This window comes from Rattus norvegicus, chromosome 18 (genome assembly GCF_021556685.1).
Source record: "Rattus norvegicus strain SHRSP/BbbUtx chromosome 18, alternate assembly SHRSP_T2T, whole genome shotgun sequence".
NCBI classification, from domain to species: domain Eukaryota; kingdom Metazoa; phylum Chordata; class Mammalia; order Rodentia; family Muridae; genus Rattus; species Rattus norvegicus.
Window position 1 is genome coordinate 66491141 of NC_141551.1, and position 144179 is coordinate 66635319.

The 144179-nt window shown below is 39.5% G+C and overlaps 1 long non-coding RNA gene and 1 pseudogene across 1 annotated transcript; one reads left to right on the top strand and one right to left on the bottom strand.

Moving 5' to 3' along the window:
• Positions 1-22216: 22216 nt before the first annotated feature.
• On the top strand, positions 22217-104535 carry LOC147999865 (uncharacterized). The gene is made up of 4 exons (XR_015643139.1): positions 22217-22411; positions 27773-27913; positions 53462-53527; positions 103959-104535. It is a non-coding gene; the product is annotated as an uncharacterized LOC147999865 (long non-coding RNA).
• Positions 104536-132612: 28077 nt separating this feature from the next.
• LOC147999866 (glyceraldehyde-3-phosphate dehydrogenase pseudogene) lies at positions 132613-133644 on the bottom strand (annotated as a pseudogene).
• Between the last annotated feature and the right edge of the window lie 10535 nt (positions 133645-144179).

A 144179-nucleotide genomic window follows, 5' to 3' on the forward strand; every position in this document is an offset into this window, starting at 1 on the left:
AATTTAATTTTTTATTTCCAGTCTTTTTCTTTCTTTTTTTATAGTATTTGGTTCCAATCAAATAATTCTGCTTCCTATTTCATCTCTACTGGCTTTTGAGCTGTACATTTGTGTGTGTGTGTGTGTGTGTGTGTGTGTGTGTGTGTGTGTGTACATATTTCATGGAGCCTGTGTGGAGGTAACTTGCAGGAGATGTCTCCTTCCAGAACAGTGGCAATTAAGATTGAACTTAGGTTGTTTGGCTTAATTACCTTCATCCACTTTATCAGGGGTCTTTATCCACTGGGCCATCTTAGAAGCCCTTTCTATTTTAATAATTATTTTATGGTAGAGGTCTGAAAACTTTTATTTTTTCCTGGAAAGACTACATAGTGAATGGCTTGGGCTTTGAATGTATAATGGATATAGAAAGTAGCTTATCCTGTATTTGGCATATGAAGCCAGAGTAAAAAAAAATATATTTGGCTGTAAGCTAATAAAACCTTACAAAGGAAACCCAATTGCTGGCCAGATTTGGTTCTTGGACTGTTATTTGCAGCCTTCCCCTCCGCCCCTGTTAAACATGTTTAAAAATTGGATATTTTCTTTATTTACATTTCAAATGTTATCCCTTTTCCCAGTTTCCCCTCCGGAAACCCCCTATCTCATTCTCCCTTCCCCTGGTTCTATGATGGTGCTCCCTCACCCACTCACCCCTTCCTCCCCACCATGGCATTCCCCTACTCTGGAGCTATAGAGACAGAGAGGCTCTGCCAGAGCCTGACAAATGCAGAGATGGATGTTCACAGCCAACCATTGAACTGAGGCCAGGGTCCCCAGTGGAGGACTCGGAGAATAGACTGAAGGAGCCGAAGGGGTTCGCAACCCCATAGGAAGAATAACAATATCAAGCAGACCCCTCAGAGCTCCAGGGACTAAACCAAAGAGTACACATGGAGGGACCCATGCTCCAGGAGACCCTTGTTTTACAGATGAAAATGTACTTAACTAACAACAGCTCATTACATTAGACATCCTATGGCATCCTTCTCCAAAGGCAAAAATCTCACAACACTTTCACAATATAATTGCCCTGTTCAGATCGGCTATTACTAGGTAGCAGTATTTACTTTTGATTTTGTTAACAATTTCAAGGCAAGTATTAATGTTATGAGTATAATAGCAATATTCTTCATATTTATGTCAATGTGAGTATTGTTCTACTGTTCTTTATAGTTCTCATGTTTTATACGTCTATCTGGATTTATCATATTGCATTTGGAGGGCATTTTAATGTGTTTATTATAGTGTTATCCACGTTTGATGTCTGCAAATGTCTCCATATCATGTCTGCTCTTGAAGGATATCTTCCCAGAGAGATGATACTAAACCAAAAAGACCCGAAACTCCCCCATGCCTTAATGCTATCACGGTACTGCCCATGCCGCTCCTGCTCTTATTAAAGAACTAATTGAATAGTTTTTTTAATCAGCTGACTTAATATTTTTTTCTTTAAAAATTGTCTCTGTCTGTAATTATACAATGATGTGTGCAGCTGCAGTTTCCTTAGTTCCCCCAACTTGGAAAACCTGACCCAGGTGAGATGGGAGGATGTACTCTTCTTCATCAATGTTTCGGAAAACGTTCAGCTGGCATTGCCATCACTTTCATCCCTGCCCCATTTTATTGGTCTTCTTCTGTGATGGCAATCACATGCAAACTTTACTGTGTCCTCTCTCTCTCTCTCTCTCTCTCTCTCTCTCTCTCTCTCTCTCTCCATCTTATCATTTTCATTCGTCAGTGAGGCAGCTTGGATAGTCATATTGACTTGATTTTGAGCTTAGTAAACTCATTTCCATTTTTCAATTTCAGTAAATATGTATAATAACTTCTAATCTAACATGAGCATTGATCATACCTAGAACACCTATTTCATTCTCTCCCTCTTTTTTAATAGGTTCCAGTTTTGTGTCGAAAATGTCTGCCTTGTCACTCAACATCGTCCTTCTGACTTCTTTGAATTTGATTATCCATGTTGGAATGTTGTCAGTAGACTTAATGCTAGGCATAAGTCTAGGCCATTAGGTCATATGGGTAAAGGGCTCACAGGTAGATTAATGTGATTCTGAGACTTAGCTATCAAAGCAGTAACAGTTGTTTCCATTCTTGCCTCCTGTTGGCTCTTTTTGTTTGCCCCACCTCATCCTTTACGCTATAACACAGCATGCAGGAAGCGACTGAGACTATGGCTAAGTGACCTGGCATCATTCCGGGACTTTCCAAGCGTTAGAATGATAAGCCAAATGATCTGCTTTTTAAAATTAATATAATATTCCATTTAGTTGCCTTTATGTCACCTGGTTGTAGTCACTTTCTAACTTGTGTACCCATTTCCCATGAAGCACTTGTGCCCATGTTTGTATGCTGAATAGAGGGGTTGATAAAAAAACATGCTTCATAACTCAGCTAAACAAATATTTGTGCAGTGTGAGCCTTGAATTAAGTAATACATGTCCCCGGTCTTGTATTATTCTATTGCAGATCAGTTTTGGATATGAAATATATACTTTAGGTGGTTAAAGAATGGACTATTAACAATCAGGCCCTACAGTGTCTTTGTTTTCTTTTAAAATGATGAATACCATTGTAGTTCACTGTGTGAGGTCTGAGATTAGGTCTATTGTGACTGAAATTTGTAACAATTTAAGAAAATCATTAGTGTCTTATGATGTGATTATCAAATACATTTACAGTCCTCTTTATGTCTATTATATGGTTTTAAAATGATCAAAGTAGAATTATCTTAACATTAAATCTTAGGCAACCATATAACATTAGTGAGAGTGATAAAACTCCCTTAGATTTGCCAGACCACAACTTGTCTGGGGAGAGCAAATCAACTGTGACAAACATTGGGTGGCGATACAAATATACAGATACTTGAGAACCTGCTATGATTCCAACACTGTTCTGAGCCTGTTAGATATCCACGTGCTCTGGGTCAAGCATCACGGTAGCCTCTTTTATCCCGTCAACTCCCTCCTTTGTAATTGTCCTTTTAGGCTGTTTCTTAGAGTTTATCTTTGTTCACTCCAAGTAATTATTTCTGTATTATTACTTTTGCAAGTCAAATTCAGTGAGTTGGATATTTTCAAATTTAAAAGAAATTTGGTGTGTAACCCTTTTGCCTGCAGGTATGACTGTGCTCCACATGCATGGCTGGTTCCTGTGGATGCCCAAGAGGGCATTGGATCTCCTAAATCTGGAGTTACAGAGGTTGTGATGATCATGTGGGTGGTGATAGTCAAACCTGAGTACACTGGAAGAGTATCTAATGAATATATATACATACAAATACTTGTGTGGGGACAATATTAAATGAACTCAGTAGCTTGTATTGTGTAATATATATATATATATTTCAAGAGAGATAGGATTATAGGAATTCACCACCATGGCTATCCTGTAGGACTCCTATGCATAATACTCACCATATGATGGTAAGTTACTGCAAACTGGTGGTGAAAACCACAATTAGATTCTAGTATCATCTCATTACCCCATTAATGCAAATGGAGGAGGGAAAGGCACTTGTAAAGTGTAATGCTTTATCATCACACTCCGGGCTAAGACATTTTCAATAGACCCCATTCTCCAATCACTGCCAGGAAATTTATACTTTAACATAAAGATTGTGATGATGTGGAAACATCATCATCAGACTCATCCTTCTATGATGCTTTTCTAACTAGTTGTGACCACGCTTCCTTGTCATTATTGATACTCCACGCTTAGCTGACTCTTCCTCTCCCTAGCCCCCATGTGCCTTTTACCTGTATGTATATCTTTGCACCACATATGGGCAATGCCCATGGAGGCCAGAAGAAGGAGGAGGATCTTCAAGTATGATAGCTTTTATTTTTATAGTGTTTTAGCTTCTGTCTATCAGTTAACATTTTCAGCAATGATTTTTATTGAACATTTATCTCCATTTCACAGTACAGGAATCAAAGATTTTGGAGGCAGGATGATTTGCCTAAATTTACATACTGAGTTGAGATGTGGACATCCAAAGAGGTTAAATTTACCTTAATAACACAAAAGAAATGTGTAGTTCATATTTCACTGTAGTTTTCCATAATTATTGATTAGGTCAAGCTTCTTTATAGATTGTGCATATCTACAGAGCTCTCCCTGATGTGCCATGTATCTATTCACTCGGGTACAAGCAAGGTATGCTGAACTCTCCAACTATGGCTGTTTGTCCAGTCATTACTTATAGCTCAGATATATCTTAGCTACACAAATTTTTCATATGCAGAGTTAGTATTGTTTTGTCTTCCTGTTAAAATTACCATCTTTAATGATATTCTTCCCTTGAGGTGTATTATGTTCAATACTATACTTGATTATGTATCTATATACATTTATAACATACAATTGTTTTCTTGAGAATATTAGCAAGGCATAAATATTACTAAGGTAGAAAAGTTTATAAATAATTTATGAATGAATCATTTACAAAAATTATTAGTTCTAGTTTAAATTTTTATTTTATTTCTAGTGCACCATGAGCCAACTTTTAACCCAATCCAATTGAGAATAGAAACTCACTGTGAAAAGCCAAAGTATAATTGGAAAATTAATTTGCTCATTCTTAAAACCACACAATGAATACCAAATCCAAATTACTTTTGTATTATCCTGTATTTTCTCCTGTTATCCTCTTGATCCCCTTATTAATATGGATATTTAAGAGTTGAATATGTGAGTACTAAATTAATATTCATCTTCATCTTGTCAAATGCAGCCATTTGTCTGTACCTATCTTTGAGAAAGCATCCATCGTGCATGTAGAGCAGGACATCAGAGTATGCAGTGTGGAGTGTACTGAATATTTAGAGTGGGTTTTTGGGACATTTGAGGTCAGAGGTGAAGACCGAGGAACTGTTTGAGAAAAGAATACTAAGTGAGTGCTAAGAATTCATGCTGTGGGATTTCCACATCTGCATTTATGCCAAGCAAAGACAAAGAAAACAAACACAGTTTAGGGAATGTCCATCTAGTAGGTCAGTGGATATCATAATTTTACTTGGAATTATCTCAAGACAAATGTGTTTTACTCAAGTCCTAAGTGGTCAGAAGGAAGAACATAAAAATGACCACATCTTTTTTACTTTAATGAGGTCAAAGACTAAAACCTTATATTCATCTTTATTCTAAGACCTCAACCTCTTCAGACATGTGTTCACCAACTCCTCCGCCCTATAAATCTTTAAAATGCCTTGGAGGAGAGTGAAAGCAGCATTAGCTGAGAAAATCATTAGGAAAATGAAACCTAAGTGATGACAGAAAGGATCACTCTGTATTTGTCCAAATTAAAATATTCATTGAATATTAATTACTTGATTTCAGTATTTTTGCTTCTAGCTTTTGAAAAATCCAACAAATAACCTTGTTGGTGTCTTTTTTTTTTTAATTTAGCAATCAGGTTTCTATGTTAGATACTCAACCTACAAAATGTCCACACAATAAACTCAAAAACCAATTGATAATGATATAAACCACCCACCTAGATAAGATAAATTGACCTATAAAAATCCATCCCTCAAGAAGCATAACTCACTGTGGCCATTTAAGGCCACACGGATCTGGGTCGTCCTTCTCTGCCTCTATCTTGTTTCTTCTCCTCTCTCTCGCTCTGTTGATTTTCTTCAAATGTATGATCTTCATTAAATAGCAGGTCAAACAGAAATTCTATTAAGAGAATAAAACCTTCATAGAATCCATTTCCCCATTCTGAAGACAAACAAAATGAAAGCACAATGGTGGCTTTAAAGATGTACAATTGTTGCCATAATTTCTATCGAAGAGTAAAAGTCAAAGATAATACATATTTGAATTTTTCAATGCACATAGAACCTGGAACTGCGAATGAATTTCCTCCTGCATGCATTCATTTGCATTCTTTAACTGAGCGGAGTCTTATGGGGATTTTTAAAAGATTAATGTTTTAGCTTAGCATACAAAGTAATGGGTCTCATTATGTCCTTCCCATACACATGTGCCATTAACTTTGTTCTCATTTGTTCCTTACGGAGATTTTTATGTATGTTCGGATGGAAGTGGAAATATATAGCTTAACCTTTTACATCACATGCACTGTGTTGTCCATGGGATAGAACCAGGTGACTGCTTTGAGTTAGCAAAGGGCCAAATTCCCCAGTGACTTACCAGGAATCTATTAAGTTGGACTCTGGTGGCCATATCTATGACAGACATATGTGACAATGACTCTCTCCTGTTTAATGTTAAATATCCCATGAATATGTCTTACTACCACATTCAGTGGTTGGTTTTTTATAATTTACATGATTTTCACATAGCAACCAGTGTGTTTGGTCTTTGCAATTCAAGACCTCAGCATACTGAATGACTTGGGGACTTCAGAGAGGTGTACAAGGCCAGTTCTGACTGTGTTTATATTCTAGCCAGCCTTCTACTAGAAAATGTTTCTGCTTTGCCACATCTTAATGAAATCAGGCACTCTCAGAATGTTAATGTTAGGGAAAAGTTAATCTCCTGTATTTCTATTTAGGTCACTGCTTCTAGTAATTTATGACTTTAATTTAAAGCTTTAGAGTATGTATGTCAAACCAGACTCTTTAACATCTTCATTCCCAACAAAGCATCATATTAAATCAAGTTCATTCTTACCTCGCTTACTTATTTTTACCATAGCATCTTTTGAACCCTGATTTGTTTATCTTTGACTAATTTATGTTCCGTTCTATAATTATTCACTCATTCAACAAACATTTATGGAACATCTACCGTGTGTCAGGCATTTCACATGAATTGGCAAAGTGGAAAGTTCAATCTTTCACAATTTTTTTTTTAAATCTCAAGTAAATAGTGTTTGAATTCAACAATGGTCATTTGTTAAGTCAGACCCGGGTATCATTTAATGGCCACCAAACTGCCTTCTTTGAAAGTATGATAATCTTCCGGCAATGTATTCAGAGGTTTCACTCAATGGTCTCCCAGTCAGGCTGTGTCTAAATGTGAGACAATGAATCATGGCGGAAGTGTTTTGCCAGGAAGTATTCATGAACCCCAGAAGACCACCGAGGAACTGACTCTGATTGAGGAGAGACTCAATAGCGTCTCTTTATTATAAACTAGAGTTTGGGCTTACTCACCACCAACTCGCAGGACTGTTTGATGACGCAGCCCTGAACACTCATCTGGTCAAGGAAGGCATTATAGGAAATGTCAAGGAAGGGAGGAGGTGATGGGGGATGGGATCTCGTGTGGCAAGCATCTAACTGAATGTTTATTGTAGGCCCAGAGGAGAGGTGCGTGTTGTGAAGCAAGACTGTATTCAGTCAAGAATGTTTTGAAGGTACATCTGAAACAATCAGATGAATCTTTGATTAACTGTTTCGAGGAAGTAGCTAGGGAGGAACTCTGGCCAGGGAAAAGCCATGGGTTCCTTCCTAGTCCTCAGGTTTAGCTACAGGTCAAGTTCTCAGGCCCCCCCCCCCCTTTTTTTCTTTTCCCTTTTCTTTTAAGACTGAGGCCAGTTCCAAGATGGAATAGGTTTTGTCTCTTAGAAGCACGAGCTGGAGAAAGTTTACTCACCTCACTGTGGCCAGGTACAGAAAGAGTTCACTTTAACAGCCGAGCTTCTAACCAATTCTATTAATCTGAATGTTGATAAATTCATCCACTCCTGATGCCAAAGAGCTAATCCAGTCACATCTCAAAGGACCTATCTCTAAATACCACTTCCGGGGAACTGAGACTTTAACATAGGAACTCCTGGTTCACACTTTAAGTCCCAGTTATTAATCCTTGACTACTTACTATTGCTCTTAAATAAAATCATGCCTAACACATGCTATTTAGACCTGCCAGATTAGTCCTTGTTTATCTTTCCAGTCAGAGTGTGTCTCCATCCCCATTGTCTCTGGACTCGGTCACCAGACCTTATGTCCAGTTCCCTCTAGTCTCATGGTTTTTGAACTTGATATTCCTCTCCACTCAAATGGTCTTTTCATTTCTGACTATCATCTCTGTTCTTGACTTCCCGTGCTGGAGACTCAGGGAATCTCTCTAGAATCTTCTTCATCAGGCCAAATTCTTCTTTGCTCTCACAACACTCTGACTGCCTTTATGTAATTTTCATACCACTCGACATTTGTTTGCATTTCATTTCACATCTTTATTTTCTGAGATGTTGCTTCACAGGAACACAGGGGCCAGAGATGAGTGTCTTTCCTACCGTCCTTCTAGACTCCCACATAGTCTTTGACGTTTTATGGAGACTACACCAACTTACCAATTTATAAATATTTAATGCCTTGAGAGTTGGCCTCTGAATGTTCAGGCAGGTTTTAATGTTGAGTATGTGAACTCAAAGAAGGCAGGTAAATGTTGGCATAAGGAGGTACCTAACACTTCTGGGATTTTATTCAAAACTTTTGTAATTATGGATTTTGAAGGAAAGAGCCTTAAGCTCTTGTGGATACTAAAATGGAAAAAAAAGTAAAATTTCAAGGTTAATAAGAGCCTCAGGAGGCTCTCAGACTTGATTTTGTCTTTTTTTTAAAATCACCTCTAACACTGAAACACTCACAAAACTTTTATTTCATCAATAACATGGCAGGGTATTTATAAAGTCTGGAAAGAATGTGCTTAGTGATACATTAAGCAAATTCAGCAACACTAGGAGTTGATATGAATTTGAATGAGAATCCAGCTGGAGTTTCTCATCCTCATTTTTTTTCTTTTTTCTTTTTATAAAGAGTGAAGACCTGGCCATAAGCAGGTGAGGATTAAATTTCTGAAGAGGAATGATAGACACAGGCTCACGGCAGAGGCTCAGCGGTCCAGAGGGAATCTTTGCTGTAGGAAGTTAATGCAGAGTGACAGATTGATGCTTCCAGTGGATTCTACCCCATTACACAAACAGCTCTCTAATTAAAGCAGTGGATGTTTATATAGTTGTCACATCTAATAACTTAAAATTATCCTAATTTGAAACAGCATCTAAGAAACTCCAATTAAACAGTTAATATGAAATTTTAAGTATCCATAACTACTTTTCTCCTTTATTATCCAGTCATCACCTAATCCTGGAGGTTATAGGAGACTTGAGGAGAACATTGATGGAAGGAGAATCCTGAATCCTTCCCTTAGTTTCTCATTCATATCCGGGACCGAAGAATTCGTCTTTGTAAGTAGATGTGCTCATGTCAGAACGTGTGAGGTTTAAAAGGTTCACAAGTATCAGAGGCTTCTAAGTAAGATGCTCTTTACAAATGTGTCCTTCTTTAAAAAAGCGAAAGAGTAACATTTCAGTCAAAAAAGATAAGAATGAATTTGTTTTAATATTGTTTAGAATGCAAGTTGGAATAGATTTGATGTCTGTGTGTATGGGGAAGAAGCCCGTATCTCTTTTTTTTCCCCTCTCAATTACAACACCCAAAAGAAATGCAGTTAGCAGTTGGTTTAAATTCGATCATGGTGACTGGGAAACATTGTGCCAATTAAAGATGCCCAAAGCTTTCCAAGCTGAGAATCATTGCCTCCATGTTTTTCTTCAATTCCTCTGAATCTCTAACTGAAAAACCAAATGGGTTAGGTCACAATAAATCTGGAAAAATAATAGCTGTCAGAAGGTCAGTGCCAAACAATTGTTGGTTTCCTGGTACAAGCTTGAGATCACCATCCCCACAGCAAAGATCTTTCACAGAGCAAGTGAATGTGAAACCCTGTCTGTCCTTCACGATGCCCTCAAGGGAAACCCTTCTGCTTGAACAACTGGAGACATTTAAGATCACTCCTAACAGTATGATCACAACGAGACATGACAAACAAGTGGAAGAATTTTAGCTCACAGTTCCTGAAGGCTCTTCAGCCCAAGATGGGTGGGAGGATGTGGCAGAGGACTGCTGTTCATGTCATGATGGATTGTAAACAGGACAAGAGTCAGGAAAGGGACAAGCACACAATGTTCACCAGAACCATCACCCAGTGACTTAACTCCTTTAGTGAGGAACTATCTCTAATTTCTAATGATTAAAACAATGCCGCCATTTGAAGATTATATTAGCCAAGGTTCTATAAAAAATGAATAGGCTCAATAGGGATTAATTAGAGTGAGTTACAGGCTGTGATTCAGGTAGTCAAGCAATGGCTGTCTCATGATAGAAAGACCAAAAATCTGGTAGTTATTCAGTCTATAGGACTGGATTTCTCAGAATCCTGAATCTGATGCTAGCTAGAGTCCTAAAGGATTCTTTGAGAGCTGCTGACTTTTGGTCTAGATTGGAATGAAGACATAGACTCTAATGGCAGTGAAGGAATAAATCAGACTCAGGATAAATAAGCGAGCGAGCGAGCGAGCGAGAGAGAGAGACAGAGAGACAGAGAGACAGAGAGACAGAGACAGAGAGACAGAGAATAGGAAAATAAAGCAAATACTTTGTTCTTCTATGTCATTTTTTGTGTGTTGCTGCCAGAGGTATGGCCCAGATTTAGGGTGGGTTTTCTCACCTTAAAGGATCTAATCAAGAAAATCCCTTACAGGTGTGCCCAGCTGCTTGGGTCTTAGCTAATATTAGGCATAGCCAAATCAACAACTAATTAGCCTTCACAATGAACAAAACTTTAGTAGGCAAACCTGTGGGGGAGGAACTCATGTTTATACTATAGCAATCCCACGTAGGACATGTTATTCACAGTCTGCTGCAGAAGCTATAGCTGAATTGGGAAAAGGACTAGCACAATTCTGTCATGATTGTCTTCCATAAGACAACAGTCTGAAAAGGCAAGAAGACTTTTAACAAACTTAGGTAAAGAAAATTGATGTAACTCATAATTACTGCCCCATCATAAGAGCAATAGAATAGAGATTGGCATAAGCTTACCCTATTCTTTAGAAACAGCTTAGTGTATTGCTTCTCTTGTGTAGATTTGTAATTTTCCAATTTAGCTTATAAAGAATTTTTAATATATAAAAGTATCAACCAGCAATGAATCCATGCACCCTCATCAAGCCTTTGCAGCACTTACTATCCTGTATCTGTTCTGTGACTCCATGACTTGCCTTCGCAGTTTTCTTTTTTATAAAAGCAAATTCTCAATATATTGTTTTCATGTGTTGATGTTTTCAGATTCTAGCATGTCTGATTAAACCTGCAAGCCACCTATGGCCAAAGCAGTTATGAGTATGGTCGGATGCAAAGTTGTAAACTGGCCTAAATGAGATTTTTCTCACATGTGTGTTTATACCTTGCTTATGAGGTTCCCCAGTTCATCCCCTATGGATAACAGTGACATGTTGCAATGTCAGAAGGTTGGGCATCCCTCCAAGGGCTCTCCTTAAGACGTACCTCCCCTTCTTTATTACATAGCCTGAAATGGCAGCAATAGGCTGCAAGTATACATAACCAGCTCACATTTATTGTTTGAAACTGGAATTCTGAATTTTTAAACCCCTGTTTCTGCTCCATTTCTCTTACATTCTGTATTTTTATTCTTACTTTTGGTGAAGAAGTCAAGTCTATTTTCATTTAGGCTTTTTCTTTCTTTCTTTTTTTTTTATTAACTTGAGTATTTCTTATATACATTTCAAGTGTTATTCCCTTTCCCGGTTTCCGGGCAAACATCCCCCTCCCCCCTCCCCTTCCTTATGGGTGTTCCCCTCCCAACCCTCCCCCCATTGCCGCCCTCCCCCCATAGACTAGTTCACTGGGGGTTCAGTCTTAGCAGGACCCAGGGCTTCCCCTTCCACTGGTGCTCTTACTAGGATATTCATTGCTACCTATGAGGTCAGAGTCCAGGGTCAGTCCATGTATAGTCTTTAGGTAGTGGCTTAGTCCCTGGAAGCTCTGGTTGCTTGACATTGTTGTACTTTTGGGGTCTCGAGCCCCTTCAAGCTCTTCCAGTTCTTTCTCTGATTCCTTCAACAGGGGACCTATTCTCAGTTCAGTGGTTTGCTGCTGGCATTCGCCTCTGTATTTGCTGTATTCTGGCTGTGTCTCTCAGGAGAGATCTACATCCGGCTCCTGTCGGTCTGCACTTCTTTGCTTCATCCATCTTGTCTAATTGGGTGGCTGTATATGTATGGGCCACATGTGGGGCAGGCTCTGAATGGGTGTTCCTTCAGTCTCTGTTTTAATCTTTGCCTCTCCCTTCCCTGCCAAGGGTATTCTTTTTCCTCATTTAAAGAAGGAGTGAAGCATTCACATTTTGATCATCCGTCTTGAGTTTCGTTTGTTCTAGGGATCTAGGGTAATTCAAGCATTTGGGCTAATAGCCACTTATCAATGAGTGCATACCATGTATGTCTTTCTGTGATTGGGTTAGCTCACTCAGGATGATATTTTCCAGTTCCAACCATTTGCCTACGAATTTCATAAACTCATTGTTTTTGATAGCTGAGTAATATTCCATTGTGTAGATGTACCACATTTTCTGTATCCATTCCTCTGTTGAAGGGCATCTGGGTTCTTTCCAGCTTCTGGCTATTATAAATAAGGCTGCGATGAACATAGTGGAGCACGTGTCTCTTTTATATGTTGAGGCATCTTTGGGTATATGCCCAAGAGAGGTATAGCTGGATCCTCAGGCAGTTCAATGTCCAATTTTCTGAGGAACCTCCAGACTGATTTCCAGAATGGTTTTACCAGTCTGCAATCCCACCAACAATGGAGGAGTGTTCCTCTTTCTCCACATCCTCGCCAGCATCTGCTGTCACCTGAGTTTTTGATCTTAGCCAATCGCACTGGTGTGAGGTGAAATCTCAGGGTTGTTTTGATTTGCATTTCCCTTATGACTAAAGATGTTGAACATTTCTTTAGGTGTTTCTCAGCCATTCGGCATTCCTCAGCTGTGAATTCTTTATTTAGCTCTGAACCCCATTTTTAATAGGGTTATTTGTTTCCCTGCGGTCTAACTTCTTGAGTTCTTTGTATATTTTGGATATAAGGCCCCTATCTGTTGTAAGATTGGTAAAGATCTTTTCCCAATCTGTTGGTTGCCGTTTTGTCCTAACCACAGTGTCCTTTGCCTTACAGAAGCTTTGCAGTTTTATGAGATCCCATTTGTTGATTCTTGATCTTAGAGCATAAGCCATTGGTGTTTTGTTCAGGAAATTTTTTCCAGTGCCCATGTGTTCCAGATGCTTCCCTAGTTTTTCTTCTATTAGTTTGAGTGTGTCTGGTTTGATGTGGAGGTCCTTGATCCACTTGGACTTAAGCTTTGTACAGGGTGATAAGGATGGATCGATCTGCATTCTTCTACATGTTGCCCTCCAGTTGAACCAGCACCATTTGCTGAAAATGCTATCTTTTTTCCATTGGATGGTTTTGGCTCCTTTGTCAAAAATCAAGTGACCATAGGTGTGTGGGTTCATTTCTGGGTCTTCAATTCTATTCCATTGGTCTATCTGTCTGTCTCTGTACCAATACCATGCAGTTTTTATCACTATTGCTCTGTAATACTGCTTGAGTTCAGGGATAGTGATTCCCCCTGAAGTCCTTTTATTGTTGAGGATAGCTTTAGCTATCCTGGGTTTTTTGTTATTCCAGATGAATTTGCAAATTGTTCTGTCTAACTCTTTGAAGAATTGGATTGGTATTTTGATGGGGATTGCATTGAATCTGTAGATTGCTTTTGGTAAAATGGCCATTTTTACTATATTAATCCTGCCAATCCATGAGCATGGGAGATCTTTCCATCTTCTGAGGTCTTCTTCAATTTCTTTCCTCAGTGTCTTGAAGTTCTTTTTGTACAGATCTTTTACTTGCTTGGTTAAAGTCACACCGAGGTACTTTATATTATTTGGGTCTATTATGAAGGGTGTCGTTTCCCTAATTTCTCTCTCGGCTTGTTTCTCTTTTGTATAGAGGAAGGCAACTGATTTATTTGAATTAATTTTATACCCAGCCACGTTGCTGAAGTTGTTTATCAGCTTTAGTAGTTCACTGGTGGAACTTTTGGGATCACTTAAATATAGTATCATGTCATCTGCAAATAGTGATATTTTGACCTCTTCTTTTCCGATCTGTATCCCCTTGATCTCCTTTTGTTGTCTGATTGCTCTGGCTAGAACTTCAAGAACTATATTGAATAAGTAGGGAGAGAGTGGGGAGCCTTGTTTAGTCCCTGATTTTAGTGGGATTGCTTCAAGTTTCTCTCCATTTAGTTTAATGTTCGCAACTGGTTTGCTGTATATGGCTTTTACTATGTTTAGGTATGGGCCTTGAATTCCTATTCTTTCCAGGACTTTTATCATGAAGGGGTGTTGAATTTTGTCAAATGCTTTCTCAGCATCTAATGAAATAATCATGTGGTTCTGTTCTTTCAGTTTGTTTATATAATGGATCACGTTGATGGTTTTCCGTATATTAAACCATCCCTGCATGCCTGGGATGAAGCCTACTTGATCATGGTGGATGATTGTTTTGATGTGCTCTTGGATTCGGTTTGCCAGAATTTTATTGAGTATTTTTGCGTCGATATTCATAAGGGAAATTGGTCTGAAGTTCTCTTTCTTTGTTGTGTCTTTGTGTGGTTTAGGTATAAGAGTAATTGTGGCTTCGTAGAAGGAATTCGGTAGTGCTCCATCTGTTTCAATTTTGTGGAATAGTTTGGATAATATTGGTATGAGGTCTTCTATGAAGGTTTGATAGAATTCTGCACTAAACCCGTCTGGACCTGGACTCTTTTTGGTTGGGAGACCTTTAATGACTGCTTCTATTTCCTTAGGAGTTATGGGGTTGTTTAACTGGTTTATCTGTTCCTGATTTAACTTCGATACCTGGTATCTGTCTAGGAAATTGTCCATTTCCTAAAGATTTTCAAGTTTTGTTGAATATAGGTTTTTATAGTAAGATCTGATGATTTTTTGAATTTCCTCTGATTCTGTAGTTATGTCTCCCTTTTCATTTCTGATTTTGTTAATTTGGACGCACTCTCTGTGTCCTCTTGTTAGTCTGGCTAAGGGTTTATCTATCTTGTTGATTTTCTCAAAGAACCAACTTTTGGTTCTGTTGATTCTTTCTCTGGTCCTTTTTGTTTCTACTTGGTTGATTTCAGCTCTGAGTTTGATTATTTCCTGCCTTCTACTCCTCCTGGGTGTATTTGCTTCTTTTTGTTCTAGAGCTTTTAGGTGTGCTGTCAAGCTGCTGACATATGCTCTTTCCTGTTTCTTTCTGCAGGCACTCAGCGCTATGAGTTTTCCTCTTAGCACAGCTTTCATCGTGTCCCATAAGTTTGGGTATGTTGTATCTTCATTTTCATTAAATTCTAAAAAGTTTTTAATTTCTTTCTTTATTTCTTCCTTGACCAGGTTATCATTGAGTAGAGCATTGTTCAATTTCCACGTATATGTCGGCATTCTTCCCTTATTGTTATTGAAGACCAGTTTTAGGCTGTGGTGGTCCGATAGCACGCATGGGATTATTTCTATCTTTCTGTACCTGTTGAGGCCCGTTTTTTGACCAATTATATGGTCAACTTTGGAGAAAGTACCATGAGGAGCTGAGAAGAAGGTATATCCTTTTGCTTTAGGATAGAATGTTCTATAAATATCCGTTAGGTCCATTTGGCTCATGACTTCTCTTAGTCTGTCGACATCACTGTTTAATTTCTGTTTCCATGATCTGTCCATTGATGAGAGTGGGGTGTTGAAATCTCCAACTATTATTGTGTGAGGTGCAATGTGTGTTTTGAGCTTTAGTAATGTTTTTTTTACGTATGTAGGTGCCCTTGTATTTGGGGCATAGATATTTAGGATTGAGAGTTCATCTTGGTGGATTTTTCCTTTGATGAATATGAAGTGTCCTTCCTTATCTTTTTTGATGACTTTTAGTTGAAAATTGAATTTATTTGATATTAGAATGGCTACTCCAGCTTGCTTCTTCTGACCATTTGCTTGGAAATTTGATTTCCAGCCTTTCACTCTGAGGTAGTGTCTGTCTTTGTCTCTGAGGTGTGTTTCCTGTAGGCAGCAGAATGCAGGGTCCTCGTTGTGTATCCAGTTTGTTAATCTATGTCTTTTTATTGGGGAGTTGAGGCCATTGATATTGAGAGATATTAAGGAATAGTGATTATTGCTTCCCGTTATATTCATATTTGGATGTGAGGTTATGTTTGTGTGCTTTCATTCTCTTTGTTTTGTTGCCAAGACGATTAGTTTCTTGCTTCTTCTAGGGTATAGCTTGCCTCCTTATGTTGGGCTTTACCATTTATTATCCTTTGTAGTGCTGGATTTGTAGAAAGATATTGTGTAAATTTGGTTTTGTCATGGAATATCTTGGTTTCTCCATCAATGTTAATTGAGAGTTTTGCTGGATACAGTAACCTGGGCTGGCATTTGTGTTCTCTTAGGGTCTGTATGACATCAGTCCAGGATCTTCTGGCCTTCATAGTTTCTGGCGAGAAGTCTGGTGTGATTCTGATAGGTCTGCCTTTATATGTTACTTGACCTTTTTCCCTTACTGCTTTTAATATTCTTTCTTCATTTTGTGCGTTTGGTGTTTTGACAATTATGTGACAGGAGGTGTTTCTTTTCTGGTCCAATCTATTTGGAGTTCTGTAGGCTTCTTGTATGTCTACGGGTATCTCTTTTTTTAGGTTAGGGAAGTTTTCTTCTATGATTTTGTTGAAGATATTTAATGGTCCTTTGAGCTGGGAGTGTTCATTCTCTTCTATACCTATTATCCTTAGGTTTGATCTTCTCATTGAGTCCTGGATTTCCTGTATGTTTTGGACCAGTAGCTTTTTCTGCTTTACATTATCTTTGACAGTTGAGTCAATGATTTCTATGGAATCTTCTGCTCCTGAGATTCTCTCTTCCATCTCTTGTATTCTGTTGGTGAAGCTTGTATCTACAGCTCCTTGTCTCTTCTTTTGGTTTTCTATATCCAGGGTTGTTTCCATGTGTTCTTTCTTGATTGCTTCTATTTCCATTTTTAATTCCTTCAACTGTTTGATTGTGTTTTCCTGGAATTCTTTCAGGGATTTTTGTGTCTCCTCTCTATGGGCTTCTACTTGTTTATTTATGTTTTCCTGGAATTCTTTCAGGGATTTTTGTGTCTCCTCTCTATGGGCTTCTACTTGTTTATTTATGTTTTCCTGGAATTCTTTCAGGCATTTTTGCGATTCCTCTCTGTAGGCTTCTACTTGTTCTCTAAGGGAGTTCTTCACGTCTTTCTTGAAGTCCTCCAGCATCATGATCAAAAATGATTTTGAAACTAGATCTTGCTTTTCTGGTGTGTTTGGATATTCCACGTTTGTTTTGATGGGAGAATTGGGCTCCGATGGTGCCATGTAGTCTTGGTTTCTGTTGCTTGGGTTCCTGCGCTTGCCTCTCGCCATCAGATTATCTCTAGTGTTACTTTGTTCTGCTATTTCTGACAGTGGCTAGACTGTCCTATAAGCCTGTGTGTCAGGAGTGCTGTAGACCTGTTTTCCTCTCTTTCAGTCAGTTATGGGGACAGAGTGTTCTGCTTTCCGGCGTGTAGTTTTTCCTCTCTACAGGTCTTCAGCTGTTCCTGTGGGCCTGTGTCTTGAGTTCACCAGGTAGCTTTCTTGCAGCAGAAAAGTTGGTTTTACCTGTGGTCCCGAGGCTCAAGTTCACTCGTGGGGTGCTGCCCACGGGCTCTCTGCAGCGGCAGCAACCAGGAAGACCTGTGCCGCCGTTTCCGGGAGCTTCAGTGCACCAGGGTTCCAGATGGTCTTTGCCTTTTTCCTCTGGCGTCCGAGATGTGTGTGCAGGGAGCAGTCTCTTCTGGTTTCCCAGGCTTGTCTGCCTCTCTGAAGGTTCAGCTCTCCCTCCCACAGGATTTGGGTGCAGAGAACTGTTTATCCGGTCTGTTTCCCTCAGGTTCCGGCGGTGTCTCAGGCAGGGGTCCTGCCGCTCCTGGGCCCTCCCCCACGGGAGCCCAGAGGCCTTATACAGTTTCCTCTTGGGCCAGGGATGTGGGCAGGGGTGAGCAGTGTTGGTGGTCTCTTCCGCTCTGCAGCCTCAGGAGTGCCCACCTGACCAGGCGGTTGGGTCTCTCTCTCACAGGGTCTGGGGGCAGAGAGCGGCTGCGGGCCGGGATCCGCGGGTGTGGGACTTCCGGTAAACACAGAACGTGCCCGGTCCTAGAGAAATTCTGCTTCCGTGTGTCCCAAGCTCACCAGGCAGCTTTCTTGCAGCAGAAAATTTGGTCTTACCTGTGGTCCCGTGGCTCAGGTTCGCTCATGGGGTGCTGCCCAGGGGCTCTCTGCAGCGGCAGCAACCAGGAAGACCTGTGCCGCCGTTTCCGGGAGCTTCAGTGCACCAGGGTTCCAGATGGTCTTTGGCTTTTTCCTCTGGTGTCCGAGATGTGTGTGCAGAGAGCAGTCTCTTCTGGTTTCCCAGGCTTGTCTGCCTCTCTGAAGGTTTAGCTCTCCCTCCCACGGGATTTGGGTGCAGAGAACAGTTTATCTGGTCTGTTTCCCTCAGGTTCTGGTGGTGTCTCAGGCAGGGGTCCTGCCGCTCCTGGGCCCTCCCCCACGGGAGCCCAGAGGCGTTATACATTTTCCTCTTGGGCCAGGGATGTGGGCAGGGGTGAGCAGTGTTGGTGGTCTCTTCCGCTCTGCAGCCTCAGGAGTGCCCCTCATTTAGGCTTTTTCATCAATGCACTTATTATCTAGGAAGTGTGGTATAATATGGTTTTGGGTTTTTTTTTATTTCCTACATATTGATGATTGCTGATTCAATTTAGAAGATGAATTAGACTCAAGCTTGATTTCTTTTGGCAAAAAAATCCTTTATATACTGATGTCGGTTTGTGCCGAGTCCTTGGGTGGGTCCATGGACTTGATTTGACTAGAAAATGAAGAAAGGAAAATGTACACAGGCACAAAGAAAGAAAAGTTAGGATCTGATGACATTGCCTGGCTCTCTGATAAAGAAGTTGCAACATACCAGAAATTCAATGTTTTTATTATATACAGTTGAATAGAGAAGTAGGTTTACTTCATACAGATGAACCATGGAGTTTATGGTCTCTAGATGAATCACAAAGACAGACAAACACACAGGTTAGATAAAGCTAGTCTCAGTAGGATCAGTTTCTTAAAGGAAGCAGTCATCATGCTGTAAATACTTGGATGGAGCACGAGGGGTCTTTATGGTGGTCATCTTCATTCACATTGTAGATATCTACACATGAACCAGAGAAAGTTTTTGTCCGCCCTCTGAGCCTCACCCCAGGTTGTGTTCTGAGTTGACTTTGTCAATTTTCCATGTATCTAAGGTATTGAGGGCCTCAACATGCCAACATGTCACTAACACCCAGTCACAGACAGGACATCCTTCTCCCAGTGGTTCCTTTGTTCTCTGTAGTATTGTTTCTTCTTGTGTGATGTTTGTATCCATTGGTAATCACTAGATAATTGATTAATTGAAGGATGAATCAATCATTCCCACTCTGTTTATTAGTTAGGTTGATTATATGGCAAAGAGTTTATTAAATCAATTATGGTGATGTTTTATGCAAATAGCATAAGAGCTTAATTCTACCCATTATTTTCCTGACTGGTTCCTAGCATTTTGAGCTCACTTCTAACATTCAGTAAATGGAATTAATGAGGTATTTAGCAATAGTTCGGATTTGTAGCTTTGCATAGTTTTATGTGCATCAGTCCATTATGATTATAACCCTTACTGACATTTAATTGTCCCAGCTTTGGCTAGTGGAACCGTATTCAACTTGGCTTCTGAGTCCTTTGACATTATTGTAATAGCCTTTCTATACTTTCTTTCTCTTCTTTTGTTCTAATGTTTTAGTTCCTTCTCTATGAATGGAACCAGCCATTTTTGATGAAGTGCCTTTTTTTTAATCAATGAGAGAAAATATTTAAGTAACATAGTACACCTTCTCAATAGACATTAATGGAGAGAGAACAGACAGATAGACTGACAGACAGACAGATGACATACACAGACAGACAGACACACACAGACTGTATTATGAGTTTGAGTTCATACTGTAATTTTGAAGTGTAGTTCAGGGTTAGAGAAATTACATGAGAATCCCTTTCTAGTCATTGCTCATTTCCCATATCTCTGTAATTATCATGTTCTTTGCCTCACACTGCACACTTATAATACTCGTAGATAAGGAGTCAATTCATTATTGATGACTAATGAAAAATGTTGAAGATTTATTAGACTATTTTTTCATCCATAACACATATGAATCTTAGAAGTGATAAATATGATCAATACATCTTATATGTATGAAATGATGTCTCTGGTCAAGTTTCTGGTTTGCAGGTTTTAGTATGATTCTTATCTATTTTGGTCACCTAGTAGTTTCAGAATTGTGCTCATTTGCTGAGTTTTAATTAACTGACAGCATGTGTCTCTGTTTTACTTTTACCTATTGTACTTTGCAGCCCATGTCATTAAGGATTATGGGGGGGTGTGGATAACAGAGGAAAAAGAAACAACAAAACCAAAAACTAATTGTCTGAAGATGCTATAATAAAATCCAATACTTGTATGCTAAGAAAAATAAAAAAGTTATTCTGAATTTGATAGTTTCTATGGTGTCACAGTAATTTGCAGGTACTATAATCTAATAGTTGTTCTCTGAGTTAGTAATCCAGCAGAAAGACATACACATGTTCATCATGACACTCTTCCTAAAATATTTACACCTCAAAGCTTGACAATACTCCATTTGCCACCAAGAGTAGAATGAATGTGTCATGACACAGAGACATTAGGGTTATTACAGAATGAGAATAAATGGTTTCCAAGTGCATTAGAGCATTCCAATAGAGCCCACAAGCATATTTTTCAAGACTAGAAGAGAGACCAAAAATGAATGTACTGTCTCATTGTATTTACATAAAAGATAAGAATAAGAAAAATGTGTATGCACAATCTGTGGACTTTCTATGCTTATGAACCTACGTAAAAACAACTACTTGGTGCCCAACCTTATAGTCTTATTTCTCTAATATCTCTAACATTTCTAACATCTCCAACATATTTCTCTAACATTGAAAAGAATAATGATGGTAAGACGAGCAACAAAACATTAAAGAAGAAGTACAATTATCCATCTCATTTAAGCAGGGAGAGGCAGTGTATGACTCCAGTGACTGGGTCTCTGGTAAGTAGATGGAGGGTCTCATACCATAGTGAGGACACATTGGTGCTAGAAATTTCATCTCAAGCCAAGAAGCAAAGAGAATGGGACATGTCTAGCCACTTCCTGTGAAATCCCAACATGTCCACTTGACTCAGGGACCTCACAGAAGGTCTCATCTTCCAAAAGTTCTAATACCCACGAGTATCTGCTTTCTGTTGACCAAGACTCTAACTGCAATGACCCCTTGAGGTATATTGCCACATACTGAAACTATCCTGGGGAGCCACAGATCTCAGAATAGCAACTGAACTATTTCCTACCAAGTCACTACTATTTCCTACCAAGTCACTTACTGGCTTCCCATTGGCTATTGTTTCCTTCCATAACTCTCACTGTAACCTGTTCTTGGTTGCTCTTATGTTAATCTATACTCCTTAAAATTTCTATTAGGAACTGAAGTGTTAAGTGCCTTTATATGTATCCATAAATTGTTTTCTCCTCACTAAAGTGTGACCACTGTGAGAACAGGGGTTTTGTCTGCCTTTTTCCCCTTATTCCTAGCACGAGTACTCGGTTTCTGTGACTAGAGCGTGTGATGAATAAATACAGGTCTAGACAACATTATCCTTCCATCAGAGCCTCAAGATCTTCCATTGGGCAGATGGTGGACCATTGACTTCCACAAGATTTATTTGACCAGAGAGGCCTGAGCCTCTTCCAGGCAGGAAGATTTGGTGGCTGGCTGTTCACTATTAAGTTTCTTGAGTGAGTAGGAATTTGCCCAAGAAGTTTAGTTTGAAGGGAGGAAAATGTCAAGCCTTTTAAAGGAGGCTTACCTGGCTGTCATCCTTATTTGTCTTTTAACTCACTATGCTAAGCTTTTCAATATTAAAGTGCAGCTTATGTATGCAGGGAGAGACGGCGGTTACCTCATAGATCAGAGACGTGGTAATGACAGGAAACATCCCATACCTGTCTTTGATTACTTGGGTTAGTTTAACCTCAATTAAGAAAATGGAGCATTCACCTGATGATTTCAAGGTGGGCAGATGGAGCTGATACAGCTGTCTGGGATGCCAGGTGGAGGGAGGGAATTGAAACCCAAGCGAGAGCAGCTTATCCCCAGTCAGCAAATGTGCCATCTGCTCCTCCATGCTTGCATTTTAAAAGAGGCCGCTTAACTCTTTCGCCAAACAGATTCCAGTGTTCAAGGAAGCCTGGAGTACAAGTGGATTTAGAGGACTCACTGTTGACTGGCAAGAGCAGAAAAGGAACTCAAGGTGTGTGTGTGTGTGTGTGTGTGTGTGTGTGTGTGTGTGTGTGTGTATGTGTGTGTATGTGTGTGTATGTGTGTGTATGTGTGTGTGTATTTTGTGTATGTGTGTCTGTGCATGCATATGTATCTATGTATATGTATGTCCTCTCTCTCTCTTTCTCTCTCTCTCTCTCTCTCTCTTTCTCTCTCTCTCTCTCTCTCTCTCTCTCCCTTATATTTGTATGTTTATGTGTGTATCTTTGTGTCTGTGCAGGTATGTGTATCTGTGTCTGTTTGTGTGTGTATCTCTCTGTTTCTCTGCCCCCCCAGCCGTGTGTATGTGTGTGTGTGTGTGTGTTTGTGTGTGCGTGCACGCGTGTGTGCGTGTTATCATCAATGTTCACTTGGCACCTGAGAGGAGGCTGGCATGAGGTGTATCTTTGATGGGGAAAATTATTCAGCTAAATCAAGGATAGGAGTTTCTGTGACATCAAACAGAATGCTGGGAGGAAGACAGACTGGGAGGGAGGGAAGGAAAACACCCTAGTGATTTTGGTTAACTCCGACAAAAATGAGCAAACAGTAGTCCAATTTTCATTTGTTCTGTTGCTACGTGTTGTTGTTCAGCTGGGGGCAGTGCAGTTTTCCAGCCAAGCCGATAGCTGAACACATGTTTGTTCAGGGAATTCATTGTCCCTTTCTGTGTCACCTGCTATTCCATCTAGCAAATTGCTTGAGTAAATAAAGTTTTGGCAGGTAATTTTAAGGTTCAAAAGACATAATAAAGTTCATGATTGTCACTTGCATAGTCCAGGAGAGGAAGCACATAGGTAAAGATAAGTTTAAATGTGGGCAGCTTTCAGCTAGTCCTGTGAAAACTCCATCTTCGTTGGTTTGGGGCTTGTCTGAATCAAACTCTAGATAGGTATAGGATGCTATCGTTTGGCTCAGTTTATTCCTCTCTTCCCACATTAAATGGTTTATTAAACTTCAGCTTACTTAACTCCCAAGTTTTCCTGATTTGTCATAGGGAAAGTGGACAAGGAACTACCCAGTTTCAACTCATTGTCGATTAGGGTAATGGCTGATCTTGGTGGCTGACATCTACAATCTAGAAGCAAATTTCTCCCTTCCAATGAGCAACTGAAGGCTGACCTGGGGTTCTTCTGCCTGCTTTGTATCAGAATCAAGCAGCCTGCCTCACTGCAGCCATACAGAAGTGTGGCCACCTTTCCTCCAGGGGATAATTTCATGCTGTTTGTACAACTGTTACATTCTCTATTTAGCATTCTGCTCCCAAGCGTGGTAAATATTGCCTGTGTTTTGGTCACAGAGGTAGGTTTAAAAAAATAAAACAAAACAACCTTCTTTCTGTTGTCAGACTGAGGGCTGAGCTGCTGATAAATTCTGCTTTAGGCTGAAATATGAATGCATGTTGCATTTTAGAGAGCTCTTTTAAATCATTCTCCTGCCAACCACGGTTCCAGATTCGACTACTTTACACACTCCACCTATTTTCTGAGCCATGTTTGAACTGCCAAAAGTTTTATAGATATAGGAGAACAATAATCATAGCAGAGACTCAGGTGTTCTCTTCCTACTGTTACTCCTTTGTTTTATACCCGAAGCTCTGTTGCAGGGACAACATAGACACATCCCAGTTGTCCCAGTTGATGTTTAGAATATGCCAACCCATCAGCTCCTCAGAAGTGTGTCTCTTTAAACTTAGGACAGGGTCCACTTGGTGATCTCTCAGTATACAGTGGCTCCCGGTGCTGAGATTAACATAGGGCACCTGATACGCTCCCTTCCATTCTTTGTCTTCCCAGAGGTTGAGAAGGCCCAGACATTCCTTCCTCTGAGGTGCCTTAGGGGCACATAAAGTGAGGAAATGAATGACAATGGAAGATGAAAAAGATGGAGAGGAAAGAGAAAAGAGATCTGAGCTTCCTCTCCAAGCCTTCTGTTCCAGCCTCCACCGTCTTCCTCCCAGCCCTGTATCCCTTCTCACTTTCATCAAACACACTTATGGGGGCCTTCTTGGGCTCTTCAGATCTGTTTCTTATCACCAGTCAGCTCACCTGATGTAGACTGTTTTTGAAAAATGGTCTTCTGGTCTACCTTGTTTCTTTCTCAGGGGTTTACTTTCTGTACTGGGAGACTGGGAGTCCTTGGAATTTGGGTCCAGGCTGATCTTATAATTAGAATAAGCTATCAACTTGCAAAATAATTGGATCTGGATTGGAAGTGTGACCATTATATTCAAGCAGAGCAATCAATAATTAAATCAAATAATCAATTTTTGGGTTATTAAGTTTGGAGTTGCCATTGGGAGGCAGACTAAAGCCAGTCACACCATCTTGCTTGTCAGGTAAGAGGTTGTCCCTGATCATAAAGCAAAAATTAAAAACAGGAGAAAATAACAAAGTCCAGACACCCCATTATCAACCTCCAAGTTCTGGGATCTCTGGCCATATCTAAAATCTATCCCAAAGTAAATTTCCCAGATAAAGGAACTCATTGTATTCCCTACCCTTAGCCTAAATTAGGTTTGTATTATAGAACCAACACAACCAGTAGTCAAGGAATAGGAAGAACTTTATTTTTATTCTCCTTAGCTTATCAGAGATGCATTCCTGATTATTACCAATGCATTGGGAAAGCCATCAATGTATTTAGAGTCGGACATCTCAAATACTATATGCATTGCTTCACATAGACAAGTTTCCTAAACTTGCATCCAATTCTAAGGAGGTATTCATAAAAAATAGTTATAATGGGAGAATTGCCAGTGGTATAGTTTTTATTGAGCCTGTGCAAGGTCCTGGGTGTTTCTCTCAGCACTTTGTGCACATATGCATATGTACATGTGCACAAGCACATGTGTGCACACACATATACATGCAAACCATGTATACTTTCATACTTGCAAAGTTTAATAACTTTGTTTCCATAATGACTGCCTTTGCTTAAATGAGTACTAGTTTTTGCCTTTTAATATTCAACACAGATCTTCTGTTAATGCTCATCTCTATTTTTCTTCCCCTTAATATACAAGAAGCTAAAAGCCTGAACACTTGGCCAATGGGTTCCAGTCACTTTTTTATATTACTGACCTAAGAGAGTCACCTTGAGCTCTGGAAGGAACTTGGAAGGGACAATCTAGTCTTCTCCAAGACCAGCTATGAGAAGGATGTGAGTGTCCCCAGAGGGCAGCATTGCTGTTTGGGTGTGAGTTTTACATACTCTACATAGTCATCCACATAGCAAAGACTAAGACCATTCTCACATTTAAATTACAATGATGTCTGCATGAACACAGAGCACATGTTGATATGGTTCATCATAGTGATTGTAACAATCAGTGGTTAAGATTGTACTGTCATTTAAATTGTATTATGAGAATAAGGAGCCCGAGTCAAATGTCACAGTTAACTTTAATCGTTAATTTGGCACATCCTAGGGTCACCTGTGAAGGTAGGATTAGTTGAAGGATTATCCAGATTATCTTTGCCTGTGGACATGTCTTTGGAGGACTGTCTTGATGGTTCATTGATGTAGGAGGCAATAACCCACGGTGAGCATTGACATTCCCCTGTGTAGGAGGTTATGGGATACACAACAAGGTTAGCTAAGCACGGGCTTGTGAGGGAGCCAGAGACTGAACTAGCGAGGTTCTTCCATGATTCTTGAATGTTTCTGCCTTGAATTCTCTCAATAATGGATTGTAATGTGCAAGTATAAGCCAATGAAATGTTTCTTCTTACAAACTTCTTTTGGTCAATGATTTATTATAGCAGGAGAAGGAAACTTGGACCTCTCTCAGATCTCTCTGACCTCAGTATTCTCCTCGTCTTTTCCGAATATTCTAGCTTCTGCCTTCCTGCAAGTGTTCCTCAAAACCCAGCAAGTACTAGAATACCTAAGGGACTCATTAGAGCAGTGACTGTGTGGGTCTAGCCTACAGTATTAAAGATGATTTGGTCTAGTTATAAATTCTCACAGCTGCTAGTAGTCTGGGGAGACCCCACTTTAGGTTTGTGTCTGTTTAACAGTTCAGTGTGACTTTATTATTATCTTCAATAATTTATTATTTTTTCATATTTACATTAGTACATTTTTAGAATCTACTGTGAGCAAGGCCTTATATTACCTGTGTAATATAAGACATACTTTTTTTTAAAAAGACATACTTTCACTATTCTGTATTATTTTAGTAGATAATTATTTTGAACTTATTAATTAGTGTGAATCTACACAATTCACTTGCACTCTTTTCACAGCTGAAAACAATGGATGATTATTAGACTTATGGTAGATCATGTTGAAATAAGTTGATTTTTGACTGATTAAAATTTTTTGATGGAGTCTTTTAACCTCTCTAACTATCTTTAAAAACTGGATAGTCTTTCACTGTTAAGTCAACATCATTTTTAAGCAGTTCAATCAAATGGCATCGAACTCACTCAATTTCGTGACCTTTCTCATCCTGTGTCAAAGGCATGGCAAAAGCATTAGGTGTGATTAGACTTGCTTCTTAATTAAAAGACATTTTGACTCTCCATAGATATTAGAACTGAACTGAAAATGCTCTGAACTACATTTCAATAGCAGATAAAGAGGCTCTAAGGTTTTAATTTTGCCTGGATGCTGCTTGCCCAAAGGTGAATTTTACTCGGGAGAATTGATTCTATTTTATTGAAATGTTCACTACGCGTACAATGGGACATTTTGCCTCTACAAAGGGCCCATGAGTTTTATAATAATAACAGCTGCATAGAAACTATTTTTGTTGATAATATTTAAAATCTGGATTAGTTTTTCTGAAATACTTTACAATAAATTTTTCTTATGATTTAAAGTTTTAGGCTATTTTCAGGACTATATTTTCTTTATAGGGAAAACCAAATTGGACTTTTGAACATTTTTTGTTGTTTCTTTGGAAATCTTTTAAAGTTAGAGATCACACTACCTTTCTATTTATAGAGTGTAGGCAGTTGACTTTTACTTTCCTCCTCATCAATTACTGTGTTAATATTTAATATATCAAGCACCTTTATGGCCCAAATTGTAAAAGGATATTAGAAGTTGCTAGGGTTAGGCCAGAAGTAGAAACTTTTCCATTAATTTTATTCTATTTAGTTCAAGCTCTGTGTAGGGAAAGCCCCTGGCTCTTTCTTCAGATCAGTATTTTTTTTTTTTTTGCCTTAAATTAAGATGACTTTTTGATCTTCCAGGGTTTTACAAGGGAATAAATATGCACAGTTATGAAAGAGAACGCACAAATAAAATACATTTAGAGTTTCTAAAGCCCTTGACAGCATTTGCATGCAAACTTTATTAAGAGTCAAGTCACTGTAACATTGTCTATACTATTTTATCAAAGGTGGCAAGCAATTTAAAGTAAAGAAGGAAAATGAAGTAAGAAAAAGGCTTTTCTTTAAAAGAAGACATGATAATTCCGAAGAGCCAACCCCAGGATAAATTAGAAGTAATGCTCTCCAGCATCGGTTGGCAAGCTTTGAAGGTAACGACGTGTTCTTCTAGATTCTGGGTTAGTTTGGATAATTTGAAGCTGCATGACTGCTCAGAAAATTGTATATCTGTCTATAATGTGATATATTTGGGGGGTAAATTCTCAATCTTATTTATGTGAACTCCATTAAACATTAAACTGAGAGGACTATATGTTTTCAATGTGTAAGATTTTGAATATGTAAGATAATGATAGAATAAATAGTATTTCTTAGACTTAGTTGACCACGAAGTCCATTTGGATTAACCCATCTAACTATTCATGGGATACTAGCCACGGCTCATTATTTTAGAACTGCTGACATTATTATTATTTGGAGTACCATGATTCTGAGTTATAATTATAAAATATTATCTAGAGTAATAAGTAGTAGTGATCACTAAATGATGAAGCAATATTGTAAAGGGATATTAAGACAGAACAAATACACACCATTATTCAGCCCTTAAAACTTGTTACCATTTCCTCTCATTTTCTATAGAATGCAAACATTCTTCTATCTAACTCCTGTCTCTAGGTATAGTATATTATTCCTCAAGAGTTTTGGGTTTTCAGTGTTTTTTATCTTTCCTTTATCATATGCCTTGTGTCCCATCATATTCATTGGGCAGCGTGTAAAAGCCTTGGTACCATGGCATCCATCAACCACCTAAGGCTTATGCACAAGTTGACTCAGCTTTCTTGTCTCCCATTCGCACCCTACTCTTACTTCCTCAAACCACTCCTTTAAAACAGCCCTTATCAAAGTTACCAATGGCCAATGGCCATGGAGTACGCTGCCAAGACACCTTTTTAAGTGAAGTGAGCCACATTTAGAATTTTGCACAGTTAATGAGCATTATATGTACTCTGAAGACCATGGCTACACTAAGTATGATTATCCTAGGAATGACTATCATCATTCTAGAACCCACAGACAATGCCAATCCCTGTTTTCCTTTATTCCTCATTGGAGTGAACTGTAATTGAAATTCCCTGTACTGCTATGAGATTTCCAAGGCTTAATTATATTTAGAGATTCATCTCTTAGCTTCTTCTTACCACTGGCCACTCCAGCCTCGTCTGCTTTGCTTGCTTCTCTTGTTTTATCTGATATTTAAATGCTGGGGATACTCAGGGAGTTACCTTTCCTTTCTTTTGGAAATCTCTGAATCCTTTACCTATGGTTGCTGATTCAGTTCCTCCACTTTTATCTCAAGTCCAGATGTGAAATCCTACTTATATCACAATGTGTTTCCTGACATCTCCCTGTCGATGCTTCATGAGTATTTAAGACTCAGTTTATCCATACTTGAACCCTGAATTTTCATTCAAAACTCTTTGACTTTTAGTTCTTTAAAAAATATAAGACGGGAAATATGGAGACAAAGTTTGGAGCAGAGACTGAAGGAAAGGCTATCGAGGGACTGCCCCACCTGGGGATCCATCCCATATACATACAGCCACCTTACTCAGACAATGTTGCTGATGCCAAGAAGTGTATGCTGACAGGAGCCCAATAGGGATGTCTCCTGAGAAGCTCTGCCAGAGCATGACAAATACAGAGGCAAATGCAGCCAACCATTGAACTGAGAACAGGGTCCCCATTGGAGGAGTTAGAGAAAGGATTAAAGGAGCTGAATGGGTTTGCAACCACATAAGGACAACAATACCAAAAAATCAGAGCTCCTAGGGACTAAACCACCATCCAAAGAGTAAACATGGACAGACCCATGGCTCTAACTGCATATGTAGCAGAGGATGGCCTTGTTGGGCACCAATGGGGGGAAAAGCCCTTGATCCTGCCAAAGCTTGATCCCCATTGTAGGGGTATGTCAGGTCGAGGAGGTGGGAAGGGGTGAGTGGATAGGTGGGGAACACCCTCATAGAAGAAGGGGGAGGGGGTATGGGATAGGGAATCTATGGATGGGAAACCGGGAAAAGGAATAACATTTGAAATGTAAATAAGTAAAAAATATCCAATAAAAATATGACAGGTTAGTTTTTTTTTTGAGGCAGAAACCATTCTTGCTCCTTTTGTCTCCTTCTTTCTATTGTCATCATCATAACTAGAATGACTGCTTTACAAAAGACAAGTGGACAATTGCCTTTTTTACCTAAAGTACTAATAGATCATATACTTATAATTCCACCTGGAAAAATATCATTTCATGTGCCTTATAAAGCTCAGATTGACCTGAAGTTTACCTGTATCTCTCATTTTGTATTTACATAGTGTTTCTTTGGCCCTCTAAATTCTTTTATTTCAGACACAGCAAAAACCTACCAGAATGAACACTTAACTAGGTTAGACTCTAAGAAAAATAATGTTTGATAAAACTATATTAACAAAAATATTATTAACTCAAGGATTACCTCAATTGCAGGTTGTGCTTCATAAAAGTAGACCCCAGGACAAGAGTATGGGGACACAGATTATTTGAAGACCACTCTAAGACCCACATATAAAAGGAATGGAGAATTGAAATGTGGATGAAAGGGAGGCAATAAATAGTGGCTTGTTGGGAACAACTAGGCCTGTATACTTAGGAAAGTCACTGGGAGTCAGGCCAGCATCCAACTAATCATACTTAAGGAAAGAAGAAAGTGCCAGTGACCATTTATCATTGGCCAAAGATTGCTCCTCATGATGTTAATTCTCTGGGACATCTGATCTACCTTGTTCATTCAAGCAAGATTTCATTGCTGATACTTGTGCTTAGAAGTCCGAGTTTGAGACACAGAACAGTACATGATGAGGGCAAGTAAATGGGCACCAATGGTGACTGTTACCTAACCAAGCATCAATGCAAGTCTGGGCAATCTTCTGTCATGACTAACCGTCGACTTCTTGTTTTATAAACTCTCTCTGTTCAGGTATTAAGTTCTATGTATGTTAGTGCACGTTCAGTGATCTAACCAAAGAGGATTAGCCAATACAGCCTAAAAAGAATTTTTTAAGAATCCCCAAGTAAACTTATATGCATATCTATAAATAAATAAAAAAATAGTCATTGTATGGTAAATCCTAATGGGAAATACATTCATGTGAGGTTCTTTATAGGATCATCATGATATTATCAGTATCTGAATAGCTGATCATGATGAAGAATTTAATATCCTAGCTGGCAGCTATGCCAAAGGATGCCACAGTTGCTGTCAAGCCGACAAATATTAGCTCAATGTCACCAGTGCTCCATTTTGCTCCTTTATTTTGCAAATGGCCATTCAAAGTATCCATGAGTTCGTGAAACCCTAATCATTCTGCTTTTGCATCCTAGTTTTGCGTGGGTTTTGTGACATGTCTACTGGCTCTCCAGGGCCAACATAACTGACACTCCAAATTTATAACATTGATCACTACATTGAGAAACACTTTGAATGTTTAGCCTTTACCTCATTTCTGGTCCAGAGGTCTGGGGGCATCATAGCACTAACAGATTTTACCTAGATGCAGCTTATTTACCATGGGATGTTCATAGCCTGCTGTCTAGTATGTTGTAATCTTAGCAGCAGGGTTATAACTGTTAAGTTGAGGACAAAGTGCAGTGAAAGGAGGCTAATTGGCATGCCGAGTGGGTTTATATTTGTTCCAAGTATTTAACAGTATCTATGTCCATTCTAATCTGTGGGGCAGACATGCCAAAGCTAAGTGTATGGTACAGGCATAATGTTATTGTGCATTGTGTAAAGTTTATCCTTGTGTTATTCAAATGGTGATTTCTCTGCCCTCAACCCAACATGTTGCAATCCAATATGGCATTGTATGTAATGCTTATGTCAAGAATCTAAGGGAGGAGGCAGAGAAAAAGAGCAAGAGAGATTCATCTGGAGGAAGGGGTTCAGAAAGGTATCAAGGCAGAACACACCTGAAGCCCAGAGGGCCAGGCCAATACAAAAATGCAAGTGTCTCAGGGATTTTGTCTGAGGAGGGAGCAGATTATATTAGAGGATTAGAATAGAATTATAAGGCCTAGTTAATGAACTTTAAGTTGAAAATAAATCTTGGTCTTTCTGTGTTATTATTGGAGAAATAGCTAGAATTAAAAGACCCCCACCTAGCTGTTATATTAATTTTCTCCATACATTTATATTAAAATTACCCTCACAGTGTGGTATGCTAATAATAATGATATTAAAATGAGAAGATGGATGCATGTCACTTGCATGTTCTATGTCTTCAGTCCTTTCTTGGTCAGTGATCAAATCAGGTTTAGAAAAGTCCTTTACTTTACACACACGCATGCGCGCGCGCGCGCGTACACACACACACACACACACACACACACACACACACACACACACACACACACACGATTTTCTAAGGCTAAAAAGAGATGGGAATGACCTGCTTACCACTATCCTATTACATTTTATTTTTCGGAGAAGAGAATTCATCTGTTATGGTTTAATACTTACAAAGCAGGATTATACAAGTCTTTACTTTTTCCCATTAAACAATAATTGCCTTTCAAAGATTACAATGAATAAAAGAAGCGAATGAATAGAATTTCCTTCTCATTATGGATTTCTCACATTTAGAAAACTTCCAGCCCTTTGGTTATTTAATTCAACCACCAGGTAGACAGGATTTTCGCAAGAGAGCCTAATATGATGTCTAGTGATTGAATTGTATTTGTGGAGTGCCAAACAAATAAACCAACATTTAATTAAGAAATTGAAAAGCCTATCAAACACCATTGAAGATCGAATGACATCAAGCTAGTGTCTGCCCTGAAAATGTCTTCTCGGTGCTATTGGGCATCTGAAGGTTTCTATGTGACTTCACTTTAAATTTTCCTCCTTAGACCTCTGCTTTCCAGGTTATATAAGAAATTACATAATACTATATGCATCTCTACCTCTGACATTGTAAGTTTATGTAACTTGAAGAAAGGTGAAATAGAGACCAGAATTATTTAGATGCCAGGACAGGACATGCTATACATCAACCTGGCTAAATCAGAGCATGTCCAGATGTTCCTGTAAGTGACGCTGTGTCTTTAGGAGGTCAGCCTTTGGCTCTGTGGCAGTGTATGCGAATGCTTTTCATCCAATTGGTGGATCATTTAAGTGAATCAAAAGGCACAAAGAGGAGGAACCCAAGCTCTGCCTGCTTATTTGAAGACATAGGTTGTCCCCTGTCTTTACAGCAGGGGTTTATACCGTCTGATACTCTAACTCTCAAGCCTTCAGACTAAAGTAAACTTATGCCATCCGCATTCCTGGGTCTCCATTTTGCAGTGGCAGACCACGGGACTTTTCTGTCTTTAGAACTCTTTTTCTCTCCATGTGTCTTTGCCTCCACTACCCTCCCACACTCACAGCTCTTAGTAGTTTTGTTTCTTGGAGAAGCATAACATAGAAGTATAGGGTAGGAATGCACCGGGCCAACTTCACTGGAGAAGCTGCCTCTTCCAGCGCTCCTACAGTCACTTCCCAGGTGATTAACACGGAGCATTGTCATCCCAAATGGCTATCTTCTCTGTCCTAGCATTTATTGCCTCAACCTGTATTCGTTACCCACAGTCATAATAGAGTAGGATTTGATAGCGGAGTATGGTTGAAGCTTATTTAAACATGGGTGTGCATGTACATTTTTATTAATTAATTGTATTCATTTACATCCCAAATGCTGCTCTCCTCACCTCTAAGTGAGTGAGTTCTTCTCACCTTTCTCCCTCCTCTACCTCTAAGAGGGTGCCCCCATATCTCCCCACCCTGGAACATCAAGTCTCTATAGGATTAGGTGTATCCTCTCAGACTGAGGCCATACAAGGCAGCCCTGTATTACACATGTGCTGGGGGCCTTGGACCAGCATGCATATGCTTTTTGGTTAATGGCTCAGTCTAGGAGCTTCCATGGGTCCAAGGTAGTTGACAGTGTTGGTCTTCCTGTGGGGTTTTATTTTTGGTGCTGGGAATAGAACCCAGTGTCTCTTAAATGCTAACAATTGTTCATGCTGCATCCATAAACCTTAAGAAAAAGTGTGTTGCTAAACATTGAACCAAGGACCTTATACATACTAAGTAAGTAGTCTATCTGGAACTGCAGCCAACTATGTATAAATACCATAAATAAACACCATAGCTAAATGATTTCCTTCCTTCACAAATTAAAAACCTCATGTCCTTTTATCATTCAAAGCAAACCTGTTCCACTGTGGAAAGAAAGAACGCTTTTCAACTTCTTTCCATGGCTCACTGGTTCATTTCCAGAGCTTTGAAAGCCCAAATGAATCAAACGATACTTCCTTTTCTTTTTTTTTTATTAACTTGAGTGTTTCTTATTTACATTTCGAGTGTTATTCCCTTTCCCGGTTTCCGGGCAAACATCCCCCTCCCCCTCCCCTTCTTTATGGGTGTTCCCCTTCCCATCCTCCTCCCATTGCCGCCCTCCCCCCAACAATCTAGTTCACTGGGGGTTCAGTCTTGGCAGGACCAAGGGCTTCCCCTTCCACTGGTGCTCTTACTAGGCTATTCATTGCTACCTATGAGGTCAGAGTCCAGGGTCAGTCCATGCATAGTCTTTGGGAAGTGGCTTAGTCCCTGGAAGCTCTGGTTGCTTGGCATTGTTGTACATATGGGGTCTCGAGCCCCTTCAAGCTCTTCGAGTTCTTTCTCTGATTCCTTCAACGGGGGTCCCGTTCTCAGTTCAGTGGTTTGCTGCTGGCATTCGTCTCTGTACTTGCTGTATTCTGGCTGTGTCTCTCAGGAGCGATCTACATCCGGCTCCTGTCGGCCTGCACTTCTTTGCTTCATCCATCTTGTCTAATTGGATGGCTGTATATGTATGGGCCACATGTGGGGCAGGCTCTGAATGGGTGTTCCTTCAGTCTCTGTTTTAATCTTTGCCTCTCTATTCCCTGCCAAGGGTATTCTTTCTTGTGGATCTAGAGACAAGTTAGGAAACCACCACGAGTATGCACAAATGAAACTATTAAAAGAATATCAAAGAATGGAAAAGGCAAAGAACAAAGTTAACTGAAAAACAAGGTTTGAGGGCATTAGCCAGAGAAATATCATCACATTGCAAAAGCAGGGAAGATATCCCAATGTGACTGGTGTCATTGGTTTCCAAGGCATCTGACAGCATCATTGGGCATTGGGTCTATCTGTGTAGTTTTATTTTATTTTGTTTTGTATCTAAGTGTACTCTTGTCTGAACCTATGTTAAAAACACTCTTCACAGCCAGTTGCTTTTCAGTTATCCTCTGGGGAAAGTGCTTTGGCTGCTAGAGTCCAGTTCACATGCTTATACCCTACTGCGTAAACATGGTAATCTGAGCTTCTCTGTTGTTGAAGGGTTTATACTCCATCTGTTCTTTAAAGAAAACATGACAGGATAGTCTCAATGGCCAGGAAAATGTTCACAATGGTCGCAAATTGAAAGATGCTTGCTCTGTCTTATCACTCAGGACCCGTTTTCATCTAAGTCTCTCTCATCATATTTCCTTCTCATTTTGTTAAAGCATTGGAGTATCATAAGTTTTCATTTTTAGAAGAAAAATCATTTTTCTCTTTGGTTCTCATTAAAATTTTTTTAGAACCATTATGTCAGCGTATAAATTGCTTGCCTTGCATGTATAAGGGTCTGGATTTGCTTTGTAGATCTAACATTTAAAAATCTGTGCCTGGTAGTATATATTTGTTATCCCAACATCAGGGATGCTAAGTCTGTGGGGGGGAGGGCGGGGCTGGTGTTTGCTATTCAGCCAACCTGACATACAAAGCAAGCACAGGCTAGTGTGACAGGCTGTCTGAAAAATTACAACAACAACAACAGCCAGAACAACAAAACCCAACCCAACCCAAACCAAAACTAGATAAACAGTGTCTGATGAATAATTCTCAAGATTAATCTCTGGTCTTTGAATGCACCTGCATATGTCTATTCATGTACACACACACACACACACACACACACACATACACACACTTCACACACATGCACGCATGTTCATTAGACGTTCACATGCATGCACACACATAATGTTAAATGGTCAAAGTAAGAACATATGCTTTCCTTATAGAACTGGATTACCATGTGGAAGAAAATGTGAATCTTAGGGCGAGAATGAGATGAATGGAAGTGAATTTGTTGGTTCTTTTCTAGTCTCACACTATTTACTTGGCTTTATTCAGCTAATCACTGAATGAAAAAAGTTATAGAAGTCAGTACGATTTTATTATACCCCTTGGAAAGAGTAGGAATATAGACTACCAAGTTTTCAGGGCCAGGCTCATTCTGTGTTACTCATGGACTCTTGCATATGCACACAGAAAGAGAAGATACTTCTCATGTTCACTTTCTCAGAGACATACAGTTTTCATCTTCCTAGGGCAGACCACAGTAGTAGAGAGTAAAGGCCAGCAGGGGCATGAGGGCTGGTGCCTACTTTAAAGGTTGTACCACATAGAAATAGATTTCATAGAGATCACACTCAAACCTAGCCTGTCTCATATCACCAAAGGCACGTCAATGGAAGGGAATAAGGAAGGGATCATTTGGCTTTAGTTTAGTGTAGAGAAAGGCTAAGAACAACAGGTCAAGAGTCAGGCTGATGTTTACACCCACTTCTATCCTGCGATAAACAGAGACATATGTTTGACTAAAACTAATAGAAAGCAAAGAATTAAATATTAGCTTTGAGTATTCATCAAGATGCAATGAAATAATTGCACTTGGAAAGAAACTGAAGAGTGGGAGTTACCACCTTACAGTATCGTTCCCATGTGATTCCAAACTGTGAGACATTAAGAAGAAATTATGTGTTTGACTATATAGCAAGTAAGAGGTAACTAAAGTTTCCATGTAACCAAACTCAGATCTACAGTTTCATCGTTTATTCCTTTTGGACAAACTATAAAGAACAAGCAACCCTTCCTTCCCATAAGACTTTGCTGCTAATCTCCGGGTGAAATGGGTTTCCTAGGAAACAGATTTCATGGATAATCCTAGAGCTCAGCCACTTAGTCCTGAAAATGAATCAATAGAGCTTTTCATAATGGCAGTTCTTCCTTCTATTCCATTTTCAATTGAGCGTGTGCTAAGAATTTGAAAGACATATTTGCCAGTTGATCAGAACTTAGCCTTGGCTTATTAGGGGTCTAGCCATAATTGGAAGGCTGGAGAGAATTTTTCTCATGCTCTTTTGATCATGCTGGATAATGATTTTTAAAGCATATTGATTTAGTTTGGGGAAAATTAATCTATTTGATTGAAATCTCCTCAGGCTTTTTGTACTTCTGTAATTGTATTGTGATATAATGTATGCATTAAAATATATATTAAAATTGATTTTGCTGGCAACATTTTTGGACATCTTTTGAAATGTGGAGAGTAGGATTTCTTTTAAACATCTCATTTTTTGTTCTTTAAATACCCAACTAATAAATGTATTTTATATTACTGAAGATTTTATAAAGTAATGGAATTAAGAAACATTTTATGAGAAAATTAAGAAAATTTGACTTATGCCATGGAAGGTTCAGTGGCAGAACCATGCCATACTAGATAGGCAGAGAAGCGGGTGGCTGCCCAATTCAAGAAACTGGAAGCCTCCCATCCTATTACAATGCCGAAGACCCCTGTGCTCCTTGGAGAGTCACTAGTGTTGAGTTTTTATGGACAGCTGAAGAATCTGCAGCCTTATGTTAGCAGAGGAACACAGAACCAACTGGTGAATTTTCTCAGAAAAAGTAGACTTGGTACACAGTGACTAGCTTCTTTCTCCTTTTTCTTTTGGTTATTCTAGCCTAGTGGGAAACACAGCCCATGTTTAGAGTAGTCCTTTTTTTTCCTTCCTGTCCCTATATCATATGTTACTCACTTTGGAAATAATCCCTACATATGCCCAGTGATATGCTTCACCAGTGTTAGATATCTCTTCAGATGCTCAGATTGACACAGACCCATCTGATGTCAAGTTCATACCCAATCATCTCCTTATACAATGAAGACAATAACAGGTGTTCATTCTAGTGACCATGAGATAAGCTACTCTTCATGCAACCAAAACACGTTACTCTTCCAAAATAGGGAGCAGAGTCCTCTGAAACATATTTCTTCTTTTGTTCCTGATAACAATGAACTGAAATATGAAAATAACTAAGTAATGCTATTTGATCAGTTTTATGTTACATCTTAGCAGTAGATGGTTACTTTCTATTGCTGGGGTAAGATGCTTTAACCAAGGCAACATAGAGATGAGAGAGTTAATTTTGTGATTACTGTTTCAAAGACTCAGAGTTCATTGATCATTGAGGTGGGCAGCGTGGCAGCAGACAGGCAGGCAAGAGAGAGAAAGAGAGAAGAGACAGTGACAGAAACATACAGAGAGACAGACAGAGGGATAAAGGGCAAAGAGACAGATATAGACATACACACAGAGGTACAGAGACAGAAAGAGAGAGGGCAATCAGGGGGTAGGTAGGATTTCTTGAAGCCTTAAAGCATACCCCTGCCAATAAGATCACACCCCCTAATACTTCCTAAACGGTTCCACTAACTACAGACCAAGTGCTAAAATATATGAGCCTACAGGAGCCATTTGCATTGAAACCATCCCAGAGACTAAATAAACACACCTATCTGCTTAATGTGCAAAACACTCTTTTACAAACTGTAAAATACTAATAATATAATCCACATTTCCTAGTCATATAGTTACAGCTGGTATTTAGAGATACCTATTCCAAGTTTTCTTCCCTTTCATGAAGTCCCTTACTAGATCTTGGTTCTGGAGGTGTGGCACACATCTACATTCTTCAAAAGAGTCGAGGGCATTTATTTTCCTGCTTGGATTTGGTTGCTGTAATTTTCCACTGACCCATATCATAGGAAGGAATCTAAGGGATCTCCTAGAGTCCAAACGTAGCTCTCCACTATGATTAGAGTAGTAGTAAAATTTCTCACTGGTTGTCTAGATCGATTACTACCAATAAGGCTGTAATTCTTTTGTTAGCCTATATTGACTCAAGGGCATGAGGAGATAAAAGTGGCCAGAAACAAGACTTGCTTTTGAGTTCAGTGCAATTGTTGTGTTTCCTAATCCTCATGTAACCAAGACTTCTAGGCTAGCAGACTATAACGAAGTTGGAGCAGGAGACAGCAATTTTGCTAGTGGGTCACTGGGTGTGATGGTAAGTAGCCTATTTTTATATTAATCCTTTATTCCTGAACCCAAAAATTTTGTCTGTGGCAACACCACTAGTGCATTCTGGGTTCCCACCACTTTCTGCAAGACTTTGCCTAGTTCACAAAAGCTATTGCCACCATATTGGTATTGCATCTCTATTTTTAAAATGTTATTGTTAAACCAAGTGAGCTGTTTCAGGATGATGGTGGCTAAGCAATTCCTGAGGATGCTTTTTAAGTAGCTTTCCTAATTGCTTGGCTTTTTAAAAATGACCTTTTTCTCATTAAAACTAGGGCATTTTGTTCTTATTTTCCTCTCCATTTGCCACTTTAAATGGGTTCTTTTCTTGGATAATATGAATATCTTTCTGATCTTATTACTGTTTCTATCTTCTCTCTCTCTCCCTATTACACACACACACACACACACACACACACACACACACACACACACACACACACACTAGCATAACCATAACCATGCCACAACCTGAATGTTGTGGCTATGGTGAGATTTTTCTCTCCCAAGTGAACTCATCCATTACTTTTCAATTCAGTGTCACTCAGATTTTTCAGGAGACTTTTCAGGACAATTTATGTTTATAAATTCTTTATACCAATGAAACAAGAGTGACCACTAATCCAGTTCTCAGTGTAGTACAGCTGCCTCATTAGCTTGACTTTCAATTTCTGCTTTCCTATTGGAATTCTGGCCTTACAAACTATTACTACAATCTTGCATTAGGCTCAGTGAATAATTAAAAAATAAATTAAAAAAAGAACCACATGGTCGAGTTTATTTTACAAATGATGTCATGTCTACAATGGCATCACCCCTGCCAATGATCTCACCTCTGAGACACCACTTTTCCTGATCAGTTGCCTTTCCCCTATGTTTAAAAATTTATTAAAATATAATTACACCATTCCCTTCTTCTCTTCCATAATACTTCTCTTCCCTATTCCCCTCCAGATTCATAGTTTTCACTATTTTAAACATGGTTGTTATGAATGGTTAAATGTTAACTATTTTTGTTTTTGTTAACATAGTTAAAATGAATAAATATACAAATACAGCATGCGGAACCTGGTCAGTGTTACCCACACAGATCTCTTTTTAGGACTGAACACTTTGGAATCACTGTGACCATTATACTTGACAGAAACAACGTGAGCAAGAAAATGCAAGAGGGAATCATGGCGGAAGCTACTTATAAGACAGCACAGTAAGATGGTGGAAACATTGCTAGAACCAGGGCCTGGGCTGCCACCATCAAAAAGCTGCTACTAGTGACCTAATTTAAGCTGTCAGAATGACACCCACTAAAGGCTCTACCATCCCAAAATAGAATGCTACTTAGGGAATGAGCATTAAAAACATGAGCCAGTGGGTATACTTTAGATTCAAAGAATAAAATGCATGCTAGGGAGTTGTAAAATGAACTCTAGCAGACTTTCCATGGGTGCCTATAATGACCAATCCCACATGGCCCTGTGTAACCCTCTTCCCCCAGTGCTAATAATAATGAGGACTTTTAAAGGAAGCTCATTCTGTTTGGTCTACTAGGTTTTAGTCATCTTTACTAAGATATGATTTAGAGACAATAAAGTTGACCTTTGTTACAATTAAACAAATTTTAAACAATTTAAGCAGGTGATTACATTATATATGGAACATGTCACATTATAAAATGTTCCAAAAATAGAATTCTTTTGCTATTGAAGAAACTCCAGGTTGACAGTCTTTCTCCCAGCTCTTGAGAAAATATTGTGCTACTTGTTATATTATCATAGTTTCTGATCAGAAATTTACTGTCATATAAATAGCTTTTATAGCACTGGTAACATTTCATTTCCCTCTAGTTGCTTAGAAAATTTTCCCCTTAATTTTCAAAACTTTGCATATTCAATTAGAAGTAAAAGTAAATAGAACATACTTACAAAATTGCAGAGTAAGATTAAGTTCTTCTTTGAAACAGTCAAACCATGGTCTGAAGACCTGCTATTTGGTGTTCCTACCAACAGAAAAAGAGAGTTCCATTTTTTAATATTGTCTATATGAATCTTTGGCTATGGTGTATCTAAGAAGACATTTCTCTAGGGTTGTCTCCATTTGATAAATCTGTAGGATTTTGACATTTTCCAAGTTTGAGGGCCTTTTAGCCATTATTCTTTGAATGCATGTTCAGTCTTGCATGGTTCCTCCCTTTCATTTGAAATTCTGGTGACACAAATGGTGAGCCATTTGTTAAAATCAAACATGTTTCCAAGATCTGTTCTTTTAACACTTGCTTTGTCTTATGTCTGTTCAAAATCTGCCAGTTTCTCTGACTACAAGCCCACAGACATTTTGTGATCTTGGTTTTACTATTGAGCCCATACATTGCATCATTTCAGATTTCTGATATTGTGGGATGATGCCATTACACAGGTGAGGGCAGGTACAAGATAGAACAAGACCTGTCATTGGGCGAGAAGGAAGGATGGGTGGGAGAAAAGTCTGAGGGAAGAGGAGGACACTGGAAAAGGAAAGCAGAGGAAGCCACAGGAGAACATGAGGCTAATGTTAAGATTCTACTCTGTGTATTTACAGATAGTAATGAATATTTTTAAGGGATGGATGTATATAGGACTTTGTATGTTTAGGTGGGCAATTATATCTTGTCAATTGGATCAGAGGTTGTGTGTTCTTCCACATAGCTATTTAAGTTTAAGAGAGTGTGCAGTGGCTAGAGACACTGGGCTGCCATGGAGTTGGGGTGTGCGTTTCTGGCATGATGGCAACCTGCCTTGGAAACTAGATGGGTAGAGAGCTTGCTGCCAGGCTCAGAGAGAAGCTGTCAGCAGTGTGATATGGGATGAAGCAGAGTGGGTGAGATGCTTTGCTGATTGAGATGAAGATGTCTACCAGATATCTTGGGGCACTGCAGTGCCTGATCTAGTGAGGGTAAAAGACAGCATGTTTTATAATTTTACAACAACAAGATATGTTCTTTATACATTCTATTTCTTTAACAAGACTCCTTTTTCTATCCAGTTGCTTCAACTTTGTTTTATTTATTTAAAAAATGTTAACATTTTTTTTTGTTGAAAAGAATTTTTCACATAACCTATTCTAATCACATTTCCCCCTCAAAGTCTATCTTAAGTAGATCACTGAAACATTTTTTTGGTGACTGCTTGAAGAAATTTGACAGGTCTTTCCTGTCTCCAACTATTGATTTTCTTTTCTTAAATCAAAGGTGAGATTTTTCTTGTTCATGTAGAAATGATTTTCATTTAAAATTTGAACGTTTGGGGTATAGTGTTTGAACATCTATGCCTTACTTAACCTTTGTTTTGCATGGTTTTCCCTGACATTGCTCAAGCAGAAAGATCCATCACCTCATCCTACACTGAGGGAGGGGTGGGAACATCTCTAACTGTAATTTCAGTTACCTTGCATTTTGGATCTATTCATATCCTGTTTTTATTTTAAAGTTCTATTACAAAGTGCATTCATATTAAACATTGCTTGGCCCTCTTAAAGCAAATGCTTGCCAGATGTTTCTTCTTTTCTTTAAATCATGTTTCCATTTATTGACATAGTATGTGCATGTACCCATGTCCGTACCGCAGAGGTATGGAGTCAATCTGCAGGGGTCAACTCTCTCCATACACCAGGTGGGACCCAGGGATCCAATGTATGTTGTCAGGCTTGGCAACAATTGCCCCTCACTCCGTTCCCCAGTCCCTCTATCCCTCCTTTCCCTTCCTTCTTTTCCCATTACTTCCTCTCCTCCTTTGTCTTCCTCCTTTTCCTTTATTTTTTTGGGTTCCCTGTGCATGTACATGAACTTATGTGTGCATTGGAGTGCACACGTCTGCATTTGTGTGTGGAATGTAGAAGTTGACACAGATATTCCTCCATGCCTCTTCATCTTTCTTTTTTGAAACAGGGTTTCTTAACTTAACTTATAGTACACTCTCTTGGCTAAACTGATTGCCAATCATACCCTTGATATCTATATGTCTTCTTTCTACCAGAGGTAGGATTTTAGGTAGGCACTGTGCCTGGAGCTTGGTTTTCACGAGTAAGTTCTAGCACTCTGGATCATGTAGTTCTGTGGCTACTGAGAACAGTGCTTTAGTCACTAAGCTAACTCCCCAGCCCTCCCTACCCTCAATATTGGCTTTTGATAGTATTGTTTTAATCCAAAGGAGAATCTTTGGCACATATTTGAAAAATTATTAATATAAATTTGTACCTAAAGAAGTGCTAATTAAAGTAGTAGCTCTAATTCATGGACCCTGTCAGGAATCTAAAAGTCCTCATTAAAGTCTGTGTATGAATAAAGTCAAGTTTTTGTGGGTCACGAAGCAATTCTCTTAATTTGTTCAATCTTTAACTATTTAAGAACATAGACTTTGGGGATCCTTTGTCTCTGCAAGGCCTTCAGACTGCCGTGCATTCCTAGGGTCAGCCAATGTGTTTCTTTCAACTGTCTTTCAAAACTCCAAGGTATAAAGGAGAAAACTTGTAGGTGGGATGAGTGACCTCAGTGGTGGTGTGTAAGAGAGTGGATTTCAGTGTTGCCCCTTCTCCAGGGCCCAAGAATCCTGGACTGAGTTTATTTGCATACACAGGAAGTAGTTCGGGTTTTCTTCTATACTCTCTGGTTGTAGACTAGCTGTTTCACCTCCATCTATTAATAGCTGATGTTTTCAGATAGCTTTAACATTTTATGTAGCTTTTTACAAAAGACTTACTTTTTCATTTTGATAGCACATATGATACAAATTTGAGCATCTCAACTATTTCATATTGTACGGTTCTGCAGTATACAGTACATTTACATCATTGTGCACCCAAAACTCAGGACTCATTTCATCTTGTAAAACTTCCAGTCTCCTCTTATAGATTATAATGGTCTTTTCCTAATTCTCTCTGGCCTCTGGAAAATATCATCTACTTTTTATCTGTAATTAACTATTCCAGGATCCATATACCCTAGGAACCATACAGGTTTTCTTTTGTGTTGGTTGATTTACCTCACTAAATGTCATCAAGTCTGTCCATTTTTATAGCATAGGTCATATATATATATATATATATGTATATATATATATTTTTAACATGGCTGAATGTTCTTCTGTTGCCTATCCCCAGGGCTGACTTCATCCCTCATCCCTCATTGGGTTCACATAGGTCCCACTTTTTGGCTATCATGAGCAACAGTGACTTCAGTGACATGACTATATAAGTCTGTTTATGTGTATGCTATATTCATTTCTGTATAGCCCAAAATGGGATGCTGGGTCATATGGTACTTATTACCACAACTCTATCCTTCACTCTCTAGAACTTACTCCAGCATTTGCTGAGTTCTCAGACTTTTGGTCTTGGATTGAGAATTACACCGTCTCTGTTTTGAGGTATTCAGACATAGATTGAACAAACATACTGGCATCTCACATGCTATAGCTCGTAATGACATATTTGGGGATATTTAAACCTCTCTCATCATATGAGAGAATTCCTTGAAACATCTGCATCCTCTCTCAATCATCTACCTATAAATCTATATTTCAGAGAAAAATTCTTAAAACACTGTTTCCATGTGAGACTGATTTCTAAACTTGAGGAAAACTTAAAAATCTGTTTTCCTTTAAAACATACAAGAGCCGCATTATTAAAATTACTTACCACTCCAATATTCTTATAATACTATACTGTTAAGGATAAATACTCAGCGTCATGAATGCCAGCATATTTGGACTTCACACAAGTCCTACAGAGTCAACATTTAGTCAAGGTCCTTTATAGCTTGGCTTTTTGAAGGGGTATAAACCATATAGCCCAAAAGAGTCCCAGCAATGCTAATCAGGTCCATGCCATTGTAAGGGATAGACAGAGGAAGGTTTTTCTGGTATTAATGTTTTAGAGCCTGAACTAAATGATCACTGGATCATTTCTGAGCTATTCCACATAGAAATCTGTAGCCTAAAGGGAGAACCTAAGCAGTTCAGTATAAAATTACCCAGTTTCTTTGGGTCTTAGCTAGGAAATTATCACGGGCACTCTAGTAATGATGTGTTGAATGAAAAGGAATCCACCTCTGGGTGGATTCCAGGTTATTTTCATTCAAATAAAAGAAACTAGAGAGGAAATTATATTATAGGTCTAAAGAATAGTACACTATTGTTATGGGAAATAGGAAAATACCATGATTCTCAGTCTCCTTCCACATTTACTCACATAGAAATTTTAAATGGTTTTAATGACTCACCTGGTTGCTTTTGGCCAGAGATAATTAGTCTTGTTCCCTGCTTGTCATCAGAGGTAAAGGATCAATATTTTAGGTATTAGTTCCCTGTGCTCCCGGCTCCATGAGTCTTTTCTAGCCCACTGAGAGTTCTTATTGGAATTAAAGCTGTATATCTCTAAATTCAGTTAATTTTCTCAAAAACTATGACAAAGCTATTAGTATTCCCATCGTACAAAGTCTGCTAATTGAGGTATAATGAAGTTAATGAATTTGCTGGTGTCTGGTAGAGCTAGGATTTGAACTTAGCAGGCTGGGTCCAGAGTTTGTGTTTTCATCTAGCATTTCCAATTTAAACCCACAAGACACAAGGTAAAACCTCACAGAATCTGCTAGTGTCTCTCCAGTCACAAGGAGGCTGAGGCTCTGGAACTCCCCAGTATGTGTATGTCCTGTACTGTGTAGCAAATGGTCCCTCGGAATCTGAGCTTGCTGTTTAGAACAGGTGACAGGGTAAGAGAAGATGCTTCAGTGAGAAGGAGAGCAGTGACAGAGAAGATGAGATCTAGATAGAATGAGGGAGAAGCTGGGACTTAGGAAAGCTCCTCCATAGTATTCGTTACTGTTGATGTAGATTTACGTTGTAAGACATAGTGTGTAGAAATTACGCCTTTTTACTCTGACACAAGTATTTGACTTCTGCTTGCTGCTCATTTGAATCCACATAGAACAGCATTGCCTCCCTAGGGGCATCATCTCAAATAGCATGGATTTCTTCAGTGCACTGGGTCTGCATCGATGTTCAGGCATGGGTGGAGGAAGGGATCCTCCAGCCTTCACTGATGAGCTGTTTGCTACTAATAGATACAGGGATAGGGGAACTGTTGTCCTTGTTATACCCATGGGAGAGCCCACTGCACTCCAATGGATAGTTATCATTCAAGGGCTGTCCAAATGTCCCAGTTAAATTAAAATAAGAAGAAATACTGTCCATGGTTGGCCGGATTAAAAGAATAATAAGAATTAGACATACATTTAGTATCATCACTAGACCAAACACAACTGAAGAATCTCTAAGTTTGGAGACATGATAAGCAAAATTGAAAAGCTAAAGAGAGAATAAAAATCTTATAGAGAAGTAAAAAACAGAATATCCAATAACTATGTCCAAATACAAAGGTATTAATATACATGTAATGGAGAGGACCAGAAAGAATGTTTAAGCCAATGATGCCTGTCAAAATCCCCTAAACTAGGGCTAGACACTGACCACAGACCCAGGAAATGCAAGAGCAACAAGAATAAATGGGAAACCCAAAGCCCGAAGCTCACAAACCAGGACTGGGAAGGAGTCGTAACTCAGCACCATAGCAGTGTCTAGTTTAGTTCCCAACTTTACAACAACAACAATAACAACAACAGCAGCACAACCATACCACGCACTAAATCACAGAGTCTTTAAAATTATATTGCATAACTGAAGGGGAACCAAAGGCTTTCTCAGAGACACAAAAATAGCTTCCTTGCCAGTAGAGAGATCTGTCTTGCATAAAGGATACTGAGAGAAAATTTTCAGAAAGAAAGTATTATAGGCTTGAAATGTCTCTGCATTAGAACGGCCTCATCTGACATCCATGGGAGGGGAGGCTCTTGGTCCTACGGAGGCTGATGCCCCAGTGTAGGGGGATGCTAGGGTGGTGAGGTGGGGGTGGGTAGGTGGTTGAGGAAGCAGCCTCATAGAGGGAAAGGGGAAGGGGTGATGGGATGGGGGGTTTGTAAAGGGGTAACCTGGAATGGGGATATCCATTTGAAATGTAAATGAATGAAATGATTAATAAAAAATGCGACAATTACTGAAGAATGAATGACTGTAGGTGAAATGCATACTTATGTTCTCATTTTTAACTGATGTGAGAGACACACAAAATTCTTTTAACACCTTTAGGTGTGTCGCTTACACAGAGATGTGTGAGGGTGATCGTGCCAATGGGGAAAAATGATGACAGATATTGCATGGGACCAGAAGGCAGAGCTAGGTGGATGCATCGCTATGAAGTCTCGCAGCTCCTGTGAAACAGAGCAGCATCACTGGACAGTAGAGTTCGAGGTATCCTACAGAAAACTCCTCCTTTAAAAATAATGTTTAAAATCCAGACACTAAAACTTAGATTATTTTCTCAAAGCAATCTGCTTCTGATGAATCCTAGAGAAGCCAGAACTTCAACAACCCCTGTATCATTTCATTTTGCCTTTGTTTCGTGATGAATAGTTCCCCTTTCATTAATCTCCCCTCTGATCTTTATGATTTCTTACTCCTCTTTGGAGTTTGGCTTTTTGCTTTTTAAGACCTTGAGGTGGAGCATTAGATTATTTGTTTAAAATTATTTCTGATTTTTAATGTTAGGACTCATAGTTACCACTCTCCAGGGCAATGTTTAAGCTGGATCTCAAGGATTAACCTAAGTTATAGCTTTTCATCTTCATTTGACTCTAGGAATTTTATTATTTCTTCCATGGTTTCTTCTAATACTCACTGGCCATTCTGGAGGGTATTGTTCAGGGTGCAAGTATCTGTGTAGAATCATTTTGTGTTATTGCACTCAGATTTGCTAAGATTCAAGAATTATTTTGATTATTTTTACTTGTTAAGACTTGATTGTGGCCCAGAATCCATGTGGAGGTCCCATGGGTTGCTGAGGACAATGGATATTTCCTATTTATTGCAATGAATAGTCTATAAACATCTGTTAAGAAAATTTTGCATCTAGGATACTTTTGGTCTACAGCATCTTCGTTGACTTTTAGTTTGTCCAGCAGATCACCCACTTCTGTATCAGGATCAATCTATTTAAAATTTTATACCCATTAGTGTTTGTATCATGAAATCAATTCTCCTGATATTTACTGCCTTGATAGTAACCAATGTTTTCCCAAATTGCTAGTTTCAACACATGTGGCTGATTTTTCTGACTTTCTCCTATATCGCCTAATTTTCGCATCAGATCTTTGATTGAACTCAAATGCTCATGTGTATCCTCTGTGAGATCACTGATCACTTTTAACTATGAGACTTTGACTGGCCTTTTACCTCCATAGAGTGACTGAGCAGAGGGCTTGAGGCGTGGTATTCTTTTGAGGAGCCATGTTACTTTGTTTCTTCATGTTTGTCTGCTGTGATTGGTTCGTGTGTCTGGATATTCTTATTGTCGTCTTGCTGTTTTCTCCCGCTGTCAATGCCTTTCAAGGACTCATGTAATATAAGCGGAGGAGAGAAACCAAAGGAATTCAGCAGCAACAATATTAAATCCTACAAGACAAAGAAGTATGAACCCGTGACCGCCAAAGAGGAAATGACAAAATAAATGCAGAGTGTGGTCCGAAGTTTAACATTATGTGAGGCGACTATGTGGGAAAGAGACAGGAAAGAGGGAGGAAAGAGAAGTAAGGGTAACAAGAGGGGGAAAGAAAAGAAAAGAAAAAAGAAGAAAGCAGAATCAGGAGCAGAGGTATGGAGAGAAGGAGAACAGAGCAAGATATATGAAAACATACATAAATAAAAGAAGGAAAAAGGACAAAGAATTTCCCATTGAGAGATAATTATCTATATGTAAGAATAATAGACAAAATAATAGGCAAGGTGCCCTGGAATGGCTCATCAGTGAAAGCATTTGCCATATAAGCTCGACTATGGGAGCCTACATAAATGTGGAAGGAGAGAAATGACTCCTCGAAGTTATACTCTGACTTCTGCACATGCACTGTGGCATCTGGGTGCCACATGCATAGCACACACAGAAGATGGGAACCTTTCTTTTTAAAAATGTCCAGAAGGTAAAAGAATACTAAGACATTATTTTAATAAAATAAAATGTAAGCACACTAACAGGTATAGTACGAGGAAGTGTCAAAACCTATGGTGGAGGGAGGAAAAGAAAACAAAAGGAAAGGGCAAAATGTTCATGGGATCTCTTTTTCCTCCAACTGGACATGTCTGGGGACATGCATGGGACACAGTAGTGAGGCTCAGCCGAACTTAAGTCCTTCCTGTGGCACATGCTGTGGCCATGCATGTGTCAGCTGGCGCTCTCAGCACTTCAGTCGTGTCCCCTTTAATATACATACATACATATACATATACATATACATATACATATACATATACATATACATATACATATACATATACATGCACACACAGACACACATACACACACACACATACACACACACACACACACACACACACACATCTGCTGCCCACAATTAGTTTTGCACCCTCTGTGCTAATGAGAGCCTAAGCAGGGTCTCCTACACTCCTGAGACTCCCCAGTTTGTACCTTTGGTGTAGTTAGCTTTGTAGCTGTAGGATATCTCAGGTGTGTTGGCAATGGTGAAAGCTACCAAGGCACAAAGATTCTAACAGGAGGGGCCAGTTTTTGTACTTGCACGCCCTACAAATATTGAGTTCCCTGTCGGAAGGAGAGAGCTGTGAGTATCAGGAATGCCTCCAGAGCATCATAGTTCTCATTGTCTATAGCAGTGAACCCTAGAGCGATGGCTACAGAGCTCATACACCCACTGATTCAGGGCTATCAAATTTCAGATTTCATCAGTAGATAAATTTGTTCCAGGAATTGAGCTTGAAACTGCCTTGCCCTGTGTGTGTGTGTGTGTGTGTGTGTGTGTGTGTGTGTGTGTGTGTGTGTGCATGTTGTTATCTGACCTGAGCCACCAACAGGATACGCTTATTAACTGGTGAAATGGCCAGCCTTTTTGCTACTGTTGGTAGAACTTGAAGTTTAATGTTTGCAAGATGTTGGCCTCTTAGCCAAATAATTAAAATATGGGCTCACGTCACCAGAGACACTTTGTCTGCAGCAGATGGGAACAAATACAGAGACCCACAGCCTGAGAATTATGCAGAAAGTAAGACTTTGGAACCCTCAACCTTAAATGGTATGTTCTATCAAATTTATCTCTTCAGTGTAAAGAGAACCCTGTAGAAGAGGATGTGAAACAGAGAGGATGGGACACACACACAGGCACACACACACACACACACACACACACACACACACACACACACACCCCACAAAGCCTTCTAAACACAACAGGATCTCCGTATACATGAACTAACAGAGACTGAGGCAGCATGCACAGGACCTGCACGGGGTACACCAGATGGGAGGTCTTTGAGCTGAAAGAAGTGGGTGCCTCCATCCCTAAGCTACGTCCAGCTGACAACTACCTGGAGCTAAAACTTAGCTTCCTCCAGGGGAGTCTCACTGGCCCAAGAAAGCAAACTCAATGGCATCTTTAGGTGTTCTGTGTCTCAAAATATCATGTCAGGGCTGTTCTCCTATCTCTTTCTTTTTTTTCTTCCTTCTTTCTTTTCTCCTTTCCTCCTTTCCTCCCTTCCTTCCTTCCTTCCTTCCTTCCTTCCTTCCTTCCTTCCTTTCTTCCTTTCTTTCTATCTTTCTTTCTTATCTGTCTTTCTGCACGTCACTTTCTCTTTTCCAGTTTTATATTTATTTATTTATTTATTTATTTATTTATTTAACCATCCATATCCTTTGTGTATATATTATGGCTTCTGCTTTTGTATTTTTTAATGGATTCTTGAGAATGACTGGGTCTCTGCATTTGTATTTGTTTCTCGTGCCTTTTCTTGGTATACTTGGTCTCTTTTCCATTTGCTTATTTTTTGTTTTATCTTACTGTATCATTATTCCTTAGATGCCTGTTTGTTTTCCAGCAAGAGACAGTAGGGGTAGATCCAGAGGGGAAAGGAGAGGGAAAGGAACTGGAAGGAACAGTGGGAGGGAAGGTCATAATCAAGATATAGTCTATAAAAAAATCTATTTTCAATGAGGAAATAAAAATAGAGTAACTAAAAATGAATAGATTAAAGGCTCACATAGATTCTTCAAAGTATCAGGATAACTATTCAAAGACAGACAATAGCACAGATTAGAAAATGATACTTTGCCAAGATTGACAGCTGGCCACATAAGTGGAGAAGGAGGAATTTTGTTGCTAAGTAGCATATAGCATGGACATTTCTCTATTTGAGTGACAGAGTAGGCCATATGAGCACTTTTCTGCCTGTCCTTTCAGCGCACCTTAGTTTGATCATGTGGACACCCAATTATGCATTGCCGTATGATGATTAGGAATTCCTCTTAAGTCTTTACTCGAGGACACAGTTTTGCCGTACAGAAACCGCGTCTAAGCTTGAAGGGGCTCGAGACCCCATATGTACAACAATGCCAAGCAACCAGAGCTTCCAGGGACTAAGCCACTACCTAAAGACTATACATGGACTGACCCTGGACTCTGACCTCATAGGTAGCAATGAATATCCTAGTAAGAGCACCAGTGGAAGGGGAAGCCCTGGGTCCTGCTAAGACTGAACCCCCAGTGAACTAGACTGTTGGGGGGAGGGGGGCAAGGGGGGAGGGTGGGGAGGGGAACACCCATAAAGGAGGGGAGGGGGGAGGGGATGTTTGCCCGGAAACCGGGAAAGGGAATAACACTCGAAATGTATATAAGAAATACTCAAGTTAATAAAAAAAAAGGGGGGGGGGACAAGAATACCCTTGGCAGGGAATAGAGAGGCAAAGATTAAAACAGAGACTGAAGGAACACCCATTCAGAGCCTGCCCCACATGTGGCCCATACATATACAGCCACCCAATTAGACAAGATGGATGAAGCAAAGAAGTGCAGACCGACAGGAGCCGGATGTAGATCGCTCCTGAGAGACACAGCCAGAATACAGCAAATACAGAGGCGAATGCCAGCAGCAAACCACTGAACTGAGAATAGGACCCCCGTTGAAGGAATCAGAGAAAGAACTGGAAGAGCTTGAAGGGGCTCGAGACCCCATATGAACAACAATGCCAAGCAACCAGAGCTTCCAGGGACTAAGCCACTACCTAAAGACTATACATGGACTGACCCTGGACTCTGACCTCATAGGTAGCAATGAATATCCTAGTAAGATCACCAGTGGAAGGGGAAGCCCTGGGTCCTGCTAAGACTGAACCCCCAGTGAACTAGATTGTTGCGGGGAGGGCAGCAATGGGGGGAGGATGGGGAGGGGAACACCCATAAGAAGGGGAGGGGGAAGGGTTAGTGGGATGTTTGCCCGGAAACCAGGAAAGGGAATAACATTCGAAATGTATATAAGAAATACTCAAGTTAATAAAAAAAATTATAACTACATTTACAAAAAAAAGATTACACAATTTGCCACTTACTCTGTGTGGTTTACTAGTTCTTAAGAAATAAAAATAAATTAGTATTAGTGATTCAAAAAAAAAAAAAAGAAACCGCGTCTAAAACCAGTTCTGGGTGGATTAGCCTTTCTGCTCTTTGTATTCTGATACACTGGGAGGTGGGGGGTGAGTGTTGTTTGAAGAGCAACTGTCTATATTTGATTGCTGCTTGGAGCAGAGAAACTTGTACTGTTTGGTAGAGAAGGCTAAAAGTATTGCCTGATGCAGATGTGGGGCTTGAGGGGATTCTGAGGTTTCTGTGTAAATTATTGGTGAGGGTACCTGTGCGCGGTACCTTTAGGTAAATAACTGGACAGCCAAGTTCGGTCGTAGAAGAGGGCTATGTGCATCACTATCCAAGTAGAGTCTCAGGTTGCTAACCTCTTTCCTGAGCCAGTGGAAAAGTGGCCTCATTTCCACTCTCTACAAGTACCTCTCAGATCTGTCTCCTACTTGGGGGTTATCACAACTTAAATTCGGGTTTCGGCTCAAAGCCTTTCCCTGATCTCAGGCATTTTAGTTTGAAACACCAGATGTCCAATATGGCCCCAGACTCTACCCTACACAGTAACAGAATGGGACTTATCTCCACTGTCGGTCTGTCCAGTGGAGCAATCACTCTTCGTCAAAACCTGTAGCTGGAGTTGAGGCTAAGGAGGGTTGTGAACTTGTCCTGGGGGCAGGGCTGCCTGCCGGTTTTCACCAGGGTGGTATGTCTTACCTTTTGCGTGAGGTTCCTGCTTCCCTCCTTGTGCTGGGCATCCAGGTGGCCGGAGCTACTTGTCTTCTGTTCTTTATCTGTGTTTCCATCCCTTTCAAAATACAGAAAATTTAACATTTTCTAACTACATCTGTGAGTTTCCAAAGCACTTCTCTCTATTTTTTTTTCTTCCAGGAAATCTTATCCTTAAGGTCACATGGAGGCCACTTCTAGTTCGACTTTTTATCTTAAAGTCCTCAAGTAAGTAACTCATTTATTATCTTTGAAAAATGACCTTGAACTCTCTCAGTCTAGTTAATAACATGGCTGCTGGCATGTGCAGTTTTGCCAGAGGAAGCTTCCTTTTGAAGCGACAATCTCCAAAGTTCTTTTTCTTTACTATTTTATTCACCCCAATGTGCATAACACCGAGCATACACTAAGCACGCAATATATACACATATATTTATCAAATGCTCAGGTGTCTGAGTAAACAGCTTAGCTATTGTTAGGCCCAGTCTACTTTCCCTTTCCATCATTCAAGTCACAAAGCAGATGGCACAGCTTATCGTAGGGATCTGAGCCAACTAAATTACAATTAATTGATGTCATCTAAGGAGATATTTGAGATGACTGAAAATATTTTCTGTTATCTTTCCCTACTGACATTGTTGAGCGCCACTTTCAGGAAAACCTGAAAGGAACTGTACTAATATTTGGAGGGACTCTCCATGTCAGCTCGCCAAACCATATGCCCTGTTAGTGCAGTTAGAGTTTCTCCCACCTGTGCAGCAGAAAAATCTGTTCCCAAGGAAGAGAGAACAGACTTATTTCTAAGGGGCAGAGTCTGCACTGTACCCAAGGCCTAATATGTCCTGTTCAGGGGCAAGCATCTGGTAGTGTTGATGGTGGGATTCTAAAGAAACATTTTTTTTTTTCGGAGCTGAGGACCGAACTCAGGGCCTTGCGTTCGCTAGGCAAGCACTCTACCACTGAGCTAAATCCCCATCCCCTAAGAAGCATTTTCTATCATAAACTCTGCCTACTCATATGTATCTCTGTATTGGCTTAGTCCCCACGGACTCGGTTCATGTTTAAAAGAAAAAAAAAAACCTGTGATTCACTTAACTGCGAAGGAATTGTTTTCTTAAAATGTACTTTGGCAAAGTTTAATATTTTATTCCCTTTTTCAGTTACGACCAGGGTATAGGTTGACGTGGTTCAGTGAGTGTGATTGCCAAGAAGGAAATCGGAATCTCCTGGTTGTGAGTGTGATCAGAGGGAAGGATTGAGAGTGCTGAGAACCTGGTTGGCAGACATTAGTTCTCCTTGAACCAGAGTTTCAAGAATATCATCACTTTCTTTAAGGAGTTACAGAAATACAAATGCTTCCTTAGACACACAGGACCCAGTGGATCTGAGTTTAGCTTATTAGAAAATCCAGCCCTTCTTGTCATAATGCCCTTCTGCATGGAAACTGACTGGGTGTGTTTTTTTTTCTTTTTTCTTTTTTTTTTTCGGAGCTGGGGACCGAACCTAGGGCCTTGAGCTTGCTAGGCAAGCGCTCTACCACTGAGCTAAATCCCCAACCCCGACTGGGTGTGTTTTGATTGAGGAGAGAGATTCAGTGGAGCAAGCTAACTATTCTTGACTTCCTGAGATCTGGGCACACAGAAGAGATAAAGGGGTGGGGTTGCCACTGACGGCAGAAGTGGGTACCAGTGTGTTAAACAGAGGGTGATGTAGAAGCTCCTGCTCACAGTATTGTTTCTTGGGTCTGAAAAGTCTAACCCATGTGCATAAAATGATATTTTATGGCTCAATAGGAAGGAGATGCAGTTTCTTGGCAACAGGCACAAAGATCTTTATAAGCATTTCTATTATTTTAAAGCATCCCTGGACATCATTATTAAAATGGAAAAATAAAGAAAAGGAAAAAAAAATGAACTGACCTGTGCTGCACTCTATCTCGGCTTAGCGTAGAAAAAAAAGTGTTTTGAATTTTCTCTCTCTGATTAGGTTTCAGTTTTGTGAATGTGCTTCCCCATTCTTTGTGCAGAATTGCCTTTTATGAAGCATGTAGGCTGGAATTAAAGATAGTGAGACCACATAGCCTCGCTCCTCTGTGTTTACAAAAGTGTGACCGCACAGAATGGATGTGCAGACATTTTGAAGTATACAAATTCTATGCTGTCAACATCCCAACCCCTTCTAAGGCTCCTGCCAAGAAAATGTATCTAAGCAGGCAGGGTGGACCTGCCTGCCAGCTCACCGCTGTCACGGGTCCAGTTTAATCAGGCATCTCAACTATTAATTTACATTCGGAGATTTTTTTTTTCTTTTAGCTTATTAAGTAAATTGGAATAAAAAACCTGGCCTGTCAATTATTCCATCCAGCATTTCTGCATAACCACAGGCAGTGAAATGTAGCTTTGAAAATAAGGATTTCTAAAGTTCTTGTTAGTGGTGAGTGTTTGTGTATACAACATAGGTTACATTTATTTTTATTCTCCAGAGCCAATGTTGAATGTGTATGTGTGTGTGTTTGTGTGTGTGTGTGTGTGTGTGTGTGTGTGTGTTGGATATACTGTTCATACATTCTGATTGACTATATCAGAATATGAAGTTAAAGTCAAGGCCAGGAAAAGGAGCTTTCTAAGAGAGCATCTGGAGAACTTGATATCCCCCATTGGCCTTGAAAGAAGCAATGGGTCCAGCCTGGCCTATTTGAACTCCCCAAATGCTATGATAGCAGAGCAGAGATAGCTCACAGCTCTGCTAGGCTATTGTTGGTCCTGTCCTTTGAGCACCTCTGTGTGGTGAGCAGATTATAGTAAGCAGAGTTGGAAGGTCTCTGTGGACTGAGCTATTGGTATAGATACAGCCACAGGGCAGGGTAAGAGTAGTAGCAACTGGACGTGGAAGCCTCTATGGATCTTCCACTGGGAGACTTTGCAAGAGACTTAGTGAAAAAAAATTCAGGCATCCTCAGTTCACATTGAACTTCAGTAAATAGCAGATGACTCGGAAACTATGCTACAGTAGTATCTTTGGGCTTTGAGAAGTTCAAACTAACAGCTGTCCTGTATTTTATCTAGCAATAACTAACTCAACAAATGTCAATTTCTGCATTGAAGAGACTAAAGGAGCACAGGGCATGCTCAAGACAGTCTTTCCAAGTAATGTCTTTACCACCCCTTTCTGTCCTTTGTGATATCGAATGATCTGAAACTGAGTTACAAATCTGAGGAAGAAACAAAGAAAAAAACAGCAGTGCTCAGTTGCCTAAGCCCTGTCACTAGTCCCAGATGATGTCTGAATGCGGCTCTCTTCATCTGGGAAGAGAAATTCTGATGACTTCTCTGTGATAGATTATTAATTATAGACCTGAAAAACTCCATTAAAACAAAGCAAAGCAAAACAAAACAAAACAGAAATGTCCAAGACTGCTTGGATTTGTGGGGAAAACCTTAAAGGGAATCCAGGTACTCTGCAGAAACCATGTAAAGGAATTGTCACAGGGGAGAAAGGAAGGGGAGATTTTGAGTCATAATTACTATCCCTTGAGTCCATGCTCCTGATCAAGATTATTTTGTAATTGATGAACTGTTTTTAAAGTTTAGTGTTTGTGAAGAATATGGCTTTCCAACTAAGAATAATGGAGACAAGTTTTCTTCTGTCCAGAGCACGGGGCTACATGCCAGAGGTGGCCTCACAACATCATCACCTACCTCCATGGCATGCAGAATATCACGGAGGACTTGATTCCCACTAATGTTTACAATTTTCTTCATCTATTTAATCTGATTTAATTTAAAAAACTATATGAAAGCTATTGGCCATGTATTTATTTTCTCTGACATCTAAATAAATCAAAACCTAAATAGTTACAAAGGCTGATCAAGTATAACTCTCCCTGACAAATCCACATCAAATCCTTTCCCTAGTTATTCTGACACACTCAAATTTTCTCTGTGAAAGCATAGCTAAGTGATGCCAATAAAAAACAAACATACTGAATGAAAATATATTCACAAATTTATATACCCATGACATGTGTGCACACACACATGTACATCACACACATACATGCATATATATGCACATATACACATAGACACACCACACACACACACACACACACACACACACACACACACACACACTCGGATTCACTAAGGATTCACTGTGAAACAGAATGAAGTTTTCCTTGAAAATAAAAAGGTCCGAGTACCCTTCTGATTGTTTCCCGTGTATTTGTTATTTTTCTTTGTGTTGCAGCTAAATACCTGGCAAGAAGCCATTTAAAGGAATAGGCGTTTATTTTGTCTTACAATTTTGCGGTATCAATCTCACCATGAGAAAGACAAGGCAGCAGAAGACAGGAGATGGACGCTTGTCAGTTCACATCAGCAAAACTCTGGAAAAAGAATGAATGGGAAGTTCAGGGTTAGCTATAAAACTTGAGGCTCCCCTCCCAGTGGCCTGCTTTTTTCAGAGAGGCTCCACCTTGCCAGTGTCCCACATTCTTTCCAAACTCTGCCACCAGGTGGGGATCAAGCGTTCAAACACACAAGTTTATGGGTATATTTCACAGTGGAATTACCACAGCCCCAGTCAGAGAACAAAGCCATCCAGAGAATGGCTCCATTGTGAGGAGATGTGTGTTGACATGGACCAGCCACTGTAACCAGCACCCTTGGGGCTTAATGTCACTGAGTCTTACAGTTTAAAGTCAAGCACGACCATAGTTCAGAGCAGGATTCTGTAGTGCATTATTATATTTTTTAAAGAAAACCATTGAAAGGTCTCTCCTGGATTTCACGGGGTAGGCCAAGTTAATGCCTCACAGTGTCTTGCGTCTGTCTTCCAGGCACAGGTAAAGGTTGTGGTAATGGAACTGCTTCTGCTAACAGTGAAAAGACACCCAGAGGCAGCTACTGGTTCTCATCACTCAGAGCAAAAACACTGAGTGGTGGTGTGATCCAGAACAGACCAGGGAAAGACTAGGAGGTCCGTGCAATGACACGTCGGGGTAGCCTGGAGATCTACTAGGAGAGTCTATGAGCACTGGATGGTTTTGGTTGTTGTTGTTTGGTTTAGTGTTGACTAAGAGCTGAACAGATGCCACTGGCAAGGATTTGTGCAAGAAGACACAGAATGGATCCAAGTTTTGGTCTCAGACATAAAAGTCCATATCCAGACATCTAAAAGAGAAGTATTTGGGGAATCCATTAGCAAACCTTGAGTGGGGGGGAGCCATGTTGAGAAGGGTTGGACAGATCATGTGCAAAATAACAGGTATTCTGTCTCCCTGGATTTGGTAATGTGTTCCCTGGCAGGCAATAACCAGTGTTGGCAGCCAGAAACAGAAGGTAATAAGATACAGGCAGGAGAGAAAAACTGGCCCTTCCCTGCCAGGGGTTTCCAATACCAGAGTTGTCTGTGCAGAAGGGGAGCTCCTCTACAGGTGAGACAAGTATCTGGGTTTCCACCCAACTCTGCTTTGTAAAACCTGACAGTAAATCCTGAAAGTGACAGGTAAGCATGGTGTTGCCCTGGGAGGCTGTTCTCAAAGTGCAGAGGGGAGACCTGGCATAGCTTGTTGGAGAGCAATCATTACTTTTGCATTTTGTGTCTTAGTATGTCTGTTGCATCTGTTCTGTTCAATGAACACCTATTTATTTCACATAATCCAACTATCTGTTTCAAGTCGAGGGAAAGAAAAAAATAGGGGAAGATTTTTGTCTCCTGGTTTTTTTCAAATGTGAAGCTGAGACATTATTTTCTGGGTTCATACAGAGGGGATTGTGGGGTTGAACGTGGCTCAGTGGTTACTTGCTCTTTGCGACTCTTGCAGAAGGACCAGGTTTGATTCTAAACCCATGCAGTGATTCAAAGCCACCTGTCATTTCAGTTCCAGTAGTTCTGACTCTCTCTTCGGGCCTCCCGAAGACCTACAGTTGGTGCATACATGAGCAAACAGTCACAGTCATAAAATAAAAGCAGAAGGAGTCTAATGCCCTGATGGATTAACTGTGAGAGAAGCATTCTGACTGCTCTCCTTCAGGATTGTAGACAAGGATATTTTTCTTAGTTCAGGCATCATGGAGCCACTGTCAGACTCTGCGCAGGTGAGGTTTGTTTGAATGAGCAGAGTTTCTCTCTTGTTACCTACTTGCATATTGTTTTAATATAAGAATACACAATGTCATATGTTACTCCAGTGTTGTATATTTACAAGAAACAGATGTAATAATTATGATGTAATTAGTTGTGTAGCTTAATCACATTCGTGCTGCATTTTATATTTGATAAGCCTTTTTTTTTACCCACAATGTATTTATTTTATTCTTTTTGATGCCATAGCATGGGGGGGGGGGAGTACAGACTTCATTCTACTTAGCTGAAAGAAGCAGAAATTGAGGATTAGAATGTGTGGAGTGACATTGTGAATTTCAGGTAGCAGGGATATAGTGGGATTTGAATCACAACATTAGCCTTTCAATCAGTTTCATATTTTCTCTCTGGGGTTAGGTTTATCTCAGAATAGAACATCATGTGATCCATTGCATTGAGTGTTTATAGCCAGGAATAAACTGCGAGTTCTGATTGGCTTTTGTGGTTCCAAAGCCTGAATTATCTCTATGAAACTCTAATTTGGAATTGAAAACCTCAAGGGAAGGTGAAGGTTATGAAAGACCATTCCTGTATTTCCTAAAACTTCCAAAGCAGTACTGGTATGCTAATCATGGGTTCACAGACTGAAGGGCTGAAGGGAGGCCCTGACCCTTGGGAGCTTGTGACCACAGAGAGCAGTTTCTAACAGAGCTGAGAGCAGAGTGATGTCCTGACAAAGACAAAGCCCGAGTTAAGTATACAGGGAAGGATCTGTATACTCAAGGCAAGAGCAGAAATGATCCCTTCCTAACACACTGTCTTGGGGCTGGGTTGAGTTTGAATACACAGCCATGCACTGTTTAATTGTGTTTTTAGGCAACTTAATCATTGTCTGCCTAGCATACAGTTAGTAACACAAACTAAAACAGCTCAGTCATTTGAAGTCAATGCAATCTGCAGAGCTTCCATAGTAAATGGATTCTGTCACTAATTGAAATGTCATTACGCAGTATATGACTGTGCATAAGTGCCTTGGGAGATCTCCAAGGGACATTCCATTGGAGAGACCTGTGACGTCCACTTGAGTGAATTGCAAAAGCAGTAAATTTAAGACTTGAATCCACAGGCTTTCCTAGATGCTACCCTGCTCTCCAACTTTCCTCTTCAGCCTATGTGCAAATAATTTCACTTTGGAAATTATTTGAAAGCTGGTGAAAACCACTTTTACAGATGTTATCAGGCTATCTGTTAGAGAGCCTGTTACCTGACGTCACTGAAATTTGGAGCAGGTACAATAGCACTGGGGGAAAAAGGGATTCCTATCCAGTTGACCAAAAGTTCGGGTTGAATGGCAGCTTATTATTTTTGTTTTTTTTTTCTCCAGCTTTATAGTTTACTCTTACAGAGACAAGAACATTTTCCTTGGTGACAGTGACTCTACAAGTTGGGAACCTACTTTTTGCATAATGGAACTAATGCTCTTGTAGACGGTGATGCCTTGGGAGAACACTATGTACAGTCATACACTGCGTAACGACATTTCAATTAGTGACAGAATCCATTTACTATGGAAGCTCTGCGGATTGCATTGCCTGCAAATGCCTGAGCTGTTTTAGTTTGTGTTACTAACTGTATGCTAGGCAGACAATGATTAAGTTGCCTAAAAACACAATTAAACAGTGCATGGCTAAGTATTCAAACTCAACCCTCCTCCAAGACAGTGTTAAGAAGGAATGAAGTCTGAGAATAATGTCCGTGGTGACCTTCACAAGTTCAGCAGGACCAGACTGCTTATACACATTGCTCCATTGATATCCTTATCAACTTTAAATATGGACGGAGAATGAACAATAGGAATACTTGAGTCGTTATGAAAGAACTGTGTCAGTTAAGGCATACAGAAAATGGCGTTTCAAGTCAGTAGAAAGTTTTTTTAAACTCTTGTAAAGGGATAACTAGCGACATGTGTGAAAATAAAAACGTGTTTAACCAAAGAAAATATTGAGAGGTGCAACTCACTTAGGACTTAACATTGCTTAAGACACTGGGATATAAAGTAGATTAAAATGGACTAAGAAAACGGTATGTGGTGTCCATAAAGACATAGATACTCAGGATACTTGTTGGTCGGACTGCTTGGCTGCCTACATTTTGGAAAATAAAGCATGCAGACAGAGATTGTGTTAACCTCGTCTTCCCCAAACTACCCTCGGAACTCATCAGTTGAATCTGATTTGAAAAAAAAAAGTACAGTATCAAAGCACAGTAACCCAGTGAGAAGCTCAGCTTTACTATGATGTAAACATAAAATATTCTAACTGTTAGCCTAACAAGTCAGACTTAATACTGAGAAAGAATGCCACATAGCTATTAATTTAGGTCTGTAAGAGAGAAATTGGCTAAATCTTTCTGAAATGTCCTGTGTTCTTTTGGATAGAATCATTCTATTTTCAGACCTGGCTTTAAATACTGATTAAATTATAATCTTATGATAATATAGTGTCAGTATATATGTACTTTTAAATGATAACCTTCTGACAGTATCACAGATGATTATTTAAAGGAAGAAATATTTAAATATGTAAGAAGATGAAAAATACAAGACAAAATATCCATTATATTATAGAAATAGATCAAGCTATTGAGACGGTCTCTTGCAACTAAATCCCAAAATGGTCCCCTTGAATTCCTATGGAATGCAGAGCACTCAGTTTCTGCACCCCATTGACATCTGAATTCCTTTAAATTTTGAAGCTTTTACATTTCATTCTCACTCAAAACCAACCTTGTAATTTAAGGAAAATGTAAACAAATCAATTAGTATTCATCCAGTTTATCTCTGTTTTGAAATAACTTTTTATATAATTTTCCCCTATTGCTCCCCTTTTCCGGTTTGGATTCCACCCTCTGGCTTCACAGCTTTCTCTGTAAGAACAACCTTCAGATTGTGTGGCTAAAGTCCCTATGAGTGAGGACTTGGTGAGAAAGAAACCCCTGAATTCCTGCAGGCAGGGACAAATCATAAACTGCTTCTCTTCCTGAGGCTTTCTTTTTTCCTCGTATTGAAAATAGATTAATTTCTTACATAATGTATCCTGATTATCGTTTCCTCTCTCTCTGCCTCCTCCGGATCCTCCTCACAATCTCCAGATCTAGCTCTTTTCTGTCTCTCAAAAGAAAACAGGCTTCTTAATGATATAACAAAACAAACAAATCAGAATAGGACAAAACAAATAAATGGAATGAGAAACCTCAAGGAAAGACACAAGAAATGTATATAAATAGACAAGCCCACTCATTCTCACTTTCAAAAATCCCATAAAACATAAAAATGGAAGCCATAATATATATATATATATATATATATATATATATATATATATATATATATATATTACTTAAAGTGAGGGAGAGAGGGGGCCAGGAAGGTAGGGAGTGAGAAATATTAAAACAAAAATGAAAAATCATAAAAATCTAGAAACCTTGACATGACTGACCTTACGAAACAAGGAACCTTCAAAGAGGCTATTGAATTTGTTTTCTGTAGTCTGTGTACAGCTGGGCATGCAGCCTACCTTTAATAATAGCTTGTTTCCACAGTGAGACTGTCTTAGAAAAAGCTAAACTTTCATTTGCAAGTGCTTATCAATTGGAGATGGCTTCTGGCTTAGTGATGGGGGCATATGTCTACTTCTGCTTTCAGCTGTCGGACCCCATCTGGCTGAGACCCATGCAGATCCTATGCATGCTTCCCGAGTCTCTGTGAGTTCACGTGTGTATTGGTCCTATTGTGAGTAGAAGCTCTAAGTGTTCTAAGGTCTTTCTGAATATTGTCTGGCTGTAGATTTATGTACTTGCTTACATCTCAATAAGTTCATATTTATCACTCTGCAGCAAATTCACTTCCGATTGTATCAAAGATCTCAGCATAAAACTAGATGATGATAGATAAAACTGGACTTGATAGAGGAGAAAAGTGGGGAATAGCCTTGTACCCATTGCTATAAGCACAAGATAAACAATTAATGAATGGGGCATCCTGAAATTGAGAAGCTTCTATGACGCAAAGGACACCATCACTGAGACAAAATGGCAGCCTTTACCAACTATGCATCTAAGAAAAGATTAACATCCAAAATACATAAGAACTTTTTCTTTTTTTCTGTTGTATATTTCATATATGGAACCCCTATGGTTGGTTGTTGTAACACTGGTTAATTAAGTCAAGGTTCACTCTCCTTTACAATGTAACACCATGGTTGGCTTTTCAAGAGTTGATAGTTTGATCTCCATTTAGCTCACGTTTGGTTGGTGTGTCAATTACTTTCACTCATTAAGTACAGTGTAGATGACCTCATGGTCAATTTCATTGACTAAGAATTAGGGCTCTCGCTACCTTTGTTTTGGATTTCTTAGAGCATTGAGGTGATTATGGTCTTGATCATGAAAGTGGACAATGAGAGACCACAGGGGAGACAATACCCTAGCAACATCAATTGCCAGATATATCAGTAACACCAACATAGATCTTCTCACCCAGTGAGGAGGCAGAGTTGCTGTAGTGACGTGTATGATTCCAAAATCTACCAACAGAAGGACTACAGAAATTGCCAGCCCACCAAACCATAGTTATTTCGAGCCTCAGAATTTGGAGATGGTTTCTTGGGTGGCAATGAATATATGATGGTTAATCTTCATTGTCAACTTGACTGGGTTCAGGCCACCTAAGAGACCCACCTCTGGGTATGTCTATGCGAGTGTTTTCAGAGAGGTATCAGGGGGGAAAGGTACACATTGAATGTTGGTGGCACCATTGCATGGACTGGGGTCAAAGGGAAAGGAAGAGAGCTAGCTAAGCACTAACACTTATTTTTGCTTTCTGACTGTAGACCCAATGTGACCAGCCCCTCTTTATAATTGCCACTGTCTTTACTGAGATGTAGTCACTGAATCAGAATAGATAAGGAGGCTGCTGGAAGGTGGCATGGAAAGGCTGTGGCTTGCCTTTCCTTATATCTCTCCGTGACTCCCATTTATTGAAACAGGTGATGTAGCAAAAGAGATCTGCTGACACAGGCTCGTTTCTAGGCAAAGTAAAGTCAGAGTATGGATCATGATTGTAGGCTTTATCAGTGTGATTGATATTGCCCTTGTATTGTTGCTGTGTTATATTGGACTTCATGTTTGACTACCAACACCATTTAGGAGTTGTTTTTCCATATCCACAAAGATAATAAATGCTAATATATTTTGGAAGTATCATCGTGGATTGGATTAAACTCATTGAATTTTGGTACTGTTATATCAATACTCTACCATTCATAAGATTCACATTATAAATTTTCCTTTAGATTTTCTTGAGATAACTTTCCTTATACCTACATTTTCATTTCTAAATAGCTTTGTCTGGTGCATTTATTTCTCTTGTAGACAGCACAATGTTGGCTTTTTAGCTGTTACCTACTTTGAAAATCTCATCGTTACATAGACACTGTCTTAGTCTGGATTGTAGTGCTGTGAAGAGACAGTAATACCGAAGAAAATCTTATAAGGGACAAGCTTGCAGTTTCATGGGTTTAGTTTATTATCATCATGGCATGAAGCATGGCAATATCTAGACAAAGATAGGAGGAGATGAGAGTTCTACATTCTGATCCTAGGACAGCCAGGAGGAAACTGCCTTCCACACTGGGCATACCTTGAGCAAGTATATGAGACGTCAAAGCCTGCTTCCACAGGGACATACTTCCTCCAATAAAGCCATACCTACTCCAAAACCACGCCCCTAATACTGCCACTCCCTATCAACCAATCATTAAAACACAAGTCTCTGGGGGCCAAAGCTATTCAAACTACCACAGGTACATTATGATCATTTACTTTTATCAATATGGCAAAAATATTCAATAACTCTGTGAGCTTACATTTCATAAATGTAAAAATTATATACAATGGTCACTTTTTGTTTTTCAAATTTAGCATGACATTTTTGTTCTGGGTATAAATAAATAACTGTAAATATGATTTGAGATCATTACCCATGTCTTTAAAGAAATTCAGTGGTTACTCTACAGAGGTCAATGTTCCAACTGGTTTGCATTGTCCTTTTGTTAATCTGTGGTTCTTCCTTATGTCCTCTCAATTTAGTCAGCCAAATGTTTCAAGTTCAGTGTTTACCTCTCCATGATAAAACATTCATAGTCTCCCATCTCCATTTTATTCCTCTTGATTTATACAACCTGACTGCTGCCACATGGAGGAGAACCAAGCTGTGAACTTGTTTTCTCTCCTCACTGCCCTCCATTGTAATTTTTCTAAATCACATGACTCTCACATTTTCAGTTTTTTCCAATGACCCACTTTCCCACCTTCATGCTCTCATTCAGTTTTGCACTTACAAATTATTTTAAGTTAAAGGTTTCTTTTTTTGTGAAAATTTCGCCCATGATCTATTTGTTAGTTTACATTTAAGACCCTGCAGTAGTAGTTTTCTCAAGCAAGCAAGCAAACAAACAAAAAGGATTCATGTAAACAGAGTTCCATGATTTATGACACTCTCAGAACTATTCGCTGTTCGGGTTCTGCATTTAAATCAAAGCTAAAAATTAGTTTGTGGTACATATATGTTTGTGTGTATGTGTTGTGTTATATACATGTATGACTCCATTAATATTTTTCTGTTCCTTTTTCTTTTTCTTTTTAAAAAAGATGTAGTTCTTTTACAATTTCATAAAAGTATGTGACTCAATCTACTTATTCTCTCCCATTACCACCTCTTGTTTTCCTTAACTCTTATTTGTCTTCTCTCCTCTATTCCTATTCTGACCTGTTCCTTCCTATATTTATGGTATTTGTTTTGCTTTTGGGAGCTCACAAAATGGCCATCTGTGTGACTATCCACCAGGTCTTATTCCCTCACCAGAAAGTATGACTTCCCCTCTTTTTCCTGGATCCATCAGGTAAAGACTTCCGGGGCTCCCCTTCCATCCATGCCTGGATCATATGAGCACTCTGTGTGGTCACTCTTATTCATTGAGGTTTATAATTATAGTAACTATGTCTTGTCCATTAGATTGTATTGGTTCAGGAATGCCCACAGCAACTCCTTTTCCTTCCCCTTTCACAGTATTCTCCAAGCCTTAGAGAGGAGAGAATACATGTTTATTCATGTTTTGTTTATGGCAAAGCACTAATTCTTGGGACATGGTGCAGCCATTGGTTTCTGCAATCACTACCTTTCACTGCAAGGAAGGAGTAGTTTCTCTGTTTAAGGTTGAGGGGTAACTGTCTATGGATGTAAGCATTAATTTAGAATGTCGATGACATATCAATTTTCATTTCTTAGCCATCTTAGAGATCTGGTACTGAATGTCACTTGGTACTATGTCAGGCAACATGAATATTGGCATCACTGGTCAAATATTGGTTTGTTGGTAGGTACATTCCAATATGCATGTTCAACACATAGATTGTTTTTTTATTCCATGAAAATCTTATTGAGCTTTACGATACATGTGCTGTCAGAACCAATGGTTTTTCTTTCTTTTTTTTTTTTTTCAGAGACTTTATGCCTACATCTGAACTCTGTTTCATACTTGGATACATAGTATTTTGTTTTAGGATATATATGTCCTGCCTGCTCTCCTAGAAACATAGTTCTTGAAGTTTTGTACAGTGTGTTTATTCATATTCACTCTATCCCCACCTCCTTTTAGATATACCCATCCTTCCTACCCACTGAAAATTGTATCCTCTTTCCTTGTAAAGAGCCATCAAGTCCAATTTCTGCTGGCCATATATTTTCTTTCTGTTTATTTAATTTCATTTTCTTGGATATTTTATGTATTTTCTTTTTTAAAAATATTTATGTATTTTATTTATATGAGAACACTGTGGTTATCTCCAGACACACCAGAAGAGGGCATCAGATCCCATTACAGATCTTTGTGAGCCACCAAGAGGTTGCTGGGAATTGAACTCAGGATCTCTGGAAGAGCAGAGAGTGATCTTAATCTCTGAGCTATCTTTCCAGCCGAAGTATTTTCATTTCAAATGTTATCCCTTTCACCCCTCCCCCACACCCCCTCCTATCCCCCTGCCTCTATGAGGATGCTGACACTCTCACCCACCCACTCCCACTTCAATGCCCTTGCATCCCCCTGTATAGGGGGAATAAGACTTCACAGGAACAAGAGCTTTTCCTCCTATTGATCGTGGACAATGACATCCTCTGCAACATATGTGGCTGAACCCACGGATCCCTCCATGTGTATTCATTGGTTGGTAGTTTAGTCCCTGGGAACTCTGGGTTGTGGGAGGTATCTGGTTGGTTGATATTGTTGTTCTTCCTATGGGGTTGCAGACACCTTCAGCTCCTTCAGTCTTTTCTCTAACTCCTCCACTGGGGTCTCCATGCTTAGTCCAATGGTTAGCTGCAAGCACCCTCATCTGTATCAGTAGGGCTGTAGCAGAGCCTCTCAGGAGACATCATATTAGGCTCCTATCAGCAAGCACTTCTTGGCATCAGAAATAGTAACTGGGTTTGGTGACTGCATATCTGGTGGATCTCCAGGTAGGGAGATTCTGGATGACCTTTTCTTCAGTCCTTGTTCTACAATTTGTCCCTGTATTTCCTCCCATGTGTATTTTGTTCTCCTTTCAAAGAAGGAATTAAACATCCACATTTTGGTCTTCCTTCTTCAACTTCATATGATTTGTGGACTTTTTCTTAGGTGATCCAAGATTTTGGGCTAATATCCATTATCAGTGAGTGCATACCATGTGTGTACTTTTGTGACTGGATTACCTCACTCAGGATGATATTTTCTAGTTTCATCCATTTGCCTAAGAATTTCATGTAGTCATTGTTTTTGATAGCTGAGTAGTATTCCACTGTGTAAAGTACCACATTTTCTGTATCCATTCCTCTGTTGAGGGACATCCAGGTTCTTTCCAGCTTTGACTATTGTAAATAAGGCTGCTATGAACATAGTAGAGCATGCATCCTTGTTATATGTTGGAGTATCTTTTGGGTATATGCTCAGTAGTGGTATAGCTGGGTCCTCCGGTATGTCTAATTTTCTGAGGAACTGCCAGACTGATTTCCAGAGTGGTTGTACCAGTTTGCAATCCCACTTTGACCTCCTCCAACAATGGTGGAGTGTTGCTATTTTTACACATCCTCGTCAGCATCTGCTGTCACCTGAGTTTTTTTTTTAAAGATTTTATTTATTCATTTATTATATATATAAGTACACTGTAGCTGTCTTCAGACACACCAGAAGAGGGCATCGGGTCTCCTTACAGATGGTTGTGAGCCACCATGTGGTTGCTGGGAATTGAACTCAGGACCTCTGGAAGAGCAGTCGGGTGCTCTTAACCGCTGAGCCATCTCTCCAGCCCGTCACCTGAGTTTTTGATCTTGGCCATTCTGACTGGTGTGAGGTAGAATTTCAGGGTTGTTTTGATTTGCATTTCCCTGATGACAAAGGTTGTTGAGCATTTTTTAGATGCCTCTTAGTCATTCAGTATTCCTCAGTTGAGAATTCTTTGTTCAGTTCTGTACCCCATTTTTAAATAGAGTTATTTGATTCTCTGGAGTCTAACTTCTTGAGTTCTCTCTATATATTGGATACTAGTTCTCTATCGGATGTAGGATTGGTAAAGATCTTTTCCCAATTTGTTGGTTGCCATTTTGTTCAATTGACAGTGTCCTTTGCCATACAGAATCTTTGAAATTTTATCAGGTCCCATTTGTCAATTCTTGATCTTAGAGCATAAGCCATTGGTGTTCTGTTCCGGAAAATTTCCCCTGTGCCTATGTGTTTGAGGCTCTTTCTCACTTTCTCTATTAGTTTGAGTGTATCTGGTTTTATGTGGAGGTCTTTGATCCACTTTGACCCAAGCTTTGTACAAGGTGATAAGAATGGATCAATTTGCATTCTTCTACATGCTGTCCTCCAATTGAACCAGCACCATTTGTTGATAATGCTGTCATTTTTCTATTGGATAGTTTTAGCTCCTTTGTCAATGATTAAGTGACCATAGGTGTGTGGGTTCACTTCTGCATCTTCAATTCTATTCCACTGATCTATCTCCCTTTCTCTGTACCAATACCATGCAGTTTTTAATCATGATTGCTCTGTAATACAGCTTGAGGTCAGGAATGGTGATTCTCACAGAAATTCTTTTATTGTTGAGAATAGTTTTCCCTATCCTGGATTTTTTTGTTATTCCAAATGAATTTGAAAATTGACTTTTCTAACTCTATAAAGAATTGAGTTGGAATTTTGATGGGGATTGCATTGACCCTGTAGATTGCTTTTGGCAAGATGGCCATTTTTACTATATTAATCCTGCCAGTCCATGAGCATGGGAGATCTTTACATCTTCTCAGATCTTCAATATCTTTCTTCAGAGATATGAAGTTCTTGGCATACATATCTTTAACTTGCTTGGTTAGAGTCACCTCAAGATATTTTATATTTGTGATTATTGTAAATTATTTTGTTTCCCTAATTTCTTCCTCAGCCTGTTTTTCCTTTGTGTAGATAGTTACTGATTTGTTGGAGTTAATTTTATATCCAGACACTTTGCTGAAGCTGTTTATCAGCTGTAGGAATTCTGGCATGTATTTTCTGGATGTCTGGCCTTCCACTGGAACAGAGTCCATTTATAGAAATTCAACCTGGGACATTTGCAAGATACATGACTTCCTACCCTAGACTTTTCATGTAAAGTGAATAAGTACCCATCAAAACCATAAATAATAGATGTGAATATGTCTGACATTAATTACATCATTATTAACCTTTAGCATTTTCTATTAGTTTGTGGATCTAGAACTGTAAAATTTCATGCCATTATTGTCTTTATTCCAAAAAATTGTCTCAGTGGCTGAGGTAAACAACCTCAGTCAGGTGAAAAGAGCTGAAGCTGCAGGAGGCCTTGCTTGTTGGGACTAGACTTACTTGTCAATTGATAATGGCATTCTGTAAATGCACTGTTAGGTGGTCTTATCATTGTCCCAGCATCAAAGTGTACCTCCACACACCCAGATGATATTAGTCATCCCCTCTGTGTGGACTCTTGATGCAATGAGTAGGAGACTGGCTAAATAGCAGATGTCTGAGGCTGCTGGGTGGTTCACACAGCATGATTAACAATAAATGTTTCTCTCTAAATAAAATAACAGTGAATATATAATACAAAGAGTGTGAACTAGCAACAATAGAGCCGTTTATTAAAACCACTAAATAGTATGTACTTTACTGAGTGCCATGTGCTGTAGTTTGACATGTCTTTAAGTGCAAAAAGTTTGTCTGTGCTGGCATCACCCCCAGCATGTGACCTAGGCATCACACAATGGTGTTGTGGCAGCTCTAAATCACCAGGTGACTGAAATTTCTCAACTTCACCCTAATCTTATAGGTTCATTATATGCATGATTTATTACTGGCCTAAACATTATGTGGCACTCAATTGTACCCCAATATGCAGAGAAAAGCTTTGACAATGTGAATATGGTTGATGTGGATTTTTAAAATTCATTATGTTGACTTCAATGAACTCATATTGCACTTCATGTTACTCTCATGTTAGGTGGACTAATATAGTCAAGGGCATTTGAAATCATGTTAAGAGAAACATATACAGGGAATAGAACTAAATTTGGGTTTAGTAGGCTATGGTTTAGTCGTTGGACTAGAATTTCATATATCGTTATATTATAGCCAATTTATTGAAAGATCGATCGCCTTCCAACATTATTACCAATGCTCTTCCACAGTATATATTCAGCCAAATACACTTGACAAGGAAGGGAAGGTCCAGAGGCTGCATCATGGTGTAGATAAAAATATGTGGCCAGTGAAAGCAGAGTGTGGATGGGAGAGGCTGATGCTGGCTAACATCTGTGTGAGATTGCTGTAAGCAGAGGATTGCGTTCTCGTCAACACTTTGTCAGTACAGAAGTTTTCTTTCTCAGGAGTAATTGAAAATGCCGAGTATGTAATTGCGTACTCATCATATATTTTTTTTGAAAACAAGGGCTGAACAAATGGAATTTTCATAATTCTTTTGTTGTTAGGAAACAGACCCATCAAGGAATGCTATAAATAGTTAGTTTGGCTATGTGTGAAGTTGAATATCAGCTTTTCAAATTGTTTATGTTTTGACTTTTCTCATTATAAACGAACATCCACTTTTCTGTTTAATTTTTTATTTTGATATTTTAAAATTGTCTTTCTTAAAGAAAGTGCTCACAATTGGTGAACCACAAATCCTGTACCATTCCTATGCTCAATTGGATACAATTAGAATTTCATGTAGAACTGACTAGTTCCCATGAGCATGTTAAGACAGAATTGGTACAATGGTCAGTAGCATCTGTGTTCTGAATCAGTGTGCAAGAGAAATGCACTTAAGGGGAAAGTGTGGAAGAAGGGAAGTCAGCAATTTTTCATTTTTCCTAGACTATATCGTATAAGAGTTGTTTGACACATGATTTAATTCTTTGTGCTTTAATGCTTACTTTGAATTACATGCTAAGATTTCAATGTATATTAATCGTGTGTTAACCATTGAGTTGATTTTTCCAAAATTGAGAGAGGAAGATCCTTATCTATGACCCTGACTGGTCCTCAGAGTTCCCTCTTCTAGGAGAGTCTTGTTAAGTCTTTGTCCTGTGTGTGAGATAGGCTTGAGCCTATACTGCCTTTTATATAAGAACTCTGAGCTCAGAGCTGGTCATAGGGGTGTCTGATCTCTAGAAGGACCATGCTCATCCAATGTACTGTTATTCTTCTGGACCTTAATACTGCTCATGGTTGGCAATATCATATTGATCAATATGGAGGTTGTTTTCCTGAGACTCTGAAGATAAGGTCAGGTTCTTGGAGGGAAGTTCATTAGCAAAATGATTGCATCTGCAAACCCATTTAGAATATTGTTTATGGGCCTGCTTGAGGTAAGCCCCATAGACAGGTGATGGTTTTAAATATTCTTCTTTACATTAGACACAATGGCTCCACAGGTGGCCTTTTGGTTTGATCCCTGTGAACCCCTCATTGTGTGTATATACATATACATGTATGTACAAATGTGTGTATGTGTGTATACATGTGCCTATGGGTGTGTGTCTTTCCTATTAAAGTTCCAAGCAAGGTACAGAAACACTTTTAGCACCCAACTAATGGTAGTGGGAGGAGCAAAGAGTGGTTCCGCAGCACTGATTCCCATGGTAGTTATCTCAGACTCTTCTCCATCTCAGACTCTTCTCCATCTCAGACTCTTCTCCATCTCAGACTCTTCTCTATCTCAGACTCTTCTCCATCTCAGACTCTTCTCCATCTCAGACTCTTCTCCATCTCAGACTCTTCTCCATCTCAGACTCTTCTCTATCTCAGACTCTTCTCCATCTCAGACTCTTCTCTATCTCAGACTCTTCTCCATCTCAGACTCTTCTCCATCTCAGACTCTTCTCTATCTCAGACTCTTCTCCATCTCAGACTCTTCTCTATCTCAGACTCTTCTCCATCTCAGACTCTTCTCCATCTCAGACTCTTCTCCATCTCAGACTCTTCTCCATCTCAGACTCTTCTCCATCTCAGACTCTTCTCCATCTCAGACTCTTCTCTATCTCAGACTCTTCTCCATCTCAGACTCTTCTCCATCTCAGACTCTTCTCCATCTCAGACTCTTCTCTATCTCAGACTCTTCTCCATCTCAGACTCTTCTCTATCTCAGACTCTTCTCCATCTCAGACTCTTCTCTATCTCAGACTCTTCTCCATCTCAGACTCTTCTCCATCTCAGACTCTTCTCCATCTCAGACTCTTCTCCATCTCAGACTCTTCTCCATCTCAGACTCTTCTCCATCTCAGACTCTTCTCCATCTCAGACTCTTCTCCATCTCAGACTCTTCTCTATCTCAGACTCTTCTCCATCTCAGACTCTTCTCCATCTCAGACTCTTCTCCATCTCAGACTCTTCTCCATCTCAGACTCTTCTCCATCTCAGACTCTTCTCCATCTCAGACTCTTCTCCATCTCAGACTCTTCTCCATCTCAGACTCTTCTCCATCTCAGACTCTTCTCCATCTCAGACTCTTCTCCATCTCAGACTCTTCTCCATCTCAGACTCTTCTCCATCTCAGACTCTTCTCCATCTTTTTGTAACACCAGGTTGTCCCATGGATACACCTGTTTTCTCCATTTCTAGGTGGGGATTTCTTTTTTTTTTTTTTTTGGAGCTGGGGACCGAACCCAGGGCCTTGTGCTTGCTAGGCAAGCGCTCTACCACTGAGCTAAATTCCCAACCCCTAGGTGGGGATTTCTCAACCAGTTTACATGCTACCTCTTAACTGCTTCTTACTTGTGAGGTGACATGGTTCAGTCTCATGTGATGTTGGATAAAGAATACAGTTTTATGTGTATGGACAGACTACTCTTTTTTTTTTTTCCGGAGCTGGGGACCGAACCCAGGGCCTTGCGCTTCCTAGGCAAGCGCTCTACCACTGAGCTAAATCCCCAACCCCTGGACAGACTACTCTTTCCCTTCACACTTATGTCCAGTGCTGGCATTTGGAAGGTGGGGTGATGCATTGATTTTTTTTCACAGAGAACACAAGAAAGCATGGTTGATGGATGTGCTGTTCTACAATCAACCTGTTAATTTTTTTTAACTATAAGTTCGGCAGGAATGGATAATAAGTTATTTATATTTCCTATATACATTGGATAAGACTTGGACTTGCTTTTATCATCAATGAGACACCGTAATAGCCTGAGACTTGAGTGAGCCAGTAATCATAGATAGTATAGCACCATGAGTAATGGGGTAACCAGCATTAAATACAAATTATTTTTCAGCCACTGAGGCATGGGGATCAATGTTGTTTCCATACAAATTGCTTCTAAAGATTTATGGTCTGAGTAATAACAATGTTTCTATCTTTCTCTTGAAGTGGGGGATAGAAATTAGCCAAGGATAGTATATCTGACAAAAAAAAGCCACAAAAAGATTGTTCATGGATCCAGACAAACAGATGTGCTAGCTGGACACCGTAAAGGGTCTTTCCATGCAGAATGAGCATTAGAAAAATGTGAAAAGTCCTCTACCCACAATTCCAAATCTTCATCTACTGCACATTAAAGTGAATCATGCAATTTTAATAAGCTGTGAAATCCAAGTGCTTATTTAGATGCAGGGCACACAGTAATAGTCTGTGGTCACCCACACCCATGAGTGGACTCAATATAGGGGAAGCACAGGGACAAATAGACCTGGTACCAGCTCCCAGGGAAGCTTTGAATCAGGCTTCACGTATGCACCACAGGATTTCAAAATCTCATCTCCTCTCTCATAAATCCTGTCATGTGTTTCTGATGAAATATGAGCTGCCTGATCATTTTGTTCTTTATTTTACCCACCTTTCAATTAAAAGTTTATGCAGTGCTATGAATCCTATGGCCTAATTATGTCTGCTAATATTTTCCTACTAACAGTGCTTTATATACTGTAATCTTTACCACTTATAAATTAGTTCATACATAGGTACTTGCTCCTGCTAAACAAATTATGGAATTCCTAAAATCAGAGATTATAGTCTAAATCTGTTTCTCAGCATGAGCACAAACAGATTCTTAGTAAATACTTGATTAAACAATATGAGGAGTGATCTATTGCCACGAAGTTATGATACATCTGGGGAGCTTTTGAGATTTGAAGTAGAATAATTCTAATCAAACGGGAAGTGTAATTACAGCGTGACTCAGTGTGAATTCATTGGCAGCGTTGGTTGTCAAGTGGGTCATCATGCATTCCTTCTGGGGAAAAGGAAGGCGGTGGTGAAACATAACTAGTTTTGTAGTTCTCTCCCACTGTCTTTGAAAGCCTGCATAGAACACAGCAGATTCCCTGCCCCCCTCCAGAGCAGAGAACACATCATCAGTCATCATTTGGTTGATTTCCATCCTGATGCAATCAATCTACTTAATGTCAAGTGTGCTGACAAGAGTGTTTGTGACTCAGTCATCTGGAGGCATTTGAAGGGTGAGTGTGAGGACTTGGATGCAAAAATAAACAGAGAAAAAAGAAGTTCTTCTGAGTTTTTTTTCCCCCTGCAAATGGTCTGGCCTCCCTGGAGCTCTGGTAAGAGTCCACAAAAATGGACTCTCCTAAGTAGAATGGGAAGAAGCACCCAGAGGCGAAGCTGTACTTTCTGTTGTTACATGAGAATGGCACACTGGACCTATGGTCTAATTTCTTGCTCCTTATTGACCTCCACCTTCAGTTTTCATACTGTCCTGGGTCACTGAATTCACCACTCTGATAGGTGCCGTGCTTGTCTTCATGTGTGTTTCCCTCGCACTCAGCTCTTGGGTATCTGGCTTGTCGCTAACCTGGCTACTTATTTAGTGGTGTCCTCTTGATGCAGGCCTCGGTTTCCCAAGGTGCTTTCTATGATTCGTTTTCCAACACGGAGGACCTTTCCTTGACAATTCGCTGCAGGAGATAAGAACTGCCACATTGCTTTCGTGTGCACGAGTCCTTAGATCGAGAAAGATGTAGTTACAATTGTGTTCTGATGTCCAGTGGCAAGCAGAAAACTGCATAAGGATGCCTGTGGTTACAGAAGACACGATTTCCTCTTTACTCCTCATTCTCCTTTGACCATTCTGAGCGCTCCTCCTCGGTCTTTGCCTCTCCCCTATCTTTTTATGTTGTACGAGATGTTCTTTGGACCAGTTCCTGAAGCCTTCTAAATCACACATATCATAGGAAGAAAAATAGTTATTCTTAGGTTCACAAACTTCACCCATGGTGACAGGAAGAAAGAAAGGAGTAAACCAAAATATCACAGGATATAGTTCTCTGCTTGTCCTACCACTTGGGTCCCCCTGGCCCCCCATGTCTGCCTCTGTGTTTATGTACAGTTGTAACTGGGGTGCTGAATCCTCATGTAAGCATCATGTTAAATCTGAAAATCCCGGAAGTGTTTATCCATTAACTGAAAGGACACAGCAAGGAATAGGGTACGCTATTTCCCTTGCTACCCTCTTGGCTTCACGTAGTTTTGCTGCTGGATCAAATATTTTAGGAGCAGATCTATTGTGTGAAAGGCCATTAATGGACACTGCTTTACTTGGAAGATGGTGTAGCTGTCACTTTTCGACCAGTTACTGATGCTTTTGTTCACGAAGCTTTGCTGATGAAGCACCTTCACAGAGCATATCCTGTAATTAGGTACATTGGAGTGGATTTATCTGAAGGCAGTATAATAAATGACACTCTTCCTGTCATGGTAAAATCTCTGTTAGGAAGGGGGACTCGTGAGCTTGTATTAACTTGTCTGGTTAATCAGAAGCAATGCGGATATGCTCAGTTTGACCTTTCCACAGCCATTGTTCAGAAGCCACCAGCTTTATTTACCTTACTCTGACAAACTTTTCCTTCCTTCCAGCCTGCAGTATGGCAAGAGTTTGATAGTGTCAAACACTAATATGTACAACATTTAATGAATGCCAATCATGTGGTGGACACAGGTCCATTTGAGCTGTCATTATTTTTTTAAAGCTTCATTCTGAACTTCAGGCTCGTCATTTCCCAGGTGGATTTGACCATTGTGTGGCACAGTGTAATTCCACAGTTCTCTCAGGAGAGCCTTGATTTTTTTCCCCTGCTGCAGGACCGTACCTCCAGGGCCCTGATGAAATCTCATTTCAATTGCCACCTGTGCAACTCTCTTCAGGGTAGAGGGGGGGGGATCACGAAAAGATACTTTCAACATCAGAAGTTTAAATGGGTATAGAGTTGATTTTATATGGCACAGAAGAAAAGCCTTCTAGCAATAATGATAGGAAAAATATAAGTTAGGGCTGTAAAGTGGTTAAAATGAGGCAGACTTGGAATTATGGGGGTATTTCCCCTGGAGTCAGGCCTGGCATATACAAAGACAATGCTACATGGGGTAGTAATGACAAAGGTTCTTAGTCTCAGAGAGTCAGACAGGTTTGTATGGGCATTGTCGGTCTCTGTTCACAAGGACCAGTATGCATAGGACCTGAGCAGAAATAATCTCGGTCAACATGAGGCTTGTCTTTTGGATGGCACCGGCACCTGCTTTATTTCTTTTGGTTTCCAAATTATTGGATTATTGTAGCTTTTCCGTAATGTGAATTCTGCCTAGATATCCACTAAGAACAGTACCTGAGGGGTTGACCTACACTCCCATGTGAATACGGACTGTTTTCTTCTCTTTTATGATACACGTGGGCAGAACTGTATTGACGTGATTTAATGTAACCTTCCCACTATGTTGAGTATAGCATTCCCTCTGATTGAAGGGAACCAAGGATGCAAATCAGTTCAGCCGAGGTTTTGAATAAAGGTTTTTAATCATGGATATTCACACCACAGTTGTGTTGGATCCTTGACTTTGTGACAATGACATCAGGAAAAATCCACACAAGGTAGTTCAATATAATCCAAGATTTAGCAATGCGTGGTCCAGTTGATTCTACCTTTTGGGGAGGTGATTTAGGGGATGGTGGAGAGTCAAGAGGTGGATAAATTATACAGATGCAAAGGGATCAAGTCAAGTCTTCTTGTCTGGACTGTGTTTGAAGTGCTCCAGGCTTTGTTTCTTTCAGTGTGTGAGTCACATACAATCTAAACCATACGTCGTCTGCTGAAGAACATCAATGTTGTTTGAGATGAACTGTGGGCAGGCGAAAACTAATCTTTCTTGTGATTGGGATAAGTATGTTTAGGCAGAAGTCAGGAACAGAACAAGGGTCTCTTTGTATATTTGGGAGCATAGAGAAGTGGACAGAATGCTAAATAACAACAAATCATTGTGAAAAGTTTCTATACTTCGATAAGTAGAATAAAATTAAGGGCATGTATCTACTTATAGATGGAGGCTGAAAATAAACACACAGAAATCAAACAAAGAAGGTTTCTAATTAAAAGAAATGGTTCCGAAATAATACCATGAAGGGACCAAGACTAAGAAAGATTGGAATGTGGTTTTCCTATCAATAGCAATGGCTACCCTTTGGCAGCTCTGATGTTTGCCTGAGTGAATAACTGGAAAACCAGAGGAAGATGGAGTTCACTGACTTTGGATGCCTCTTTTCCAACATGAAGATGAGACTTTCTCCTAACTTTGGTTCTCTTGAGTTTTGGTACAAAGTCCACTGTTGCTTAGGATGTGGGCAAGAAGGAAGTTTAAAAAGGACACAGTGACAGGGTGGGAGATGGCCTGGTGTCTTTTCTTGTTACTCTACTATCAGCAAGAAATGGGAAGGATCTTCAGAAAGCATAATCATCGCCCCCTTCACTATCTAACTGGGAAGTTCTTCAGGGCTTTAAGCAAATACATAATAGTAATGTAATAGAAATCAGCTACATGATGAAAATGCTTTAAAGATACACATTTGGAGGGCTGAAAGTTTGGCTGGGTTTTAACAATGAATCCGTGGTTTTCAAACGAGGATATGCAGTTCCCTCTCGTAGGTTAGGAGAGCAGGATGTGAACATTGGATTCCACTTCCTGTTCCTCCCTTTTCCTTACGAATAGGTTGGGGCTTGCATGTGGATAGTCACAAAGAGAGAGGAAGAGGGACTTAATAACTAACTCTATTCTCTCATCGACAAATATACAATCGCAGATAAGGACTTGTGTAGAGTGGAGCTTTCTGGATGAAGCTTGGGAAGGTTCCTAGCAGCAGTTTGTGGAAGTACAATGCGGGATTCAGTGATGACGTTGGGCTTCTTGATGTCTCTGAGTTTTAGATTGTGCCACCTACCGTTGTAATCCCAGTCCTTTTCTACTCTGCTAGTCATTTCTTAACTCTGCTCTGCTTGTGGTGTTCAGGATGTATTTAGCTTTCACTACTAAACACTGATTTTTTTTTTTTTTTTGTAATCGTCACAGAATAACTAGGTAGTGAAGCTATCATGCGAGTTGGGCCTGCCTGCCTACAAGGCTCATGGATTTTGGGCATTGTCTTCTAATGACAGATGAAAATCTCCTTGGGGAGGAAAATACACCTGATTGTTTTTGAAAGTTACTTAAGAGTTGAGCCAGGAGGTCACATTAATCTATAGAAGACATTCTCAGAGATGGTCGCCTGATTCCTATAAGCGTCAATCTGTTCACATAGAATTCTTTCATGGAGTATGCCAGGGACTTGTTTCTTCTGGAACTAAATGCTGAAGGGTTGTCTGGATACAAGTCAAAAATGTGAGAACAAATCAGACACATGAGTTTTTTTCCTACTATGGTATCTAAAAATCATCTCAAATATATGGTGAGTGAGGGTTTCATGTTTCTGTTTGTGGTCTTAGTTTCATACAGGCGAAGTCAAAGGCACAGGAAAAACTGAGCTGCACAACTTAAAAAAAACTTGCAGTGACTTCCATAGCTACTTTAACTCTCCCCTTAACTAAAGTTAAATAACCTGATGTGAGGGTTTGGGCTGTTCCCTGTCTGTGGAGAGTATGTGTACAAGTAATGGGTGAGGTGGTGACTAAATTTGTCACTCAAACCCTTAATTTCAAATTTCTTATCACAAAATAGTTACATTGTAACATATGTGGAAGGCTGAAATTATGAGTCACATTGACATAGAATAGATACATATGTAATCTTCCAACCTGGAGTTGGTCACAGACTTGAGTGTCTTCTAAATACCAATCGTTTACCCCACATACTGTAAGTGAAATGTGCCTGCTCACAAGGGCTGAAATCTCGACTACAACTTTCATTTTTTTTTTCTGTTTAATACTTTTTCTGTGTCCCCAGGTCTGTCAAGTGCTTGAACTGTCTTATATCCAATGCCAAATGAAATGTCAACAGAATCAAGAAAAACACAGATTAGGATTATGGCTCTAAGCATAATAGGTGGAAAAGGAAGACATTATCGAGAGGCTGTGTGCGTCTCTGTTAAGAACTCTGTAGAAAACACATCGAGGGGGTTGTTAACCTAAGACTTTCAGATGTGTGAGCAAAATAATGTCATTTTCAAAAGTCTCAGTTACTTTGTTGGAGATCTTTCTTTACCGCAAACACTTCTCTGGAGCTGTCCTATGATATTGAAGTGCTCATGGGATATTCCAAAAGTTTCTCTGATTGTGAGGTTGCCAGATTTTGTATAAGGGGAATCCACTGGCCTTCTGAAACATTTATATATCTGTATTATGATGATTATGCCTTCTGATGCGGTTATATGATTATACACACTGGGCTCTGGAAAGCGTATTCACCGTTTCAGTGGGGAGCAGAGTACCCTTCTATTCTCCAGACAGGACTTTTGCTTTGGTTCGCTTTAATCCTTTGGAGAAAAGAGTGGTGAGCTGAGAAAGAGCTGCCACACTGGAAGGTGACACTTTTATGTTAGCCTCATTTACCAGAGGTAGTAACTCTTTCCCCCTTCACAGATCCAGGCCCTGTTGGTCATACATATTCATGCAGTGAATAACCCAAGTATCCCTCAGTGCGATAGAGGCTACCACTCCCCAGCTCTTCTCCAAGTTCTTCCCCAAATTACATAGCTTTGAGGCTGGCCATGTTCAAGTGTTTCCAGTGTCTATGTTTTATGGAAAATCAATGTATTTATAAAACTAACATTTAAAGTTGTTTAAATAGAGTTATCCTCTGGGTAGAAATGTTTTTATTCTTCACTACTAGCCTTTATTAAATATAAATGAAATTAATAAGTCTCAGTTTCCAGGATATAAAACTAAGCATTTTGTTCCACGAAAAGATTTCCATGGCAAAGACTCTATTTCCAAGACTCCAATGTAATTGTTTTGTAAAATATCATATGAATAAATTAATAAGGTGAAAGATCAAAGATACACAGGTGAGCTCCTGTAAGAGAGATATTAGGGAGCTAGAGAGATAGCTTGGTTAGTAAAAGTGTTTGATGCACAAGTGTAAGGACCTGTGTTCAGATCTCCAGGGTCCTGTAAAAGCTGAATACATACATCCCAAAGCTCTTGTGGGAAGATGGGATGTAGAGACAAGTAAATTCCAGAAGCCAGCTCGTCTATGTATGTAGGAAAACGCCACAGAAAACCTGTCTCAGACAAGGGGAAAGGAGAAAACTTATGAGGTTGTCTTCTGACCTGCATATGTGCAAAAGATTCGTGTGCATGCCCATATTCACTCATAAGAGGGCATATGCACACATGCACACCTATATACTCAATACACACACACACAGAGTATTAGATTCAATGATATAGAATTACAATATCTAGCTATATGAAAGCTTTTAAACTAGTACTTCAGATTATATTTTTAAGACCAGTAACAGTTTGCAGGTTGTACCATCCCGTGGAGCATCCTGGGAGTGGCAGTGCGTGAGCATTCTGTTTCAGGTTTTTACTTCATTGTAACGGCCAAATCCAAGCCGGCATGTTAATAACTCTCTGTGTTTACACTAATTTGATAAGTTCACTTACTCCAATAATCCCTCAAAGCAGAGTTGTTTAACAGAAATGCAACACAATTAAAACTGGAATTAAAATTTTACAGCGACTGCTGTAAAACAGAAGGAAATAAAATCAATTGTTTTTTTTTATTTTATTTGACTTGGTTTATTAAAAGCCTTGCATTTTTACAGGAAAATTCTTTTCCTCAGGAGGTTTTTGAAATTCTCTCTGTTGTCACTGCATCATATTTGTGTCAGGTGACCTGTATTTCTGCTTGATAGTCACGTGTGACCAGTGTCTACCATACTGTGTCTTTCTTCTCTGGGATGCTAGACTATGACATATATTTACCACATCTTTTATCTTGGAAGAAACTATGTGTACAGAAAGGACATGTTAGTCTAGACATGGTATGACTGTAATTCAAGTAGTTGTAAAGCTGAACGTTAGAGAGAGTCAACAACTCCCACTCCATGCACAGAAAGAAATTTTCAATCTTGTTTTAATATTCTCTTAGAGTGGAGGGAAGACCATGAGTACACCTAAAGAAATATTTACATTCTTTTCTTATCTGGCTGTGAATGATCATCTGCTGACCATGGCTAGAGTCTCTTTGTGAAGTGTGTTCAAATAGTGTGGCTTCTTATTTAAGCCTGTTCAGCTCAGTTGTATCCATTCCTCTTGAGTCATTCAGTCTTCACATCCCACATAAAGATCGTAGCTTATTAAATATGGTTACTACACCAATGTGCAAACCATACGTGAATTATGATTGCACAATGAATGTATGTGTTGAGCATTCTTACTTTGGGTGTACTTTCCTTGCCCTTCTCCAGTTTTGACCAGTAGGGACAGTGACCTCAAAGTCTGCCATGTTCTTGTTAGTTCTCACAATTGCTACTGGGTGGCAATAGTGATCGTCAGGCCAATAGTGGATTATGTGGGAGAGCATCTCTGCAGCCCAGCAGACCTGAGCTCCTGGGCGTTTCATCTCCTTAATGATATTCAGTGAGAAAGTTTCAGCCCTGACCCTTTATCATCCAAGAGTTTCATCAATCCTCTTGACGTGGTTTCAGGTTATAGCCATGATATAGGAAAACAGCTCAGACTAGGCTTCCATAGCCTTCCCAACAACTAAATATTCATACGCTTGATGTGTTAGCAGCCCTTTCTTTCTTGTTAGACAAAGACATGTTTTCCCTGTTTCTACATACTAACATTTCAGAGGAAAACAAGACTTATACAAACTGCTCTTGCTTTGAGATGAGACTGTTGTTTTAGTGAGATAACCCGTCAACTTCAGCTCTGGAGGCAAGGGTAGGTAATGGGCATTGCAGTTTCACTTTTTAATCTTTCCTTAAGCTTTAGCCCACTAGTAAAGTACCTCTGGATCATACAGGCAGGTACCAGGCGATAGTATTTTTTTCCAGAGCAAAACCTGCAGTGTCTACTTTTTAAATTTTAATTAATTAATTAATTAACTTTATATTCCAATATCAGTCCTCTTTTCCGCCCGGTAACCCCCTCATGCAGCTCCTCCCCCATTCCTCCCTTCTCACGCCTTATACACTACTATCCCCACCCCAGCCTCCAGACACATCACGTCACTGCAGACTGGGTTCATCCTCTTCCAATGAAGCCAGATAAGGTACCCCAGTGAGGGGTATAGGATCCTTTGGAAGGCAGGCATAGTTGCCACTCCATTTGTTGGGGAACTCTCAGGAACACCAAGTTGCACACCTGTTACATATGTGTATGGGACCCAGATCCATCCTATGTTCACTCTTTGGTTGGTAATTCAATCTCTGGTGGGGTGGGACACTAAGGATCTAGGGTAGTTGACTCTGTGGGTTTGCCTGTGGAGGCCCTGTTCTCCCCAGGTTCAATAAACCTTCCCTCAACTTTTCCATAAAACTCGCTGAGCTCCATTTAATGTTTGTGGGTCTCTGCATCTCTTTTCATTGCTTGCTAGGTGGGAGCCTCTTAGAGGACAGTTGTGCTAGGTTCCTGTCTCCAAGTATAACACAGTACCATTAATAGTGTCTGGGACTTGTTTTTGCCCATGGGATGGGTCTCAATTTGGGGCAGTCATTGGTTGGCCATTGCCTCCATCTCTGTTCTATCTTTGCCTCTGCACATCTTGTAGGCAGGACACATTTTTAGGTCAAAGATTTTGTAGGTAGGTTTCTGTCCTTATCTCTCCACTCAGAGTAATTCCTGATTATAGGAACTGGTCAATTCAGGATCTACGCTGTCCGCTGTTAGGAGTCTCAGCTATACTCACCTCCATTGGCCCCCAGCGTCATCTCTCCATCCGGGTCTCTAGCACATCCTAGTAATTGTCCCCCACTCACTACAGATTTCTCTTCTTTCTCCTGCTCTCCCTATATCTAACTCCCCAATCCTACACCTCTCCCATCTCCTTCTTTCCTAATTCCTTCCCTCTATCTACCTCTGATATCTATTTTATCTTCCCTTCTGAGGAAGACACAACCATCCTCCCTTGGATCTCCTTGTTATTTGTCTTTTTAGGTTCTGTTGATTACAGTTTGATTAACCTGTACTTTGTGACTAATATCCACTTATAAGTTTAATTTGCTGGTTTTATAAGAATGAACTTAAAGGGGGATCTTCAGCCCATGTCAACCGAGGACACAACAGGATCACAAATTAGGTGCTTGTTTATGCAGACCAGGGGTTCAGGTTATAGAAGTCTTGGGCACAAGGATGAGGTCAGAGTTAACTAGGGGCAAACAAGCACAGGTCAGGAGTCCCAAACCTCAGGTCTCAAGGAAGGGAGTAAGGTAACTGGGCTTATGGAGTCCTACAATTGGCATGGGGTGTAGGGAAGCAAGGATCAGAATGGAGCTGATTCAAGGTAGGGCACTGAGGTGTTGAGAGTCAAACTTGACTGAGCAGAGGAGAGGACCAGCCATGGTTGATTTGGATGGCTCTGCAGTACTGGGCATTGAAACAAAGGCCTAATGCATGTACTAGGCAAGTGCTGTAAGAGCTACTACCCTGGGTAGCTCTGCTTATAGTTCGGATATTGTAAATTATGTTGGGTACGTATTTAAATTCAAACATTGATTTTTATGCTGAAATAAAAACTTATTAAAATTGATTTGATCTATTCCAATATTTGAAAAGGAATTGCTGCTGAAATATTCTACCCTCCACAGATATGCCTAACAAGGCACTTGAAATGGATTATAGTGATGTATCAAGGAAATAAGAAAATATTTAGAGTAGTTAGAGTTAAAGAAGAAATTGTTTAAATTTTATTAGTAAATTAAAATCAGATGCATATTTACATAATTTTGTCTAGCCCTTTATAGTTTGTGATTTTTGTTATGTGAACAAGACTTTTTTATTTTATAGTAAACAGATGTTTAAAACATATGCTAACCAACCAAGCCATTGAGTCTGTACTGCTTTCCATGAGTTCTGTAGTCCCTGGTCTACTAGTATCTGTCTTTTTTTTTCATAAATGTCCAGTGACATTCTGGTTTGCCATTTTATATTGTTGTGCCATCTTTGGTAGAATTTGGGATGATGGTAATTTGGGCTGGGATGAAGGAGAGCTGCCTATCCCCTCAGTTCCCCGAAGCTGTTTCTTATCCTTCAGTGTATCCTGGTTCAGAGAGTAGACATGTTGGAATGAATAAGATAGACAAATGGGAAGGGACATTAAACAAAGAGAAATTATCACATGTCCCTTTGGACAGTCAGAGAAGGCTAAAAACTGAGAAATGTGTTTATTGTCTCTAAAAGTGCAAGTTCAGCACACTTCCACAGCCAACAAATGTGGGTGGAAGGTTGTCAGTCTGAGGATTTGTTTCCTTCCGAAAGAACCAAGAACAGCCAAAGCAGTTAAAAAAAAATAGGCGTGTGTTCAGTCCCTTTCTGACCCACATGATAGATCTACCCGGGAGCTGAAAAATGATATGCACCTGCCATTTAAAAGTCACATCTAAATATACTTGCTACTCCATAAGTAATCTTTTATTTTTAATTGTAATATTATTTATGAGTTTTCACTCACCGGGAGTTTTATGTCAGTCTAAAAGTGATGGCATGAAGCCCAATACATTAGGGGAAAGACATGTGCTGATGAAATATGACCCTGTGTGTCATCACTCCACTGATGTACATTAGAGTAGAAACGCCAGGATGAAGTTGAGAGATGAGTCTTTGTGCTGTGCATTCTTGAATGAGTTCTGTGGAGGCTGAGAAACCGAGAGTGGGTTTTTATCTGTGTGAAACAGGAAATAATCAGAAAAGCTTTGCCCACTGAGGGGACTGTTTAAAAGGAATGCACCAACAGCACACAGAGCCACGTCCAGTGTTAAAGCACTGTATGCTTTATAAATAAAATGAAGCATAAGAAGATAATCTCTGCATAGCATCATTGAGTAAAACTGAACGCAGCACTGTTCTCAGTTTGGGAATTTCTAACCACATACATCTAATGGGCTGCTGAGAGCAGACTGTGTGTGCAGAATTGATTGGTCTCTTGGAGATCATTGTGGTTATTGTGGGATGTTCCTTTTTTTTTCAGCTCTCAGAGTTCTAGTTATACATCTCTGATGTTACAGAATAGTATTTTTACATATCTACATATTCACGATTACCTGGCGTTTCCCTTTCCACAATGTGATTATTAAATCCGAGGTGACAACGCTTTTCTTGTGACGTTTAATTTACTTTTCAGTTTTCCTTTTCCTCTCCTACTTTTAAATGATCCTTACAATCTGAGGAAACTCTCATTCTCATCAATCATCAGACATGATTCTTTTTTCATGACAAAAACCTACAAAGCAAATGTCTAATATTCAAATATCTGCTATTAACGTCTTTTGAGTAGTAGAGTTATTTTGAGGTAACTTCCTGTGAGTCCAAATGGCAATGAAGGAATGGCAAGTTGTTTTCTGAGTTCCCTACAAGGACTACTTCAGTATATGCATCCTAAGTACTCATGCCAAAGGCATTTTTCACAGAGCAAAATTTTCTTGCTGTCTGAGGTCTTTTCTGTGGTAAAGTCACAGAAGGTTATGCACATGAAGGTGAATTGATGAATAAATCTTGCCCACCTATTTATTTTCTAGCAGATAAATCTTTCCCCTGTTTCTTCTGCATGCCCTCAAGAATTCAAAAGGAGGAACTACACTTACTTTTGAAATAGTGAAGAAAATGTTTCAAAAAGAAATAGGTGAAACGAGTTTAGGAACACAATCGATACTTTGGAGGTTTTTTTTTTTTAACTGAATAGCTGCGTGTGTCTGGGGAACTGTTGGCAGTTGAAGGAGAGAGGGTTATTTTTCTTTAGGGTTGCGTTCATTGGTTGGTTGCCCATGTCCGAGTGGCTGGCGCCACACTATGTACATGTGTGGAGCACATCTGTACCCAGTGAGTTATATTACAAGACAGAAGAAAAAAAAAGGCATGAAACTGAAATGGAGTTGTGTTGATGGATGTAGAAGTGGGCAGGAATAGAATGAATGCTGGTGTGAACAAGATACATTATGTATGCATATGAAATTTTTCAAGAATAAATTTTAAGTAGTATCTAAAATGCTGGCTGTAATTGGAGTCTAACTCCCCTGGCTTGCCTTTCCTTTCTAGGGATAACCTTAAAGCAGACAATCTCTGTGACCTGTCTGTTTCTGCTCTGCAGTAATGACCATGCTAAAGATGTGTGTGTGTGTGTGTGTGTGTGTGTGTGTGTGTGTGTGTGCACGCGCGCGCACACGTGTGTTTTATTGCCTGTCTGGTGCTTTCCTTCCTACTAGTATGTGCAGAGATCATCATAAACAAATGCCCTCTACTTAAAAACTGGACTTAGTTTCTGCTTATAGGATGACCCCAATTAAGACACCTCCCAGTTGCTTTTTGATTCCTGGCCCTCTGGATGTCTAATGCTAGAATAAACAAAAGCTCAGTCTGTGGGTCATTTTCTTAGGGAGATTTATCTACAAGTGATCAAACCCTAAGGTTTTAAGTATCACTTGCAATTATCCAGAAATGCTATCTGGTTAGTACCTTGATTGGATGTATATTAGGCATCCTCCAAATTTCATTTTCCAAGACAAACTTGATCCCCAATCCCCTGTGGTTGGGAACTAGATCTCTCATGATGGTTGGAGTTTTAGGCTGAGTTTCTGGGTCCTACTTTTGCCACCAAGAGACGTGCAAAGCTGCCACCAAACTCACCACAGTTAAAATGGCCATGTCTCTTTCTCCTGAGCTCCCTAGGGTTCAGGTTTAATAAGTATGTTTCATTCACGTGTTCTCCCAAATGAAACTGGGAAACTGGTTACATTCTCTTCTACAAGTATCCTTCTATGTAAATCTAATTGTTACTTTCAAAATTTGATGACTATAGTCTAATTTGTCTGGACAGTAGGATATATATATATATATATATATTATACATCTCCCTCTCTCTGTCATCCTGACTCTCTCTCTCTCTCTCTCTCTCTCTCTCTCTCTCACACACACACACACACACACACACACACAGAGAGAGAGAGAGAGAGAGAGAGAGAGAGAGAGAGAGAGAGAGAGAGAGAGAGACTCAGCACATATTCCTCACAAGTGGATCTTCATACACATAAAATGGTTATTTTTTTCTCATTTTTAATAAAACTTAGTAATCACCCCTCACCAATCACATCTTGTCAAGCTATTTTACAGAGAAGTCTTTTTTAAATGTAACTTTAAAACACGTTCTAAACTTGAGGGAAGGTTCTGTGAAAGGATCAAAGCAGCAATACGAATTTGTAGGAAGACAAAGAATGTGAGTATTCCATGTGTTTTCTTATTTACTCTTTCTTTGTGACATTTATGTAGATGACCCACTGGCCTGGTTTCCTAGAGAATTTGCAAGTTTGAGTGAATGTGAAAATTGAAAAGTGAGAGATATGGTGTTTTTTGTTTTTTGTTTTAAGATTGATTTTATTTTAAATGAGTACATTGTAGCTATCTTCAGACACCAGAAGAGGGCATCAGATCTCATTACAGATGGTTGTGAGCCACCATGTGAACTCAGAGAATTGAACTTAGGACCTCTGGAAGGGCAGTCAGTGCTCTTAACCACTGAGCCATCTCTCCAGCCCCGAGAAATATGGTTTTAAAACAATCAGAATGGAACCTTTTACTTCCCTGTGAGCTCTACTGGGTTAGCAGCTATGGTTCTTTTTGCCCAAAACCACAGGAACACAAAACACATCACAGCAAAACAGAACAAAACAAATCATAACCAAAGTGGGGCCTGCCTTCCTTTCAGAGTCCTCTGGTCTTAACGGGGGAATTGTTCAATCGAGAGTAACAGAGGCACGTGTGTGAGGAGCACAGTCTTTTGCTGCGGTTGATGATATAATAAGGCCAGTCAGTCTGTGCACACAAATGATAAAATGACAGTAACCCAGAGTTCTTGTATGTGACACTTGCAGTAAGTTCTAAGAATTTCCTCTCCCTCCCTCTCTCCCTATCTCCCTCCCTCCCTCCCTTCTGTTGTTTCTAGTACATACTTAATATGTACTAGGATGTATGTTGTAATACAAAGAGACAAAGTGGAATCGGACATTTTACATGTTAGAGGAAAATATAAAAGCCTCAGATCCTGCCTTTTTTATAAAAATATTTATTTATTTATTTATTTATTTATTTATTTATTTATTTATTTATTTATTTATTTATGTGTGTGTGGGGGTGTAGGTGGATGCTTGTGTGTGTGTGCAGTTGTGTATAGTTGCCTGCAAAACCCAAAAGAAGGTGTTACATTGTCTAGGGGACTGGAGTTAAGGGTATAGTTGTGAACTGTTAAATGTGAGTGCTGGAAACAAAACTCTAGACACTGGAAGATCAGCCTGTGACCTGAACTGCTGAGGCACCGTCTTTCAATCCCCTGGGCTGTTGGTGGTTTTGTTTGTTTGGCTTTGGTTTTGGGGGGGTATTTAAATGTATATGTATCTGTATATCTGCATACATGTGTCTTGGAGTCCAAATAGGATATCAGATTGTCTGGAGCTGAGGTCATAAGCATTTGCAAGCTTTTAGACATAGGTACGAGATCCAAATGCAGGTCCTTACAACAGCGACGCCTCTCCAGCCTCCACATCCTGACTTGGTTATGACCTACACAGATAAGATTATATACATTAGCTTTCCTGTAGGGTGACATATGTGAAAACACAGTCCACTTTCCAAGTAAATGCCAATCAGGAGGTATGGACAAGTTGTACATGCAACACTCGGTTGTCCTCAGTTTTCTAACAGAGATTCTAAGAGTGATTTTTATAGAAGCTAAAGTCAGAAGCACAGTATGAAAGTGCATTTATGAATACATGTCTTTATAAATATGTAAATAACTGCAGTTAATGAAAATCGAGGTTTTGGATTTGGAGGAGAACAGAAAGGCATACCTGGGATGGTTTTATAGTATTTTCAACCTTCCTACTGCTGTGTCTCTTTAATTAAGCACCTCATTTTGTGGTGCCCATAACCATATGATTATTTAATTGATGCTTCATAACTGTAATTTTGCTACTGTTGTGAATTGTAATGTAAAAGTCCTGTATGCAGGATGCCCCATATATGACTCCTCTGAAAGGGTAGTTCTACCCCCAGAAGGGTCACAACCCACAGGTTGAGAACCACTGGTTTAGAGGAGGAAAACCATGATGTAATTATTATAATCCCAAAATATAAAAAGAAATAGCTAAACAAAAACAGAGACACAAAACATAACAAGACACAAAACGCAGCAGAAATGCCTCTATTAATGTTCCAACATGGAAACTGAGGTTTTCAGACATCTATATTCCTCAAGAAAAGTTTTACCCTGAAGAGACCCCTCATTTGAATTGCTTGACATGATATTTCCAACACTGTTGGTACCGAGCTGTGAGATGGAGTTTATCATGCAAGCCTTAATAGCATCCATCAGTGGGCTATGAATATTGGGTCTAATTTCAAAGGGGGATAAAATGACTAACAATACCGGAACCTAAAACTTGATTCAATTTACTGACTGATTCTACAATGTGGCCAATAGAAAATTGGATTTTTGCTATTATTAATTTTTAAACACCGCAGAAGAATAAGATAATAACTTTTTCATGTATATTTGAGTACTTTAACATTGACATGTCAGGAGCTAAGAGAGCTTAATTTCAAAACTAATAAATGAAGCTATTTGAAAATGACGGTTTTTAAATTGAATCGCGAACCCAGCTCTTTGGAGGAAGTGTGACAAAAAGCAAGGAGGGATATACATAACGCAAAATAAGGGTGGAAGTCGGCCAGCGCACACTGAGGTTTTAATTCCTTTGAGATTATACGAGTTGTTTAATAGAGTGGGTTTTTTTTTTTTTCTAAATTGAAGGCCCATGGAATCCATGTTACTGCCTCATTTTATGAAATGAATGTTTGTAACCTTTAATAAACGATATACAGGACATAGAAGAATCGGTACCACTTTAAGGAAATAGCAAGGTGTGAGTGAGCAGATTTGTTCCCCTCACCTTGAGGTGAGCTCTAAGTGGGTTTCTCCCCATCTTGTTTTCAGCGCTAGCATGCTGTCTCTGTGCAGCTGTGTGGGAGCACACCATGTCGATATGACATATGATAAACCACTTTGAGAGCTTGCCTGAATAATTGCTTTTACTTACTTTTTTTTCTTTTTTGATTTTAGTGTGCTCACAGAAAATTAGAACACCTTGAGCAGGAGTTGAATAGCAATATTTGTAAGCAAAGTTAAAATCCAGCGATGTGACGAATTGGCCAAAGCTCCCCTAGTATTTACAAAACAAAATAGATGAGATATTACACAAAACCATTGCATCCAAAAGCCTGCTTTCCCCTTGTTGTCAAAGACAACCAGAAAAGAAAGCATTGTAATTACTTGAAAGTGAGTGTATAAAATTGACTGAATTGTGATGGGTTCTAATCTCCTATTGTGCACAGCCCCTCCTGAGTCTGGTTTTCTGATGTGATAAAACTTGAAAGAAAAGAGGGCATTTGCCTCTTTTATTGTGCCCTTCTGCTGCTGTTTGGAAAGATGGTTTCCAAAAGGTATTGGCTAGTTTGGACTGAGGAGAGAAACACTGAAAGCAGCACAGAGCTGATGAAACAGTTCGGCGATAAATATTGTTTCCAAGATCGATGACCGTAGCTTATTCCACGGGAAGGAAAGAACCGACCTGCACCAAGTTGTCCTCTGATAATGTGCTATGACATTTGTGTATGTCCCAAAGAAATAAACAAATTCAATGTTAAAAACGTTTAGAGAAAGCATCAATTGTAATTCAAGAAATATTGCCTAAGCACCTTCTTGTTACATTTCAGAGAAAGAAGATAATCAGGATTGATGTGGCACATGGAAAGAGTGTGTGTGTGCGTGCGCGCGCGCGTGCGCGCGCGTGTGTGTGTGTACATATAAACTGTCAAAATGTTATGTGTATAAGTATTACACACACACTTCAAATGTACATATTAGAATGTAAGTTGTGTTTTATTCAAGTAAGTAAAGATAGCTAGAAAAGAACAGAAAAGAACTGATTTGTATGTAGATAATACAGCCGTATCCTGGGTATAGGTGTTTGATATTGGTTTCATTACCCCGGTTCTGAAGTATGACTCCTTGGATTCAGTGTCTGATTCTCATTCACCAACTCCATGGTTTCCATCAAATGCACAGTGGTTGGACTGAGAAGCTGTGTGGATTAAGCATGTGGATTTATTTAAGTACTTGAAGTAGTATTCTGTGTTAGTGGCAATTTTTGTTGTATTGTATTCCATAGCATAGAGATGACCTACTCTCCCTGTGTCTACATTGGAAACATGTCCCAATCTCTCATCTATGGTTGAGAGTATATGAAATTGAGTTGGATTTTAGGGATAGTGGTAGGTAGGAAAACCATGTCCATTTCAAGATACTGAAAGATAATGTGTAGATTTAGTGGTTTCTGTCATTTGTTTGTGTTTTGAAGTGGAGTCTTTCTAGATAGCTCATGTTAGTCTCAAATTCAGTATGCAGTCCAAGCTGAACTTATGATTTCCTTGCTTCAGCTTTCTGGATGGCATGTTTCTCCATGGTTATCCTATCTATAAATTGCTCTGACTAAAAAATTAATATTTACTAGTAGAACTTTAAGCAATGTTGAGATGTCCCAAGGCAGACTATGTGGTAATTTGAATAGACAAACAAAACATACAAACAAAATTGTTGTAATGATCTGATGATTGCTTTAAGAGCACCAGCTGTATTGAGGTATGAATTTCATACCATTAGTCATGAATTTCCTACTATGTGTCATGAATTTCCTACTATGTGTCAGCTGATCAACGCTTACTGCCATTCCATGTTAAACCTTCCCATCCCTTCAAAGAGATGTCCTTGGCCAGCAACAATCAGTCTCTGTGCTTTCTCCTGTAACAAGAAATGGTGAATGTGTGTGTCTCTCTAGCCTTACTGTTTCTGGACACTTCATCAAATAGAATAGTGTAACGTGTGCTTTATTCTGTTTCTCCCTCTTTTTAAAACACAATGGATGTGAAATTCATGCAGTTATCAGTAATTTTCTTTTATAGTTTAATAAGGCACTTTAGCCTTTCCATGTTGGTATATAGACTTATCTCACTTTCTTTTTTTTTTTTTTAATTTTTTTTTTATTTTTTTTTTATTAACTTGAGTATTTCTTATATACATTTCCAGTGTTATTCCCTTTCCCGGTTTCCGGGCAAACATCCCCCTCCCCCCTCCCCTTCCTTATGGGTGTTCCCCTCCCAACCCTCCCCCCATTGCCGCCCTCCCCCCATAGACTAGTTCACTGGGGGTTCAGTCTTAGCAGGACCCAGGGCGTCCCCTTCCACTGGTGCTCTTACTAGGATATTCATTGCTACCTATGGGGTCAGAGTCCAGGGTCAGTCCATATATAGTCTTTAGGTAGTGGCTTAGTCCCTGGAAGCTCTGGTTGCTTGGCATTGTTGTACTTTTGGGGTCTCGAGCCCCTTCAAGCTCTTCCAGTTCTTTCTCTGATTCCTTCAAAAGGGGACCTATTCTCAGTTCAGTGGTTTGCTGCTGGCATTCGCCTCTATATTTGCTGTAATCTGGCTGTGTCTCTCAGGAGTGATCTACATCCGGCTCCTGTCGGTCTGCACTTCTTTGCTTCATCCATCTTGTCTAATTGGGTGGCTGTATATGTATGGGCCACATGTGGGGCAGGCTCTGAATGGGTGTTCCTTCAGTCTCTGTTTTAATCTTTGCCTCTCCCTTCCCTGCCAAGGGTATTCTTTTTCCTCATTTAAAGAAGGAGTGAAGCATTCACATTTTGATCATCCGTCTTGAGTTTCGTTTGTTCTAGGGATCTAGGGTAATTCAAGCATTTGGGCTAATAGCCACTTATCAATGAGTGCATACCATGTATGTCTTTCTGTGATTGGGTTAGCTCACTCAGGATGATATTTTCCAGTTCCAACCATTTGCCTACGAATTTCATAAAGTCGTTGTTTTTGATAGCTGAGTAATATTCCATTGTGTAGATGTACCACATTTTCTGTATCCATTCCTCTGTTGAAGGGCATCTCGGTTCTTTCCATTTTCTGGCTATTATAAATAAGGCTGCGATGAACATAGTGGAGCACGTGTCTCTTTTATATGTTGAGGCATCTTTTGGGTATATGCCCAAGAGAGGTATAGCTGGATCCTCAGGCAGTTCAATGTCCAATTTTCTGAGGAACCTCCAGACTGATTTCCAGAATGGTTTTACCAGTCTGCAATCCCACCAACAATGGAGGAGTGTTCCTCTTTCTCCACATCCTCGCCAGCATCTGCTGTCACCTGAGTTTTTGATCTTAGCAAATCGCACTGGTGTGAGGTGAAATCTCAGGGTTGTTTTGATTTGCATTTCCCTTAGGACTAAAGATGTTGAACATTTCTTTAGGTGTTTCTCCGCCATTCGGCATTCCTCAGCTGTGAATTCTTTGTTTAGCTCTGAACCCCATTTTTTAATAGTGTTATTTGTTTCCCTGCGGTCTAACTTCTTGAGTTCTTTGTATATTTTGGAAATAAGGCCTCTATCTGTTGTAGGATTGGTAAAGATCTTTTCCCAATCTGTTGGTTGCCGTTTTCTCCTAACCACAGTGTCCTTTGCCTTACAGAAGCTTTCCAGTTTTATGAGATCCCATTTGTCGATTCTTGATCTTAGAGCATAAGCCATTGGTGTTTTGTTCAGGAAATTTTTTCCAGTGGCCATGTGTTCCAGATGCTTCCCTAGTTTTTCTTCTATTAGTTTGAGTGTGTCTGGTTTGATGTGGAGGGCCTTGATCCACTTGGACTTAAGCTTTGTACAGGGTGATAAGCATGGATCGATCTGCATTCTTCTACATGTTGCCCTCCAGTTGAACCAGCACCATTTGCTGAAAATGCTATCTTTTTTCCATTGGATGGTTTTGGCTCCTTTGTCAAAAATCAAGTGACCATAGGTGTGTGGGTTCATTTCTGGGTCTTCAATTCTATTCCATTGGTCTATCTGTCTGTCTCTGTACCAATACCATGCAGTTTTTATCACTATTGCTCTGTAATACTGCTTGAGTTCAGGGATAGTGATTCCCCCTGAAGTCCTTTTATTGTTGAGGATAGCTTTAGCTATCCTGGGTTTTTTGTTATTCCAGATGAATTTGCAAATTGTTCTGTCTAACTCTTTGAAGAATTGGATTGGTATTTTGATGGGAATTGCATTGAATCTGTAGATTGCTTTTGGTAAAATGGCCATTTTTACCATATTAATCCTGCCAATCCATGAGCATGGGAGATCTTTCCATCTTCTGAGGTCTTCTTCAATTTCTTTCCTCAGTGTCTTGAAGTTCTTATTGTACAGATCTTTTACTTGCTTGGTTAAAGTCACACCGAGGTACTTTATATTATTTGGGTCTATTATGAAGGGTGTCGTTTTCCTAATTTCTTTCTCGGCTTGTTTCTCTTTTGTGTAGAGGAAGGCTACTGATTGATTTGAGTTAATTTTATACCCAGCCACTTTGCTGAAGTTGTTTATCAGTTTTAGTAGTTCTCTGGTGGAACTTTTGGGATCACTTAAATATACTATCATATCATCTGCAAATAGTGATATTTTGACCTCTTCTTTTCCGATCTGTATCCCTTTGATCTCCTTTTGTTGTCTGATTGCTCTGGCTAGAACTTCAAGAACTATATTGAATAAGTAGGGAGAGAGTGGGCAGCCTTGTCTAGTCCCTGATTTTAGTGGGATTGCTTCAAGTTTCTCTCCATTTAGTTTAATGTTAGCAACTGGTTTGCTGTATATGGCTTTTACTATGTTTAGGTATGGGCCTTGAATTCCTATTCTTTCCAGGACTTTTATCATGAAGGGGTGTTGAATTTTGTCAAATGCTTTCTCAGCATCTAATGAAATGATCATGTGGTTCTGTTCTTTCAGTTTGTTTATATAATGGATCACGTTGATGGTTTTCCGTATATTAAACCATCCCTGCATGCCTGGGATGAAGCCTACTTGATCATGGTGGATGATTGTTTTGATGTGCTCTTGAATTCGGTTTGCCAGAATTTTATTGAGTATTTTTGCGTCGATATTCATAAGGGAAATTGGTTTGAAGTTCTCTTTCTTTGTTGTGTCTTTGTGTGGTTTAGGTATAAGAGTAATTGTGGCTTCGTAGAAGGAATTCGGTAGGGCTCCATCTGTTTCAATTTTGTGGAATAGTTTGGATAATATTGGTATGAGGTCTTCTATGAAGGTTTGATAGAATTCTGCACTAAACCCGTCTGGACCTGGGCTCTTTTTGGTTGGGAGACCTTTAATGACTGCTTCTATTTCCTTAGGAGTTATGGGGTTGTTTAACTGGTTTATCTGTTCCTGATTTAACTTCGATACCTGGTATCTGTCTAGGAAATTGTCCATTTCCTGAAGATTTTCAAATTTTGTTGAATATAGGTTTTTATAGTAAGATCTGATGATTTTTTTGAATTTCCTCCGAATCTGTAGTTATGTCTCCCTTTTCATTTCTGATTTTGTTAATTTGGACACACTCTCTGTGTCCTCTCGTTAGTCTGGCTAAGGGTTTATCTATCTTGTTGATTTTCTCAAAGAACCAACTTTTGGTTCTGTTGATTCTTTCTATGGTCCTTTTTGTTTCTACTTGGTTGATTTCAGCTCTGAGTTTGATTATTTCCTGCCTTCTACTCCACCTGGGTGTATTTGCTTCTTTTTGTTCTAGAGCTTTTAGGTGTGCTGTCAAGCTGCTGACATATGCTCTTTCCTGTTTCTTTCTGCAGGCACTCAGCGCTATGAGTTTTCCTCTTAGCACAGCTTTCATTGTGTCCCATAAGTTTGAGTATGTTGTATCTTCATTTTCATTAAATTCTAAAAAGTTTTTAATTTCTTTCTTTATTTCTTCCTTGACCAGGTTATCATTGAGTAGAGCATTGTTCAATTTCCACGTATATGTGGGCATTCTTCCCTTATTGTTATTGAAGACCAGTTTTAGGCCGTGGTGGTCCGATAGCACGCATGGGATTATTTCTATCTTTCTGTACCTGTTGAGGCCCGTTTTTTGACCAATTATATGGTCAATTTTGGAGAAAGTACCATGAGGAGCTGAGAAGAAGGTATATCCTTTTGCTTTAGGATAGAATGTTCTATAAATATTCGTTAAGTCCATTTGGCTCATGACTTCTCTTAGTCTGTCTACATCACTGTTTAATTTCTGTTTCCATGATCTGTCCATTGATGAGAGTGGGGTGTTGAAATCTCCCACTATTATTGTGTGAGGTGCAATGTGTGTTTTGAGCTTTAGTAAGGTTTCTTTTACGTATGTAGGTGCCCTTGTATTTGGGGCATAGATATTTAGGATTGAGAGTTCATCTTGGTTGATTTTTCCTTTGATGAATATGAAGTGTCCTTCCTTATCTTTTTTGAAGACTTTTAGTTGGAAATTGATTTTATTTGATATTAGAATGGCTACTCCAGCTTGCTTCTTCTGACCATTTGCTTGGAAAGTTGTTTTCCAGCCTTTCACTCTGAGGTAGTGTCTGTCTTTGTCTCTGAGGTGTGTTTCCTGTAGGCAGCAGAATGCAGGGTCCTCGTTGCGTATCCAGTTTGTTAATCTATGTCTTTTTATTGGGGAGTTGAGGCCATTGATATTGAGAGATATTAAGGAATAGTGATTATTGCTTCCCGTTATATTCATATTTGGATGTGAGGTTATGTTTGTGTGCTTTCATTCTCTTTGTTTTATTGCCAAGATGATTAGTTTCTTGCTTCTTCTAGGGTATAGCTTGCCTCCTTATGTTGGGCTTTACCATTTATTATCCTTTGTAGTGCTGGATTTGTAGAAAGATATTGTGTAAATTTGGTTTTGTCATGGAATATCTTGCTTTCTTCATCAATGTTAATTGAGAGTTTTGCTGGATACAGTAATCTGGGCTGGCATTTGTGTTCTCTTAGGGTCTGTATGACATCAGTCCAGGATCTTCTGGCCTTCATAGTTTCTGGCGAGAAGTCTGGTGTGATTCTGATAGGTCTCCCTTTATATGTTACTTGACCTTTTTCCCTTACTGCTTTTAATATTCTTTCTTTATTTTGTGCGTTTGGTGTTTTGACAATTATGTGACGGGAGGTGTTTCTTTTCTGGTCCAATCTATTTGGAGTTCTGTAGGCTTCTTGTATGCCTATGGGTATCTCTTTTTTTAGGTTAGGGAAGTTTTCTTCTATGATTTTGTTGAAGATATTTACTGGTCCTTTGAGCTGGGAGTCTTCACTCTCTTCTATACCTATTATCCTTAGGTTTGATCTTCTCATTGAGTCCTGGATTTCCTGTACGTTTTGGACCAGTAGCTTTTTCCGCTTTACATTATCTTTGACAGTTGAGTCAATGATTTCTATGGAATCTTCTGCTCCTGAGATTCTCTCTTCCATCTCTTGTATTCTGTTGGTGAAGCTTGTATCTACAGCTCCTTGTCTCTTCTTTTGGTTTTCTATATCCAGGGTTGTTTCCATGTGTTCTTTCTTGATTGCTTCTATTTCCATTTTTAATTCCTTCAACTGTTTGATTGTGTTTTCCTGGAATTCTTTCAGGGATTTTTGCGATTCCTCTCTGTAGGCTTTTACTTGTTTATTAATGTTTTCCTGTGCTTCCCTAAGTGTGTTCAGGTCTTTCTTGAAGTCCTCCAGCATCATGATCAAATATGATTTTGAAACTAGATCTTGCTTTTCTGGTGTGTTTGGATATTCCATGTTTGTTTTGGTGGGAGAATTGGGCTCCGATGATGGCATGTAGTCTTGGTTTCTGTTGCTTGGGTTCCTGCGCTTGCCTCTCGCCATCAGATTATCTCTAGTGTTACTTTGTTCTGCTATTTCTGACAGTGGCTAGACTGTCCTATAAGCCTGTGTGTCAGGAGTGCTGTAGACCTGTTTTCCTCTCTTTCAGTCAGTTATGGGGACAGAGTGTTCTGCTTTCGGGTGTGTAGTTTTTCCTCTCTACAGGTCTTCAGCTGTTCCTGTGGGCCTGTGTCTTGAGTTCACCAGGCAGCTTTCTTGCAGCAGAAAATTTGGTCTTACCTGTGGTCCCGAGGCTCAGGTTTGCTCGTGGGGTGCTGTCCAGGGGCTCTCTGCAGCGGCAGCAACCAGGAAGACCTGTGCCGCCCCTTCCGGGAGCTTCAGTGCACCAGGATTCCAGATGGTCTTTGGCTTTTTCCTCTGGCGTCCGAGATGTGTGTGCAGGGAGCAGTCTCTTCTGGTTTCCCAGGCTTGTCTGCCTCTCTGAAGGTTTAGCTCTCCCTCCCACGGGATTTGGGTGCAGAGAACTGTTTATCCGGTCTGTTTCCTTCAGGGTCCGGCGGTGTCTCTGGCAGGGGTCCTGCCGCTCCTGGGCCCTCCCCCACGGGAGCCCAGAGGCCTTATACAGTTTCCTCTTGGGCCAGGGATGTGGGCAGGGGTGAGCAGTGTTGGTGGTCTCTTCTGCTCTGCAGCCTCAGGAGTGCCCACCTGACCAGGCGGTTGGGTCTCTCTCTCACCGGGTCTGGGAGCAGAGAGCTGCTGCGGGCCGGGATCATCTCACTTTCTTTTTAAGGGGCTGTGAATTACTCCATTTTGTGACTCTCTTTAATTTCTAAAATTCTACAAAATATATAAAAATAGTTTGATCTAAACATTTTCTTCTTTTAAATGTTTTTAATTAAATGGAGTATATCATTTTTCCATCCTCTATTTCTCTCCCTCCAGCTCCTCTCGACTAACCTCGCTCAAACATCTCCTGTAGCCTTAGATTTTTAAAACCTACTTTTAATAATGGTTCTCAAATGCTTTGACCCAACTTCTAACCCATCATCCAAAGATAGGGGAGAATGGATGGTAATTAGGACAAGGCAATGTGGAATTGTTTGGAAGTAGTTTCTTGGGGTAATTACAATCTCTGTTTGTCAAGATACCAGCATTCTAGTTCAGTAGTGGCAGGATAGCAAACATGGATAAGCAGCAGTGGCATGATCTAGCAGAGACTGCCAGCCCTTCACCAAATCAGCACAAGTCAGTGGGAGCAACCAGGACCAGCCAAGACACCAGGAGAAGTTCTCTGCCATGCCTCTCAGTGAAGTGAAGATCAGTGGGAATGAGGATATGAAACCAATAAAGAGTTTCGAAGCTATGTATATAAGCAAGCACGTTGTCACTGTCTGTTGTCACTCACAACAGACAGTGACAACGTGCTTGCTTATATACATCATTTGTCCTCCCATGGGTCTTGCCTGAGTAAAACAACATGTAAGGCCACCTCATGACCTGAGTCTGTATCAGTAAAATACTACATGAGTCTGTATAACCTGACATTTCCAGAAACTACCACTTCACCCTCTCATGCTCCCCACACTCTTAAGTTGACAGCCTCCTTTTCTTTGATATTATTGTTACACGCACAAGTATGTATATCCACAAATATATGTAAAAACAACATACATAGATGTACAACATACTATTTGAGCCTATATTTGTTGTTTACATGTGTATGGTTTCAAGGCTGACAACTCCATGTTGGACAGCAAGTAAGGGAGCTCATCTCTGGGAGAGACGAATTCTCCATTTTTCTGCAGTGTTAATTGCCTGTAGCTCTTTAACTTTGAGTGGAACCCCATGAAATTTCCCCTTTTTGTGTCAACATCTCCACTGATATGGCTATTTTTCTGCTCTAGTTCATGTTGTCTATTGTAGGAGAGCCTTTCCCAGCAAACTTCCAGGAATTTTGGTTGTTACAATCTTCTCACCCCCTCTTTTGTGTTGTTTTCTGACAAGGCCACACAAACACTGTCATATTTAAATCAGTCATAATTTAAGTCAACATTTCATAATTCCGTAGGATAATTTTCTTAAAGTGAATCTTTTAATTTAAATGGTATAGAAAACAATAGATTTGGTATACATTTATGAATTAGTTCTTTAAGAAAGTCTCATTTTCAAAATCATGCTAACAGTGTGTGATTGTAACTTGCTTTCCAATGTTTTCAGAATATACCGTTGTGTTATTATACGCTGTAGCTCTATGTTGTAACTCTTCTTCATTTGGCCTTTAGTGAAGCTAAGTATCTATTCACATTTGAAGTGATCACATGCTTTTGTGATTCAGGTGATGTTTGGTTTTTCCATGTAAGTCCATCGTTCATATAGCAGTAATATAATGACTTTTGATAATTTTTTTAGTTCTTTTACTCCAAGTGAAATAATATTTGCTTTTCCCATTGTAAGTTGCCTAAAATTTTTTCCCATTTTTGCCTAAATTTTTTATATTTTTTTATTATTTACTTATGTATTTTCTGTTCAATATGATAAATTTCCTTTCTTTCAACTTGGCCTTGAACTTGCTGTATGACCAATGCTGGTTTTGAACACCTGATCGTCATGCATCAGCTTTTGGGTACGAGATTACAATTTTGTACTACCATGCCCAAATATATTTTTAAAAAACATCAAACATTAAATAATTTGAATTTTAACAACTTTTGTTCACAACGAAATGACGTATTAAATACGTATTTTGCTTAAGGAGGTATTCAGTTAAACCTGTACTCTGATGAAGAGGACAACAGGCAGATCTAGGACCCATGCTAACTGTGCTGAGGCTTAGAGGGATTATCTGAGGGATTTCTTTACTCAGGAGTGTAGATGCCTCCTTTTTGAAATTTTCCAAGATGTACACCAACACCATACTTTCCTGATTGTGTGCAGTATTCTAAAATGGTAGTTAAAAAATAGGAGATGAATTTGGATGTCTTATTTCACACAGAAGTAAGCCTCTTAGAGGAAAATAACTTATTATTTTTCTTTTGTAGCTGAAAAAATTAAGATATAGGATTATTAAGGACAACATGTAGGGACTGTATTGTTCTCATTTTTCATTGGTGCAACAAAATACTTGAGGGTAGGCATAATGGGAAGAAAGAAGGTATTCTATTTTCCTCTCCTGTTGATGTGATAAAATAACAACCCACCATCTTCCTGCCAATTACATGTAATTTAAAAAAATAATGTTATTGATAGTATAATGAGTGGAACATTTGGTCAGTACTGGCAATTGGGGGTGAGGCCATCTACTTGGGCATGACTAACCTACCAGTGGCCATATAACTGGTCAAACTCCCTAGTACAAATAACTCTGAGTGCTAATCTGTCTGTGGGGTTTTTGTACCAACTGCCCACAGTCCAAGGCTCAGGGAACTTCAGGGTAGGTAAGAAGGAAAGCTATGAAATGTTGACTTCTGGACAATGCATGGCTGTTGCACACAATGTTCATTAGCCAGGTTCCCTGCACCAGGAAAAGCCAATCAAAATTGAAGAATGGATGAGATGGGGGTTCGTAGGCTTTACCCCTTCAAAGGAGCTATTGGTAGTTGACAGCTACGGGAGGGAGAGTCCGACTTCTTTAGGGAAATTGAGACTTTTATTTGGACTTTTCTGAATTTGAGATGACTTAAAATTTAATAGGTAGGTTTAATATAGAATTGAATGTGTAGATCTGCACATCTATAGATACAGAGGTAGTTATAAGCTTGATATATAAAGGCATGAGTCATCAGAATATGGGTGAGGTTTTGGCCATGGGAGGTGATGAAATTTTCTATAAGAACAGACTGTATAGTGTGTTGGAGCGCAATGTAAAGTTTCAGGCTAGAAAGAAGATGGCATCTATGAAACTTTTAGAGCAGATAAAATCAGAAGAATAGTTCCCATCATTGAATAAGAACATTTGTTCTGGTTGACACAACCCAGACAGTGTTAAGTATGAAGAATGCATAAAGAAACAGTAGTGGCATCACAATGGAATTTCATAGAGATCAAAGGAACTTAGGTCTTGCCCATGAGTAGGCCCACACAATTGCCAACCCAACTGTGTGATTACACATTTCACCAATAGCACTGTATACTTTCAGATGCAAACTGGTACATCGATGTCTTAGATGTAGAACTAAACCATTTTCCAACTCACTGAGGTCTTGAGGTACCCTTTCTTAAGGAGTTGATTGAGGATAGGCCCCAGAAAAGTGAGAGAACAAGCTAATGGAGAATACATAAGAGACATAGAACACAGGATTCAGAGACTGGAGAGATGTCACACAAGTTTGATTATGTGAATTCTATCCCCAAACCCATGGAACGATGGAAGGGGAGAACCAACTACACAAAGTTGAGCTCAGATCTCAACACTAGCACTGTGGCTGGTGTGTGTGTGTGTGTGTGTGTGTGTGTGTGTGTGTGTGTGTGTGTATGTGTATGGGCACATGTGTGCCATCCCTTACTACATCATACAAATAACAATGATGGAAGAAACCAAGGAATCAAAGCAGCTGGTGGTAAAGGGAAATCTATTTACTAGGTTAGGAAACAATTAGTTCATGTTATAGAATAAGGAAGATACTTCTCTTGGAGGAAGGGAAGAGGAACAAAATATAAATGCCTGCTAAGAAGTTTAAAAAAATCCAATGGAAGTATTTCAATGAATATTATATTTAAGGGGAGAACATGGTACCCAAAATGGAAACTGAATCACAGTTTATTACCTACATCGTTAACATACCTTAACAATTATCACTGCTATTTATCTTTCAGAATCAGTCTAGAGAAGAACAACAGGAGACTGAACTAAGACTACAGGAGAGAGTAAAATGGCGGACCGTGCTATCATTGGAAGTGTATATACCATTGAGAGAGTGGAGGGGGACAGCTCACCAAAGAGAGGCAGCTTTCCAGTCCATCCTGTGGTCTTGACAAGAGCGTCAACCCATTCATATGGACCAATGCATGGAGGGTGAAATATTTTTGTCATTGCCGAGAGGTTTGGAGGGAAAACTGCTGATAAAACTATAAATGGAAGGAGCTGTGTAGGCAGAGTGGAGTCATTTGAGTGAGAGGGAGTTTCATCTATCATTGTGTGAGTCCAACAGAGAAGACATAGTGGTATAAATGTGCTAATTAAGTATTTGGAGTTGAGCCTTAGAGAAACAAAATGCAAGCAGTTAAAGAGTTTGCCTCTGGGGACTGAGAAGCAAAGGGAAGGAGGCAAAGAAACCAGAATTGATGGTTTTCTCCAGGAGCCCTTATGTTGTTTTTGGTTCCCAAGCTATCCGTATTTGTTACTTTGAATAAAAATAACAATGAAATAAAAACTAAAGTATAATAGTGGAAATGTTGTAAAAGGAGAACGTTTATTAGCAATGTACTAAAACTTAACGAAAAGCTATCCAGGAAAAAACTTAAAACACAATTGGAAGATTCAACTTAAGTTGAGTATTGGGAGCTGAGATCCTGTAGGACTAGTTTGGAAAAGATAATAAAATTTTAAGATAATTTTAATTAAAGAAAATAATTTACTTTTAATTTAACACAAATTTAATTAAAAATAACGATATTAAAAGTACCCGAGGATCAAAATGGTACAAAGTAGCAGACCAGAAGGAAGCAAATAGTCAGGGATGGCCCCTCCCTGCTTTCACTGGGACATTTATATGGAGCTTTGTGATAACTTGAGAACCAGTATCGAAAAGTAATTAAAACATGAAAGCATCTAAGAATTAGTGGCACTGACAGAAGATCATCGATAAAAGGGGGATAATGCAGTAGGGGAAGTGTTTTGTAGGTTTTTATTGAAGATGGGATCAAAGGGATTCACACACTTTAATTGTCTGTTGAAGCAATTAGATAAAAGAAAAGAATCATCGTAGGAGAGGTCGTTCATATTAAAGATGGCAAGAACTTGACAGGAGAGCAATCAGCCTCTTCCCCCAGTCACCACCTGGAGATCACCTTCAACACTTCCTCTGTGCTCCAGGACAGCAGCTAGTATTCTTGTGATATGAAAAATATGCTATAGATAAATCCAAGTAGGATTGGGTTGTGAATAAATAAATCCCTTAGCTCCTGTTGAACTTACCTTGAAATTTGAGCAAACCATATATAGGTTTAAGGCAAAGAAGTTTTCTATTTTATTCTGTGGAACACATGGAAAGTATCTCCTAAAGCTAGCTGGAAGAGCCCAGAGAATTGGATACACAGGCCCTACAGCCATAGACATTGTCCAGCAACCACAGTTCACCAAGTTTTCAGACTGTAATTAGCGGTTTGGTTTGAGTCAAACTTGAGACACAGGAAAAGACATTAGCAACTCATTATACAGAATAAACAAATTGAGGTTAAATGTTAAGTGGCACACTCAAGATCAGAAATCAAATTAATAGGAAATCTGAACCTAGATGTTAAGTGGCTGGTGTTGCAGTCAAGGGCCCTCTCAGTAAATAATAACTTTCACATCACAACACATTAAATTCATTCATCACCCTGAGACCAAGGCTTAGAGTTAAGGAACAGATTGTCAGCATTGTAAATGTCTACATTCAGGTATGGCTATTCTTAGTACATCTTGGTCCTTCAAAAGGTTCGCAGAAAGGTATAGTATCAGATACTAGATACTACAGAATTAGAAGGTATGGCAGAAACAGGGGGCCTCTGCCAGTCATCATCCCAATCTCTGGATGAATCATGCCCTGTGCCTCTTCCCACAGCTTAGTTAATATTAGCATCCTTTTACTTTTTAAATAGTATCCTATACTGGAAAATAATTACCCATGTGCCCCTTGTTTATCTGTACATGCTGTGATTAGGCAATAAATATTCCCTCTTCTCTCTTTTATTCTTCCTTTTCTCCTCGCTCATTAGTTTTCGAGAACAGGTCTTGTTATATAGTTCAGGCATTTCTCAAACGTATTAGCCTTCTGCCTCAGCCTCCAAAGGACCATGATTACAAGTGTGTACCATGATGCTTGGCTCCTGGATTTTCTTTCCAAAGATGCTTATTTAACAAACAACTTTGAAGACTAGACACAATCCTTCACTCTAGAGAAAAGTCTAAGCATGTTCTTGTCACAATAGAAAAATTGAGTTCATTAAATTGAAAGTTTCTCTCCCGTAGAACAACCAACTCTAACAGAGTCTATGTGCATGCAGGCATATATCTGCTGTGCTTTTCGGGTGTTCATAGGAGGCAAGTTTCTCTGACATACAAATGGTCTGCAGCTTAGTGAGGAATATACTTTTCATGCTGACCCCAGGGGTCCTGGGTCTTGCTAGTATTGAGGAATTTGTGTTAAGCAAACTTGTTTTCTAGCAAGCTAGGTAAAAACAGAGTCTTAAGCACTCTTAATAAGCATCTCTTTATCTTTTAAAAATGAGTAGCTGACTTGGGGCTGGAACCCTGCTGTAGACTACATTTCCCACATGCCTTTGCATGAGGACTCTGGTAGAGACTACATTTCCCATATGCCTTTCAACGAGCATGTGATCCCTTTCTGGCCAAGAAGCCAGAAAATACTTTGAGATCACAATCATAAAGGCAATGACTACACATGACCCTTGACCTTCTCTTTATCTTAGAGAGAGCTAGCCAAATGGTGGCATTCAGAGCCACGTATTTTAGCCTTAGGATAGAAATAAAATGTTGTTGAGAGTGACAGAGCCTCTCTGTTAGCCAGGTGTCCTATAGTATGGGAAGGGGCTAGGAGCTTCTACTTGAATATATGTGGTTTTGGCTGCTTTAATGGAAGCTTGATGTACACAAGGAGATGAAGACATGACCTTTGGGAGTCTGTGCTACACTTATTTTTAATAGATGAGAAAATGGAGACCTGGGATCAATAAAGGACTCGCACATAACTGCAGAGTGAGCAAAACTAGAGCTAAAATTCCTAATTAAACGACCTCTCCAACTCCCGTTTTTCATATAGCTCATGGCCAATGTACCCAATAATATTGAATAAATAAGCTCAGAGGTCCAGAGAGGTAGGAGTGCGGGGAAGTCTTTACAGTGAGAGAAATTGCAAGTGTAACAACTGATATCAATTATCGCGCCCCAGATGAGGAGATGAATATGGAGACATAATTTGAGCTTCATGAGCTGACGATCGAGGTAAGACTGAGAAATTGCTGGGGTAAAAAGTACTCAGCGGAGGATGAATGATTTACACCACAGTGACGTGGTTGGTGGTTTCTTTCAATTTTCATTGTTATGTCCCAGAAGCCCAATTCACTGCCTTTTTGGAACAGCTTCATTAAGCAAGTGAAATTTGAAGAGGGATCTGAGAGAGTCGAAATAGCTTTCATGGCTAATGGGCGAAGGAAAACTGGCTAAGAACTGACTTCATAAATCATGCAGTATCTTGTTTAAGACATTTCCTAAAATGCCTGTGGGTGTGGTGAAGATGTAGCGTTTTTTTAAGGCAATGTTTGTGATCTGAAGAACATATCGTTTTGTGGAGTGGCAAGAGCAACATTAAAAACATGGATGCGATTTTATACCCAGGATGGAGGTAGACAATTTCCCAGAGAATATTCAATTTGAAAGATGCTGACGTGTTTAAGAAATATCCTTTAGGAAGGTGAAGTCCTGTAGACAATGGCCAAATGATTCCTCCTTTAGTTGGAAAGTATTAATGAAGCAAGTTTTATTATTACAGTTGTTTTAAAGTTTTGAAGGGATTATTGGAGCTCTCCTTGAAGTCTTATGGTTTTATAGATTAGTGTGGGAGTAGGCTTGGGTTATAAAACTACCTAAAGATGAAATGAAAACTTTTATAGAGTGGTTGCTTTTGGATAGACATTGAAAATTCCTAGGTGTCAGATATAAAACTCAAGTGGGGAAGTTGCTTTGGGCTGGGACTCATCAAATGTGTTCTCCTAGAGCAAAGGAGGATGAACTCAGGGCTCTTAAAGGAGCTGTGAATCAATGTGGCCCAAAGAAATCCATGGGTGACATTCAGAAACTTTTTTCTATGTCTGCTACCAAAATTTTACGTTTGGAAAAAATTAATTGTGGCAAAACACTCTGCATTACACTGACTAGTGTAATGTTCATTGTGCGGTGAAAGCAATTTTTCTGTACTTTTGCATTCTCTGAAATTACTCTGTTCCCATTAAATTCTATTTGTTCCAATCTACATTGCCTGGAAAGCTCTCTAGGATCTTTTTTGTTAGATTGACTCAAATATTCTAGATATGTCATGTAAATGGAAAGACACAGTATGTATCTTTTAAAAATATTTATTTTTATTCTTGAGATTATAAATTAATAACAACGTCTTCTTGCCCCTTTCTTCCCTCCAAATTTTCCCACTTACTGTTTTCCTCTCTTCAAATTCAGAGCCTCTTTTTTCATGGTTATTGCATACATATATGTATATGTATATTTACTTACATATGTATTATATATATATATATGTAACCTGTTCAGTAAATATAAAGCTACATATTTATACATTTTCAGGCTGGCCAACAACCACTTGGTGTGTTCTTCCCTGGAGAAGGTTACCTCTCCCATTTGCAGCTTCCTCGGTTGTCTAGAATTCTTGTTGAGGTCTCCTGGACTTTTCCTCATGAAGTTTGGCATGCTCCTTAATATAATCCTTGTTCAGGGTAGCCAGCCATGTTGGTGAGGAATTGGGGGCATAGCTTCTGATGTTAGGAGAAGACATCCCACCTCAAACTCCCTCTTCTATTTCTTGAAACCTTTCTGTCCCTGTTTTACAATGTTCTCCGAGCTTTAAGTGTAGGCATGGGACATCCACTGGGACTAGGATCCAGAACTCTGCATTTTGACTTGTTGTGGGTTTCAGTGGTCTCTGTCTGTTTCAAAGAGATGTTTCCTCAATGAAGGGTGACTCTTACATAAGTCCTTAACATTTAATTACAGTACAGCATATGTTAGCATCTCCTTTTGATATCTGATTAATATTCAACTATATCCATATCAGTTACTTTTCTCACTGCTATAACTAAATACTTGGGAAAAAAACAACGCAGAGTAGAAGGGTTGATTTTGAATTTCAGTTCAGGAGGATGTGTCTGTCATGGTCAGGGAAGATATGACTGTGGTGGGGAAAGTGTCTGGTGGCACTGCAGCAGATGACAGTAAGAGGAAGCGGGCAACAGGACTCCGAGAGACCCACTTTTTCAAGAGAAGTTTCTAAAAATCCCATAACACAAAACAGGACCACTGGTTAGTGACCAAATGGTCAAACACATGTATCTATGGAGGGCATTTTATATTCAAACCACAGCAGTTTTATTATTATACATTTTTGTTTATCTATTTTCTCTGTTGATGAACACATCCTTCATTTTCCCTGTTCAGTTACTTTAAACAGTGCTGCAGTACATTGAGAGATGCAAATAACTCTTGGGAATCAGTTTTGAATTATTTTAAATACTCTGCTAGAGGTAAAATTTCTCTGTCCTGTGGTGATTATGTCATTAATTAAGAAAAAAACTGCTGTTTTTTTTTAAAGTGAAGTCGTGTCATTTTTTAACCCCAATCTATTTTGCATGAATGCTCAGTTGTATCCGTGAATGGAGAGACATCTTCACCTTTGATATAGTCTGATTTACCTTATTTAGTTATCTGTGACTTTAATGCCATGTCCAAGAAACCACTGTTAACTTCACCGTAGTGAAGTGTTTAATTTCAATTTAAGTGTTTTCAAAATATAACTTTCAGTATTGTATTTACTTTTTATTTTGTATGTTTTGAATGTATTTTTAACTGTATAATGTATCTGTTAAAATTAATGTATTTTTGTATTATCTTATTTCTCAGCACCTTGAAAATTACTTTTTCTTTATTTGTGTTGTCACATCTGTTGAAAGTTGTTAAATTTTCTATTGTGAAGTTTTATTTCTGAATTCTTTATTGTGCTCTATTGTATATGTGTGTGTGTGTGTGTGTGTGTGTGTGTCTGTCTGTCTGTCTGCCTGTCTGTCTGTCTTCATGGCAGTACTTTAAGCTTTGACTTACTGACATGTTGAAAATTTGACATTAAGAGATGATATATACAAAAATATTTATTTTAAAGTTTATTTGTGTATTGTGTGTGTGTGTGTGTGTGTGTGTGTGTGTGTGTGTGTGTGCACATGTGTGTCCATGTGTATACATGGGTGCCTGTGACTACTGGTGTTCTCGTAACACACTGCATGTATGCAGACAGAGAACAAGTTTAAGAGGTGGTTCTCACCTTTCATTTTGTTTACTTAAGGTTTCTCTTGTTTCCGCAGCTGTGTAGCATACTCAGTGTATCCTGATCTGTGAATTTTCATGGGAAATTCTGTCTCTACCTTCCCTCTTGTCATAAGAGGACTGGTATTACAGGTGGGCATCAACATACATGGCTTTTTATGTGTGTTTCGGGGATAAATCTCAGGGCATTAGGCTTGCTCACCGAGTGATTTCACCTACTGCCTCATTTTCCCAGGCATGGCAGATTATTTTTGATAGTTTCAAAAACTAAGTTGTGGATATAAAAATAAGCATTTAGGAAAGCAGTTAGACAACATGATCATGGATCAAAACAAAACAGTAAGTCCCTCTCGAAAGTCTGTGAACTCCTCGGTGAAAAAGCCATTGAGCAGATTTATAGAACCAGCAATCAGATCCCTACCATGAAGATGGTTCAAATTCAGTCGGAAGCTAATTGGTTATTCCCATAACAGTTATACCACACATGCCTGAGAAGGCTTACAATTGTCTTAAGCATGTCAAATACCTCAGGATTCACAGTCGGGTAAGAATGCTGATAACATTTCTCTTCCATCAGGCTGCATAGCATCTTCTGCCTCTACAAAATATAGGCACAAGGAATAATCTTTAAGCTTAAGTTTTCTAGGTCTTATGATCTACCTGTATGATATCTAGCAATAGAGTCTCACCATAAGTTCCTGTTGGGAAGCCATGAACAATGACAATAGACAGTGTTGTTTTAGTGGTGGTTAATGCAGAAACCTACCACTGGCCAAAGCACTCAGAATCAGGGTTGGCAAAATGCCTGGCTCTAAATGGGACAGAAATATCACCACTTCCAAGGTTTAGGGACTGCCATGGAAGACGGTGTTTGAAGAATATAAGGGCCAGAGGAGGGGGCACTGTAGCAAAAGATGTTTTCGGCACATGATGAGCCATTGCACTATGGACTCGGGAGTTCATGATTATCTATACATACTTGCACATGATCGGGCCCAACCATATTTGATCATGGTTGATAGAGGGCACATGAGGTCCCACAACTTCTCAAAGGACTGCTAGCATATAGGGTTTTTTTTGTTTGTTTGATTTATTTTGTAGAATTAGGGGTATCATTTCCTTCAGTTTTGATAATCATTGATCACTTGCCTTTGCTTTAGGAAGTAACTTCTCACTGACACTCTGACAAGAAATTAATTAAATCCAGAGGCCATATCCAAAGAGATCTGAGGAAATTAGGAGAAAGATGTATTGAGAAGTTTCCCAGTAGGAATGGGAGAAAGAAGAGAGAGGGAAATTAGGGTGCAAATTATTAAAATTCATTTATATATTATTAAACTGTTATAAAACAAACACAAAAGGCATTTAAAAAGATTCTTTGGCTGTTTGAGATACCTGAAGATTCCACATGAATTGTTAAAATATGTTTAAAAATCATCACTGGGATTTTTAAAATACGAATTATATTAATTTAAAAACTCATTTTGTGCCACATAAGCATTTGAATTATATTGGATCTTCTATATCTTCTAATACGTTGTGGGATAAGTTCTATTCCTTTGTGTCTTAAGTCTTCTTTAGCAGAATATTATGGTTTTGGTCTACAAGTCTTATAGATCTTTTATTTATTTTATTCCTTAGTACTTTTCTTTTGGATGCTATTATAATTGGAGTTATTCTCTTTTTTCCATTTATGTATTTATTTATTTATTTATTCACTTTACATCCCAATTGCAGCTCACCCCTCCCAGACTTCCTTCACATAGGCCTTCTTCCCACTTACCCCTCCTCTTCTCCTCTGAGAAGGAGAAGGCTGCCCCTGGGTACCAAGCTACACTGGCACATCAAGTCGCTGCAGAACTAGACACATCCCACTGAGGCTAGAGAGGCAGCCTAGTTATGGGAACAGGATCAACAGGGACAGCTTCTGCTCAAGTTGTTGGGCAACCTGTAGTTGTTGGCCATTCCCCTAGTCTTTGTTTCACCTTTTTCCATGAACTTGTAGGCAGGACAAGTTTTGGGTTGAAGGTTTTGTGGCTGGGTTGCTGTCCTTATCATTGCAATGAGAGTCCTGCCTGGCTACAGGAGGGCTACAGGAGGTGGCCACTTTAGGCGCCATATTGCCCACTGCTAGAAGTCTCAGCCAGAGACCTGTGCATAGACGCACTGGAGCCTCCCCATCCCAGCTCTTTGTCACATCTTACAGACCCCCATCCACTGATTTCCATTCATTCCTCCCTGGCTCTCCCTACATGCACTTATAAGTAGATATTATCCATAAATACAGGATATCCACGTTACAGCCCACCGACTCAAACAAGCTAATAACGAGGGGCCGAAGGAGGATGCCTGAATATCACTCAGAGGGGGAAATAGAATAGTCATCAGAGTTACATGGAGCGGGGGAACTGGGTGAAGAGGATTGGAGGGGGAGAGTGTGGTATCAGGTGAAGCTATTTTCTTGGTGTCTGTTTCACATTGCTCAGTGTTAGAGTATAATACTCTGTATATTGAACCATCTATATGTGGATTTTGTCTCCTAAAAACACACTCAAGTTGTCATTTCTAACAGTTTAATATCCTCAAATTCTTCTACTTTAAAGACATATATTGTCTGCAACCAGAGATAATTTTAATTCTATTTTTTGAATGATTTTTCTTGTTTAATTGTTCTGCCTAAGATTTCCATTAGCATATAACATTAAAAATAGATCAAATAGTTGTCCTTATCTTTTTCCTTACCTCAGAAGCAACAATTTTACCATTTTACATTCACTGGAAGTTCTTCCCCTTTAGGCTACTCCTCATTTTCTACTTGGCCTTGTGCTTAAAGAGAGCTTATTTTGAAGTAAAATGGTCTTATCTCTTAAGACAGTAAAAGTTGTATCGGAATCACCCAGAGAAGATTTTATTTCCTTCAACTTAATCTCTTCACGACACTTGAAGGAAGGTCTAGAAGTTAGGCTTGACTGGTGGGTGTCTGACGACAAAGAAAGAGGGAAAGTCTGATGTCTGGGTCCTAGATGATCCACTGTCCCTTGAACTCTTCTTAACTTCGGACAGTTTCTTGAAGCAGTCAATTAAACATTGTGAGCAACGTTTACTGTCGCCTTCCCCATATTTCTTGCAGATTGTCCCCTTTTCCTTGTCTTCCTCTTATCTCATTGAAGCGTTCTCTGACTTAAAATCTGAATAAGTATTTATTCTTCTGCTTGTGAAGGACATGACAACAGAGGATGCTTCTTTCTAATATATTTTAAATTTATTAGGAGTTAGGATCCATAGAAACACCACATCCTCAAATTCCCTGCTGGAGGGACAGAGCAGAGAGATGGTGGAAATTTAGTAGCTCACTTGGTTGCACTGTGAAGGATAGAACATACGGGATTTCCGAAAGACCCAAGTGTTTTTGTTTGTTTGTTTGTTTGTTTGGTCCCAACACACCCTCTGTGTTTTTACACGCACTAGTAAAATATGGGAGCAGCGTGTTGAAGCAGGCACTCAGTTTCTTGTCCATCTCTGGTGCTACCAACCACTGCGCACAAGTTTAGAGGGTGTCACCATCCAAGATGAATAGATCTCCATCTGAGAACGAGTGCACCACAGCTGCCTTGTGCGGAATCATTTGAATGAAGGCAGAGTAGTGGAATTGTAACTGGGGAAGGGGGAAATGGAACCAGTTTTATAGACTCTAGATGTAGAAAACAGAAGAGAACTCTATGTGATTCCCAAGTAGTTTTAATCGATAGCCCAAGTTAAGGTTTTGAGACCTCAGATTGTCTGTGAATCGCCAGGATTCCTTTTTTTTTTTAATAGGCTCTCTTTTCTGTTATCAGACATACTCTGTGCTTTTTGGATAATATGTGTGCCCAGCTTCTCCTGTTTCCAAGAGAAAAGGTGGCAATTGCCCTCATTTCCAAGGTATTGGAAAGTGGTGGCACCAAGGATCTGTAGGGATACTAATATTGATGTCTCTTGAATTATGTTAAAATAAAGCAGCAACGGAAATGGCACGATGGGATTATGGAGTATGGGTTTGAGTCCTGCATAGCACTCAGCGTTCTTACGTTCTAGAAATTGCCTTCGCTTCTACCACTTCTGCTCTCAGCTTTTGCACCGCCACGTCATGGATCCCCACACTGCATCACATTTCCTTGAAAAGAAGAAGACAGTTGTCAAAATGCATCCCAAGGATGATGTTGAGGGTGGCGGTTAAAATTTATTTCTTAAGTGCTCATAATAAAGCAGCTGTTATTCTAAATAGTATGCTATTTTTTCAAGCATATTAAAATGGTTGCCTTCGACAGCCCGTGTTGTAGAGATGAGCAAAGTGTCCCAAGCAGGCTGATTCCAAAACGTTGCATTTGCTGTTGTCCTCCTACTATTTGGTACTCACATCTTGGAAATTAAACAATAGTAATTTTTGCTGTTTTTGTTGTCATTCTTATTTTGGTTTTGATTTTCCCATTAAAAGTGAGTTTGTTTTATTAAGTAGTCATCCATATCCAGGTAAGATTTTGGGTTTCACCAGAGCTTTGACAACATTTTAAAACAGGGCCGGTTGTCATGACTTGGGGGAATGTTCTCCTGATGGCGCATGCACAGGGACCAAAGATGCATTTTAAACACCACATAACACCTATGAAAATATTTCCCCTAAAGACTTGCCTAGCTCCAGATGTCAGTAGTAAGGAAGTAGAAAAAGATGTGATTGAAGTCATTTTTTAAAAAGCACGTTCCGTGGTTAACTAGGTTGGTTTGGCAGTTTTAGCTGACTACATTTTAGGATCCATCTGCGACTGGGATCGAATTTTAGGAGAGCAAACATAAAATTAATCTTCTTCTATGATTCCCCAAGTCCCCAGCTCTGCTACACACTAAAAAATGTTGGCATGTATGAACTGCATGTGCAGAGAATACCCTCCAGGGTTTCTTCCTGCTTGAGTGGTTACCCAGGTGGATACTAAGTCTATCTGGCTCATTTGATTTTCCCATAAATTAGACAGTTGTGAGAAAAGTGTCAAAATACAGTACTGATACACTCATCTCTCCATTGGCTGCAGCCAGGAGGCCATCAAGGGTCCTGATGCTGCTTCCAGAGGCCATATACCTCGTTGTTTTCCTAATGACTTTCGAAGTCTAAAACAAAACTTGTAGTAAAGATCAGGAGAGCAGGCAAGCTGTGTATTTCATTTATTTTCATAATAAGAAAGTCATGCGGGCTTCCTCACTGGAACAAATTACCCACTTATTGAATAAGGAAAGCACAATATTACTTACAAACTATTCTCCACCGGCAGTCACAGTGGAGGGAAGATAGTTCTGGCATAATGTAATGGCATCCCAACTATCACAGCATCAATTCAAGTAACCAGGCAGTTAAAACAGTCTAGCAGGCATTGATGTTCTGTTCCCAGAGATGTTTAGCTATTTAATATCCAAGACAGCAGAGTAGCCAAGAGATGCAAATGTGAAAGCAAATATAATATTAATTTTGGAAAAGGACTTGGAAAGGGAGAGGTTGTCACCTATTGGCCAAGTGAATTTTTGACTTTGGAAGTGAATTGGAAGAGGAAAAAAAATGTGTTTTCTTTTCATCTAATAAAGTAAATCCAAGTACAGTTTCTTAATGATGCCATCCAAACTGCATTCATATTGTTGCCGTTGTCCCGAGAAACATAAAGGAATGCAAACATCTGTGCACAGCCCATGCATTTGTACACGACATGCTCACGCTGTAAAGTTTCCCATAAAACAAAGCTGCCTGGATATTACTCAGGCTTATTTTATAAGGCTGCCTGGATGTGAGAATGCAGAGAGGGCTATTACACACTCATAAATCCAGGCCAATTAGGCAGAGAAACGTTGCAAGCACAGAGCCACATGTTCTTGCATTCTATCACTCCCTTTAGGTGCTGTTCTGTGGGAGGGGGAAACCCTCAGCAGAACTCTATATGCAATACATTTTCCTGACAAGAGAAGCATGCCCATTTGGAGAATTCTGGCTCCTTTCAAGACACTCTTTCACATGGCCTGGTGTCTGTTAGTTCCTATGGTTGTTCCGTTTCAAAGGAGGGCACATGGTATCATCAGCTTAGGGGGAGAGTTATGGAGAGATGGTGGGAGTAGATTACTTAAATGTACAACCATGACACATCAGAACATCCCACTTTTCATGAATACAGTATTCTATTCTTTATGACATTTAAACATCCTGTTAAAACTTACTGTTTTCCCCACATGTGGCCCATACATTGACAGCCACCAAACTAGATAAGATGGATGAAGCAAAGAAGTGCAGGCTGACAGGAACCGAATGTAGATCTCTCCTGAGAGACACAGCCAGAATATGGCAAATACAGAGGCGAATGCCAGCAGCAAACCACTGAACTGAGAACTGGAAGTCCTTGGTCCTGCCAAAGCTGGACTCCCTAGTGAACAGGTTTCTTGGGGGGGGGTGGGCAGTCATGGGGGGAGGTTTGGGAGGGGAACACCCATATAGAAGGAGAGGGGGAGGAGTTAGGGGGATGTTGGCCTGGAAACTGGGAAAGGGAATAACATTGTAAATGTAAATAAGAAATACCCAATTTAATAAAGATGGGGAAAAAAAAGAAATCCAAGAAAAAAAAAACCTCACTGTTTCTTTTTAAACCCTTCAATGGTTTCACACAGGTGTGTAATAATTGCTTTGCATCCATTAGCTTCTCAATTCCTGGCCTCTCCCACTACAACTATATCACCAAAGCCCACAGTGGCTGGGAACCTGCATATTATTGCACAAACTTCAGTTAGCTTAAGAGGCTTGACGGTATCCTTTACAATTGAATCTGTTAGTCTAAAACTCTTCCAAGCAGTTTAGCTTGTTTCTCCGTCCTCTAGGCAGCTGGTCTGGTCCCAGTGTCTTCTTTGCAGCTTAACTTGCTAGACAGTGGTTCTCAGGAGCCTGCATTATTTACTCAATATTGTGACTGTGTGCAACCTAGTGAGTCAGTTTCAGGTACTTCCTGAAACTATTGTGAGATGTTGACCTTCCATATTAAAGTGGTTCCTACAGTCAAGAGGAAAATTCTAGTGAACGAATGTTGATGGACTCAGGCCTAGAGAGAGTAACCATAGCTGTTGTGGCTTCACGTATTTAAAGGTCATGTTCCAGAAGCAAATTTTTAAGGTTTAACGTTTATGTGCGTCTCCAAGCTCTCATATTCTCTATACTTCTTCTTCAGTGATATTAGATAAGCGCTGGAGGGCAAGTATCAAGTCAGAAAGTAATTAGTATCAATTTACCAAGTGATAGATTTTTGACAGAAGAACTTAACTGAGTATCTGTATCATATAAAGTCTTACATGAAGTACTTACCTGGGATACAAACTTAAAGAAAGTTCTAGAGAGCTTCAAATGAACTTTAGATTTACAATGTCACAAGGGAAATTCATAAATGAACATCCTGATGAAATTTGACAAGTACAGCTACTTACATTTAGAAAGATGAGCTAGAGCGTAGCCTAGTAGTTTAAAGGTAGTTTGATGATCTTGTTAGCAGAATTAAGTATAGAATTTGATGAAGAGGCATGCCTGAGAAAAGACCATGAGCCTCCCAACGTGAGAAGCTAGTGAACATGTCAATCTTGATCATGAGGTACATGACAAAAGCAAAAGACTGAAAATCCCCAGAAATGGTTTTAGGAAAAGTTTAGAGCTAAAATTTTAAGATGCTTAATATTTAAGAGATTTACTGTTTCTCAATATTCAAATAAAAATCTCCAATAACTAGGAGGAGATAAAAGGAGTTGTGAACATGAAATAGATTCAGTCTACTTTCAGGTTAAGTGAGGTCACTACAATTTTACTGCTGTTTTTATGGGCACTGAAAAGGTTGCTGATCTTTCTCCAGGACTAGCCAAGCTTTGGAAAAGAATCGTGTTAAATGCTTTTAATTAACTCTATGGTTCAGTGAACTGATTGCAGGTGAACTGTAGTTATATATATCTCAATAAAGCCTTTATAAAAAATCATTTGATTCAATTTTTTCTCCCAAAATATTTCCCAAATTAAAGAAGGAAGGCATACAGGAAGAAAAATGATTTTACAACCTGACAATCTGAATCACCACTGAAAATGCTCTTAAAGCATTGGTCAAACCAATTGCCTGCTTGAGTGGTTCACAAGGTGCCCACATTAAACATCATTTTATAATTGAACCTGTGGACTTTGTACAATGACCTCTGTGTTGTGATTGGGTAATCAAGTGTGTCAGAGCTGTGGCCTGTCATCTGAATATGGCCCAGGACTATCATAGATGTGGCTGAACATAAAATGGTAAATTTACTTAAAACAGATTTTTATTGTCACCCAATTGTACCGTTCATGAATATGACTTTTATAAATGACCATGTTCTGTCCTACTGCCCAAAGATTGGTCAAACCCAAGAGGCTCAAATGAGGAAAAGACAGAGAAAAGAGGAACCAACTTCCTTTGGCTTTCTGCCCATGACTTTAGCTCAGATGTCTCATCTTTTTATGCTCTCAGACTAGAATCTACATAATTACTCCCGCTGAGTCCCCTGCGTTTGAAATTCAGAGTCACACTATTGGCTTTCTCGGGAACTAAACTTATATATCAAACTGTGATGCTTGGCCTCCGTACTTGTATACTTCCTTAGATCTCTGCCTCTCTGTCTCTGTCTCTGTCTCTGTCTCTGTCTCTGTCTCTGTCCCTTCTCTCCCACATCTCCCTGTGTTTCTCTGTATACCCTCCCAACTAGTGGGTGGTCATGTTTCTCTGGGGCATTCTATAAATACCTAAGATATAGACAGAAGAGTGAAGTGTGTTTATCCTAAGTCCTTAAACTTTGCATGCGTGCCTGCTTCTGCACATTACATGTCTGGTTTGTTGTTTTAAAGCAATGGTTTTCAACATGTGGGTTGCAACCCCTCTGGCAAACCTCTGCCCTCCAAGACATTTACATTATGATCTATCACAATAGCAAAATCACCACTATGAAGTAGCAACAAAAATAATTGTATGGTTGGGGGTCACTACAGTATGAGGAATAAAGGGTCCGAGCCTTAGGGTGTTGAAGATCACTGTTTTAAATCATAAATATGATAAAGAAAGTAGAACAGAGGACGAGACGATGCAGCATAGAGAGGAGACACAGACGAAAAGCAAAGGAAGACAAAGCTTAACCTCAATCGTGAAGAACCATATTCTGAGAAATACTGACTTTCTCCATTTCTATATTTAATAACTCTCTGGGTTCTGGCAGCAAGTGTTGAACAAGCCCACTTAGTATTTGTCAAAAACGTAAGGCACTTAACTAATTAAATATTCTTTTCTTTTCGGGTTTGACATTTTCATCAACTAGAAACTTTTCAGGCTAAATTATTGAAATAAAAATTTGCCTGATTAAGCCTTTAAAAATGAATGCTAATGCATTTCAACTAGAGAAGCAACCATAGGACTACAGTGTCGCTTCATTTAAAGTGCCAATTAACAATTGAGAGCTTCAAGAGTAACTTGTTTATTATGCCTAAAATGCAATTTAAAAATGTAAGTGGAAAGGTTGTCACGTGGAGGGGACTCACAGGATTTATATTTGACACAAGGATTTTCATAAGATAAGTACGTGACCCTGTCTTAAAAAGTTGATTTCCTTCATGTTTTCCTCTAGTGCTCGCACTTGCCTTAGTGAGATTGTGTCCCTAACAACTGACACAACTTGGGCTCAAAAGAAGTGAAGAAGTGGATCCCAGGAGGGCCTAAGAATTCACTGAAAGATCACTTCACTTTGTTCATAAAGATGCAGTCTTTTGGGTTGACCCTCCAGTTTTTAAATCACTATTCTTGTTTATGACATTTTTGAAAATATAATTTTAGAAAAATAATTTATGGCCTGCCACCCAGTTTGGAATATGTATATTAACAGTACTATAGCCCATGGCACAAAATAGTTGTTTAATAAACTAATAAACATTGGAAGACCAAGTGAATTATTAAGGATCCTCTGGCATTTTGGTAAATGAGCATGAGGGGGTAGATGGACTTGTTTCTTTTTGTAGTTACAGTTTCTAGCACGTCCTTAGTTTCTTTTGATTTTTATTCTCCCTTTATAACATTCGGAGATTCTCTAGTGGCTGAGACCTTTTATGGGTCATTTGTCAGCCCATATGGCCATTTGATGGGTGAGTCCATCTGTTGCTAACATGACAGCTGTGCTCAGCTGCAAGTTTAACTCTGAAGTATTTCCTGTATTTTATAACCTGTTCCCGGGAAGGCATGAAAGGGAGATGTTTTATGTCACTAAAATAAAACTATAAATAAAAATAAATAAATAAATAAATTATATAACTAATAAAATAAATAAAACTAGAAAATGAAGCAGCATGATAAAATTATGCTATGCATAAAACTACATAAGAGAACAATTTTAGGTTGCTACATTGGGTTCAAAACACAGTATTAGTCTTCAGTATCATGATGGCTGCTTAATAATTTCATGTGAGAGGTAAAGGTGGATTTCTTTCTGTTCATGAGATGAATACTTTTAAGTTTGGACTCTCCTCTGGAACTCACTCTCCTAGCCAGAATAAGAGGAAGTTGGGAAATGGATCAGTGTCAATACAACAATGACTGTGGAGATGGGTAGAGCAGGTGGAGCTGGCTGTAGACTCCTGCACATAGGATTCAGAAAGCAAACATGGCGTTAGCATGCAGGCTCGTGCAATGTCTGCTGCAGCTCAGAGAGAGCAGCGGCTTGATTAGAATGCAGAATGCTGCAATCCAAAGCCTTAGTCAAAGAGAAGTCAGAAATAAAAATCTTCTGGTGAACACGGAACTACTACAAACGTGTTAATGTAGGCAATGGATGGTCTTCTTACCAGTGAAGTTAATCCCTACGGACATTGGTACCTAAGCTGGCAGGGATGGAGAGGGGCATAGCTGTGCTCCTTATGCTACCATGTCTCCTTTTCATACCAATTACAGATTAGCATATTCGACATTTCCTTTACATAAATATGCCAACACTGATTGTATTTTAAGTTTGAGGTCTTGTGTGCATGTCATCTCAGTCTATTGGAATCATGTTGTCGCTAGACATTCCTATTTTAAAAAAAACATTGGCAGGATTGGAATAGCTAGAGGTTTGAACTGTGTAGAGACCCCTGGATTAGCACCTGATATATTATCACAGAAGTGAACAACCACATCAAACACATTTTAGGCCAGGATGTTATGTGCTAAAACATATTGCATTACTTCAAAATAATCCAAACATGCATTCCATTAGTGATATTTAGTAATATCATTTTAAGGAAAAACAGAACTTACTCAAGACTGAAATGAGGGCGACACATATGCCCTGAGAATGTCACAGTTTAATCTAATTTTCACAGTCATTCTTAGGCTAGACCAATAGTTCAATCCACAACTTTGAAAAACGCTTTTACAAGGCCAAATCTTTTAAATCAAAGCTTGTAGGGGTTGGTGAGATGGCTTAGCAATTAAGAGCACTTGAAGTTCTCTGAGAGGACCTTCCTAAATGTCACAGTACCAACCATGGTATGGCTCACAACATCTGTAACTAGCTCCAGGATGTACAGCACTCCCTTCTGAAACATGTGGGTTTGCATACATCATACATGTGACATGCGGTAGAGAGAGGAATCATTAAGTTATCTATAGGTGACACATGTGAAGAAAGTGACCCTGCCCTACAAGGTTATTTTTCTTATATTTGTGTAGACACAGTACATCATGACCCAATTGCTGAAAGATGCCATGGTTATAAATTATACAATGTGTATAATGAGCTTGCCTATTCTATGAAATTTTCCTGCCCAGGAGAAAGTATTTCTGACTGCAGAATGGACATGGGCTAAGTTTCACAAAGGAGTCATTGACAGTGAGATGTCTACTTCAGTAGTCAGGCTGGATAGGAGGCAGTGGCCTGGGTTTCTTGAAGTTCTGACTTTGTGAGTTCATGCTGCCTTGACACTACTACTTTACTCTCAGGAATCCTCCACTGATTTCCATGTCAGCTGACAAATACAAGGATAGCCTACCATTTCTTTATTAGTGCTAACAATGAATCTACATAGTTTTTATAATAGAATAATTCCGAGATGAGCCTAATAGGACAGAAAACATCGTTGAAAAAAATGTTCGCAAAAGAAGAAAGGAAGATTATTGAGAGCTAAGGAAAATCAAGATGTGCTGTGCTACAAACAATTAGAGACGTGGTTTCCCACTTTGTCTCTGACTCCCTAGGGTGGGATCTTGGGAAATTTTCTACCCTTGTTTATTTTGTTTCTCTTATTTGAAGAATTAATTCTCCAAGGTTTCTTTCCATCATGCTGCACCACTGTTATGCAATGTCTTTGTGAGGACAGCGTGCTTGTTAACAACTGTAGCAGATGCTGGGATGCTTTTGCACATCACCTATTCAAAGAATTGCCAGCATCTCTGTTGTAGAAAGATGTGGAGGAAGACTGCATCCTCATGCATTTTGAGGACATCAAAGTGTCAATATTGTGGTGTTATGGGGATTTATAATACAATATAGACCTAAAGGGAGTTACGTATGTGAATAATTTTGTGAATACACACAAAGATTGCAATATATGTGTGCAAGTATAAAATAAATGTCTGAGTTATGAACAATTCAATGGTCTCCAGCTGGGAGAGAGAAGTCTGTATTTCACTGCTTTGGATCATTCAAAATACACAGCACACATCAAAAGCAGAACAAGAGCCTGCTGCTTTCAGTTCTTGGTCCCAGGCTGGAAGCAAACCACACTAAAACTAAATAACCATACAGAATTCATCGATAAAGGATCAGGATGAAGACTTTCTGGTTTGGCATAGAAAGGCCTTTGGCTCAAACTATTTGTCTCCTTAAATTTCTTTTATCTTTGACTTCAAGAACAAAATGAAAGAAAATTTAATAACGTCATGGACAACTCAGATACCATATCCTGACATGAGACCACTTAAAACAAAATATATTCTGTAAATGACAGATAAACAAAAACAGCTGAAGAAGTACAAAATGCATAAGCAAGACAATGATGTGGGGTTTATAGCTAGGATAAAGCAGCCCTCACACATGAGACAGGTTTTACGTGTTAAGAACTTAGTATTTTTGCTATTCTCAAAGTCAAACACAGGATCTCACAGGCCAGGCTGGTGAGGGAAGCAGTCAGGCTAACTGCAGATCTTCTCCTTTCTCTCCCATCTTTCAAATGCAATTCCTCCTTCTCACCACCCCTTACCTTTCACTCTGTAGCAGACTACCTCTCCTCACTCTCTAACCCTATTTTCTGGGGGCTAAGCAGACCCTGATGGAACACCCTGCTTTCCTACCTCCCATGGACTCCCTAAACTTACCTCCTTTCTTGCTCAACCCCATTTCTAAGAGTCAGCTCCCAATATCTAGAAACACATTTTACCTGGAATCCCCAATGGCCCCATGTATAAAGATTCTTGAAGAATTTCCTACCATGCAATAGAAACCATCACACCCTTCTATGAACCAGGAAGGGGGAACAAGGAACAAAATACCTACCAACAAAGACAAGACCACAAGTCAGTTTCTAGAATTAAAATTATCCAAAACACAGCATGTATGCATAATAAATGACAGTATTTATTACACGACACAATAAAGCTGGTTCTGAAATGCAAGTTCTCAGCACTATGTGGCTACATAAAAAAATGGAGTGATCTTATATTTTTAACGTAACTGCATATCTAAAAACTCTAGAACAGAAACAATAACAACATCAACAAAGCCATCATAATCTTAAAGGAGTAAACAGCAATAAATAGAGAAGCACAGCACCCAAACCAATAAAATAGAGGGAAAAAAGGTACAAAGAACCAATTAAAAATTGGTTGTTTGAGAAAAATCAGTAAGATTGACAAATGTTGGAGGAGGGTCTTGTGCTTTGTGTATTCTGATGCTAATTTATGTGCCCCATGATCTAGTTACAGTCCATCCAATGGTGTCATCATGACTGATATTGAAGACTCTTCTGTATCAATGAGGTATAAAGAATTCTCCCCAGTTAACTCTAAGTGGTTAACAAGAGGCTGAACAGCCAATGACTGAGAGGAAGAGTTAGAAAGGCTGAACTTTCATCCCAGTCAGGTCAGATGGAGAAGAGCCAGGGAGGAGGAGTTTCTCATGAAGCAGCTGAGAGTGTGGAAGAAAGGGTATAAGACAGGTGGAGGAAGGAGGATGAGGATGAGAAAGAAGAGAGACAGAGAAGGAAGAAGAGGAGGAGAAAGGAGGAAAGGGAAGAAGAGGAAGAGGTAGAGGAAGGAGAAAGGAGAGAAGGAGGAGGAGGAGAAAGAGAAGGAGGAAGAGGAGAAGGAGAAGGAGAAGGAGAAGGAGAAGAAGAAGAAGAAGAAGAAGAAGAAGAGGAAGAGGAAGAGGAAGAGGAAGAAGAAGAAGAAGAACGAGAAGGAGAAGGAGGAGGAGGAGAAGGAGAAGGAGAAGGAGAAGGAGAAGAAGAACAAGGAGAAGGAGAAGGAGAAGGAGGAGGAGGAGGAAGAGAAGGAGAAGGAGGAGAAGAACAAGGAGAAGAAGAAGAAGAAGAAGAAGAAGAAGAAGAAGAAGAAGAAGAAGAAGAAGAAGAAGAAGAAGAAGAAGAAGAGGAGGAGGAGGAGGAGGAGGAGGAGGAGGAAGAGGAAGAGGAAGAGGAAGAGGAAGGAGGAGGAGGAGGAGGAGAAGGAAAAGGAGAAGAAGAAGAAGGAGAAGGAGAAGGAGGAGGAGGAGGAGGAAGAGAAGGAGAAGGAGAAGGAGAAGGAGAAGGAGAAGGAGAAGGAGAAGGAGAAGGAGATGAAGAGGAAGGAAGAAGAAGGTTGGGCATGTGGAAGTGTGGCCCACAGCTGAATGTACCAAGGTGAGACTAAATGCAAGTAACTTGGGGCATTTGTGTGTGTGTGTGTGTGTGTGTGTGTGTGTGTGTGTGTGTGTGTGTGTGTGTGCGTGCGTGCGTGTGTGCATGTCTGGGAAGTAACTAGATAGCATAAAGGGTTAGGCCTATCAGCTCAGTTATTGTGCTTAAAGCTTGTGTAATAAATCTACGAGTCTTCTGCCCAATTATCTGGGCCGTTAGCCAGGTTATAAAAACCCTGCACTTTTAAATTTCATCCTATATTTGGCATTCAATATTTGGCATAGAATCTAAGCTTAGAAGGAAATAGGCGTAGAGCTGGAAGACCTGGATAAGAGGTACACAACAACCTCTCCTCAGAAACAGAGCAGGTTCCTAGCTAGATATGGGGAACCCAAGCCAAGAGCATTTCACAGGCAGAGCTTCTTGATTAACAGAACTACTGTGCCTGGGTTAGCCTTGCTCTCCTCCAGCTGCTGAGAGAGCTTGGCTTCAAGGGTGGGTGGCTTACACACATGCTGCACAGTTGGAAGAGCTGAGCAGCCTCATTCTGTGTTACTAGCAGTGATTTTTCCAAACTACTGTGCTCTTCGGAAGATCAGAACCAGTGCTAACTTGACACGTGTGATTTTGTTGTCTGGAAAGGATCCTCTCATGGGGTGAAGCTACCCGCTCAACCTGACTGTGCCATAGGGGAGGCTGGGTTTCCACTGATAGCTGGGACAAACATCCCAGATGCACAGGCAGCTCTGAGGTTAGCCTTGAGCTAACTCAGCTGGCAGGTTCCGTGCAGTTTATCTCAGGCTTTCCCCAGGGTGCCTGGTTGATTCCAGAGGGTAAGCAGGGACAGCCTAAGTGCATCTGCAATGTGGTGTCTGGTGAGACACATTTCCATGTTAAACCTCATGGGCATCAAGAAGAAACTGCTTCCTCCCTGTTAACTAAAATGCTGGGTGTCACTAACTACTGCAATATCCTAAGATAAACAGGGGAGGAAGACAAAGACCCACAGAAGAAATCCAAAGCTTCTGACTAGGTTAGAAAATGTTTAAATGTATGATTTTATGTTAAAGAGGGAAAGGATTGTGTGAGAATATTCATAGATAGATATAAATGATCTAAAATAGACACATTTGAAGAAATAAGATGCATAAAGATGTAAGGCACAGCAACATAGAGCTTTTGAGCTCTATGTGGCATTTCAAATGGTATAAAGATAGAAACAAAAGAGAAGGAGATACGTGATCTAATGAAACAGACATGTCATCAATTATGAATACTATCATACTGCTAATCTTTATTCGAGTCCCGAGAGCAAAGATGGCTTCTCATGCTTTCTCACAGAAAAGGACTTTAGAGATACAAGAAAAAGAGAATTAAAAATGGAGTAGAGTACTGGAAGATATTAGACTAGATAATATTATGAATAACAGTGAGAAATACTAAGATAGTAGAAGTACGAGAGAGAAAAATGAAAAATGGAGAGAAATCTTGTGGGGAAATTTCAAAAAGTTTATAAATAAAAATGAAATAGATACTGAGATGATAGAGATACAAGAAAAAGAGAAAGATAAAAAGTTGGAAACAATCCTTAGGAGAAAAAATTAAAAAAAATATATAAATAAAATCGAGGAAGATACTAAGATAGCGGCAGAGGAAATAAGGCTAAAACCTACAGTATCACCATTGATAAAAATCAGGCAAGTCAAAGGTTGTTAGAAACCTACGTTAACCTATCCAGTTAATGTGCAACACAGGATAGCAGACAATGGTAACCCCCAGGGATTGGTGGCCCCTCGTAGACATATTGGATCTGAAAAAGAGTCACCAACTATGGAGTGCATTCACCATTCATAAAATGGATATTAAATTCTTGGTCAATTCAAAGTAGAATATTCCCCCAAGAGTGGAAAGATATGACAAGAGCAATATAAGAACCTGGTCCGCAGTTAAAATGGGGTTCATGATGAAGAAAAGAGGCAAGGGAAATCAAATAGAGAAATGGAGGAGATGTTAGTATTTCTCAAGATCAGCTACTAGGTGAGAGTCCCGATGCAAGTACTATATGATGGAAAGACCTTGGCCTTATGTCACATACGTAGCTTTAAGTGCTTAGGACAAGATTGGAGAAACACGAAAAAGACTTGAACCATTTACTCAGATTATGCAAGATCCAAAAGAAACATTCACTGACTTTTTCAATGATTGACTTTACCTGTAGATAGGATAGTATCAGATCCACTGAGACAGTGGGAAAATACTAATAGAACCTTTGCCCTTTGAAATGCTAATGCTGAATTCAGGAAGGTGATTGGGCCCTTAAAAGCAAGATTAGCAACTACCAATGAATGGATTAGAAATATGACTGGCTGATTGGATCTCATTTGTAGGATATGATTTTAACAGGAGAAGTGATTTCTAAAGGTTTTGAGAATATCCAAACTCTCAAATGTCTTAATTGTGGCAAGCAAGATCATTTCAAAAAGAATTGTAGAAAGAACCAACTAATTCTGAAGAAGGTCTTTATCTCTGAACTATGCAAAATGTGTGATAAAGGTTGACATTGGACTAATGAATATGCATCGACACAGGGCATACAAGGTAACCCCTTATTTAAAAAACAACACCCAGGAAGGCCTCTAACAGGCCCAAATATCAAATTCAGATTAGCTAGTCAAGGAACACTGCTTCAAAAATACAAATTATAAACTCAGATATCAAGGTCAGAGCAGCAACAAAGACAAACCAGAGAACACAGGAAAGTCCAAAAAGTATTTTGGCTATCTTCTTTCTATAGATGTTCAGAGGCTAAATAACTAAAGGTTTTATGGACAACTGTCCAAGCTGTCCCTGAACAGGATAAAGCAAAGACTGGGTTTCCAACTTTATGTGGTGAAGTCACTGTTGGTAAAATACCAGTGGCCCCTACCATTAAAGTGCTCAACTGCTCTATCCAACCAGTTTGTAGGGCAGTGACCAAAAACAAATAAAAAAAAATAGTGGGCACTAGAACAGCTGGGCCAAGGACATCTGGAGGCTCCATATAAAGAAGAGTCCACCAGCCCTTGGAATTTTCCTGTGTTTGATATTAAAAAGAAATCTGGCCAATGAAGGATGTTGACAGCTCTGAGAGAAACGCATTCAACAAGTGGGTTCTTTACAGCCTGGAATCCCATTTGTATTAGTTGTTACCTAAGGTGTGGCCTATTATGGTGATTGATTTAAAAGGTTGCTTTTTCATAATCCTTTTATAAGTAAAAGATAAAGGCTTGCTTTCTTAGTACCTGCTTATAATAATAGTTGTCCAATAAAGAGATATCACTGGAAAGTGTTGTCACAAAGAATCTCGAATAGCCCTACCTTATGCAAATATTGTGTACAACAGCCATTAGAAATAACCCATAAACAATTGTCTAAATCTATAATTTATCATAGGATGAAATTTTGCTGGCTGATTCAAATAAAGATACCTTAGGAAAAATATTTGATGAAGTAAAGAAAATCATACCTTGCTAGGGATTATAAATTGTTCCTGGAAAAAAACATAAAGAGGAAATTCTATTAACTATCAAGGAGATAAGTCTGCAAGAAATTCAACCACAGAAGGTACAAATCAGGAAAGATCAATTAAGAACTCTTAGTGATTTTACAAAATTGTTGGAAAATATTAATTGACTAAGGACCATCTTTGGAATAACTACTCAAGAGCTAAGTAATTTCTTTCATACCTCATAAGATGTTGAATGCTAAATAGTTCAAAAAATTAACAGTTGAGGCTGGAAAAGAATTGGCTCTGTTAGAAAAGGAATTATTGGATGCATGTGTAGATCATTTAGATCCAAAGATGGCTTGTATTTTAGTTACTTTGCTTTCTACTCATTTCTCCCATAGGAATTCTTATGCAGGGAGAAGATACTATCTTAGAATGGATATTTTTAGCACACAGATTATTGAATCTACTCCTTATAGAGCTACAACTGGCCAAAAATTGTATATTGGTATAGATCTTTGTATATTGATACAGATTAAGGTTATATTTTATTACAATATACTATGCATATATGTTTCATTTCCTATTTAAGGTATTGAACCTGTGTAGTTCATCTTTAAAACTCAATGTGAAACTTTAGTCTTTAAAATCTCCTTTTACACACTGTTTAAGATAATTTAAAAAATGCAAGTTAGTAGTCAGCCAATCAAACTCACGGTCATGTTAGATACTAGTACAGTTAATTACAGCAAGATGCTTTCAAGTTGAACAAATAGTAAATAGCTAGATACAAGCAATGCTTGCCCATTCAGATATACTATAGATAAATTCATAGATATATAGTACTCAAAAATCCCAGAGATCTGCAGAATAAAGCATCTAAAGATTTTTTTTTGTTAAAAGGCCTTCTTCGGCAGTGAGAAATGTCAGCTCCTGGCAGCACCCACATTCTACTTCAAGAAAGACGATGAGCATCAAAAAACCCCCATCTGGGATTTGTTTCAAATGTGGTAAGCTAGCCACTGGGAAGGAAATTGCCCTTGCTTTAACTGAAGACAAAATAGTGATTTACAGACTCAATCCAACCCCCATCAAATTCCAACACAACTCTTCACAGATCTTGAAAGGACAATTTTCAGCTTTATATGGAAACACACACACACACACACACACACACACACACACACACCCCTAGGATAGCTGGAGCAATTAAAGAACCGCTGGAAGTATCAACATTGCTGACCATAAATGTTATCAAAAAGCTATAAACTCATTGGCACAGGAAAAGACTTTCTGAATAGAACACAAACAGCACAGACATTAAAATCATCAATTAATGATTGGGACCTTATAAAACTGCAAATTTTCCATATGGAAAATGAAACTGAAAAATTTCTGTATGGAAAAGGACATTATCATCCAAGAAATGGAAAGACTACATAATGGGGAAATACTTTTGTACATTCAATCGAGGGCTGATATCCAAAGTATATAGAGCTCAAAGAAGTATCAAGAAAACAAATGACCAAATTAAAAATGGGATACATATCTAAAGAAAAAATTTTCAAAATAGGAACTCAAATGACCACAAAAAATTAAAAGAAATGTTCAACATTAGTCATCAGGGAAATGCAAATCAAAACTATCTTGAGATTTTTTCTTATAACCATCAGAATGGCTAAATGGCTAAAATGAATAAAGCAACTGACAGTTCATGCTGGAGAGGATGTGGGGTAAAGGTATCACTAATCCATTGTTGGTGGGAGTATAAGTTTAATACTTGCTGTGGAAATCACTGGGGTGGTTAAGGAGGTAGATGGAAATTATCTTCCTCAAGATCCAGCTGTATCACTCTTGGGCATTTACCCAAAGGGTATTTCATCCTACCACAGAGAACCTTGCTCAACCATGTTCATTGCTGCTCTATTCATAATAGCCAGATATTGGAAACAATTAGGATATCCCTTAACAGAAGAATGGGTAAAGAAAATGTTGCACATTTATATAATAAAATATTAATCAGAAGTTAATGAGTGGAATCATGAAATTTCTTTGCAGGTAAATGGATGAATTAGATGAAAAGTCATCCTGAGTGATGCAACCCAGACCCAGAAAGACAAACATAGTATCATTTGCTTATATGTGGACATTAGCTATAAATCAATGATAAGCAGGCCATTGAACTGCAAATGTAAGTTATGGAGGAAGGAACCAGGGGCGGCAGATAGATCTTTTCAGGTGGTGGAAATAGAAAGGATAGTTATAGATGGACTGGGGATAGTGGCTTGAACTCGAGGATCAGGTGGGGAGTCAAGAGAGAAATAAGGGAGAAAATACAGGACAACAGCTAAAATTAAGGGGTTCTATGGAAACTTAAAAAATATATATGTATATGAAGGAGGCCTAAAGGAAATTGCCAAATAATAGGGAAAAGAGACCCCATTAGCCATCTCTTGTCAACAAATGAAACTCCTTGTACCAGAAATGGGTTACACCTAATTGAGTTGTTGGCCAAATGGGTCTGCTAGAAACCTCCAATCAATTCAGGCTATTGCCAAGACTAAGGGTTGCTTTCCACAAACTAACAGCAGTGTCCACTGCTGAAAGCTACACCTACCCAATCTCACTGAATTCGGAGAAGTCACACGTACCAGCATAGAGCCTTCATCCCTGTGTACTAATATCTTAATAAATAAATGCCTTCTACATGCTACCATAGGAGAAACATAGACACCAAGCCAGGTGCAAACCTTTTGATCCACAATGGTTCCATGCCATTTGACTGAGGGCCCATTTCACAAGAATAAGAGACTAAATAATCCAGAGCCTAAGGTAAAACCAGATGCTATTGCTCTAAAAGGATATAGCAGTAAATGACTCCCAATGACATTCTGTTGTACTCATAGGTCAGAGCCTTGCTCAGACATCATTAGAGAAGATTCCTTCTATTGTAGCTCTGAACAAATCCAGAACCACAGAGCGAGACCGTGTGTAGAGAGTAAGAGACTTTGGGACACTCCAAAGTTCCTAATGAGATATCTCCGTCAGCTTACTCCTCTTGGAGCTCATGGAATCCTTTGGGAGAGGAGATGGCAAGACTATAATATGCATCAAGGAAGCAAGTCCTCAATACAACAGAACTAACACACATGTGAACTTGCAGAGACTGAAGCAGCATGCACAGGGCCTATGCAGGCTTTGCACCACATGGGGTCCTAGAGCTGAAAGGAAAATGCGCTCATCCATAATGCAGAAGGAATCGCCATGAAAATTTAGTTTTCTTCAAGAAAATTTCACCAGGGACACAAGCTACTCTTAAGTGTAGTCGTCACACCCAACAATAAATGGCCGACAGAAAATAAACTCAATGACATCTTTCTAGGTTCCTTTACTCATACTCATGTCTTGTCACACTTTTACTTTTCTACATTTTCTTCTTTTTATTATTTTATTCTTTTTTTTTAGCCTTTCTTGTTTAACCATATAGGTCCTTTGCATATATGTTAAGTCTTCCAGTTTAGTGTTTATAAGGGATTCCTGAGTGTGTGAGCAAGAGATATCAATTTCTTTTGCCTTTTCTTGGGATCTTCCTCCTTTTTGTTTTTTTTTTTTCTATCCTGTTGTTGGTTTTAATTTTACCCCTTTTGGGGGGGTGTAGCGAACTTTATTGATGATATTCAAAAGAGAAGGGAGGGCTCCCTAGGCCCCTCCTGTTATTATGGGGGTCTGGGATAGAACTGTGAGGCAGATGCTCAGTGTTGGGGGCTGAGTTGGGATGGGGACTCCTCAGAAACCGAGGGCATCTCTCTTGCTCTCAGTATCCTTGCTGGGTTGGGGTAGGTGGTCCAGGGTTTCTTGCTCCTTGGAGGCTGTTGCCACATTCATTGTCATACCAGGAAACGAGCTTTACAAAGTTGTCATTGAGAGCAATGCCAGCCCCAGCATCAAAGGTGGAAGAGTGGGAGTTGCTATTGAAGTCGCAGGAGACAACCTGATCCTCAGTGTAGCCCAGGATGCCCTTTAGTGGGCCCTCAGATGCTTGCTTTAGTGCCTTCTTGATGTCATCATACTTGGCAGGTTTCTCAAGGCGGCATGTCAGATCCACAACAGATACAATAGGGATAGGAACACAGAAGGTCATGGCAGTGAGCTTCCCATTCAGCTCTGGGATGACCTTGCCCACAGCCTTGGCAGCACCAGTGGATGCAGGAATGATGTTCTGGGCTGCTCTACGGCCATCACACCAGTTTTCTAGAGAGGCCATCCACAGTCTTTTGAATGGCAGTGATGGCATCGACTGTGATTATGAGCCCTTTCATGATGCCAAAGTTGTCATGGATGACCTTGGTCAGGGTGCGGGCTAAGCAGTTGGTGGTGCAGGATGCCTTGCTGACAATCTTGAGGGAGTTGTCGTATTTCTCATGGTTCACACCCATCACAAAAATGGGGGCATCGGCCAAAGGGGTGGAGATCATGAACCTTTTGGCCTGACCCTTCTCCATGGGGCTCCATGGAGCCCCAGCCTTCTCCATGGTGGTGAAGAATCCAGTAGACTCCATGACACTACATACTCAGCACCAGTGTCATCCCATTTGATGTTAGCAGGATCTCGCTCCTGGAAGATGGTGATGGGCTTCCGATTGATGACGAACTTCCCATTCTCAGCCTTGACTGTGCCTTTGAACTTGCCATGGGTAGAGTCATATTGGAACATGTAGACCATGTAGTTGAGGTCAATGAAGGAGTTGTTGATGGCAATAATGTCCACCTTGCCAAATGCAGAGAAGGCAGCCCTGGTAAGCAGGTGACAAATATGGCCAAATCTGTTCACACCAATCTTCACCATCTTGTCTATGGGACTAGGCTGGCACTGCATGAGATGATGCGGCTGTCTTTGGAACAGGGAGGAGCAGAGAGCTAATTTTCTCTTACTATATTGTATTATATTCCATTATATCTCCTTAGAAGTTTATTAGGTTTCTAATGAGAGACAGAAGGATGTCGATCAGGTTGCAAGAGGATATGGGAGAAACTGGGAAGGGGAAACCATAATCGGGACATATTATATGAAAACATATCATTTTTAATGAAAGGATAAAAAGAAATCCTATGTAGAGGGAGTTATCTTAGCAAAGTCTATTAATGACTTAATGTAGCTCGTAAAGCCTTTCAGGAACACTTTCCATGTAAGACACTGTGACTTGTAAATACAAGGAGAGAAGACTGGATTGAATTAAACTGCAACCTTAGAAAGTGAGTCTCTCAGGGTTGGGGATTTGGCTCAGTGGTAGAGCGCTTGCCTAGGAAGCGCAAGGTCCTGGGTTCAATCCCCAGCCCCGAAAAAAAGAAAAGAAAAAAAAAGTGAGTTTCTCTGATGATGTTGCTGCTGAAATTCCTTATGTTGGTCCTTTTTTTTAATTTTTTTTGGTTCTTTTTTTTTCTTTTTTGGAGCTGGGGACCGAACCCAGGGCCTTGCGCTTCCTAGGCAAGTGCTCTACCACTGAGCTAAATCCCCAGCCCCCCCCCCCCCCTTTTTTTTAAACCAAGTGTTCTGCTAACTACAGTTCGGAGTTAAGTATGAACTTGTAATTCATCCTGTGTTCCAACTTAACTCTTCTTCTCATTTCTAAGGCAGTGTGCTCTCCCAAATGCCAGGCTGCATGAAAACGTATTGCACCCAAATAATTGGAAAGTGTGAACACAATGCTGAAACATCTGGATGACAAAAGGAAACATTAACTCAACTTTTACAAAACTGATTTATCTCCCTTGTTAAATATGTGGTGTTTGGAAACATCTGGGTGCTTTTCATTATGCTGAGAAACATTCCTGGTGGTGGAAGGACATTTTATGTTAGATCAGAATTAATTGAGAGTGAGTGTAGAATCAGTTTCGAGATGCTGGCAGCTCTATTAATAAGACAGATCATGTAGAAGGAAAGTTGGAAGAACCTGGCTTTCTAAATGCTTTAAGATCTTTAGAAACACACTGACGGAAGCCTCATGGATAGCTTCCTTTTCTCAAAACCAACCCATTTTATCTTTTAGTCCTAACATCAACCCAACATATATACTTGTACATTTGTTGTCCTTGGAGGGTCTGTCTTGATAGGTAGGTTCACCTATCAGTGTATTATATTCATTTAATTCATAAAAATGCACGATTATCTCTTCCTACTCTATTTAGGATCCACTCAAGACCTAGAAATTTTATAATGAATTGAAAAGTGAGGATTTAATACTCATAGTGACAAGAGATTAAGAAGAAATGCTTAGAAGTCAGTAGCTGGGGGAGATTGTTAAGAAGGAATGCAGGAGAAAGCTTCTCTGCAGGGTATGGATTCAGCTGTCAGTGGGGTCAGCTGTAGCACACTACAGAACAGAGAACTTGCTGAGTTGCTCAGGCCAAAGCATGTGCAGAGTCAGTACACCAACAACCAGGCCAAAAGCTGCCCAGGGAGGCAGATATATTTGGACTCATTGGAAATCTATTATTAGGAAGTTGTCAGTTAGCTGACTAGGGCCACCTTGGAGCTCATCTTTAGAAAGTAGCACAGACACCACTGGTAAACACTTCTTGCTAGATCTTCTAGGGGAAATTTCTCTGGGGATTCTGAATGGAACGGAAAAACTTTAAGTATTGGGGAATCTTTTTTTTTCTGAATCCTCTAGAGACTAAACTTAACATCCTGAGAACTGCCAAGAGAGAAATGTTCAGTTTCCTAATCAGACAATTAAAGATGGCTTCAGAATGAGAGATGATAAACTAATAATGGTCATAATACTGCTTGTCATGCATATTGAAACTAGGTGTAGGTGTAGAGGAATGGTGCAGGAAAATTAAAAACTATTATCTTGTAGCTTCATAGTATAATTCAGAGTCTTTCCATATCTGGGAATAGTGTCTAGCCTATTCTGTGAGTAAGGGTTTATATGGTTCACATTTCTAGATGTAACTAACTATCAAGTGAAGGGAAACCCGCTGAATGCCACTGTGTACTATCGTAAAAAGGGAATACCAACTGAATGGTGACAACCCCTAGATTAGAGACTGCACCTCAGTTTCAGAGACATTAAAATGTGAGACAATTTTACAACGTCTAAGTTCTTGATTGTCTAATCAACAGTAAAATAGAACAAAAGAGGATTATAGCCTTGGTTAGCAATTTTGCAGAACTATAGTATTCCCCTTTTCTTCATTGTTATAATTAGCAATAATTCAAAACCTAACAATATTTATAGGTTTTGTATTTTTCGCATTTCCATGAGAACTGTGTTATTTCCTTTTGCTTTCACCGTCACCACTGCATCTGTCTTCTGGCTGCTCATGTCTGTGCATACTCCTAGTGCTCTTTCCATTTCATGTGTGCTTAATGTGTGTGCTGGTTTGAATAAGAATGTTCACATAAGCTCATAGACTTGAATTCTTGAACATAGGGAGGACTCCACTAGGGAGTCACCCTATTAGGAGGTGTGGCCTTGTTGGAGGAAATAGGTAACTGGCAGTAGACTTTGAGGTTTCAGAAGCTGAAACTGACAGGCCCAGTGGATCTTTCTCTTCCTGTTACCCGTGGAACCAGATGTAGAATTCTTCTCTAGCACCATGTTTACCTGGCAACTGTAGTGCTTTCTACCATGATGATAATGGACCGTAAACCATTTCCAATGAAATGTTCTTTCTTTATAACACTTGCCATGATCACAGTGTCTCTTCATAGCAAAAGAAACCCTAAGTCAGAAGTAAGTACCAGGAGTGGGATATTACTGTGACAGTTCTAATCACACTGCTTGTTGGCAGAAGGTAGACTTTAGGTTAGATTAGGAAGATCTAAGTAAGGTCCATACAAGTGAGAACATGGAAGACAGTAATGATGAGATCAATATATATCACAATTATCCAGCTCAAGATGTATTAGGAGAGAAGAATATTAGTAAGTGTTTTAGAAATTTTTCTTGTAATATTTTGGTGAAGAATGTACTTGTTTTCTGCTTCTGTCCAAAAAAATCTGCCTGAGGCTGTATTGGAAAGTTATGAATTAAAAGCTTTGGCAGAGAAACTTTCTAGTCAGCCTCATATTGACGCTGCTCCTTAGTTGTTAGTGGTGATTCTTATGAAGATGTATATAATAAAAAAGGAGCAAGCTGGAAGTGAACCTGTCAAACAGTTCCTTGTGTCCAAATCCCACTGGAGGAGAGAGCTGGACCCTTAGAAGTGCAGACCCTCCTGAGAAATCAGAGGAGACTATACTCTGCCCACATTCCCAAGAGGGAATCAGTTGGTTCCATCTGTACCCCCTGGGTGCAGGGACCTAGAAGCTTCAGGGGCAGGTCCCTTCTGATTGCTGCCTGCACTGAGAGCTGAAAGACAGTCACCAGGAGCACCTACACACCTGAGAACAGAGCACTCCGTTCCAAGAAACAGCTGAAAGAAAACAGGAAAACAGGTCTACAGGAGTGCCAACACACAGGCCTACAGGAGGGTCAAGCCACTGTCAGAAATGGCAGACAGGCTAACACCAGAGACAACCTGATGGTGAGAGGCAAGCACAGGAACCTGAGCAACAAAACCCAAGACTACTTGGCATCATCAAAGCCCAGAACTCCCACCAAAGCAAATACTGGATATTCAAACACACTGGAAAAGCAAGATTGAGAATTAAAATCACATTTTATGATGATGATGATGGAGGACATTAAGAAGGACATAAAATACTCCCTTAAAGAAATATAGGACAGCACAAGTAAACAAGTTGAAGCCTTTAAAAAGGAAAAACAAAAATCCCTTAAACAATTACAGGAAAACACAACCAAACAGGTGAAGGAATTGTACAAAACCATCCGGGATTTAAAAATGGAAATAGAAACAATAAAGAAATCATAGAGGGAGACAACCCTGGAGATAGAAAGCCTAGGGAAGAGATTAGGAGTCATAGATTCAAGCATCACCAACAGAATACAAGAGATAGAAGAGAGAACATCAGGGGCAGAAGATACTATAGAAAACATTGACACAACCGTAAAAGATAATGTAAAACGGAAAAAGCTCCTAGTCCAAAACATCCAGGAAATCCAGGACCCAATGAGAAGATCAAACTTAAGAAGAATAATAGGTATAGAAAAGAGCAAAGATTCCCAACTTAAAAGGCTAGTAAATATATTCAACAAAATTACAGAAGAAAACTTCCCTAACCTAAAGAAAGAGATGCCCATAAACATATAAGAAGCCTACAGAATTCCAAAAAGATTGGGCCAGTAGAGAAATTCCTCTTGCAACATAAAAGTCAAAACACCAAATTCATAAAACAAAGAAAGAATATTAAAAGCACTAAGGGAAAAATGTCAAGTGACATGTAAAGGCAGACCTATCAAAATTACACCAGACTTATCACTAGTTACTATGAAAGCCAAAAGATCCTGGGCAGATGTCATACACACCCTAAGAGAATACAAATGCCAGCTCAGGCTACTATTTCCAGCAAAACTCTCAATTAACAGAGATGGAGAAATCAAGATATTCCATGACATAATTAAATTTACACAATATCTCTCCACAAATACAGCTCTACAAAGGAAAATAGATGGAAAACTCCAACACAAGGAGGGAAACTACACCCTAGAAAAAGCAAGAAAGTAATCTCCTTGCAACGAAACCAAAAGAAAATAGCCACAGCAACATAATTCCACCTCTAGCAACAAAAATATCAGGATATAACAATCACTATTCTTTAATATCTCTTAACATCAATGGATTAAAATTCTCCAATAAAAAGAGGTGGACTAACTAACTGTATATGGAAAGAGGACCCAGCATTTTGCTGCATACAGGAAACATACTTCAGTGACAACAGACACTACCTCAGAGTAAAAGGCTGGAAAACAGTTTTCCAAGCAAATGGTCCCAAGAAACAAGCTGGAGTAGCCATTCTAATATCGAATAAAATCAAATTTCAACCAAAAGTTATCAAAAAGATAAGGAAGGACACTTATATTCGTCAAAGGAAAACTTCACCAAGATTAACTCTCAGTCTTGAATATCTATGCTCCAAATGCACGGGCACTTACATTCATAAAAGAAACCTTACTAAAGTTAAAAATCACACTTTGCATCTCACACAATAACAGTGGGAGACTTCAACACTCCACACTCATCAATGGACATCAAAGTGGCTGGTTATAAAATTAACTCAAACAAGTGAGTAACTTTCTCCTACTCAAAGGATAAACAGGCTGAGAAAGAAATTAGAGAAATGACACCCTTCACAATAGTCACAAATAACATAAAATACCTTGGCGTGACTCTAAGCAAGCAGATGAGAAATCTGTATGAGAAGAGCTTCAAGTCTCTGAAGAAACAAACTGAAGAAGACCTCAGAAGATGGAAAGACCTCCCATGCTCATGGATTGGCAGGATTAATATAGTAAAAATGGTCATTTTGCCAATAGCAATCTACAGATTCAATGCAATCCTCATCAAAATTCCAATCAATTCTTCATGGACTTCAAAAGAGCAATTTACAAATTCAACTGGAATAACAAAAAACCCAGGACAGGGAAAACCATCCTCAACAATAAAAGAATTTCTGGGGAAATCACTATCCCTGATCTCAAACTTGAAGAAAAGTTTAGTGCCAGGTGCAGTGCCATGCATGATTAATCCCAGCACTTGGAAAACAGGCCGATCTCGGATTTTGAGGGCAGCCTGCTCTACAAAGCAAGTTCCACTACCTTTGTCAGTGAAGGAAACCATCTAAAAGAGAAAGCTGGTGAAAATCTATTTGAACATGGGGCCATGTTCCAGCCGGAGCAAGCAGATGTCCTTGTCAGCTTCAGTCATGTGGTTCTGGCTTTAGAGTCAAGGATACAAGAAAGGGGTTGTGGAAGCTCCCTCTGTGGTTAATGAAGGCCAGAGAGTAGGAGTGTATTAGGGATGTTTCTGGATGGAGGCCCAGAAAGGCCATTCCTTAGAAAGTGAAGCTTGGTTTTTGTTGGAGACTCCAAGATTGAAGATGGCAGAGCCATGGGGATACCTGCCCAAGAGAGAGGAATGAATTGCAGTCAAAACAGCTGAAAGGAGTTGGAGATTTGAAGACTGCTTTGACATCAGACATGGAGATGCAGAATTTGAAGTTTTCCCAGCTTATTTTCAAACTTTTTTTGGGGGGGGCTCCAATATTTCCTCACTATGCCCCCTTTCTCCCTTTTGGAATGGTAATTCCTAGTCTGTGCCACTGTTTGTAGAGGTATGTGATTTATTTTATGCTTTTGATTTTGCAGGGGATTACAGTTAAGACATTGCTGTGTGTCTCAGAAAAAAAGAGAAGTAACCTTGGCCTTTTAAACAGTGTTGAGACTGTGATAGACTGTGGGGACTTTTGAAACTGGACTGGATGCATTTCTGAATTATGATATAGCAACAAATCTATAAGGGGGAGGAAGTGAAATGTGGTGGTTTGAATAAGAACGGCCCCCATAGGCTCATGGATTTAAATGTTGGTCATCAAGAAATGGCACTATTGGGGAGATGTGACCTTGCTGGAGGGAGGAAGCCAACTGAGAGTTGGCTTTCGGGTGTCAAATGCTCAAACCAGGTCCAGTTTCTCTCTCTCTCTCTCTCTCTCTCTCTCTCTCTCTCTCTCTCTCTGTCCATCTGCCTCTGTCTGTCTCTCTGTCTCTCTCTGTCTGTCTCTGTCTGTCTCTCTGTCTCTGTCTCTCTGACTGTCTCTTTCTTCTCGCTGCCAGTGGGTCAGCATGTAGAACTCTCAACAGCTTCTTCAGCACCATGTCTCCTGTGTGCCACTATGCTTCCCACTATGATGATAATGGACTAAATCCTTACACTGTAAGACAGACCCAACTACATATTTTCCTTTGTATGATTTGGCATAGTGAAGGTGTCTTTTCATAGCCATAGAAACTGTAAGTTTGTTTCTCTGCCACCAATGGAAATTCCTCCAGAAATCAGACTTATACCTCTACATACTGACAATTCCCAGTTCATAATGGTTTTAATTTAGCACATTAATTCATTAATTAAGTATCTAATTAATTAATGTACCTTATGTGCTGCTAAAAAAGACATGCACTCAGTAGAAATTATTTTGAATTTCCTACAAAGCTGATGTTTCATTCGTATTATAAAATAAAGAACCAGACCCTGACATATAAGACAGACATATATTTCAATCTGGGCTGAACTAGGTGACTGCTTCAGATTTTTTATGGTTGCTTCTAAAGTGTCTGTTACCAGTTGAAAGTCTCCCAGGCTCATTCTAGCTCAGTTTCCCAAGAACTGAGTCACAGAAAATGTTCAACAGCCAGCAGGTGCTATTTGACACCAAGGTCATGTCAAGTATCCTTATTAGCCAAGACTTTTCAAACAGTAGGGAAAGGACCTGAGAGGTCTTTTCTTGTCACTGGAGAAATCATTTGGAATGAGTCACACCAGAGAAAATATGATTTTGAAAAGATTACCTTGTCAGAACACGTTCCAGACATTTGCGGTAATGACAGAAGGGAAGCTTGTTTTGTGATTTAATTTCCAACTCTAAAAGAACAACTTACAATCTGACAGTCATAGATAAACCTAAAAGATCCAGAGGACAGCAAAAGGGAGGAAAGGGGAAACAAAAGAGAAAAATAATCACCAAGGATTCGCCTCTGCAGAAAATTACTCTCTGGAATTACTTTCTGGCAGAGGTAACCCATAATTCTGCAGTGAGACTGGGATTTCTCACTTGCTCTCCTGGTTAACCCTCTCACGTGCCGTTAATAAAAGTAGTGAGTCTGATGAATTGGGGGTCTGTGTGTACCCATTATCCCACTGGGCCTGCCTTCCCTCTTCTTACATTGACAATCCAATCCATAGTCTGAGAAAATAGGTCTAGGAAATACAGGTTTTTAAAATCAGGGTTTTTTTTGGGGGGGGGCTTTAGGGATATTTACATTTCAAGAAGTGATTTTTAAATTCAAATAATTCAGTATTATTATATTGTTATAATGTTTATTTATAATATAGTCATTTCTCCCCTTCTCTTTCCTTCCTCCAACCCCTCTCTCCTGTTCTCTGTCAAACTCATGGACTCATTTTCTTTGATTGCTGGTATATATGAATTGTAAATATATATATACATATATATAAAACTTTATATTTATAGAAATGATTGTATTTGTAGAAATAATATTTATATAAATAACTAATTATATAAATAATAACAGTATTATTTATATAAATATTTTATTTGTGTTAATAAATTTGTTCCAACTATATATTTATTCCTAAATATAAGAAAAGCCCTTCTCATTCTATTTAATGTTATACATATTCATCTGTTTTCAGGGGTGACCACTTGATATTAGATAGCCAATCTGGAAACTTTTCGATGCTTCAGACTATTTCTCCTGCTCTCAGCGTCCTTTAGTTGCCTGTAATTCTTTGTCTATAATCCACATTAGCATGTCTATTGGTGTTAGTCTTGTTCAGTTCATGTTTAGGTAGCCATGTTGGTGAGACTTCATGGGTGTAGTGTCTCTGACATTGGGAGGAGACACAGTCTCCCCGCAAACTTCTCATTCCTTTGGCACTTGCAATTTTTCTGCCCCCTCTTCGTCAATGAACCTTGAGTCTTAGGTGCAGTAACTGTGCTGTAGTTGGGACTGAACTCCATAAATATGTGTTTTTATTAATTTTTTTGTAGTGGTCTGCTACAAAGAGAAGTAAGTTTTTTTTTTTTTGATGAGTAGTGAGAACCTCACTTATCTACAGGTAAAAGAAAGAGTATTTAGAATATAATTAGGGATTATACTGATTTAGAAAAGTGTCAGTTGTAAGGACTCCTTCAAGATAAATAACCTCACTAGTCCTGGGGAGGTGGCTAGTGTTTGAAACCAGGCATGGTTTCCCCCTTATTGAGCATGGTCTTATGTCCAGTTAGAGAGCTGCTTGTTGGTTATTGCCACCAAATTCTTTGAATAAAACCTCATTTTATTTAATTGGGAAGTTTAAGATTGAGGGTTGGTGAGGGCTATCAAGACCGAGATGATTGCCTTTGTTTCTTCCCGATTTTAATGTGAACATTACAAATTTAAAATAATAGGAAGGGTGTTCCAAGACAGACTTGAACTGCGAAAGCGTCATTCAAAACTCTCCAAATTTTAGTTCACCAACATTTTATTTTCTGATCAGTGCTGATTGATTGTTCAAAGGACGATAGGAGGTTATACAATTCTTGAGGATGCTTCGGGGTTTGAATGAATACTGAAATGTTTTCTAGTATCATGAACCAAAGACTCAGCTTCCCTATGTGTGACTGAAATGGCCAGTGTCTGACACTTTTATGATCACCACTGATAGATATCAATACAGCCTCCTTCGGAGCCTGTCAGCAGAATCATAATTTGCCTCAACCCCAAACCCAGTATCCCTAATTCCTAATGCCAAATGAGAATTGCTTGGCAAAATGGCACTCAGAAACCCCTGAAAATCTATGAGATATCTGGACCCTCTTCAAGTGGGGTAGTAAAGACAATTGCATGTACTTTTAGTTTACAGTCTATCTCCCTGACACTATTACATTTGTTGTAATATATTGTAGTAGAAACACAGATGGAGAGCAGAAATGTATAGGATTTCTTGAAATTATGCCTTCAACCCAGTATCTTTTCCTCACTCTAAACTATTTTTTTGTGTGTGTTCTGTTTTGGAAACTTAAAAAGAAACCAAAGATCTTACCTAGGTTTAGCTTTCAGAAGCCTCCCATGAAAGGCTGGGAAGGGAATCTGAAAAGGTAGAACATTTGGTGTCCTCTCTCCTGCTCCTAAGCACATCCTTAAACAGTATAGTGAATCCTGCTTGGTTATACTACACAGCCTGTTGGAAAGATCACCACTCAACTTACCATATTCTGCAAACTGCATGGCATACCACAGACCTCCAAGAATAAAGGCACAGTCATCTGCCTCTTACACTTTGTTTGAATGCAGAGTGGCAAAGAGGTATTGGTGAGGATCAGGTGCCCTGCATAGCAGACCAGCTACCACAATTGAGGTCTGAACATCTCAAAATATGGAAAGTAGTGAATATAATTCCTGCTTTTCAGTGAGACAATATTTGGTAAATAAAAACATCTCTGCACCATCTCTATGAAAATGTTAAATGGCGTTCCTCTGGGGCTTGTCTGTAGGCGACACATTTCTAATTGGTACTCCAGCTGGTGCACGCAATTCGCAGAACACAATAAGGACAGTGATCCTATTGCTATGTAATCTAGCTTCTGAGCTGGCCATTTTTCTCCTTTTAATATGAACACAACAGTTTCTTCCTAGACCATTCCCGCAGTGCTCTCTCAGCCTCAGACTACAAAACCCGCAAATGTTTCCAAACACA